At 43.5% G+C, this 144179-nt stretch overlaps 2 protein-coding genes across 2 annotated transcripts; both read left to right on the plus strand.

The window, feature by feature from the left end:
- The first annotated feature begins 45335 nt into the window (after positions 1–45335).
- Positions 45336–86456, plus strand: FAM47E (family with sequence similarity 47 member E). The gene is made up of 9 exons (XM_068233545.1): positions 45336–45915; positions 46073–46134; positions 60956–61328; positions 63466–63638; positions 65089–65251; positions 67712–67912; positions 71375–71533; positions 74098–74175; positions 86315–86456. Exons 2-9 carry the CDS (start codon positions 46085–46087, stop codon positions 86441–86443), a joined length of 1326 nt encoding a protein of 441 aa, XP_068089646.1. The 5' UTR covers positions 45336–45915; positions 46073–46084; the 3' UTR covers positions 86444–86456.
- Positions 86457–118513: 32057 nt separating this feature from the next.
- STBD1 (starch binding domain 1) lies at positions 118514–136640 on the plus strand. The gene is made up of 2 exons (XM_068233527.1): positions 118514–120403; positions 133501–136640. Exons 1-2 carry the CDS (start codon positions 118537–118539, stop codon positions 134325–134327), a joined length of 2694 nt encoding a protein of 897 aa, XP_068089628.1. The 5' UTR covers positions 118514–118536; the 3' UTR covers positions 134328–136640.
- Positions 136641–144179: the final 7539 nt, after the last annotated feature.

Below are 144179 nucleotides of genomic sequence, written 5' to 3' on the forward strand. Positions count from 1 at the left end.
ATTCCCTTTAAAATGTATGTAACATAAAATAATTCTTAGCAAAAAGTATCACCCAAAGCAAGCCTTACTGGTGGCGAAAAAAAACAACATATAGATCTTTTCCATGTGATTAATAACGATAATGTTATTAACGAATTAATGGAAGGAGCGTGATATGAAAATTGCACTGCTTTGTAAGCTGACAAAAACTGTGGTTGGGAAGTGGTTAATGTTTAAAGTCCCAATGTCTGGGGCAAATAAGTCAACCAGCAGACATCAAGATGGCTGGTGACGTCCATTTTAATTCAACTGCGTAAATATGACCCGATATCAAATGTCAGAATGTAAATATTCCAAATGAATATAAGGTAATTAAGAAATTTATAAACAAAAATGTTATTTTAAATGTCAACTATTTACAGTATTCAAAACAAAAATAGCGATTGACGCATGGAAGTTTTAGCCAATCAGAACTTGGGATTTAGGGAAAGTCCAGAAGGCAGCCATATTGCATCCAATCACTATAAAAGTAGGAGCTGAAAGCTTATAGTTTTGCACTAGCCTACCAATCTCCTGAGAAGACACACGAGACAGAAGCTACCTTCCCACATGTGGTTCTAGATGCTGAGGAGATGACAGAGAAGGGTTAATATGCTTAATGCAATAGTGTTAGCGCTCAAACGGTTTCCGGGGTTATGGATCCGATACTGTCTCTGAATCCATCTATGGCCACGATCTCTATGAACTACAGTACCCATACTGCCTGTTCGTATCACTTACGGTCCGCCACTAAAAGGAACTACGTTACCCATAATCCACAGCCACCTCATTTCCGGTTCGATGTTTGATTGGTTGCGAAGGAGCAGGACCTCCTATACTCACCCCGCGCGAGCTGTAATGGCCAATTCCGCACTACCCACAAAACATCCCCCTCCCCAATAGACATGAGTGATGTGTGGTGACCAACTTACCACACCCATTAACCTTTTTCCCTCCTCTATGGGTTCTGTGCATGTAGACTATATTCCCCCTATTCCGCGCTTAGAGCACTTCCGGTCCGGCGCTGTTCAAAAACTACATTACCCATTCTCCTCAAAGACATCACTTCCGGTTTGGCGATTGGATGGTACTCCGGTTCAGCCCTTCCTATTCTAGCCCCGCACAAGCCTATTGGTCAGCCACACATCAGTTCCCTCCCCACTACACATACCTAGCACTATTAGGCCAGCATAAATTTAACCGAATAACATGATCAAATCAATTAAAAATTGTTATAAATAAATTGAATAAAGATAAAACCTGGGCTAAACAGACCTGGAACACACACCTGACTTATATCTGGAACTATTTACCAAACAACTGGTCCATTTACCAATCCTATACATCCAAAGTTAGAACAGTACACCCACAACTTGTGACACCTGCATATTCCATGTTCTCATGCCCACCTACCCTAAACTCATATCCTATCACACACTATTGTCGGTAAATATCACACTTTACCTACACATTACATAACATATAAAGTGTACTTCACTCTGCCCATATATGCATAATCATATCAACTGTATTATCTATATCATCAATTGTGCCCCACCCCACTAATTGTGTGAACCTCATAATCTCCATTAAGTTATTATTGTATGTGATACGGCAGAGGTAACCTCTGCCTGCCTCCACCAATAACCTATGATTAACAATAAATTAATTGGGATATACTACCAATGGATGGGGAGGAAGACGATGATAACGATCGAGAACTAGGGGAATTTCTAAATGACTGTGGGGTGAAATTACTAAAACTGCTAAGTAAGCGAAAACAAAGTAGGCTGCAGAAATTGGGGGCAGAAATTGAGGGAATCAAAATTAAAATGGACCAGTTTAAAGAACAGGAACAGTTTAAATTAAATTCCAGCAACCTGCTGAAAAATGTACAGAAAAGTGAAAAGGAGGGAAGTGAGGTGCGGATTAGTAGATTCCAAGCGGATTGGCAAGATTATAAGGCCAAAAAGGCCTATAAATGGCAAGTGGAGCAGTTTAAGAGAAAAAATTCCCCACAGGAACCCAGTGGGATGGAAGGGGATACCCCTAGGGGGAGGGGTGAGCCCCTAATGAACCCCCCAACCGTCGCCCCAAGAAAGCCTGGGGGTAGCTATAATCCGAGAGGGGGCAAACCCATGGTCCCGAAATATGGAAGACCAAAATACATACCACCCCACTACACTGAAAATAGGGGTGATTATAGAAGAGGGGCCAGTACTCAGATCCCAAATAGAGGGAGAGGTGGACACCCCAAGGAACAAAGGGGCTATAAACCACAAACCCCATATTATAACAGGGGTAACAATAGCCCTAGGGGATATGCAGGCCCATCACAGAATTTGAATGAGCTGCCAACATATAACAGGTTTGAACCGCTGGAGAGAGAAACAGAAGAGACCATCCACCACCATTTTTAGGGGGGGGGGGGACACCAAGGGAGCAATGGCCGGAAAGGAACTACCCGGAAAGAGGGAATATCCCCCGAAAAAGAGGAATAGAAGAGGAAGGAGAGGAGTGAGAGAACAAAAGAAGAAGGAATTAAGGGGACGGGATTTTTAACATTAGTGGTGTACCCCTCTCTAGTGCTGAATTAACTATTTTGGATAAAGGGTTAAAATACACCCCTAAACAAGGACCTAGTAAGTTTGATGTGGTCATAGATGTTAACAAATATGTGCGCAAATTAAATATCAAGAAGTACTTTTTATCTAAGTGTGGACCGAGTTCTAAGGCTAATCGGGGGGGAATGAACTCAGGGTATATACACACCCAACTAAGAAACCAATCAACCTTTAACCCCCCTGATACCCAAAAAGGGGGAGCAGTAGAGGTTTTCAAAAATGTAGTTTTAAAAAAGGTAGAAGATCTACAGGTTCATCAACATAAGTCAGAACTTAGGGCCATCAAAGAGCTGAGTGAAAGAAAGGAGGTCCTTATTCGCCCCGCAGATAAGGGTGGAAGGGTTGTTGTAGTGCATATAGACCAATATATGGCGGAAATGGAAAACATTCTTCAGGACACCAGCACCTATAGGAAATTAAGGGGTGACCCAACGACCAAGTATAAGAATGAACTGATCACCATCCTTAGAGGAGGGTTAGAGAAAGGTATTTTGCAGGATAAAGAATTCAGGTATTTAGTGGTAAATGCACCACGTATTCCTGTGATGTTTCATAATCCAAAGATACATAAGAATTTAGACCACCCACCTGGAAGGCCAATCATTAGTGGCATAGGGTCACTCAACCAAAGGGTGGGGGAGTATATTGATTGCTATTTGCAACGAATTGTGAAGCAGCTTCCCTATTTGTTACATGATACAAAACACCTATTACAGGAGTTGGAGGGTCTAAGGGTGACACCAGATGCTGTCTTAGTGACAGCGGATGTCACATCCTTGTACACGATCATTCCGCATGATGAGGCAGTTCTGTCGGTGAAGGAGGCACTGTTGGCCGAGAATAAGTTATCAGACGAGCAGATTGAATTTATACTGGCACTATTAATGTTTATTTTGACACATAATTATTTCTGGTATGGTGGGGACTACTACCTGCAGATCCTCGGCTGTGCGAAGGGGGCAAAATTTGCCCCAAGCGTGGCTAACATTTTTATGGACAGATGGGAAAGATCCAGAAAGCAATATTATGGAGACGTTACATAGACAATCTCTTGATAATATGGGGCGGGTCCTCAGAAGAATTAGAGCAGTATATGGATTGGTTAAATGTAAATGATGTGGGCATCAGATTAACAGCGAGAAGTGACCCCAATTAGGTTGACTATCTAGATCTGGTGATCTTTAAAGATGGCGATTATCTGGGGACCAAAACGTTTTTTTAAAAAACTGATAGGAATGGTTACATTCCTATTGGAAGTTGTCATCATCCAATATGGCTAAAGAACATTCCGAAAGGGCAGTTCACTCAGATTAGATGTAACTGCTCCAAAATTACAGATTACCAGATGCAAAGTGAGCTACTCTGAGAGGTTCATAGAAAAAGGGTTTGATAAGACATTTATTAAGACACAAATGGAACAAGTGGAGCAGAGTGAACGTGCTTTGCTATTACAGAACAGAAGCATGGAAAATGAGGACAGAAGTAGATATGACTTTGCCTTCTTCACTACATATAACTCCTCATATAGACAAATAGAGAGTATCATAAAAAGGAACTGGGGAATACTGTTGAGTGACCCTGTGTTAAGGAATAGTCTCCCCATGACTCCTCAGTTTGTTTATAGGAGATCGGATAATTTACAGAGGAAATTAGTAAAAACCTACTTTGAAGGCCCTAAGGATGTGGGGAGAAGGGATAGATGTGGAAAAGTGGGTTTTTCCCATGTAAGACATGTATAGCATGTAGATCTGTGAAAGCCCAAAGAAGGGGGAGGTGGTATCTGAAGTTACTGGTAGAGAAGACATAAAATAAGAGAATGTATTACTTGTGCAAGCAACCACGTGTGTATTTGATGTGGTGCAAATGTGGTCTGCAATATATTGGGTGCACTAAAAGAGAATTAAAAGTGAGGATCAATGAACACATCAAGAACATTAGGAAAGGATATATTAATCATAGTGTTTCTAAGCATTTTGCTGAGCGCCACGGGCAGTATCCTGAAGAAATGTTTTTCTGTGGGGTACAGCGTCTCACGGACAGATGGTGGGGGAGTAACAAAATTAGAGAGATATCAAAGCTTGAGACCAAATGGATATACGAAATGAAAACTTTAACTCTGAGGGGGATGAATGTAGAGATAGATCTAAATTGTTTTCTGGCAGATGATTGAGCTACTTGGTGGGTGGGTACACTGGGAAATGATTGAGTTACTCGGTGGGGGGGGGGGGGGTAAACCATGAAGGACAGTAATTAATTTATTGTTAATTGTAGTTATTGGTGGAGGCAGAGGTTTCCTCTGCTGTATCACATACAATAATAACTTAATAAGGGAGATTATGGGGTTCACACAATTAGTGGGGTGGGGCACAATTGATGATATAGATAATACAGTTGATATGATTATGCATATATGGGCAGAGTGAAGTACACTTTATATGTTATGTGATGTGTAGGTAAAGTGTGATATTTACCGACAATAGTGTGTGATAGATAGAGTATGAGTTTAGGGTAGGTGGGCATGAGAACATGGAATATGCAGGTGTCACAAGTTGTGGGTGTACTGTTCTAACTTTGGATGTATAGGATTGGTATGGGGACCAGTTGTTTGGAAAATAGTTCCAGATATAAGTCAGGTGTGTGGTCCAAGTCTGTTTAGACCAGGTTTTATCTTTATTTAATTTATTTATAACAATTTTTAATTGATTTGATCATGTTATTCGGTTAAATTTATGCTGGCATAATAGTGCTAGGTATGTGTAGTGGGGAGGGGAGGGAACTGTGGGTGATGTGTGGCTGACCAATAGGCTTGCACGAGGCTAGAATAGGAGGGCTGAACCGGAGTACCATCCAATCGCCGAACCGGAGGTGATGTATTTGAGGAGTATGGGTAATGTAGTTTTTGAACAGCGCCAGACCGGAAGTGCTCTAAGCGCGGAATAGGGGGAATATAGTCTACATGCACAGAACCCATAGAGGAGGGAAAAAGGTTACTGGGCGTGGTAAGTCGGTCACCACACATCACTCATATCTATTGGGGAGGGGGATGTTTTGTGGGTAGTGCGGAATTGGCCATTACAGCTCGCGCGCGGAATTGGCCATTACAGCTCGCGCGGGGTGAGTATAGGAGGTCCTGCTCCTTCGTAACTAATCAAACATCTAACCGGAAGTGAGGTGGCTGTGGATTATGGGTAACGTAGTTCCTTTTAGTGGCGAACCGTAAGTGATACGAACGGGCAGTATGGGTACTGTAGGTCATAGAGATCGTGGCCATAGATGGATGGGAGGAGGTTCCAGGACGTGGTGAGCAGGTCACTCCGCAATACTCACGTGGGGTGGATGGGAGTGTTTAAGCATATATAACCTCCGTACAGCCAACCAATCGCTAGCCCCTGATGATTCGAAGGACGAAACGTGTTGGGTGGCATACGGAGGAGACATGCTATTGTGATCCAGGACGCTGGAGTTTTTACATGCTTTTTATCTTTGTGGAACATGTGAGTGGAATTCTACTGATTTTATTGTGTATTAAAAAGTTGATTGCGCTATGGAAGCGTCTGCTTAGTTTTTAAGGCTAGACTGGGCTGATAAAGCTACCGAAGAGGACAATACAGGAGTAAGATATATACAACAAACGCTGATGCTGTCTGTAATAAAGCAGCAATAATATCTGGTGAGCGCTTCTGTATACTGGTGGCTGGATCATGTGGTGGAGCACAAGAGTGCTGTATTTGCACTGTGGAGAAGGTGATGGTGCATTGAATTCTGAGATACTGCACTATGTTCTGTTATTTGTTTCTATGCATATGATCTTGGAGGTGATTTCAAGAATCAGGAGCTACTGCAGCCAGGACAGAGGGTGTACCCATTGAGTGGATATATGAAACAGGCCTGCATTGCTGTTTGTCATTGAGTAGCCACCACATCTGGTGAGCGCATTAGATATCTTCTGTATGTGCTACACAGTGGTTAGGTGTGCTGCATGGAGGTTAGGTATAGTGTGTGACGTTATTACACTATATACTGTCCCCCTTTCTTTTCCATATGTATCCCCCCTGAGGGTTGACTGTATGTGGAGACATCGTGAGCAATTGGAAGGATTCAGAGACAGTATCGGATCCATAACCCCGGAAACTGTTTGAGCGCTAACACTATTGGATTTTTGATTTGGTGAACTTGTGACGGTGTTGCGAACCAGTAGAAAGAGATTGTAGAAGGGTAGTAAAAGAGGAGCACAACATCTGTGGACATTCTTTAATATGCTTTATATTCTGGTGTTTTACTTTATTAATTTTTCAGCATTAAAGCGGACCCAAATCAAATATTTTTTTAATTCAAAATATTTAGTTGCACCACTCTGACACATACAAAGATAAACACTCCTTTAAGCCTATGAGCATTTCAGTGCATGCTTTTCACCCTTCTCTTTTCATAACTAGGGTGATACAGGTGGCAGCCATTAGCAATTCCTCCATTGCCTGACACTACCTACTCCAGCATTTTGCCGGATTCTGTCTCGGCAATTTGAAAGGAAGGGAGGGGTTTCTCCAATGAATGTAAAAAATATTTTATATTTGTCATCCTGCAGCTGAAAAAAGGCTGCTATTTATTATTATAATTTAGAAAATACATTTTATTTCTGAAATCTTGTATTTTTAATTTGGGTCCACTTTAAGTTCTGTTAAGATGTTAGCAAGAAGTTTTTTTAGAAGCTATTTTTTATGCTATTTCCTTAAGAAGATTACTACAAGTTTTACCCAGCTACTAGATACACAGCTATTGATACAGGTGAGACTACTTTTGATCCTATGCTACATAACACAACTGTTATATTCTTTTTTGAATGTACTTAGAAGGTGGATGATCGCTTGGCTATAAAGCCTCGATGAAATGGAATACTGTTAGAAGGAAACATTAATTGGAACTGTTCATATTTTGTATATATGCTGTATGATAAGCAAATACATTTTTTATATAAAATCATATACTGAGTGCTCTGGTTCATTTCAAAGTATACCGTTAATCTATAATTCCTGTTATAGAGGGTTCAGACCCCACTATGCCGGATTTACATGATAGCAACGCTTTAAAGGCTGGTCCTTTACTGAGTTAGCGATCATGAAAAAGGCAAGAACCGCTCAGTTTTTTGACAACTGTAGTGGATATAAACACTCCATTCGTTTAAAATGTTTAATGCATATGACATGTTTTCGGGATCCCAGACCCCTTTTTAGGCTTTCCAATAAGCTAAGCTGTTTCTTTATGTAACATTGTTCTGCTTTCAGCTGGCACAAATCTGTACAAATGCATGTACAAATCTCCCTACACATAGCTGGCCATGTCACTGTTACACCGCGAGTCTACATTTAAAGAGGCACTTAAGCCAAACTTTTTTTTCAAAAGTGACAGTTTGCTAAATAGAGTAGGCCGATAGAAGACTTACTGCATTTTTTTTTCTTCTGGAGTCCTCCTTGTCCCACTAATCCACCCTGTCAGCCAGCCCTGTCGGCGCCTGACAGTGAATGACCCAGGATTGTAAACAGATAAATCTTCCCTTCACTCGCTGGGTCCTACTGCCGCCGCTGCCTATACTGCACTGTGCGAGTGCCTAAATACGAGAAACGTGCGCGCGCACGGCGCGGGCACGCCGCGGGGGTGCGCGTGCACGGCGCGATTTGCATACAATAGAAGCCTAAAGCAGTGTCCGGCTGATGTTTCTTCCTCGCAGTGCTCTGCTGTCTGAGGAATACGAAACTCAGCCGGACTCTGAACGAAGTGGAAGTGGAAGCGCATGCTTCCACAATGCCTACGGAGCAGCTCTTTGAGGTATCTCTGCTCGTGCACTCAGACAGACAAGTCGGTGCACGAGCGAGCGTTGCTAAGGAGCCTGAGACACAGGAAGCTAAGAAGCGCTAACTGACCCGGAAATAGTTCCGGCCATATTGAATAAATTAAAAATCTCACTCCTGCCGGTAACAAACGGACTAAAGGCTCCGCAGCGGCGCTAATCAGGCGAAATTACAGGAATAGGAAAAAGGAATAAGGTAATATCCTTATATTGAAATATGTTGCTGGCTTAAGGTTCACTTTAACACATTTAAAGCACAGTGTTTTAATAATAAGAAGGTAGTTGATTTAATTTAATTTTCCTACAACACATTTGAAAGCAACTGGGGTTGGTTTATTATTATTTATTGTATTTATAAAGCGCCAACATATTACGCAGCGCTGGACATTAATTTAGGTTACAGACAATATTTAGGGGTGACATACAGCAATATGACAATACAGGATTACAAGAAAAACCAGATCATGCAGCACTGTATGAGTACAAGGTAATGCTTAGTCAGTCACGGGATGGGAGCATGGAGATTAGGCAAGTTTGGTTCACTCAAATGCATAGCATGGGTGCACAGTAATGGAGGTGCATGATCAGGTAGGACACAAAAGGAGGAGGACCCTGCCCAAAGGCTTACAATCTAGAGGGAGAGGTAGGGACGCGAAAGGTAGGGGTCCAGAGTTCAGCTGTGGGTTTGTGAGGGGTGGTAGGAAAGAGTGAAAAGGTGAGTTTTGAGGGCCTTCTTGAAGATGTTCAAGGAGGGGGCTGCTCTAATGGGTGGAGGTAGGGAGTTCCATAGTGTTGGAGCAGCTCTTGAGAAGTCCTGGAGGCGTGCATGGGACTGGTGGATGGGGGGTGCGGTCAGGCAAAGTTCACACTTGTATGCAGGAAAAATCATGCATGTAGTTTTGGACATGCACATTCGCTTGCAAAAATATGTTCACATTCATCCACAACAGCACAATATAAAAATAAAAGAAATCCCATGGTGCCTGAAAAAATGAAGGCAGCTGTCTGACTTATCTCTGTGCATACAACAACAACAAAAATCACACATAACATGAAACCCAGTGAACCAGCCATTAACATTCGCTGTGCGGGGGTTTGCAGCTCATGATGCAGAAAAAAAGTGTGACAATTACTCCATGTGTGAGAATTAACCACCCTGGCGTTCTATTAAGATCGCCAGGGCGGCTGCATGAGGGGTTTTTTTAAATTAAAAAAAAACTATTTCATGCAGCCAACTGAAAGTTGGCTGCATGAAAGCCCACTAGATGGCGCTCCGGAGGCGTTCTTCTGATCGCCTCCGGCGGCCAAAAGTAACACGGAAGGCCGCAATGGGCAGCCTTCCGTGTTTGGCTTCTCCTGTCGCCATGGCGACGAGCGGAGTGACGTCATGGACGTCAGCCGACGTCCTGACGTCAGCCGTCTCCGATCCAGCCCTTAGCGCTGGCCGGAACTATTTGTTCCGGCTGCGCAGGGCTCAGGCGGCTGGGGGGACCCTCTTTCGCCGCTGCTCGCGGCGGATCGCCGCAGAGCGGCGGCGATCGGGCAGCACACGCGGCTGGCAAAGTGCCGGCTGCGTGTGCTGCTCTTTATTTCATCAAAATCACGGTAAAAACTAAAAGGCGTAGGGCGGCGGTTTATATATCATTGGAAAGAGGAGAAAGAGAGCTTCAAAATGGTATGCATCTTTTTATAGTCACTGCACTGCTCGGAGTCCCTTTAAAAAAAGCGGATTTTTATTATGAACGGTCTACACATTGTTGGAGGTGGATTGTACGTTATCAAACATACGTTTCAGTGCGGGATTACTTTGTTCCTTCAATGGCCTCTCACGTATCTTCACGAAAGAGAGCTGCTGTTGCTTATTTATCTTTATTGCAAGTGCAGCACAATCTGAAGTTGTTTGTCAAAAACAAGAAAGGCTGTGTATGTTGCAAGACATGAATGCAAAAGCGTGATCCACTGTCGCATGACAACTTGCTGCGGGAATTGTGGCTTTCTTCACCTGAGGACTTAAAAAATGATTACAGCCTTTGATGATCTGTTGTCTGTAGGTACTCCACACATACAGGAATCAGATACCTGGATGCGAAAGAGTATAACACCACATCAACGTCTCTGTGCTACTTTGCGATACTTGGACACTGGGAGAGCCTTGCAAGATTTAAAATTCACTGTAGGGATTTCTCCACAGTCCCTTGGAATCATTATTCCTGAAACTTGCCAGGCTAATGATGGTTTAAAAGAATATTTTAAGGTTAGTATAATTAAATACTAATTTGATGTTAGTGCTACATGTTTGCATATCCATTCCATATCAATCATTGTTATGTTAATAATAGTGTTGTAATTATTGTGTGTATTAATATATATTTATTTCTGTTCACAGTTTCCTCAAACACAAGGAGTGGATGGTAATTGCCAATGAATTTGATTCATTATGGGATTTTCCTAACTGTGGTGGAGCCATTGATGGGAAGCATATTTCACATTCTGGATCACACTATTTTAATTATAAAGGTTTTTTTAGTATAATATTGATGGCCATAGTGAATGCTAACTATGAGTTTATTTATGTTGATATTAGCAAAAATGGACGTATGTCTGATGGTGGAGTTATTGAGCAAACTACCTTTATGAAAAAGTAAGAAAACAACACTCTGCATCTTCCAGATATTTCTCAGGCCAAGCTTGGTATGAATTTTGTTTTTGTTGCTGACAAGGCATTTTCCTTACACCAGCACATTCTGAAGCCCTACCCCCAAAAAAACTCTAAACTATGAAAGGGAAATCTATAATTTCTGTCTGTCTAGGGCAAGGCGTTTAGTGGAGAATGCCTTTGGTATATTGGCTAATCTCTTCCGTGTATTACACACTGCAATGAATTTAAGAATGGATAAGGTGGATACAGTTGTTTTTGCATGTGGTATGCGGCATAATGTTCTGCGAAGACAGTATGGAGGAACATACTTGCCACAGCAAGCTGTGGATACTGAGGACATTACTGCTGGTCGTATTCTGCCAGGGGAATGGAGGACAAATCCAAATGCCCTTACTGGCCTACAAATCTCTGCACCCCACAATACTATATCTGAGGCCAAAAGAAACAGAGAAAGTTATAATCATTACTTTAATAATGCGGGTTCTTTGTACTGGCAAGACACAATGATTAATTGATTTATGGTAATTAGATTTAGATTGTGTCTGCTAAACAATCTTCTGTTGTAATTTACTTTGAGTGTTTGTATCTACACTTAAGATGATGTGAGTAAATTTAATGCTTTCAGTTTGCATATATTTGTAAGGTAATTTTTTGTTAGTGTGTGTGTGTGTGAGAGAGAGTGTGTGAGTGAGTGTGTGTGTGTCAATAGGACACAATCTGGTGCAAAGTAAAAGATATATTGTTCACAAAACATTCACTGTTAAACAGAACTTATGTCGACTATTATACAGAATGTCAAGTTTGTTCTACAGAAAAACAATACATGTTATTGAAGTTTAAATTAAATCTTTATTACATTCTGAATATAACAAAACAAAACAAAACAAAAAGTGTAGCCTTGCAAGTTCTCTGTAATTCAATCAATATCACCATCAAACTCACAGTTAGTATCATCTCATGATACTAGAGGAATTTCCAATTCCAGTCTCTTGTTATAAAAGACCAAACACTCACCGCTGGATTTTTCTAATATAATCCTGCGTCTTACAGTTTAGTACTTCTCCGATCCCCGCCCTGCCTCCCTCTGCCGGCTGTTCTCTCGCGTTTCCCTGGTCGTGTGTTAATCTCAGAGTTCCGCTTCTTAGACTTCCGCTCGGCTGGTTTCGGTCAGTGCTTTGTTCAGGTGACGTCACCACTCTCAGGTTGTTGGATCTTTTTCTCTCCAGATTTCCACAGCACGCTATGCGGCTGTATTGATCCCAACCTGCAACGGATCGATTCTTATACATGCAACCTTAACACGTTTCAACCGTTAAATGGTGGTCTTCATCAGAAGGATTTGGCATTACAAATGTCCGACTGGTCTTTCCTCTATACATACTCCTGAATAGTCTCCGCCTGTATGTACATTTTTTCCAAGCTTTGTTTTATTTAAAGTGACCATGCTCCTATTTTTCTACCACAGCCCACACATATTAAAACAATCCTCATCACCCAACAATCTATGCATTCATTCACATTTCTTTTAAAACTGAATACAATTAAAATTAAAGAACAGAATACAATGATATGGTATCACTTAAGGAAACCAAATATTTGCGGTGGGACAGTAAATTAATATTGCGTACTTTGGACGTGACCTCCTTGTACACAATCATAGACCACCAGAGAGGTCTTGATGTGGTGGAATATTATCTTGAGAAAAGTGATGTGATTAATGAGACACACAGACATTTTATGCTGGATTCCATTTGGTTTATTTTAAACTACAATTATTTTGCGTTTGAAGGAAAATGGTATCTGCAGGTCAGTGGAACGTCGATGGGGACCAGGTTTGCACCTGCTTATGCAGATTTATTTATGTCCTATTGGGAAGAGGAGTACGTATATGGTGATCAGGCTCCAGGTGCGAATCTGGTCCTATGGCAGTGTTTCATTGACGACGTGTTGTTGTTCTGGAGGGGTGATGAACAATCACTGAGAGAATATATCGAAAGATTAAACGATAATGATTGGAGAATCAAACTTACTGCTAATAAGTAAAAGTACTATCAGCTTTCTGGATTTGGAATTGTATGTATGTGAAGGTGATCTGTACACGAGAACATTCCAAAAACCTGTAGATGTGAATAGCTACATTTTGTACACAAGCTGTCACCTCCCTAGATGGTTAGATAATATACCTAAGGGGCAGTTTACTAGACTGCGCCGTAACTGCACAATGTTGGAGGAATACGAAAGGGAGGCGGAGGCCCTGAAAAAGTGTTTTTTAGAAAAAGGCTATCCTGTAGACCAGGTGGATAAATGAAAATTGGAGGAGAGACAGACCGCCTGGGAGGAATTGTTGGACCCTATGGTTAAGAATGCACAAGATAGTAATGAATTCAACGTGGTGTTACAATACTCCTCACATTCCCAAAAAGTTGCTAACATGATTTGAAAACATTGAGATATGTTAAAGGAGGATAAAGTTCTTGGGGAATTACTGCCAAATAGACCTAAGCTTATCTTTAAACAAGCCCCAAATATAGGATTGTCGTTTGCAACAGCAGCTACAGAGACTAAAAGGGGCACACCCATTAAACAGTAAGGGAGGGGAGGTTTTGTAAGGTGTGGCCTATGCAATAATTGTAAAGACAGCGAATATGGGTAGAGTGGTGGAGGTAGAGTCACTGGATCAAACAAGTTATAAGATCAGGGGCAGTATCACATGTACCACTTATGGTGTTATGTATTGTATCCAGTGCCCGTGCTAAAAACGTTATGTTGGAAGAACTAAACGATCACTACAGGAGAGACTCGGTGAACACTTTAGTAATATTGAGAAAAAGAATGAGGGCCACCCATTACCAAAACACTATAGAGATATATATGGGGGAAGTTTGAAAGGTACGGTTTTCTTTGGGTTGGAGGTGGTTAAGAAAAGTGAAAGGGGAGGTGACTACATACAAAAAATGTCACAAACGGAATCCAAATGGATATTTCAATTGGATACAATAATACCAAAAGGCTTGGATAGCGAAATGGAAATTTTTGGTTTCCTTAAGTGACACCATATCGTATTCTGTTCTATTTTTATTTTAATTTTATTCAGTTTTAAAAGAAATGTGAATGAATGCATAAATTGTTGGGTGATGAAGATTGTTTTAATATGTGTGGGCTGTGGTAGAAAAATAGGAGCAAGGTCACTTTAAATAAAACAAAGCTTGGGAAAAATTTACATAGAGGCGGAGACCATTCAGGAGTCTATATAGAAGAAAGACCAGTCGGACATTTGTAATGCCAAATCCTTCTGATGAAGACTGTCGTTTAACGGTTGAAACGCCTTAAAGGGGAACTTCAGCCTAAACAAACATACTGTCATTAAGTTACATTAGTTATGTTAATTAGAATAGATAGGTAATATCATTTTTTTACCCACCCTGTTTTAAAAGAACAGGCAAATGTTTGTGATTCATGGGGGCTGCCATCTTTGTCATGGGGGCAGCCATCTTTTTGGTTGAAAGGAGGTGACAAGGAGCAGGAGACACAGTTCCAACTGTCCTGTGTTCTGATAACCCCTCCCAGCTGCACACGCTAGGCTTCAAATGTCAAATTCAAAATGTAAAAAAAAAAAAAGTGCACCAAAACAGCAGAACGAGAGCAACAACATCAGCAATCCCATCATGCTTTGCACAGCATCAGGGAAAAAAAGCCCGGGCAGTTTTCTTCTGTGCAGCTAAAAATGAGGCTTGTATAAGAGAAACAAAGTTCTGATGCTGTGAAACTGTTAAAGAAACACCAAGCCTCTTCAGTGCTGCTGAGTCGATTTTTAGTCCGGAGGTTCACTTTAAGGTTGCATGTATAAGAGTAAACGATCCGTTGCAGGTTGGGATCAATGCAGCCGCATAACGTGCTGCAGCAATCTGGAGAGAAAAAGATCCAACAACCTGAGAGTGGTGACGTCACCTGAACAAAGCACGGACCGGAGCCAGCCAAGCGGATGTCTAAAAAGTGGGACTCTGATTAACACACGACCAGGGAAACGCGAGAGAACAGCTGGCAGAGGGAGGCAGGGCGAGGATCGGAGAAGTACTAAAAACTGTAGGACGGGGATTATATTAGAAAGATTCAGCGGTGAGTGTTTGGTCTTTTATAACAAGAGACTGGAATTGGAAAGTCCTCTAGTATCATGAGATGATCATACTAACTGTGTTCGATGGTGATATTGATTAACATCAGGACCTCTATGTGGAAACAAGCTTGACTTAATTAATTACAGAGAACTTGCATAACAGCAGCTGATTTTTTATTAGCCAAACCCTGAGGCCTGGAACCCACTACAAAACGCTATCGCTAATCGCAATCACTAGCGTTTTGTATGAGCAGTTTGTAAGCGATTTCATGAGCGTTTTAGGGAGCTATTTTAGAAAGTGTAATCAATTTGCCAGCGGTTGTGTAGCGATTAGCGTTTTAAAGTCTGATTGGTCCTTTAATTTATTTTTACTTTTGTTACAGTATACAGTAACTTTAAAACGCTAGCAAAATCGCTCCGTGCAAGTTTTGATGAGCGATTACGCCAGTGATTTACATTGAAGCGCTAACAAAATGTTGCATGTCCTGCGCTTGCAATTGTGGGAATCGCAAACGCTCCAGTGGAAGTTGGCACATCCGTTAACATTAGCTGAGGGTTTTTGGAAATCGCTAGCATTTTCAAGCACTCCCTAAATGCTCTGAAAAGCGCTCTTGTGAGTTCTAGCCCTAACAGTGGGAAGACTAATACAAATACAAAAACAACAATATCTCTAAGGAAACTATTAAATTTCCAGAAAACCCAGCATTATAGATAAGAAGTGCCCTTCTGTGAGTGTATGGGGTGTGCTTGTGTGTAAGAGACAAGCAGGAACGGTATCATGTTTAAATTGCACGCAACTCTGCATTTTTACTAAATTGCTTCTGTGAGTGTATGAGGTGTGCTTGTGTGTGAGAGACAAGCAGGAACGGTATCTTGCATGCAACTCTGCATTTTATTAAATTGCTATTAAAAGTTCATAAATTTGTAACCATTGGGGTGTGTAGCGCGTGTTTATAGATATATTATTTGTGCAATACTTGATGTAGAAGGTTAGAGGAACCTTCAGTAACACAGAGCTTTTTAAGGTATACAACCATCAGCAACATTTTTTTTCAATTTTACTCAAAAAATGTTGCCTGTTTGGCCATAAATGCAAAGTCTTACATTTTTATTATAAATCAATGACCTCATGCAAGATGGAGTATACAGATTATTACAACGAATACTAAAGTCATATAGCTGTAAAAGTTTTATCAAGTGGCTAGAAACATTCACCTTGTGCTGCATAATATTGTTGATCATTTGTTTGTTGATGCTCAATCTGTGTTGTATGTGTTGCATGTGTGGAATGGTGATTATGATGGTATTGGTGTACAGGGTAGTTTAGAGGGTAGTGGGTTTACAAGTGCTGTGGCATGTGTAATGGTGGTAGTTGAGCTTGTTGTGGTGGTTGTGGTATCGTATGCAAGTTTGGTTATAAAATATTAAGTTGTGCTTGATTCAACAAATCGAGAATAGATGATTGTACCATACAACTTTTTTCACTTGTCATGGCCCTCAATTTTGCTGCCACTATGTTACCAAAAGTATCAAATTCATCATCCTTTTGTGACATTAATGTTTTAGCTTGATCCATTGCATCTTGGCAATCTTCCAGAAGAGCAGTCACCCTTTTCCTAGTTTTTTTACGTGGAAATCTTACTAGTCGTCTTGAAGTTGATGGCTGTGTGCTCTGTGTTGAATCCTGTGAAGTAGATGGTTGTGGGTTCTGTGTAATTTAACCACTTCACCACTGAGGGGTTTTACCCCCTGAGCACCAGAGCAATTTTCACCTTTCAGCGCTCCTTCCATTCATTCGTCTATAACTTTATCATTACTTATCGCAATGAAATGAACTATATCTTGTTTTTTCCGCCACCAATTAGGCTTTCTTTAGGTGGGACATTATGCCAAGAATTATTTTTTTCTAAATGTGTTTTAATGGGAAAATAGGAAAAATGTGGGGAAAAAAATAATTATTTTTCAGTTTTCGGCCATTATAGTTTTTAAATAATGCATGCTACTGTAATTAAAACCCATGAAATTTATTTGCCCTTTTGTCCCGGTTATAAAACCATTTAAATTATGTCCCTATCACAATGTTTGGCGCCATTTTATTTGGAAATAAAGGTGCATTTTTTTCAGTTTTGCGTCCATCCCTAATTACAAGCCTATAGTTTATAAAGTAACAGTGTTATACCCTCTTGACATAAATATTTAAAAAGTTCAGTCCCTAAGGTAACTATTTATGTATTTTTTTTAATTGTAAATTTTTGAATTTTTTTTTAATTACAAAAAAAAAAAAAATGGGGAGTGTGGGAGGTAATGAGTTAATTTTTTGTGTAAAAGTCATTTATTTGTATGTGAAAAATGTGTAGGGTGTAGTTTACTATTTGGCCACAAGATGGCCACAGTAACTTTTTGTTTTAATGCGACCTCCAAGCGTCCTTCCGGAAGCTTGGAGGAAGTATAAGGAGGCTGGACACGTGAGTTTTTTCTCACAATGATCGCGCTGCCCATAGGAGAGCAGCGGATCATTGTGGGGCTTAGATCAATGAACAGGAATGGATTTTCCCGTTCATTGATCTCCGAGCGAGCAGGAAGCGGCGTGTTTACTAGCGGCGGGCGGCGTGTTTACGAGCGGGAGCGCGGACAGCGTCGGTAACGCGGAAAGTACGGATTTCTCTGTCCCTGGGGGTTAAAGGATGGAAAAAGGGACGGAGAAATCCGTACGGGCGGGGGTAAAGTGGTTAAAAGACAAAATAAAACCGTTTGGTATATATTGAAAAATCAGTTATACATTATTAAAAACATTTCAGTTTAGCGGTACAAAGCCACATGGCTGTTCACTATGACCCTAAAGTCCAAGATAAATATGTTTTTTCTTGTTTCTAAAAAGGAAGAACAGCTGGTGTAGGCTGTCGTGTTTCACATTCATAACAATACCGGTTGCCTGCTGTAATAGATAGCAGAGATGCCGCCGCAGCGGTGAGCGGCATGGCGGCTTTCTCCGCGTCTCAGCCGACGGCCTTCGCTGCGCAGTTACATGGTGGACTTTTGCCTGGTCCTTCAGTTGCACATAGACTGAGGGCTGCGCGCGCGCGCCAGGCAACAGGACCTTTATGCAAATAGAAGGGGAGTCAGCTGATCGGCCGGTCAGCTGACTCCAGCAGTGCTCCTGATTGGCTGAGTGACTGGGGCGGCGCTGTGGGGCGCTCTCAGTATATATAGGACCTGCCTGTCAGTAGCTCTTTGTCTGCTGTTGCAAATGCTACGTGTTAGCCCTCAGACCTTAGTCAGATCCCAAAGTGTGCTAGAACCAGCAGGAGCTGGGGATCCACACTTAGTCAGATTCTGTTGATAGCTAAAGTACTAATTGAATTGTATTTGTTATGACCTTCTGCAAGCCTTGACTACTCTTCTGCTTACTGATTCTGTGCTTCTGCCTATCTGATCCTGTTGTCGACTCAGCCTGAACACTACTCTGATTTAAGCCTTCTGTCTTTGTACCGTATCCGTCTGTTTGTTGCCGAATCTGCTTGTCTGACTCTCCTGCCCTCACCAGTGAGCCAAGTCCCTGGTGAGGGATTCTCTGCACAGCTTAATCACCTGCTCCTCAGGTGACCAGTAGCTGCAGTACAGTCCTAATCACCTGCTCCTCAGGTGACTAGTAACTACGGTACTGTCCTCATCACCTGCTCCTCAGGTGATCACCTGCTGCAGTACAGTCTGAATCACCCGCTCCACGGGTGATCAGTATACATTGTCTTACTGTGCACTACCCGCTCCTCGGGTGAACTGATTACTAGTTCATCTGCATCTCCAGCTTGCTGGAGTGCTGATCCCTGTGTTCTATAGAGTTCCCTCTACCAGCTGCTCTGGGGGAGTTGGTATGTCTATCTGTATTACTGTTGCACCAAACACCTATCCTTACATCTGGTTGTCCTGTGTCTTGCTATACTAGCATTATTGGTGATTCTGCAGATCACCACATAATCAGGTATAGTATCTGGGAGTTTAGGGACACGCAGCCTTTCCCCCCACCATTTTTTTTAACTTTGTAACTATGTAACTGTCAGGTTAGCTGCTCCCAGCCCCTCCTCCTGAGTTTCCTGTTTGCATAATAAGTAGTAGCAGATTTGCATATGATTTGATTCTGAATTGAATGCAAAGTGTGCAGAAAATCTATTTAGGTGCTTCACACTGAGCTGGTGGTCATTTCAGATGCAGCCTTAGTGGTATGCGCTGGCGTTCTTCTCGCTGTTCAACATAGTATCTGTATTATTGGGGATACTGCAGATCACCAATAATCAGAAAATCTGTTCTTGCTGACACCAATCGTTACACCTGCCTATCGTGCTTATCCTCTGCCTCTACAACTTTTAGCCATAGACCCTGAACATGCATGCAGCAGATCATGCATTTTGTATAGAATGCTCAGATCAGAAAAGATTATTTGCATTATGTTTTACTCATGTGAATGGACACACTACTGCAGCAACATACATTCTATGGTGTGTCAGGCAACAAGTATATGTTACATTACCCAAAAAAAAAAAAACGAAAAACAATTATACATACCCTTTCATGTTACCTTTAAAGGGAACCTTAACTGAGAGTGATATGGATGTTTCCTCATAAACAATACCAGTTGTTTGTCAGTCCTACTAATGTATTTAGCTGCAGTAGTTGCTGAATCACACATCTTAGACAAGCATGCAGCTAATGGAGTCTGACTTCACTCGGGAACACATAATGTGCATGCTTGTTGAGGGGCTGTTGCTCAAAGGTTTTGAGACACACGTTCAGCAGGAGAATCTGCAAACTGGTATTATGTTTAGATGAATAATCCATATCATTCTCAGTTTATGTTCACTTTGAACAGAGTGTGATTGTCACAAAACCAAGCTGGACAATAGTCCTGATGGTAATTATGCAAAAAACATGTTATCACTCACAAAACACATCTCCAGCAATGATTCTCTTTCTGCATAAACACAGTTATTGCTGCTTGGGCAGCTAATGAAGAATATTCACTTTTTAAAGTACTGTAGTTAAATACAGGTGGTGGTTATCACAAGTAAAGGCTAAGGCAATAGCTGCTATACAGATATACTTCATAAAAGGAATAACACAGACATCCAACTTTAATTTGTCAATCAGTGTCTGTTTTGTACACCTTCATGAAGTGTGAGACAGCATTAAAGTGGAATATAACCCTGCATTTCAACTTTGCTCTAAAATATTATTTACAGCATTATATGCAACCAGCATTTTTTTTTTTACTAGACCAGCATTCGAAGGGTTAGACACAGAGCTTGAAAATTCCATGCAGACGCAGCCGAACTTTAGACAATGATACATTTAAGTAAACCACAGATAACAAGTGAGGAATGTGACACATTCTCTGACTGTGCAGGAGCTGTTGGAGACAGAGACACTGAAAGCTTGTCTCCTTGCAAAACAGCAAGGAATAAAATCAGTTATTAATAAAAATGCAAAGTCAGCTCACAAAGCAAAAAAACTGTACTTTTAAAAACCAATAACTTCTAAATTACTTATGCACAAATGCAAATATGATAACTGTAACGATTGGTGTCAGCCCACAGAGAGAATCTGATTGTTGGCGATCTGCAGAATCGCCAAGAATGCAGATATACCCGATTATGGATGTTCTGCAGAATCATCCATAATGCGAGTATGAACTAACCTCTGGACACCTAAAGTGTGAGTGCTTGGTGCAACAGTAATGATGAAGGAGCAGGAATCCCAGGAACACAAATGAGCCACAGACACTGCTGCAGGCAAGGATCAATAGACAATAAGAGTACTGAGATCACCAGGTGGAATGAGGTGATCAACAATGCTGCTACCGAGAGTCTCCAAGGCTAAGAGACCTCGGTTTAAGGCTGAACACACCAAGATGGGAATGGGTGATTCAGAACTTAATGCAGCGCAGTATTTCCGAGGAGCGGTGTGACGAACATTACAGAAAGTCGTGCGCGGAATCGCAACAATTTTCGTATGGTCCAGCCATTACTGTGAGTGCTGTGTAACTGTACAAAAAAATGCCTTTCCTTTCTCTTTTCCCCTCTGAGAGCATTGCAGAGAGTACAGTGACCTTCCTCCCACATCCTGTGTCAGTAAAGAATGTCACAAGTGGCCAACTCCCCTGCCGAGAAGCCATTTGGCTACACAGCTCATCTTCCCCCAAAAGAAAACCAGCTCGAACCAGTAAGATAAGACAATTCCCTCCAAAAGCTCATAGCCTCAAACAAAGGGAACGTTAATTTATTAATAAATTCAAAATAGGTTTGGCACAGCAAGACAAAAATTACATTTCCTGATATCTAGAAATCAGTTCTATCAGTCACCTAAAGTGCACTTTCTAGCTATCAGGAATCGGTAGAGAATCCACTTTATCCGGCCTGCGTAGAGCGAATGTGACAGACTAGGCATGTATAGCCTCGTTTAATACAGGGTCGCATGCTGCTTCTGAATATAGTCTCGGATTTGCAATGCGCCAATCTGGGGCGGAATTACAGATTATTAATAATCGGTACATTTCTTGCTCTGAGTCTGGAGGCGGCAACCTGGCTGCCAGGAGGTAACCCTGCCTTAAACACACCTACTTTTCAGGTAGTGACAGCCCCAAACTCAGGTCAGTCAAAAGTGTTTGCGAGGAACTCCTCCCTCAGTTCTCCAAATTCCATCGACTAAGGAACGTCTATGCAGGCGCTAAGGAGAGCCAGCGCCTGCAGTGTTCAAAGACTCTTAACCTGAATGCCTACTTTTAAACTGGACTATTTTTCTTCATTCTTCAAATGGACTGCTCAGCCGACTAAGTAAGAATTTTCTGATTTTATTCCTTTTTATTTTTAAGCTCTGTGTTTATATGTTAATAGGTGTATATAACTGTATGTAATGCATTTGTTATTAAACGTTTTAAAAATCGTTTAGCGGTTATGACCTGTTGCTGAACATACACAATCGTACCTATTCTCCTGAAATCGCTACCCTGTGTTTAATAGAAGTATACCTTTATAACCCGTATGCGAGAACCCGGCCCAGATATAACGATCTGACCCAGATTCTTGCATACTGCTAAGGGTTAATAGAGTGTTCTCCAAGTCCTAGTATAATTACAGTAGCGGGCTGTGTAACTCGCTTGGTGGCAGATCTTTGAATTGTATGTGTGTGGTGAATCCGTTAGTGGCAGAACGCTCCCTCCATGAGTCAGTTCATCAAATTGCGAACGCGGGTTACCCTTCGTGATGAACAAATGACCGTGTGAGAGGATTTCTGACGCTGATCGATTTACCCCATCTGCAGACCGGCCTTGCGGTCTGAGACAAGCGGAAATACTGGAACCCCTCAGGCTAGATACCCAGAACTGAGGGTTGCGTAGTCAGACAGGCAGGTTCAGCAACTCATGGACCGAGACAGTACAGAATCGAGAGACAGGATCAGAGTAGTGCAATCGGCAATAGTTCGGCAACGAGATCAGAAAGGCAAGGTACAGAATCAGAAGGCTAGAGCGTAGTCAGGCAAGCAAGAGGTCATAACAGATAAACAATGCAATTAGTACTTTAAGCTATCAAGAAACTGACTCAGTGTGTATTCCCAGCTCCTGCCGGTTCTGAGAGCTAGCACATACAGTATTCGCAACAGTAGACAGGGAATGACTGGTATACAGGTCCTATATGTACTGGAGGAGCTCCTCAGCTCCGCCCCAGTCATTCATCCAATCAGAAGAGCGGAAGGAGTCAGCTGACCGGCTTGGTCAGCTGACAGCCCTTCTACTAGCATAAAGGTCCTGTCGCTTGGCCCGCGCGCGCGTAAGCCTCTGAGTGACAGAGAGGCTGTGTGCAGTATCCGTGTTGGCAAGAAGATTAGTAGATGCCGGCTGAGTAGCGGGAACCGCTGCCATGCCGCCGGACGCGGCGGCAGTGTCCCTGCTGCCCTGAGGCAAGATGTCACAAACTGACTGTGCGGTGGAAACCGCCGGCTGAGACGCAGAAACCGCCGCCCTGCTACCGCTTGTGGCGGCGGTAACTCTGCTAAACTTCACAATAACCGTATTGCATGTAAAAAGTAGGTAAACATGTTTTTATTGAATATTATGTCGGTTTTAAACCGCTTGAAGTGTTACATTGTGCAGCTGCCTTATAAAAGTGGGATGTTCACAATGCAACATTAGCGTTACATTGTAACGTGTAGCGTTAGGGTGACGCACTGCAGTGCGTTACCTCTAAACACACACGTTACCAGATATATGGAAGAATACTTTTCATTGCCTGTATGCTCCACTATCTTTTGTTTACAGGGTTTCCACCTCATCCCTTTAAATACCAACACATCTAAGTTATACAGTTATACAGTTTGATCTGCAGCTGTGTGGTTTGGGTTTGTTTATTTACTCCAGAACCGGTTACCTGGGTGATTAGGGCCGGCCGGAGTTCGTTGCCGCTTACAGTGCACGCTTTTCATTGGATGGTGGTGCGGTGCAAATGATTTGCCCTCTAGCGGTCATGTGTATGGTCAAATGACTGCAACGTCACACAGCCACGTGTACGAGTACTGTTGGGCCTGTCGGATACCATGGGGTGTAAGGGCGCATGTAGCTCCACTGCTCTTCCCGAAAGATGCAGATTTTTGTTCCATATGGGAAAAGATTTGGAACAGAAGGCATCATACGATGTAATGTTACATACGATTGTTCGGATTCAGCAGGAGATACCGGTCTTGAACAAGAAAATTGATGATACTATGGGACATATTATGGAAATGTTACTAGAGAAGGAGTTTAAAAGATATGTGGATGCCTTGAACAACAAATTGGATGATTACAGTAAGACTTTGGAGGATGGTAAGAGAGCCAAGTTCAATCGAGATAAAACGGACTATGTCTCTGGTTATGTGTACCCTTGGCAAAAGAAGATCACTCCTTCCCAAAACAAGCCTCCACGTCATCCGAGGAAAGTTCCAGTCAAGAAATGTCCAGTGAGAGAGGCAGCTGGTGCAAGTTCCTCAGCATCTGAGTACACTGGCACATCCAGGGAAAATTCTCTGGTTCGCCCCCAAGACGGAGGAACAGGAGGGGGCCCGCAGGTACAGGCGGATGACCAAAAGGAAATCCTCCCAAGAACATTATGAATCTCAGGCCGAGGAAGCCGAACAAATTGAGACATCACTTGTGGTAAATATCACTTCCTATACTTTATTTGAACTTGAGGAACGTGTTTTGAACTTGAGGAACGTGTTTTGAACTTTGGCATGTCATTCAGCCCTACACACCTACCAGATTTCTTTGAACTTGAACAAGATCTTTATCTTTTTTTAGGTTTATCAAACTAAACTTTTTTTACTAACATACTGGTCAGTGTCTCGTTGAAAGACACAGAGCACTGATGATTTGACCTTACATCTTAGAGACTCTGGATTACGTAATACTAGCTCTTTTAAACCATCTAGCCATGCTTTAATAGATACATACATGTCTAAAGTGTCGGCTGATTTAAAGCGTGTTGAACAGAACTTTAAAAATGGTTTATTCCGAGTGTCACATAATCTTTGTAGGGATGAGAATCTAGCTTTGAAACCTATATGACAAGAACATAGTTTTATGTCCAGCAGACAAGGGTGGTGCTATAGTGGTAATGGATCGATGCCACTATGATGGTGAAATTGAGAGGCAACTGTTGGACAGAGATGTATATGAATTGTTGGATAGGGATCCATTACCAGACATACAGAGACTTATATTGAACATATTGCATGATGCCTTAATGAAGGGTTTAATTGATGATGAGCTATTTTGATTTCTGCAACAAAACAACCCCTCCACACCACATATTTACATCCTACCTAAGATTCATAAAACTCTTATACGCCCCACCAGGGTGTTCTATTGTGGCTGAGGTGGGGTCTGTTTTTTTTTCCACTTAGCGCAGTATTTAGATAAACTTTTACAACCAGTTGTGCAATCTCTATATTCCTATCTACAAATTAACACCTTTACTGACCCTTGAGGATGATGTGGCCCTGGTGACATTACATGTCGAGAGCCTCTACACTTCCATCCCACATGATGGGGGTGTGGAGGCAACAGACTGGTATTTGATGACACATACTGACTGTTCTACTGCACAGCGCAAGTTTTTGGTGCAACTTTTGAGGATTGTATTGAAACACAATTATTTTGAGTTCAATGAGTTGCTCTATGGTAAGCGCAGGGGGACGGCGATGGGATCGAATGTGGCCCCCACCTATGCAAATCTGTACATGGGTTTGTATGAGGGAACCTTTATTTACCTTAACCCTTTGTTCCACCAGCACGCTGTGTGCTGAGAGCGCTTTATTAATGATGTGTTTTGCATACGGAGGGGGCCACGTATTATGTTGGATATTTTTCTCCAACACGTCCATCGTCAGTGTCCTTGCATCAAACTTACTGCTAATTGGGATCCTGTGTGTGTTTTATTTTTTGATGTTCAGGTTTGTCGGAATGGTGTCACCTTCCATACTGATCTCTACACCAAACCTACAGACAGGAATTCTACTTGACACTATCGGAGCTTTCATCCTGATGGTGTGAAAAATAGTATTCCTCGGAGCCAGTTGAGAGGATTGTGAGCGAGTCTGGGACTTGCGATTTGCGTAAAAACGAACTTACACGTATATTTTGTGCTAGAGCATATCCGACGGAGGTATTGGATAACACTGTACCATTTAGGAGAAGTCGGGGTACGAATTTCCCTCATATTCCTTTTGTTTCCACTTTCAGCACCTGTAGGGATGAAGTGGCGAGGATTTTAAAACGATATTGGCATATTTTGCGTGACGGTCTCCCTAGGGTGCCTGGATTCAGGTACCCTGCTATAATGTCTTTTTGTCATGCACAGACAGAGATAAATTACGTACTAAATCGCTATCTATGGTCCAGGCTCCTATAATCTAGCGGGGACCCGTCGGCCATGTGATCGGCGTAGTGGCGGGCTGGCGGCGGCATTTACCTTGTTTGCAGGAGTCCCATGCGCGATCAGCGCAGCCCAGGGACTCCTGCATGTCTCTCTCGGCTCTCCCCCAGCTCTTCCCCATGATCAGCGGCGGTTTTCCAGGCCGCCGGGAGCCCCATATCCCCAGGATCATCTTGGGGACCCGGCGGCCAATTAGGGCTGAGCGGCGGTGCGGCGTGACGTCATGGGGATGGGGCGGGAAATTTGAATTTGAAAAAGAATTTTGATTGGCCCCAAAGTGCATTGTATTGGATACACATGTATGAATTACATGTGTATCCAATACACTGTTGCCACTTGCTTCCCTGCTGTGCTGTGAGCTGCTGTCATCTTTGTGCTCTGATTTTGGATTTCTGTGTGCCGACCTCTGCGTGGATTCTTCTGACTACCCTCTTTGCCTGCTGATTTTGCCCGATTTGGATTTCCGTGTACCGACCTCTGTCTGGACTTTGACCTACGTTTGCCTGCTGATTCTGACAGATATTGGATTTCCGTGTACCGACCTCTGCCTGGACTTTGACCTACGCACTTCCCCAGCCACCCGCGATGGCGTCATCTTCAAGGCATCTCACAGCGGAAGCGCTGATGCAATCTGAGGACAGCGATCCGGATATGCCGTCGCTGGAGTACTCCAGTGACAGTGATGCACCTGGCAACCTGTCGTCCGACAGTGAGAGTGACAGCGACTCCATCCCCAGCGACACGGAGGTCAGTGACGCACGAGTTTGGTGCCCAGTCAACACCACTCGGGCCCCAGAACCGCCACCCCCCCCCCCCCGGTTTTCCTTTTACTGGGGAACCCAGCCTGAAGGTTGCTTGTGAACACTGCCCCCTGGCCTACCTGCAGCTGCTCTTCAGTGACGCTGTCATTGAAAAAATCGTGGTGGAGACGAACCGCTACGCCGCTCAAGAAATTGCTGCTTCACGAAGGTCCTTTTCCAGGACCAGGATGTGGGAGCCAATTACCAAGGAGGATTTGTGGCGGTTCCTTGGACTGATTATTCTGCAGGGGTTGGTGGGGAAGCCCCTGCAGAAATGGTACTGGTCGACCAACAAGGTCATCGCCACCCCCTTCTTTGGCACGGTCATGTCAGAGTACCGCTTTGAACTCATTATGAAATTTCTACATTTCGCAGACAACACTGCCTTCGATGAGTCCACCCACCCTGTGCCAAAGCTGAAAAAGATATGGGAGGTTCATCAGCTGGTCATGGAAAACTTCCGCAACACTTATGTACCCAAGAGGGACATCTGTGTTGATGAAAGCCTGATGGCCTTCAAGGGCAGACTGTACTGGATTCAATATGTCGCATCCAAGAGGGCCCTGTTTGGAGTAAAGTCCTACACTTTATGCGAGTCTGCCACTGGAAAGGGACACAGTTCATCCCTGCATTCAGCAATTACGAGCTGGAGACTTAATCCGTGCTGTCCTTGGTGGAGCCACTTTTGAATAAGGCAAAAAAAATCCAGGTAATCCGCACACTGTATGAACCAAGTTTAATGTTTTAATTCAAGTTGAGTGACACATGCCATTCCATAAACCAACGATTCGTTTCGGGGCCCCGTGGGGTCCCGTTTGTCAAGGTAACAGAACACAGAATGGTGACAATGTGAAGAACAGACAAACCTACTTATAAGCAATCTCTCTAATCGTAAACCCCTCCCCTGGCTCATTCAAAGTTGCCGCTACAATACATCATTAGCATATGTACACAAAAGCAGAAACACTTGTACAATCAACATCAGCTTAACACAAAGGGGATCAAAACATGCCCCTGCCATCCCAGTGACCAAGTTACCTGCCTTTGAGTCCCCAATGTAATCCACCGGCCCGTCATGCAACAATGGGTCTCCAGCTCGTTCGCTGTCACGACCGTTAGGGCGGAATCCCGCCTCTCGCGCTGGAGGGAGTTACCCCCGCTGGTGAACCGGACTGGCCTCTGCCGGCATCACTCATGATGCCGGCTAATGATGTATTGTAGCGGCAACTTTGAATGAGCCAGGGGAGGAGTTTATGATTAGAGAGATTGCTTATAAGTAGGTTTGTCTGTTCTTCACATTGTCACCATTCTGTGTTCTGTTAACTTGACAAAGGGGACCCCACGGGGCCCCGAAACGAATCGTTGGTTTATGGAATGGCATGTGTCACTCAACTTGAATGAAAACATTGAACTTGGTTCATACAGAGTGTGCTGATTACCTGGATTTTTTTTGCATGATAACTTAATCCAGCACCTCCATGGTGGTGTGCAATTCCTCAGCGGACTTGAAGTTTTGAATAAGGGGTACTGTTTGATGACGGACAATTTTTATAGTTCACCTGAACTGTTTGAGTTTCTCATCAGGAACAAAACCGACGCCTACGGCACCGTTCGTCCTAATCGGTGAGAAATGCCTACTGCCTTCGCCAAGCAAAAGCAGAAATCTGGGGACATTGTGGCTTGGCAGAAGGGAAAAATGTTGGCACTCCGCTGGCATGACAAGAGGGACGTGTGTGTGCGCTCAGCACTGTCCACAATGCATCGTCTGTCACCACCAGAACGCGAGGAGGGAAAGTCCTGGACAAGCCGCAAGTCATCCTGGACTACAACCATACAATGGGTGGGGTGGACCGAGCTGACCAGGCGATGACATACTACCCCGCAGTGCAGAAACAGCAAAAAAAAATTTTTATAAAAATGTTTTTCGTCATCTGCTGGAACAGGCATTGTGGAATGCATTCATCTTGCATAAGCAATGCAGTGAAATGCCAGCATCACTTGCTGACTTCATATGGAAACTTTGTGAAACCATATGCCTGAAGTACCCAACTTCATCATCAGATGTGCGAGTTGGGCGCCATGCATCATATGTGGTAAATCCTGAGCGCCTCACTGGTCGCCACTTTTCTGAATACATCCCACCCACTCCAAAAAAAGTGACACCAACAAGAATGTGTGTTTGCTGCAGCAAGACGGATAGCAAGGGTAAGAAAGTCCGCAAAGAAACCTGTTTTTACTGCCCGGACTGTGATGTCGGCCTGTGTCCCATTCCATGTTTTAAGATTTACCACACACGGGAGGTGTACTAGGGATATACTGTACTAATTATTGTATATACTGTACTGATTATTGTGTATATATAATCTGCTGCTTATTTGTACAGTTTTGCTATTTCAGTTTATTGATAAATTTATTTTTTTCAGCAAATTTGTGTTCCAGTCTTATTTATATGTAAAATGTCTACCATGCTTTTATTCTGACATATTTTAGTGAGTTATAACTTTTGAATCGGAGGCCCTAAAATTCTTAAAAACAATGTACCGCTTTTGACTCCTAATTCCAGACAGAAATGAAGCACCAGGAGGGTTAAAATACTCTTGTAGCTTTATCTATGTTAGCATGACAACACAGAACCTGAAGACACGTATATCTGCGCACAAATCAGCCATCAGAAATTCTACTGTGGGGCAGTCTGTAGCAGAGCATTTTGCAAAATGTAAACACAAGGTTTCCCAACTGAGTCATGGCTATTGATGGTGTGCCACCTAAATGGAGGGGGGGGGGGGGGGGGGGGGTGACAGGAGAAACTTTTGAGAAGGGAAGCAGGATGGATCAAAAGGCTGGATGCTATGGGGAGGGCTTGGCTCAATAGGGAATTCGATTTAGGATTTTGTATATAAATGTATGTTAATATTCAGGTGCTTGATCTTTCTGTAATTTAAATTGTATTGAGCTCATCTGTGCTTTGTTAATGCTATGCTTTTATTCTCCGTTTTGTTGCAGATCATCATGGCGGGCTTATATTTTTTTTTTTGCGGAATGTCATCCTTTAATCCAGCAAGCACAGGGGATATGTGAGTGGATATGTGAGTTGATCTGCAGCTGTATAGAGATATATATATATATATATATATATATATATATATATATATATATATATATATATATATATATATATATATATATATATATATATATATATATATAGATAGATAGATAGATAGATAGATAGATATAGATAGATAGATAGATAGATAGATAGATAGATAGAGAGATCAATTTAATATACATGTATACATGTATCTAATGAGTGTGATATTGAAGTGTCTTTAGAACAATCAGCCACACATCTGTGCAGGAAAGACTGGCTGTATGAAACCCAGAATAGTCAAATTCTCTCTGGGCAAATCCCCTGAGTGTCCCTCCCTGGGTAGGCACCTGTTTGGTCATAAATAACATATATTCCCCGTGATCATTGAACTGTGTTATTTCTTGTAAATCACATGACTTTCTGTAATTATGGTGATATACTGCGCATGAGCAAACCCTGTATTCAGTAGCATATAAGGAAGGTATTGAAATCATAAAATCAGCATAATGTGTGCTCACATCTCGTGTGTTTGTGTATTCTGCTAACCATTTTATGTCCTGGCGCCAGGAACCTAAGTAGTCTGAAACATCTGATATCTGACTAGGCCGTGGCCTGACTTTAATAGTAACCACTCCGGGCCGCCCGGAGTTTGTTGCCGCTTACAGTACATGCCCCCTTTGCCTATTGGTTGGAGCCGGCTCAATTTTCATTGGATGGTGATGTGGCACAAATGATTGGCCCTCTAGCAGTGATGTGTATAGTCACATGACCGCGACATCACACAGGCACGTGTATGTGTTGCCATGATAGCGGCGCTGGGACTGATGCACTCGTACACTGTTTTTTGTTCTCGCTGACTGGTGGTTGACATCTGCTTATGGATTGGTTAGCCAGCTTTTGAAACAGTTCATACTGATTGGTGTGCTTTATATAGACACAGTCTCCCATCAGGTCCGTTTTATATCTCCACCATGATTAGTCTCCTATGCTAACTATGGGTGTGGTTTTTAGTATAAATGGGATTTGATTGTGCACTTCTGTTCATATTGACTGTTTGGCAACTTGAGAAAGGCCTATGGGGCTGAAGCAGCAGGCTGTTCTTGTCATAATTATGCGTATGCTGCAATAAAAAAAAAAAGTAACTAAGCTTTAAATACATGCTGTGTGGTGCCAGTCCTTTGGAGGATTACAATCTTAAATCAAGGATGATGATTGAAATGCAAATAATTTAAAAGATTGATAAATGTTAATACATGCACCTTAAAAATTTAAAAATATTTACATTTGTACTTGTTTAAGATGCATAAATTTACATTCACAAGTTACTTAATTATGTTTCAAATTAAAATTATCTGAATATAAATGTATTGTTTAAAACAGTCACAGGAACACTCACATGGTTATAAAATCATTCCGTAAGGATTGAAATATATTAGCAGATGCTTGATTAATATAATTAGTAAGCCAATATATGTTTATTTGTAAAACCTTAAAGGGACTCCGAGCAGTGCAGAAACTATGGAAAGATGCATACCATTTTGAAGCTCCTCTTTCCAACGATATATAAACCGCCGCCCTACGCCTTTTAGTTTGATATTTTCACCATCGAAATCGCGGCCGCCGCAATTTCGATCGCGAAAATATCGAAAACTAAAAGGCGTAGGGCGGCGGTTTATATATCGTTGGAAAGGGGAGAAAGAGAGCTTCAAAATGGTATGCATCTTTCCATAGTTTCTGCACTGCTCGGAGTCCCTTTAACCATGAGTGTCAGGAACCAGCCCCACGGCATGCCTGCAGGAACGGTTCCCAACTGGGGGTTGGATTAGATCGTGAGGGGAAGCAGCCTTATTCAAGCTAACCCAAGGCTGTCATCACCCCTCAAAACACTTCTCACTGCCACCACTAGCTGCTGCTAGACATTTCAACAATTCCCACTCTGCTGTCGAGTGGCCGGCACTCAGTCCAGCGTTTTCGTATTTGGGTCAGCTTTGCGCTTTAGGCCAGAATATGAGACCGCCACACACACACACACACACACACACTGTAATCACACAGTAGCAAGGCACAATCAGGCACTGAACTTGTAACGCAAGTTATACTGCAGTCTCTCTCTAGGCTATGAGTTTTTGCTAGTACATCAGAAGTCAAACTTATTAAATAAATATTTAATATTCCACAAAAAGTGGAACAGTGCAGAAATATATAAAAAGATTTACAAAAACAAAAGTAAAAATTAGAAACACACACAAGACAGTTTGCAAAAATAAAAACGGGAACCAAACGCTACCAGTACGAGGTCTAACTTGGTTGTGGGAGGACACAAATTTCTGATTCGATCAGGATCATCTCTAGCTATGTGCTACCTCCAGGAGAAGATGAGTTGTGAATGTCTTTTGCTGACTTATATAGTAAGCAGCGTATCCCCAGGGTACATGTCTAGATATAAGTTAATTTCCTCAAAAGGTGCACAGAGCGCTTGTCATATCCTTGCTGGCTGTGATATGCAAACTTCAGGGGTTTCCTGTCCCACTTTTGAACTTTGCAGACTTAAGTCGGTCTGACTGTATATTGGCTGTTCACATGTATAGACTTCAAAGCACTTCAAGCCCAACTGGATGGGTAATTGTCTAATTAAGAGTTTCCTTGCTAGAGGCTAGGTAGATATTTCCTAATTAAAATGTCCAGGTTTCTTTGGCTATTCAACCTAACTGGTCTATTCAAGGCAGACAATGGTAGTTTCTTGCTGGACACTGAATGCAAATGTAATTTACATTGACATACAGAAACTCAAAATAGCAGCTTCCTTCAGCCAGGTGATAATTATACCCCAATGCCAGCTGGCTTCTTAGAGACATACACGTGACATAATACACAGCGGACAGAAAATGTGAAAATATGGCTTCTGTATTATCCCACTATCACAAATGGCTGCTGTTATGACAATGACATTTTCCAAAGCGTGCATTTTTGAAATTATAGAATGTATACATGAACGTGACTATTGAATGGACAGGATTTTTTACTTTTTGATCTTGGGGGTGTGCCTACAGCATTTGCATATTGTTGGCCTGTAGATTTGCACTGCATTGATTGGAGCATTTTTTGTTAAATCATTTAAAAATTATAAATTCTATGCTGGAATGTTGTAGAAATTGCTATGCTTTGTGTGTTAATACATTTTTTTTATAAATACATATGTCAGAAGTATTTTTAGTCTTTAGAACATTGGTTGCAAATCTATAATTGTATGATCATTTTAAAATATATTTACAGCGCTAACTTTGATACATTTTTGCTGATGTCCAGGGTCTGGTGACATTGTAGATGGTGAATGTTGCATTTTTAAATTTGCAATAAACGCATAACTTCACTATGGCCCTATTTCATCGTATTCCATTTCTGTATGTTGCACAGATCTTAGTGTGACAGGTTTTGAGATTACCAGAATGCATGTTACTGTGAGTGTGGTATTATTATTGAATTTGTTAGATATACTGTATATGCACATTGTATTTTTTTTTTTTTTTTTGTAGCCGTGCAACAGGTGGAGGCCCCACAGAATCCTGTGAGCTTCATGAATGGGAGGAAATTCTCCGGCCATACTTGACCACACAAACTATTCATGGACTTCAAGGGGCATATGATGCTGATGCCCTAAGATCACCAGTTTATGAATCAGGTAAATATTGTTGTTTCTCTACCACAAATCTATTGTGACTAAATGTGTAGGGTGCCTGTAACAACACGTCAAGTGATAATACTAAATAAAATGATTTCATTAATAATCAAAAAAGATTTTAATTACGTCCCTAATACAAAGTATGGTGACAATATAGTATTTGGAAATAAAAGGTGTATTTTTTCTTTGGTGTTTTTTTTTTCCACTATTTTCACGTGCAGTGATGAACAAGGAATATTCTACTGCACCAGTTGATAAGTTGAAATAGGAAAATCTTTATTCTTCAATCCAACATCATAGCATACAGATAAAAGCTCACGCGTATCGGAGCATAGATGGCTCCTTAATCATAGCTTGCAAATACATGTATTGCACAGATTATATACTGTAGGTAGTTGAACACACCCATGAGTGTCACCCTAGATCTTAAAGAGATATACACACATTAAAATAGTGTGAACCACAATATAATACATACGAAAGTGAAACATCAAATATAGCTGTAAAAACACATAGAAAACTACACTAAATATAAAATGTATTCAATCTCATCCAGATAATAGAAATTATTGTAAACATGTATCGCCTATTGACAGAGGATGTATATATATATATATATATATATATATATATATATATATATATATATATATATATATATATATATATATATATATTACAAATACAATTACTTTTTCATCAACTTTCAGGTAATTTTTCAATTGTAAAATGCTTAAGGTCGCCTTCACGGTGGGATGTTGCGGTTTAATGCGACGTTAAAGTCACAACGTGTCTGCAAGCAGTGAGTTACCACAGCGCAACATTTTTAACGCGACTTTAACGTCGCACTATGAATGGATCATAGGATTACCATTGCAGTGCAGTAAGCTGCAATATGAGACTTTATAATGGAGCTCCGCAACGTGGCACTGTGAATGCAACCTAAGTTAGATTAACCACTTCATGACAACACGACGTATATATACGTCATGTGTAGTTGTGGAGGGTGTGCCACCAGTTTGTTACTAAATGTGGCATATGTGGTATCATTTTAACCGTAATGAGTTGTAGAATACATTTTGGAGTGTCTTAAAGTTTGGATCCCCGTCATATAAAAAAAAAAAAATAGGTAGGAACAAACTTAATCAAAACATAAAAAGTAAATTTCAAAATTATGATCACACTTGGGAAAGTTGTAGAAAAACTACAAGAGACATATGTGGTAACATTTTAACCGTGATAGATATAAGGATTGCTGGAAGCTGGATCCTGGTCGTTTTTTGGTTCCTTTACCACTGAATGCGAGACATACAACCTTATAATGTGGGTTGTCAGCAGCTGGTAAGCTCCCTTTCCTCCTTTGTGTTATGGTCTACCACTTGGATATTAGAGCCGGATGACCACTTGGGTGAAATACAACCGATTGTGAAACAGTGGATTCACTTATGATCTGCGCTGACTTTTTAATAATTATTGTACTTTCTCGCTTTCTGGTGGCTTAAAAGCCATTATATTACTGAAGTGTTAAAATTTCACCTAGGAGAATAAGTGGATTGCATATAGCCCATAAGCATTTAACAATTTCACCTGAGTTTTCTCCTAGGTGAAATGTTGCATTTGGACTACATTTTCTCCTAGGAGATAATTTTTCCTCTTTGGTTTAAAATAACTTTTCAGCACTCTGCAATTGAAAAAATACCAGAAGATAGGTGAAAAACCTATCATTATTCATATTTTTTGGAGCTACCCTAAACTGTCTTGCTTTTGGGAGTCTATTTCAACTTTAATCTCAAAAGTCATGGGTAAACATTTTTTTCTCACACCACAAATGGCTTTATTATATGTTGATATAATTATTTTAACCAGTTCTGTGTCTGGCCACAGTATATCTATGCCCTTGGGGACCTTCATCTTAGTGCCTGGGGCGTATATATACACATACTTTGCTGCGATCACATGTACATCTGCGTGCGTTCCCGACGCCACCCGTTACCACCCTGATCGGTGAATGGAAACAGGTGCTGCCAAAGTTAATTAAAGTACCTGTAATGAATGATCACCAGCATCAGCGAGATGCCGATGGTGATTGTGAAATGAAAATAAAGAAAAACACACACACACACACACACACACACACTTCCTGAGTATTGTTCACAGTACACAGGAATAAAATCTGGGGACATCTTGTGTTCAAGAAGTAAAATTACACCTACATACATTAAAATGAATAAAGAAATAATCCCCCATTAACACCTTATCACCCCCCCCCCCCAAAAAAAAAAAATACCAAAATAAAACCCTTGTTAAAAAAATAAAAAAACTTAAATAGTTACCTAATCTGTCTCCTGTCTTTGTACTTATCTGTCCGTGTGTTGCCGACCTGGCTTGCCCGACCTCGAGAGCCATCTCCCTACCTTAGAGATAGTTCACAGATCATTAGTGACACTCTGCTATTTGGTGTCACTAACGCTCTGGTCCTTCCGTCTCCTGGCCTGGATCCTCCCTTCGGGAGATTCTCAGGTTACTGGAAGGCACATGTTCTCTTTGGCAGAATAGCCTACTGCTCTGATACCTGTTCTCCAGGTATTTCTCTCAAAGTATTTACTGTTGCACCAAAACACTTATATCTCTCCGGTGTCCAGAGGTTAGCGATATATCTGATGATCGGTGATACTGCAGATCATCAATAATCAGACCCTCTCTGTGTTACACCGATCGTTACAACAACATGGAAAAAAATACACTGTTATTACCAAATAAAATATTGTTTCCATACATTGTATTAAGAACTTATTTTAAAACATAACAACAAATGGGCAAATAAAATGTGTCGGTTTTTTTATACAGTTGTAAGTTTTATTTTAAAACTATAATGACTGAAAACTGAGAAATAAATGTTTTTATTTTGTATTTCTCCCATAAAAATGCATATGGGACAAAATAATTCTTAGCAAAAATTACCACCCAAAGAAAGCCCAATTTGTGGCAGGAAAAAACAGTTTATAGAGCATTTAGGTGTGAGAAAGTTATTGGCCAGTGAATGGGAGGAGCATTGAAATGTGAAAAATTCTCTGGTCATTAAGGGGTACACAATCTGTAGTGGTCAAGTGGTTAAATTATAGACCTTTCGTAATGCATCTACAGGGAGTGCAGAATTATTAGGCAAATGAATATTTTGACCACATCATCCTCTTTATGCAGGTTGTCTAACTCCAAGCTGTATAGGCTCGAAAGCCTACTACCAATTAAGCATATTAGGTGATTTGCATCTCTGTAATGAGGAGTGTGGTCTAATGACATCAACACCCTATATCAGGTGTGCATAATTATTAGGCAACTTCCTTTCCTTTGGCAAAATGAGTCAAAAGAAGGACTTGACAGGCTCAGAAAAAAGTCAAAAATAGTGAGATATCTTGCAAAGGGATGCAGCACTCTTAAAATTACAAAGCTTCTGAAGCGTGATCATCGAACAATCAAGCGTTTCATTCAAAATAGTCAACAGGGTCGCAAGAAGCGTGTGGAAAAACCAAGGCACAAAATAACTGCCCATGAACTGAGAAAAGTCAAGCGTGCAGCTGCCAAGATGCCACTTGCCACCAGTTTGGCCATATTTCAGAGCTGCAACATCACTGGAGTCCCCAAAAGCACAAGATGTGCAATACTCAGAGACATGGCCAAGGTAAGAAAGGCTGAAAGTCGACCACCACTGAACAAGACACACAAGCTGAAACCTCAAGACTGGGCCAAGAAATATCTCACTCTCATTTCATCAGTCCATAAAACCTAAGAAAAATCTTGAGTCTTGATGGGCCAGATGGATGGGCCCGTGGCTGGATTGGTAAAGGGCAGAGAGCTCCAGCCCAACTCAGACGCCAGCAAGGTGGAGGTGGAGTACTGGTTTGGGCTGGTATAATCAAAGATGAGCTTTTGGGGCCTTTTCGGGTTGAGGATGGAGTCAAGCTTAACTCCCAGTCCTACTGCCAGTTTCTGGAAGACACCTTCTTCAAGCAGTGGTAAAGGAAGAAGTTTGCATCCTTCAAGAAAAACATGATTTTCATGCAGGACAATGCTCCATCACACATGTCCAAGTACTCCACAGCGTGGCTGGCAAGAAAGGGTATAAAAGAAGAAAAACTAATGACATGGCCTCCTTGTTCACCTGATCTGAACCCCATTGAGAACCTGTGGTCCATCATAAAATGTGAGATTTACAAGGAGGGAAAACAGTACACCTCTCTGAACAGTGTCTGTGAGGCTGTGGTTGCTGCTGCACGCAATGTTGATGGTGAACAGATCAAAACACTGACAGAATCCATGGATGGCAGGCTTTTGAGTGTCCTTGCAAAGAAAGGTGGCTATATTGGTCACTGATTTGTTTTTGAATGTCAGAAATGTATATTTGTGAATGTTGAGATGTTATATTGGTTTCACTTGTAAAAATAAATAATTGAAACGGGTATATATTTGTTTTTTGTTAAGTTGCCTAATAATTATGCACAGTAATAGTCTCCTGCACACACAGATATCCCCCTAAAATAGCTAAAACTAAAAACAAACTAAAAACTACTTTCAAAAATATTCAGTTTTGATATTAATGAGTTTTTTGGGTTCAATGAGAACATGGTTGTTGTTAAATAATACAATATAATACATATTCCTCAAAAATACCACTTGCCTAATAATTCTGCACTCCCTGTGTTATGTGGCGCAAGACTTATTACTTCCAAATGGAAATGTGAAGAAATTCCATCTTACACACCTAAAAATAGTATGACCTTAGAATGACGTCAGATCTGTAAAGGATAGCGGAGATACCGCCGCATGGTCAAGCGACATGGCGGCTATCTCCGCGTATCAGCCGGCGGCCTCTGCCACGCAGCTACATGCTGCTGCTTTGCCTGGTCTTTCTAGTGCACATAGATTGAGAGCTACGCGCCAGGCGACAGGACCTTTATGCAAGTAAAAGAGGAGTCAGCTGATCAGCCAGTCAGCTGACTCCAGTAGTGCTCCGGATTGGCTGAGTGACTGGGGCGGCGCTGTGGAGCGCAGATTATATATAGGACCTGCCTGTCAGTTGCTGGTTGTCCGCTGTTGCAAATGCTAACGTGTTAGCGCTCAGACGCTAGTCAGATCCTACAGTGTGCTAGAACCAGCTGGAGCTGGGGATCCACACTTAGGCCTCAATTCACTAAGATTATCTCCTGTCTTTATTAACTCTTCTAGAGTTGTTACCATGGTGATAAGGCATGTAGTATTCAGGAAACATTTTACCTCAGGCAAACCTCAAGTTAACTCTTCTGTCTTTAAGTTAACTCTCCAATCCTTAAAATAACTCCAGAGTTAAAGACAGGCTGTTAATTAACTGCATGTGAAAATAACTACAGAGGAGGTAACTTAAGGAATGAAGAGATAAGATAACTCTAACTGTGTGGAGGTAAGTTTTCTCTTGCCTTATTATCTCCAGCATGATCTTAGTGAATTGAGGCCTTAAGGTCCGTACACACGCCGGACTTTTGGCAACGACGGGTCCGTCGTTGCCTCCCGCTGGGTGGGCGTGCCAGCGACAGTCCGGCGTGTGTACGCTCTGTCGTCAGACTGATACGGCTGTTCCTGAGCGATCCGCCCGGCGGATCGCTCAGAAACAGCCGTATCAGTCTGACGACAGAGCGTACACACGCCGGACTGTCGCTGGCACGCCCACCCAGCGGGAGGCAACGACGGACCCGTCGTTGCCAAAAGTCCGGCGTGTGTACGGACCTTTAGCCAGTTTCCGTTGATAGCTTAAAGTACTAATTGCATTGTGTATCTGTGTACTTAGTCTAGATCCCAGGTGTTGAAACCAAGGACTTCACACCTAGACTAGGATATTGCTACGTTGCTATTGTTTATCTGTTATGACCTTCTGCTTCCTTGACTACTCTCCTGTTTGCTGATTCGGTACCTCTGCCTATCTGATCATTGTTGCCTGAACCTAAACATCGAATCGGCCTTCCGTCTTTATACTTTATCTCTCCGTACGTTGCCTACCCTGCTTGTCTGACCTTCCTGTCCTCAGTAGTGGGCCTAGTCATTAGTGAGGAATCTCTAAGAGCTGTCACCTACTCCTTAGGTGATCAGCCCTTGCAGCACTGTCTAACACCTGCTCCTCAGGTGATCATCCTTGCAGCACAGTCAGTGGTCCGTGCTCCTCAGGTGTCCACTGGCTGCAGTACAGTGAATCCCCTGCTCCTCAGGGGATCCTTCGCTGCAGTATTATCTGAATCTCCCGCTCCTCGGTAGATTTCCTCTTCTAATTACTGTTGCACCAAAACATAATCCCATATTGGTTGTCCCGTGTTTAGCTATACTAGCATTATTGGTGATTCTGCAGATCACCACATAATCAGGTGGTGTCCTCTCTCCTTCAAAGCGGGGTTACGCCCGCGGAGCTAGCGGGGTTGTCCTGAGGGGTGCCGATTTCTTCTCCTGCTTGCATCATACCAGCTGTACCGGGGCATAAGTATCTCCTATTGTTTTGCACTCTGACTATTCTCATCTATGCACTTTGCTCTATAGGCTGCTCCTATCTAGTTGTTGTTAGCAGCCATTTGCACATTTTTGATATATTATATTTATATATATTTATACATACACTCTTGTACACTCATGCATTGTAATTTTCTATTTTGCTACTTTGCACTATTTTTGCACTAACATTACTGAACCCGGGTTCAAGCATTGTTGGGCTTTTATTCAGAAGCCCACTTTGCTGGTTTATTCATATATCTATTGCCTATTTACAGATTGATGCAACATGATGCTATTATGTATAATACTGTAGTATGTGATATTATTCCAGCAGGATATTGATTTTGGTCGCATTTTAATTGGTTTTACTTGATCCTTGATTCTCATTGTGTCAATTATTATCATTATATGTCAGTGTATTGTAATAAACTTTTTTTGTACCTTCTCCAGTGGTGCTGTATGTATGGGCTTTCTTTTTCCCTTTTATATCTGTGTTATTGGTGATACTGCAGATCACCAATAATCAGAAAAATCTGTGTTGCTGACACCAATCGTTACAAGGTCAAAGCCATTATATAATCCTGAGCTTTTGATTTACTATGATATAAAGAAAATACCCAATTTAGAGTAATTTACATATAACGCTATTATTTTGGTCTGGTGTATTATTTTGGTCTGGTATAGAGACCTCTGGCATTTAAAATAGCTTATTTTACAATTTTCATGCAATATTTTATTTTTGCATTGAAGAAAGTTTTTGGAATAGGTTTATTTTATAGGTAGTTCAAGAGGCCAACAAATAAAAGAGCATGTTTTGTTTTACGTTATTTTGTTTCTCATATGTACAATGTCCTGAAAATATTTCAATAACAATTATAAAAGAATAAAGAACTGCTTTATGTTTAAAAACAGCAGTTAAAATGGCAGTTCTTTATGTCCAGCTGGGGAATAAATATTAACTGGTAGATATTTATAACATGGCATAATGTCACCCAGTGGGAATGAGCCCTTACATAAAAATGCAAAAGACAGTACTCTGACAAAAGACTGCTTATGAATCGTGTGCGGGGGGGGGGGGGGGGGGGCGTTGCCAACATATTTTTGGACGACACACCTGAATCCCCATCGTCGTACATGGTATGGCTGGAAGGATTGGGATGTTTACTTGGATCAGCACAAGCCTCAGAAATGCATGCCAGCTCAAGTGGAAATCAGGCCTTAATTGTTTAGGAATTTAGGAGAGCTTGGATTTTGAAAGAAAAATGCTTGTGCCTTTCTTCTTTTACTTAGTCAACAGTTTGGGCTTTCTTTTTATCATATTTTTTTTCTTTATAATGCTCTATATGGTTTTCAACAGGCGATAGATCTGGATTGCAGGTAAAACAGTTTAGAGCATATACAAAAAATAAAATTGTGCCAGGGATATTTGGCTGCAGGGTGAAGCTGCTAGTAGAATTTTTTGTTCCTGATAAAATCAGTTATTTTCCTATCACACTATACCTCCCTCTATCGACTCCTAACACTTACCTACCGCTATCTAGGCCTAACACTAACTCCACTGATATATTCCTAATGCTAATCTACTGCTGTCTAACCCTAACACTAAGCTACACTAACCCACAGCTACCCACTCACACCCAGTAACTTACCCCACTGCCACTATCTCTACCTCCCCAATGCATTGGCTATATCTTGCACCGCAATTGTTCACCGGGCGCTGCTATAGCTACAATTAGTATTGAGGTCTATGCGACGACCAAGCTTCCAATCAGCCGCAGGCACCCATATTTACCGCAATTTAGCACCCAGCCTCTTATGTACTACAAGTCTACAATATAGTATGTTGGTCTAAATCCTGTATATAATATATAGCATTTATGGCACCTTCCAAGATGTACAGCAAGGCAGCGGCATAAAACATGTAATAAATGTGCATAAATATAACAGACCTTTCAGTTACCATGCAATCTTGGAAAGGATGTACTATTCTTCAAAATAATTTCACTGAAACATTGATGTTCAATTTTAATCAGAAAATGCCTTGTTTTATTGGAAACAAAGTAAAGCCAACCAACTTTGGCAGTTATGCATCAAAATATGAACACGTTTATTGTACAATATTATCAACAGTTCTCTGAGTTTGGATATTAGGGCACATATTCGTGTTTAGCATGAAATAATATTTGCAATACTGCATATGGAATATTGGTCTGATGCATTACTACAACATTTAGAGTAGCAAATGCAGATTGCCATGCAATCAGAATGCAACCCATGCCATCTGCATTGTGCTGCTGATCCCATTCACTACAGTGAATGGGTCAGCAATGCCCGCACCAGGATATATTACATCACAGGTCAGACAGTGGAGTCCCTGCACTTCTGGTGTTTTTGTGTCGCACACCATATACGTTGACAAAATACACATGGTAATGTCTAATGTTGAGAACGAGGTGGGGTGATGGTGGCTGCATTTGTTTTGGGGATAATAACTGGTGTAGTTAATATTTAAGGCTTATTTTTGCTGCACTTATTTCTGGTCTAATGATTACTATGCTTGTTATTGTAAGACACATAACATTCACAGTGCAGGCTAGTGATGGGTCATTCACGAACGAAAAGAGCCGGTTCTCAGTTTTGAAAGAGCCGATGCCTCAGCCACCCCACACAGCTCTGATTTTCTGTGAAATAAAGGGCGCGGAGGCATGCTGGAAGATGTAGTCCTCTTTCAGCTTGTAGGAGTGTATGGGGCGAAGCAGAGCAGTAGCAGGAGGGATTGCCCCAGTTAGATAAGCAGTCTGGAGTTGTCATGGAGACGGGGCGGGGCTTTTACTCCAATTTTGAGTGGTGTGTAGTGATATTTAATCAAGAGCCGATTCAGAGCTGTAAGAGCCGGCAGTTTAATGGGAGCTGATTCTCCGAGAAGAGCCGGAATTCCCATCACTAGTGCAGGCAGGTGCATTGGGATACAATGGAGTGCAGCATGGTAACGCACACGCATTAACAGTTACAGTGAAGCATACTTTTCATTGACTTTATGCTTTACTGTAGGCAAGGCATGGGTATCATGTGGCGCCGCTTTCCCAAACCAATGCATTCCTGCACACTTGTCTTTCAGGCAGGGAACACACTTGTCTTTCAGTTTTCTGCACACTAAGGCCTTGATTCATAAAGCATTCCCGCATGCGGAAATGCTGAAAACGGCTCACTTTACCAACCACACAGCAAAATCTGTATTCATAAAGGCTTTTTCCGCATGAAAAGCCAACATTCGCGAGCAGAGTGATAAATCACCACCTTGTGCAGTGATTATCATAACAAAAGTAACAAATGTCAATTCATAAAGATTAGAGGTAGCGGTATGCGGACAGGGATTACCGCTACCTCTGATGTGGCGAGAAGCGTGCGGAATCCATTGCAGTGAATGGGACAGACCTCCCAAGCAGCTGCAGAGAGAACACCGCACAGAGGGACTCCGCCTGCTTCTCCCGTTTCCGCATGCCTACCGACAGCCTAACGCTAGCCTACAGCGGAATATCTCCGTACGCCTATCACAACTAGAAACATTTTTATGAATTACCACCCTGAAGGCTGAAATACCGACAGCGGTGTTTCCCCGCTCGAGTTTACCTTACCGACAGCACATTTATGAATCGAGGCCCATGTGTGTTTCTATGCAGAAAAACGCACACATTTTTTCACAGCTGCTAGTGTCATTGATACATAAAAACTGACAAAATGTGTAGAATCATTATGCAGAATGTCAGGTTTTTTTTCTGCGTGCAAAAAATGCATTAAGTGTGAACTAGCCCATTGATTAACATGAGTTTTTCTGTGCAGAAATTGCACATTGTGTTCCCTGCCTCAGCTTGCTATGTGTGTTTTTCTGTAGGAGTTGTCTGACAGTGCTGCATTGCTGTCAGTTGTTTTTCTGCATGTGAAAAACACTAGGTGTGAACTAGCCCATTGATTAACACTGATTCTCAGTTTTTCTATGCAGAAAATGCGCAGAAAAACAGACAAGTGTGACCCCTGCCTTGGCTGGATTCATGCTTTTCTATCAGTTTTCCTGCATGAGTTTCTGACCATGCTGCATTGCAGTTTTTCTCCATGTGAAAAAACACATTCAAGTGTGACACAGCCCATTGATTAACATTGGTTCTCAGTTTTCTTATACAGAGAATTCAGATAGACAAGTGTGAATCAAGCCTAATATACATATGTGTAACGTAAGTTGTACATCCATATTCATGCAGGGATTCCCCAAGATCTGAACATTTTCAAATGGGTTCCTTCTAACAAAAAAAAGGTTGCGAACCACTAAAATAGACTGTAGGGCGAGATAATATGGACTAACACCATTTCCATTCAAGTATTATCGCAATATTCACAGTCACATTCACTTTCCTGAGGCCAAAGGAGGGGAAAACATGGACAAATTACACAGTCCTGACAGATAATTACACGCTACGTATGCAATATATATATATATATATATATATTCTAATCTAGGCAGTCTATTCACTTCTTAGGATGATAACATGGAGATTTATTCCTCAAAAATATCCCCAAGAAAACTTGGGAGAAAAAAATGGATCAGATCGAGCCCACTGTGTAGTTTTTGCTTTCAGGTAAAGTGATAGCTATGTATCTGTGCTCAGGCTGCTTTCTACTTGTCTGTGAATTTCAAGCTCCTCGTATTTTCCCAGTCACCACTTCCCGTCTGCTAACTGCGCTGTCTCCTTGGCTGCAGCAGGTTATCTCGTCTAACATCCCCTTTCCCGTTATCCCCTCTTGCTGTATCTCTTATCATTCTGCTAATAACTCCCCAGTTTTCACCCCTCTGCCACCCCCTCTCCTCAGAAACTGCGCCACAGCATGTATCGGGCGCCTGCCGCCTTCCCCAACTGTCTCACGCTAGTCTCAGTCTGACTCTGCAGTCTGCACTTCCCGCCGTCTGCCTTCACCACTGCGCATGCCCAACCAACCCCCCCCTTCTCCCTCTCCCTTACTGAATGATGTCCCTGCAAATGCACAAGCCTATATAGGTCCGTGCATTCTCTTCTTGGCCGCGCGCTCCCCCTAGTGGCACCTCCGTTTTTCTTCCTCCTGCAGCATTCTCAAAGAAGCAAATTGCTTACACGTATGTGTGTAGGGTTCCATACAAAGCATGCAGAACTATATTTTTTCTTGTTATTATTGTAGCTTATCAAAATCATATACACATAAACACAAATTGTACTCCCGTCCATCACTGCGAAAGCAGATATATCCTCATATCAAATTCTTAGGGGTGTCCACTAGGTGGCGCCCACCGTATGCTTTTTCATTCTGACGTTTGTGTCTTCTGTGCGTTCGGAAGAGGAGCAGAACAGGCAGGAATGTGATGTATATGAATGTATAGCCAGTCAGTGTTTTACAATACGTCGTGTACTCATTGAGGGGAAACGTCTACTAATTTTCTCTGTAATCACTGGCGTGGTTTGTGCGAGCTAACTTTTGAAAGGTGGCGATTGTTTAGTGACATCATCAAAAAGCGCTGTTTACTAAGGTTGCTACGGATGCTGTTTCTATGGAGACCAACATGGAAGCAAAAGCAATTGAAGCTGGCTGGCTATGAGTGAGTAAAAATAGTGTTATGAATAGTTTACAGAAGTCTTTTCAGTGCATTCAGTGATCCATATGTGCTATTCCTGTTTATGGCTGAATGGATTTGTTATAATTCAGACTGACACAGTGTCTGTGCATGCAAATGAGATTCTGTTTTTTGCTTTTAGTTTCCATGAAAAATGTCTGTCCTGGAAGAATGGAAAACTGATGTGCAGCCTCGCCACCCCTGGTAAGTGTATGGAATCGATGTCTGTTATTCTGAAAATGCAAACCTATGTTCCAGATACAATACATAATCTACAAAGACTTTGCAGTGTATCTTTACTTTTCCTAGAAAAAAATCCTTAGCAATGTTCACACACACGCTCACGCTAAAAAAAAGAGCAAATCAAAATACTAAAATAGACCCCTTTCCTTGTATGCAAAACACAACACTTGTAGAGCACAGAGATATCTCACAGACATTGGGCAAAAAGACTATGCAATCAAAAAAAGAAAAGATCCCATCTGTGTATCAAATGATAGGCTGAACAATACTGATTGCAACATGAAAAAACCTTTATTGGAGAAAACACTCTGACATTAAAAACAGTTAAAAACATAATTCCCTAATCATGGTTGTAATCAGTACCCCCTGCTGTAAAAATATAAATATGTACTTCCAAGTTGTAGGTACAACCCCAGAAGAAGAAAAAAAGGGGGGGGGGGGAGAGAGGTTGCCCAGAAGCAAAGATTCTTATGTGCAAAACGTGCCAGTGCACACACAGAAAAAAAAAATTTCTAACAAACAAAAACATATTTGTGAATAAAAATATATAGTGAAAAAAAGTTTAAAAATGAAAAATAACTGGGCAGTTAAAGTGACCTATCATTTCCCATGCATTAGAATACATTTTCATGCATGGGCTTGTGCATAGGTCACTTTTGAATGCCTAGCTATTTTTCATTTCCAAACTTTTTTTCACAATATATATTTTTTTATATATCGCCTCTCATTACCCATGCATTAGAAATACATTGTAATGGATAGCGGAGATGCCGCCGCAGCGGTGAGCGGCATGGCGGCTGTCTCAGCCGGCGGCCTTCGCCACGCGCAGTTACATGGTGGAGTTTTGCCTGGTCCGTCAGTTGCACATAGACTGAGGGCTACGCGCGCACCAGGCGACAGGACCTTTATGCGAATAGAAGGGGAGTCAGCTGATCGTCCGGTCAGCTGACTCCAGCAGTGCTCCTGATTGGTTGAGTGACTGGGGCGGCGCTGTGGGGCGCTCTCAGTATATATAGGACCTGCCTGTCAGTAGCTCCTCATCTGCTGTTGCAAATGCTACATGTTAGCACTCAGACCTTAGTCAGATCCCAAAGTGTGCTAGAACCAGCAGGAGCTGGGGATCCACACTTAGTCAGATTCTGTTGATAGCTAAAGTACTAATTGAATTGTATTATTTGTTATGACCTTCTGCTAGCCTTGACTACTCTTCTGCTTACTGATTCTGTGCTTCTGCCTATCTGATCCTGTTGCCAACTCAGCCTGAACATTACTCTGATTTAAGCCTTCTGTCTTTGTACCGTATCTGTCCGTTTGTTGCCGAATCTGCTTGTCTGACTCTCCTACCCTCACCAGTGAGCTTAGTCTCTGGTGAGGGATTCTCTGTACAGCTTAATCACCTGCTCCTCAGGTGACCAGTAGCTTAATCACCTGCTTCTCAGGTGACCAGTAGCTGCAGTACAGTCTTAAAGGGAAGGTTCAGGGAGGGTGGTTAAAAAATAAAAATCAATTTCCTCTTACCTGGGGCTTCCTCCAGCCCGTGGCAGGCAGGAGGTGCCCTCGCCGCCGCTCCGCAGGCTCCCGGTGGGCACCTCCTGCCTGCCACGGGCTGGAGGAAGCCCCAGGTAAGTGGAAATTGATTTTTATTTTTTAGCTACCCTCCCTGAACCTTCCCTTTAATCACCTGCTCCTCAGGTGACCAGTAGCTGCAGTACAGTCTTAATTACCTGCTCCTCAGGTGATTAGGAGTTGCAGTACAGTCTTGATCTCCTGCCCCTCAGGTGATCACCTGCTGCAGTACAGTCTGAATCACCCGCTCCACGGGTGATCAGTATATGTTGTCTTACTGTGCACCACCCGCTCCTCGGGTGAACTGATTACTAGTTCATCTGCATCTCCAGCTTGCTGGAGTGCTGATCCCTGTGTTCTATAGAGATATCTCCCTCTACCAGCTTCTCTGGGGGAGTTGGTATCTCTATCTGTATTACTGTTGCACCAAACACCTATCTTTACATCTGGTTGTCCTGTGTCTCGCTATACTCGCATTATTGGTGATTCTGCAGATCACCACATAATCAGAAAATCTGTTCTTGTTGACACCAATCGTTACATACATTTTTAAGCATGGGCTTGTGCACAGGTCACTTTGACTGCCCAGTTATTTTTCATTTTTAAACTTTTTTTTCACTATATATTTTTATTCACAAATTTGTTTTTGATTTTTTTTTTGTTTGTTATAAATTTGTTTTATTTTTTTGTGCACTGGCACGTTTTGCACATCTTTGCTTCTGGGCAACCTCAATGTCAGAGTGTTTTCTTCAATAAAGGTGTTTTCATGTTGCAATCAGTATTGTTCAGCCTATCATTTGATACACTGATGGGATCTTTTCTTTTTTTGATTGCATACCCTTTCCTTGTATGTCTACATATCTCCAGATGCATAGATATTGCCATGGTAGTCTACTGCCAGCCGACATTGGTAGTATTGAACAATAGTGATGAAATTTTATCTCATCCCGTGGGGGCATAACAGTAGCCCCCGTGACTCCCCACCATCATCGGAGTCGGAGCTAATTGGGCCCAGTTCTGTATTGACTTGCAGAGTGACAGCCATGGAGCGTGATACTTTACCTACTTCCAGTGGCAGAACAGATCCTCACACCACTTTTCAGCATAGCCGCATGCGGTGCAGCTCCTGATGCATGCCATGTGACATGACGAGAGTGGAACCACAATTCAATGCTTGCATTTGGTTAAATCTAAATATGTATGGACATTCCCCTTCATTTTCCTCTTTGCCGCAAGAATATAGACTGCTCGGCCTGCGGTTACACTGAATAGAGGAGTGAGAACCTGTCCTGCCACTGGAAGTAGGTGTGCACAAAGGTTGCTTGTTGGGAGGAGGAGTAGGAGGATATGCGCACACAGGATAATTCTGCAATCTTTGGGGAAACGGGCCGGGGCAGCATATGTATATGTACTGTATGTCGCCGGTGAGCCAGACTCAGGGTGAGCTGAATGATGGCTCACCCTGCTGCCGCTCGAATCCCCGGCGGCATAAAATACTATTCCCCCTCCGAGTCATGGCAACCACGGAGGGAGATGTAATTACCCTTACGCACACCACGCACTATAACATTACTGCCTAGTGGCTGCAGCTTTGGCACTTTGAGTCCACCAAGAGAAAAGTATGGGTCCCCGGTTCGAATCCCAGCCAGGTCAGCATCTGCAAGGAGTTTGTATGTTCTCCTCGTGTCTGCGTGGGTTTCCTCTGGGCACTCTGATTTCCTCCCACATCCCAAAAAAACATACAGATAAGTTAATTGGCTTCCCCCTAAAAATTCCCCCTAAATTTGCCCTAGACTGCGATACATACACTACACAACACATACAGTGGCTTGCAAAAGTATTCGCCCCCTTGAATTTTTCCAAATTTTTGTCATATTACTGCCACAAACTTAAATCAATTTTATTGGAATTCCACGTGAAAGACCAATACAAAGTGGTGTACACGTGGGAAGTGGAATGAAAATCATACAGGATTCCAAACATTTTTTTTTAAATAACTGCAAAATGGGGTGTGCGTAATTATTTAGCCCCCTTTGGTCTGAGTGCAGTCAGTTGTCCATAGACATTGCCTGATGAGTGCTAATGCCTAAATAGAGTGCACCTGTGTGTAATCTAATGTCAGTACAAATACAGCTGCTCTGTGGTGGCCTCAGAGGATGTCTAAGAGAATATTGAGAGCAACAACACCGTGAAGTCCAAAGAACACACCAGGCAGGTCAGGGATAAAGTTATTGAGAAATTTAAAGCAGGCTTAGGCTACAAAAAGATTTCCAAAGCCTTGAACATCCCACGGAGCACTGTTCAAGCGATCATTCAGAAATGGAAGGAGTATGTGTCACAGGAGCCCTAGTGGTCTGACCGCACTTAGCCTTCTAAACGGTGCCAGCGCACAGATCGTGCGAACTCTGGTCGCTGTCAATGCGCAGGAACCGCTAAGAATTAGCCGCAGACAACTCAGAAGGGAGCCTGTGAGACACGGGCAATTACAACGTACACACGAATCCACGGTATCTGCCACCACCACTGGTATGGGCCAGTGGACCCGATTTACTGACTGACTAGTCCTGCGAATAAAACGGGTAAACACACGGTATTCTGTCTAGCCAACGACAAACAAACAGTAGCGTATCTTCAGAGACCCGGGATCAGTTCTGTGTGTGCTGATAAGCAGGGTAGCGGAACAGTGAATGACTTGGAGGAAGTCTTTTATTCACAGCAATATAAATAATTAATATATACAGACAATTATTAAAATCAACAATTATTAAAACAGTAATAGCCAGTATAAAAAATAAAAGAAGGGAGAAAAATACTTAGTTCCTGGAAAGATGTCCTTTTTGTGGGAAAAATCAGAGTTCTGGGTTTCAATCAAAGTTCAGAGTTCAGACCAGGTGGATGCCAGCATATCCTCAAGCTGGCACCGATGAGTTCAAGATGTTTTCAGGGTGGAGGACTAGATGCCCACCTGCTGGCCAGGTGCTTTTGATGAAGCTGGTTTGGGGGTGTGGCAATGCCGGCCCCTCTGAGTCACCAACCAATGACAGTTCATTCCCTCTGAGAGATTTTAGGGCTAAACTTATGAAATGCTGTAACTCCTGAACCATACACGTTATATTTAGGGGGGTAACAGCGTCATACTTGTTGGAAAATACAGATTAATATGACATCAGACACGGTTAAGCCAGCGGGTCAGGCTCCTGAGAAGATTCATATCTCGATAACCGGACGGTCTATCCCAAGGAATTTCATATCCGCACGATGGCCAGATTTTACCGAACAAGACGATATGAATTTTATAGCTGTGCGACATACGGTTTTCGTATGCTGACAGGAAATCATATCACCCATGCTTTTCTTATGGCCCGTGCTCGGTGCCGGATCGGCTGGCTTTCTATGGCCCCCCTGTGGAGCCAGTTTCCTGGTCCTTTTCATGGGGACATCTGCTGTAGGGGGAATGAGCTGGGCCCTGCAGGGAGTCCAGCCATGTGCGACATTCCTGAGGGGTGAGGGGACTGCTCTGGCTCACAGGGGAACAGATCTCTGGATTTAAAACAACACAAAATGTAATTTTCGGATCGCTTGCACGACTGCTCAGATCCGACAGGGAGCGATCAGGAAAGCGACTGTGAATTCTCTAGATTCACCTGCGTTTCTCAAGGCTATTCCGTGACACCTCCCTTTCCTGACGCTGTGTAGAGGGTTGTCAGCAAGACATCCGTCGTAGCAGCCATTGGCGCTGTTGGGCCTAGTTCCCCCTGACACCGGGACAGCCCATCAGCGTTCCGGTGTCGGCCAACCTGGCTGACGGGTCTCGGGTTGCCGGTGCGGCAGGGAAACCTATTGGAGCCTGTGGCTCGGTTCCCCTGGACCGGTCGCGGTCTGCTACCCTCAGGGTTGACCCGACATGGACCGTTCTGGACACGGCGTTTGCGCCACTGCAGTCGGACGTGGTGTCTGCCGGGACTGCTGACAACGGGCAGTGGGTTGGTTAGGTCAACAGCCAGCCCACGCAGGGTTCCCCTGCTAAGTGGCTGTGGACCTAAGGGAACCCCGTGGGAATCCCTGGACCTTCCCAGCTCCTGACAGACAGCACATGCTCTGCAGTAGTTTGCTACATCCCTGTTCATCCGGGGCCAATAAAACTGTTTCCGAATACCGGCAAGTGTCTTGCGGACCCCTGAGTGCCCTGTCAGAGGATTACCATGTGCGGATTTCAGCACATGTCCCCTGAACGCACTCGGGACCACAAGCCATTTGGTATTCGCGTGGGATCTACCTGTAGGGGGCTGTACAGACTCACTGTACAGTCTCCCACCTTCCCAGTACACCTTGAAAGCGGCCCCGTCTGCGAGGGGCTCAGCGGCTTGCTGCCTGAGCACCTCCAGGCTTGGGTCATTTTGTAGTGCGGCTGAGAATACGGCGCTGTCATTTTCAGCCAACTGGCTCATGTCACACTAGGGCAGCGGCTGAAAGGTCTCATCCCTGCGGTCAGAGGAGGGGGAGGAGGCCGGAACCCCTCCACCTGTTCTGAGCTCGGGTTCTGAGCAGTGCAGCTGCGCGGTACTGCTAGCACAGGTACACTGTCAGAATGGCACAGACGGACATTACTCAAATCATCATTGCATGCAGTAATGACATTGATAGGTATAGACATTTTTTTATTACAGACAGGTTGTACAGTAAACTCAGGTACAGTTACAGCATCATCACAACAGACAGTCTGTACATCAAACTCAGGTGCCTTTGAAGCAGGCACTATTGAACCTGGTACCCTTGAACTGGGCACATTCAACCCACCTCCCCCTGGTGCTCCCCCAAGTGTATAAAGTACCTGGTGGTGGGTGGAGAGTCTGTCTCCTTCCGTGAGCGACAAGGCGGTCGTGGCAGGTTCATAGTAGGACACAAGCTTGCCCAAATCAGTCCCCAGCAACACAGGGACTGGGAGATCCTTCATAACCCCAACAACCCTTTCGTGGACCCCTCCTCCCCAATCCAGTTTCACTCTCGCGTGGGCTATGTGAAAAAGGGTGCCCTCTACTCCAGTAAGGGCAAGGGATCGGCTGGAGCTGATGCTCTCCTTTGGCACAAGGTGTGAGTGAACTAACGTGATGTCAGCTCCGGTGTCTCGAAATCCGGTGACAACTTTGCCGTTCACTCTAACAAGTTGCTGCTGGTCGGTTCGGTCGCGGATTTCCTTTCCGCGGGCAAACAGGACAAAATCTGATGATCCAGGCTGTGGTCCGCTGGCGGGTTGCCTCTGCTGTGGGTGAGGTACAGGTGATGCAGATGATCCAGGTGCTGGTGGTGTCTGTCTCCGCTCCGGACAGTCGAATTTCATGTGTCCGGGCTGGCGGCAGTAGTGACAGGTGACCTCTCCAGGGGCTGCAGGCCTGGGCGCAGCAGCTGCGCTGGGTGGCCTCTGTGGCTGACGGCTCACAGGGGCAGGAGAGTCTGCCAAGGTATTGGGCTGACCTCCTCTCCAGCTGGATGGGACAGTTCTGCGGGTATCAGCCACCCGGGTAGTTGCAAAAGTCTCAGCAAGGTCTGCAGCGACAGTGGCTGAAGCCGGCCTGCGTTCTAACACAAACTGTCGTACATCAGCAGGGCAAATGTTCAGAAATTGTTCCAGGACTATTTAGTCCTCCAGGACATCATAAGACCCTTTGGTGAGGCCTCGAGTCCACTGGCGGAGTGTGGTGAGCAAGCTGCTGACCACATCTCGGTACGAATCAGAAGACTTTTTCTGCCAGGCCCTGAACTTTTTCCGATAGGCTTCTGGCGTCAGCTGGTACTTAGTAATGATAGCGTCTTTTATAGCAGCATAATCATTATCCTTCTCTGCAGGCAATTCTGCGAAGGCGTCAAGCGCTTTGTAGCGCAGCAAAGGTGTCAGATGTCTGGCCCACTGGTCTTGGGACAGACGATACTGACGGCATGCTTTCTCAAAAGATCGCAAAAACAAGTCAATGTCTGTGTCTTTCTCAATAGTAGCAAATTTAAATTTTGCACTTACGGGTGGTGCAGCTCCTTCAGCAGGGAGGCTGGGCGGTGAACTCCGGCTGGCCTGTTGAACCTTTGCCATGTTGAGCTCATGCTGTCGTTTCTCCCGCCTCTCTGCAGATTGGCGCTCCCGTTCCTCTCGTGCTTCCATGTACTGCATGTACTTTTCCAGGTCAGTCTCCATCAGTTTTTGTAATGCCTGCTGCATTACCGGGTCAGCACAAACGGACAGACCAGTACTGGCCGATTCCAGGCGAGTACTTTCAGAAACTCTGGGATTGGGGTCCATACTGACAGTCTCTGGCGTAACTGTTGCAACAGGGCCTGCAGGATGCTCAACCTCTGTACGCCTAGGATCTTCAGCCTCTGGTTCCCCTTGCCTTGAGTCAGATGGGTCAGCGTCTACCTCAGCAGACACATCCAGCTCCCGCAGTTGCTGGGTATCCCATTGAAACAATTCCGCTACCAGGTCCTGTTGTTTCTTGCGGCCGACATCAATGCCTCTCTCTTGGCAAAGATTTTGCAGGTCCACTAGGCACATTTTCTTGTAGTTCCCGGACATTTCCACGCCAAATAAAATAAAACTTTTGGGGAGGGGTACTGGCTACACAGTCTCTCTGTATATATAAAAAATATATTGCCTTCCAGCTACACCAATGAATTAGTTCGTTTCTCGATAGCGCTAGCGCTATCTTAGATACTTTTCAGCACAACACAGGTCCCACCCGCTGCCTAACACTGTCACAGGAGCCCTAGTGGTCTGACCGCACTTAGCCTTGTAAACGGTGCCAGCGCACAGATCGTGCGAACTCTGGTCGCTGTCAATGCGCAGGAACCGCTAAGAATTAGCCGCAGACAACTCAGAAGGGAGCCTGTGAGACACGGGTAATTACAACACACACGATTCCACGGTATCTGCCACCACCACTGGTATGGGCCAGTGGACCCGATTTACTGACTGACTAGTCCTGCGAATAAAACGGTTAAACACACGGTATTCTGTCTAGCCAACAACAAACAAACAGTAGCGTATCTTCAGAGACCCGGGATCAGTTCTGTGTGTGCTGATAAGCAGGGTAGCGGAACAGTGAATGACTTGGATGAAGTCTTTTATTCACAGCAATATAAATAATTAATATATACAGACAATTATTAAAATCAACAATTATTAAAACAGTAATAGCCAGTATAAAAAATAAAAGAAGGGAGAAAAATACTTAGTTCCTGGAAAGATGTCCTTTTTGTGGGAAAAATCAGAGTTCTGGGTTTCAATCAAAGTTCAGAGTTCAGACCAGGTGGATGCCAGCATATCCTCAAGCTGGCACAGATGAGTTCAAGATGTTTTCAGGGTGGAGGACTAGATGCCCACCTGCTGGCCAGGTGCTTTTGATGAAGCTGGTTTGGGGGTGTGGCAATGCCGGCCCCTCTGAGTCACCAACCAATGACAGTTCATTCCCTCTGAGAGATTTTAGGGCTAAACTTATGAAATGCTGTAACTCCTGAACCATACACGTTATATTTAGGGGGGTAACAGCGTCATACTTGTTGGAAAATACAGATTAATATGACATCAGACACGGTTAAGCCAGCGGGTCAGGCTCCTGAGAAGATTCATATCTCGATAACCGGACGGTCTGTCCCAAGGAATTTCATATCCGCACGATGGCCAGATTTTACCGAACAAGACGATATAAATTTTATAGCTGTGCAACATACGGTTTTCGTATGCCGACAGGAAATCATATCACCCATGCTTTTCTTATGGCCCGTGCTCGGTGCCGGATCGGCTGGCTTTCTATGGCCCCCCTGTGGAGCCAGTTTCCTGGTCCTTTTCATGGGGACATCTGCTGTAGGGGGAATGAGCTGGGCCCTGCAGGGAGTCCAGCCATGTGCGACATTCCTGAGGGGTGAGGGGACTGCTCTGGCTCACAGGGGAACAGATCTCTGGATTTAAAACAACACAAAATGTAATTTTCGGATCGCTTGCACGACTGCTCAGATCCGACAGGGAGCGATCAGGAAAACGACTGTGAATTCTCTAGATTCACCTGCGTTTCTCACGGCTATTCCGTGACAGTATGGCACAACTGTAAACCTACCAAGACAAGGCCGCCCACCTAAACTCACAGGCCGGACAAGGAAAGCACTGATCAGAAATGCAGTCAAGAGGCCCATGGTGACTCTGGACGAGCTGCAGAGATCTACAGCTCAGGTGCGGGAATCTGTCCATAAGACAACTATTAGTTGTGCACTGCACAAAGTTGTACTGGTCAGATGAGACCAAAATGGAACTTTTTGGCCAAAATGCAAAACACTATGTGTGGTGGAAAACTAACACTGCACATCACTCTGGACACACCATCCCCACTGTCAAATATGGTGGTGGCAGCATCATGCTCTGGGGGTGCTTCTCTTCAGCAGGGACAGGGAAACTGAGCAGAGTTGATGGAAAGATGGATGGAGCCAAATACAGGGCAAACTTGGAAGAAAACCTCTTGGAGACTGCAAAAGACTTGAGACTGGGGCGGAGGTTCACCTTCCAGCAGGACAACGACCCTAAACATAGGCAAACACAAGGGGGGATTACAGCTGCCCAGAATCCCCCCTCAGACCAGGGCCAGTGTAGTGTCTGGGGATAGGCACGAGTTGAGACACCAGAATATCTGCAGGCATCCTGCAGCTCACAGCACTGCCCCCTTTCTTTCCCTGCTACAGCTGACTTTAGATATAGCTGCAGCGTGTACAGAGTATAGAGCAGCAGTGTGTGTACAGAGCATGGAGCAGCTCTGGGAAACAAAACAGAGTCAGGTATGATCACAGCCCTGTGCCTTGCTGTGTGAAGGCTTCACTTTCCCCTTCATTACCAATGGCAGCTGTCCTCATTATTATCTGTATCCAAACTGCTCCTGATCGTTTCCCATTGTCGTCCAGGAAATTGCATTATGTGTACCCAGCATGATGTCCTAACATATTATTATACTGTATTGTGCGTGGCTGAGGGAGATCTTTCAGGAATCCACCCCTTGAAAATCCTGGGTTTGCCTCTGCTAAACATAAAGCCAGGGCAACAATGAAATGGTTTAAAACAAAACATACCCATGTGTTAGAATGGCCCAGTCAAAGTCCAGATCTAAATCCAATCGAGAATCTGTGGCAAGATCTGAAAACTGCTGTTCACAAACGCTGTCCATCTAATCTGACTGAGCTGGAGCTGTTTTGCAAAGAAGAATGGGCAAGGATTTCAGTCTCTAGATGTGCAAAGCTGGTAGAGACATACCCTAAAAGACTGGCAGCTGTAATTGCAGCAAAAGGTGGTTCTACAAAGTATCGACTCAGGGGGCTGAATAATTACGCACACCCCACTTTGCAGTTATTTTTTTTTTTTTTCTAAATGTTTGGAATCATGTATGATTTCCGTTCCACTTCTCACGTGTACACCACTTTGTATTGGTCTTTCACATGGAATTCCAATAAAATTGATTCATGTTTGTGGCAGTAATATGACAAAATGTAAAAAACTTCAAGAGGGCCGAAAACTTCAAGAGGGCAAATACAATACGTGGGTTTTAATTATGGAGGCATGTATTATTTTAAAACTATAATGGCCAAAAACTGAGAAATAATGATTTTTTTCAGTTTTTTTTGTTATTCTTCCTGTTAAAATGCATTTACAGTAAAGTGGCTCTTAGCAAAATGTACCCCCCAAAGAAAGCCTAATTGGTGGTGGAAAAAACGAGATATAGATCAGTTCATTGTGATAAGTAGTGATAAAGTTATAGGCTAATGAATGGGAGGTGCACATTGCTCAGATGCATAAAGTGAAACCGACTGAGGGCTAAAGTGGTTAAAGGGATTTTTAAAATCGCCAGCACTTAAAAAAAAAAAAAAAAAAAAAATCGCTCAGAGTGAATAAGCCCTAGCTGTAATTTTTCATAGTGTTGTGATCTAATTTAAAAATGCCTCTATACCAGCACATCCCAGTCGTTTAATAGTGTGACTGGTACAAACTTCACATAATGTTTATATCCATTCAAATTCATCTATATTTAAAGCAGGTCTGTGTGCTTAGCTAAAATAAAACGTTATCATTGCATAATAGCACATAAAAAATGTTTCATTTTACTCTTGAAGTTTCAGGCATGTTGCCACTGAAGCTGCTTTTACATTTGGCAGCCTCTGGAGAGAGATCTGTTCCAGTACTATGTGTGACTATATTGTTATGTACAGAGCTGGGGGAGTAGAGAACACTAGGCATGCCCATATTAGCCATCGCGTGTGGAGACAGGTAACCACAGGTCACACATCTGGAAGCAACCGAGAGGTCACTGTCATCCTAACCTCTAAAGTAAAGGTATTGCAGGATTTTTTTTCTTTTATTTAAACAACCAGTTAGAAAGGTGATTAGAGTGACCGGTGCTCCGTTTTGTGGAGCCAGACATTTTCCTGAACATGAAAAGTGAAAAGTTCCTTGCATATTCGTAGTAGTAGTGATGCATCATGGGATACATCATATGCTCACTCCAATCTGAATAATAGCGAATACCTTCTGTTTTAAGAAGGCAATCCTTTTTTTTTTTTCCCCTGAAAGAATCACTTAATAAAATTACTAGATTTGATAAATTGGCAAGCTGAACTAAGGTTTGCATCTTCAGGCATGACATTTGTGCATCTTTATTTGATCTACACTTATAATGTATGACATCTGAGGCCAGACTTGGCACAGGAACCACATTAAAGGCACTCCTTCCACTTGTTAAAGAGCTTGTGAAGAGTAGAGATAGCAGGATCCTATGAATATTGCAGCAGCAGAAGGGAGAATTATCTGCTCACTGCTGACCTGGAAAACAATGTATTAGTTAAAGGGGCACTATGGCGAAAAATTGTAAAATTTAAAATATGTGCAAACATATACAGATAAGAAGTATGTTTTTTTCCAGATAATCCCCTATGAAGAGATGGAGTAGTCCAAAACCTGTCGCTTCTGTCAGATATCTACTACCTACTGTAAGTGACAGCAACATAGGAGAAAAGTAATTTATGGCTCATTTTACTCTGGAAAAATGTACTTCTTATCTTTATATGTTTGCACATATTTTAAATTTTACAATTTATCGCCATAGTGCCCCTTTAACTATTTCCTCCATGCATGGCTGTCCCCTGCAGTTCTGCCCACTCACCTAGCCATACTTTATTTGCTGATACAGATGTTTGTGAAGCCTTCTAAGTAGCCAGCTCATGCACTTTGAGTCAGTTGAGCAATATTTAGCTGCTCACTGCTGTGACATGGTGACTTTTAGCAGACATTTTATTATGCATTGTTGGGTAAGAGGGAGGGGACACAACTTCAGAATTAGTTTTGGTTGTGAGGACATCTTATTAGCATGCACCCCACTTATAATAATAATAATCCAAACATTTGTATAGCGCTTTTCTCCTGTCGGACTCAAAGCGCTCAAGAGCTGCAGCCACTCGGACGCGCTCAAGAGGCCACCCTGCAGTGTTAGGGAGTCTTGCCTTGAACTCCTTACTGAATAGGTACTTGACCTAGCCAGGATTCGAACCCTGGTCTCCCATGTCAAAGGCGGTGCCCTTAACCAGTACACTATCCAGCCACTTATGGACTGAAGATGATGCCTGTGATGTCACACAGGTAATAATGACCAGGTTAAGGCAGAAGCAGGAGAGGCACAAGCCTTGGATGCAGAAAAGAGGCTGCAGGTGACTCATAGTGCGGAATATTTGCATGGCAGTAACATGCGTCACTCCATACAGCCCAGCTGCATTAATTCCGCTCGTCAATGTTCTGATTTATGCCGCTCCTGGGCCAGAGGCAGAGCGCTTAACCAGTGAACTATCCAGCCAGTAGCTGGTGAAGCGACAGACACCCATGCACCAAAAAATGCCTGAATCAGAATATACAAGGGTATCCTGTGCAGTACAATTAGTTCTCTTTACATTGCAGTACAGCACAATGTGCAGCACAATAAGTTCTCTTTATTGGACTGTTGCCTCAATTGCCAAGAAATTTAATTTCTCCAAGCTAAGCAAATTAAAAGAGGCTGCATATTAGGCTGGAACAGTAATTTTAACATCATTATCTTCTTGTAGTGCCTCACTAAAAATATTATTTGTGCTTACCTGTAATTGGGGATACTTCTTTTGTTCTCTTTTGGGGTATCAACATGTTCCTGGTTCCTAATCATATGTTTCCTATTATGATCTCCCACCTGGTCCTTGACTGTGTATCCCTGCCATTTGTCCTAACTGTTGTAGCACCCTCTGGTTCTGATCTGTGGCTTATACCTAAATTCAAACCTGTATTACCACTCAGTGCTTTGCTTCTGTACTGTGACTTCTTGTGAGCAGGGCTGAGTGAGTAAACACCCATGTTACAGACGGCTTTATTCACAAAGGTCGGTAAAATAATTATCTTCTGTAAAATACCTCATCCGGTATTTTACACTTTTTTTCCCCCAAATTCATTAAAGTCTTCACTGATGAGGCAGAAGTTCAGTAATTTACGGAACAAACATGCCTCAATTCACTTATCCCTGCCTGGTAAGTGCCACTTACCAGCATGTAGCAGGTCAGAGGGCAGGCAGAGGAGCTGTGTGTAGAACTCTGAGGTTTTCCCTACAGTGCAACCCTGTTATCCCTTTAGATGTGCTGCAGCCACCAGGGGGGGAATTCTTCTGTATGCTACATTACAAATAAGCACATCTAAAGGGATTCAGGGATGCCTTTTGAAAATTTCCTTCCTCTGCTTTGCTACACTGAAAGTCCCACCCCATTACCCTTCCCTTCAAATCAGCGTGAGAAGCAGGGCTGTGTGGCTCTCCCTATTGGCTGCCTGGCTTGCCCCAAAGGCTGTCTGTCAAATCTACTGCACAGAGACCACTAGGGGAGAGCAAGTTATCAGCTGTTGTGAGCTGGAGAAAATTACCAAACACTTTTGGCCGGTAAAGTTAATGCGGAAATCTTCGTGAATTGCAGTTTCTTTACATTTCTTTAGGCAATTACCGCACAAGTCGATAATTTACCTCACTAGTCGGTAATGTTTATTTTCTGTGCGGTGATGGGTTCAGTGAATTGGAATGTGGGAAGGTGATCGGTAAAATCAGCTGTTTTCAGCATTACCAAATTGTGAATAGAGCCTATTGTGTGGCCACAGGGCCATATTGCAGTGACTGAGAGACTGCATGTTCCTTTTTTTCAGGTACAAAGAGAGGCTACACAGAAAGTTCCTTAAGGAAACCAACCATAAGCTGAACCTATCAGGTGCCCTCAATTCCCACAGATGGAAGTTTTTGCCTCAAGGAGTTGAGGATTTCCGAGATGGTTATCCCTCAACTCTTGATTCATCTAATGCCCTTGCCTCAAGAAGACATTTTCCTGTCCTACAGAATGTATCAGATAACTCAAAACCTGTCCCAAATCCTAAGAAAAAACTTACAAAAGAGCAAGTTTGTTACTCTAGGCTCCTCCCACTGCAGCAGTCACGTCGAGAATATATTGCTGAGATAGAATATGGCCTTACACAGCATCCACTGGCTCTTTACCCTCACTTAGAAGATGGCATACAACCTGAGGTAAGTGGGCCAATTTTCACTGTATTATGATCATAAGTAGTAGCAGTGGAGTATTGTACTGTGTTAGCCATCTGTAAAAGAAGTTTTGAATTAGGATAATACCATTTATTGGCTAACTTAGAAGGAAAGGATTACGGTAAGCTTTTGGTTATGAAGCCTTTCTCAGACTTGATTCCTGTATACTGACATAATTTAGAGAACACAGCTTACATATACTGGACATTAAAAGTAGATACATTGTTCTGCAAACATAAATAAATGTCATTGGATGCCTCAATTAATGCATCCAATAACATTTATGTTTGCAGAACAATGTATCTCCTTTTACAGGGACCCTGAACCGAAGTGAAAAATAGAATACTGAACTTACCTGGGGCTTCCTCCAGCCCCCCGTAGCATGAGAGGTCCCTCGACGTCTGCTGGGTCCCCTCCGTTCTCCTGCTGGTGGCTCCATTAGCTGCGCGACTTGCCCAGGAGTCGTGCACAACTGCGCACGCACAGCCTGTCTGCATGCCAGGCTCGATCAAGCACCCGTCACATTTAATGTCCAGTGTATATAAGTTGTGGGCTCTAAATTATGTCAGTATACAGGAATCGAGTCAGAGGAAGACTTCATAGCCAAAAGCTTACTCATTTTCTTCTAAGTTAGCCAATAAATATGTTGGCGCTTTATAAGTATAATAAATAAATAAATAATTTGTATCATCCTGATTCAAAACATATTTTTTTTTTTTTTTATGATCGTAAGCAGGATCTGTTGATTCCGCCACTAGCGGTAGGCACGGGCTCTCCCTGGGAGTAAATTCTAAGCAACCAAGGGTCTTCACCAGAGCACTCTGTAAGGAATGATGGTCCGCTAATGCTAGCGGGAAATGCACTGTTTTGCTGCCTAATGGCTACCAGGTCCCAATCCATTGGATTGCCCCACCAGTGATGAGAGAACATATAACTCTGCGGTGTAGAGGTCCTAGTCATTAAACAGGCCGGAGATCAGGACAGGCAAAGTTCAGACACAATAATGCAGATGTCAAAGTTCAGGGCGGGTGGAGTTTTACCATAGTCAGGGTACAAGCCGGAGTTCAGCGTGGGCGGACAACAGAGGTAAACGGGTAACTTAGGGTCAAGAACCGGATATCGGACAGAAAAACCAGCAATCCAAACTGCAGAGTCCTGATGTCTAAACAAAGTTGACAGAACAATCAACATTGGCTGCAGTGTGAAGCAGACTTTTATAGGACAAGGATTTGAATTCTGGCTCATATTCATGTGGATGTAATATATGCGTAATGCACTAAACCTCTTAGAGTCAGCGAGAGTAGTGTAAGTTATAGCACACTGTCAGGTGTCCATTACTAAAGGAAATAAAGAATACTTTTCATTTTTATTTATATGCATCAGTACATTCTAGAGAAAATGCTAAAATGGAACAGCGTGTTCAATACATTATTGTGATGACGACATGCTTCTGATAAGGCTAAATAGTGGAAACCAAATTAATCACTGACCGATCTGCTGTTTTCTACATATCTAGCACAACAAAGCCTACCTTTTTTCATATTAATAGGCCCATGTTACGTAAGTAACTTTTAGGCACCCACTAGTAGCTGCTATTTTCCATTGCATCTAGTGTGGATTTGAAATAACGGCTGCTAAACTTCAGTTGTTGCCTCACAGATTTTGACTGGTGGCACTTGCTGTTCATGCAAGGTTTATTATTAGAGAATATACGCTGTGTCTATCGACTAATCGTAGTTATTAAGCTGCTAGTCAACCATGTGACATGGCTCCTACAGGTCATTTATTTATTTATTTATTTATTTATTGTATTTAATAAAGCACCAACATATTACGCAGCACTGTGCACATATTACGCAGCACTGTACAAGTCATACTAGCAGTGCACCTTCAGACCACAGACCTGATAGTTTTTATGCCAAGCCAATTTAAATTATGAATGAGACCAATGTTTACATTTGATAATTAAGTAATTTCAGTTAATTAGCTGTAGTAGCCTATAACTCTGGTCTGGTTTCTACAAGCAGCGTCCCATTTTGCTAATTGGTGCATAATACTAATGTGCTTTTTGTTCTGTTTTGAAGAGTCAAGCAGTGATGCTTTATGTCTTTGTATTTTGAAGTTATTTGAAGATATTGTAGAGATCCTTGACCCTGAAATGAGATTAAAGAGCCCTTCAGGCTTCTATGAAGATATCCCTGAGGATCGGGAGGAGGAAATCGTTCCTCCATCAAGAGAGCAGCAGGACATACAAAGTGTGAAATCCCGTGAAACCAGCACAAGGCAGTCAGCTATGTAAGCATTGTCTAGTCATGTTGTGTTCCACGTCTCCGCTTAGTAGACTTTACAAGGAACTGTGAAGAAACAGTATTGTTTCTAAACTCCAGCATTAACATGACAGTTATGATCTAATTCAAGTGAAAGGTTAGGGGTGGACATTCTTCTAGTTCACAGACATCTTTATTTCATTCAGAATAATGCTTGCTACATGTATCAATTAGATCTGTTTTTTATGGAGTTGAACTCTAAGCATTTATTGCAAGGACTATTATTATTATTATTTATAAAGCGCCAGCATATTTCGTGGCGCTGTACTAGTTTATCTTTCTTTCCTCTAGTATAGTCTTTTCCAGGGGAGGACTGGCCAGGGGGGAAGGGGGGAGATTTCCCCCCAGGCTGCCTCTCATTTAATGATTTAGGGCTGGTGCATTCATGTTTTTGTATAAGGCAATGTAAACCACTAGGCTAGCTGAGGGAAATAAACGCCAAATTACAGAGCAATTAGAGGGTGGGCAAGCTGGTAATATACACAGCATGATGCAGAGCAGAGGCTTGCCTGCAGGGTCCGTGGGAAAAAAATCTCCCCAAGAAATCTGTCTGGTCTCTCACCATTGTTAAATTGACTGCACAGCTACATAAGGTATTGTCTAGGTTAAAAAAGTATTCAACAGTCTCTAGACTCCAGGAGGGCTGCTGGCAGACAGTCCCCAGGCTCCAGAAGGGCTGCTTGCAGGACTTGTGTGAGAGATTGGTAGGGACAGGAGTCATATTTCAGGCAAGTAGCCTGTGTGTGATGTGGCTTCAATACAGATCACTCATGTAACTCAATACAGATAATACATGCAACTCAAAATGTATTATGTGCCCCCTGGTGCTAGTGCATTTATACTTTACCTGTCATGCTGTCCCTAGAGTATCCTTGCTGTATTTCCCACGTGACTACTGGCATATAGCACGTGTGTGATGTAATTTGGGCTGGGGCTGCTGTGAAAACGGGCCTCTAGTTTGTGTTTTCCCCCCAGGCCAAAAGGTCCCAGTCCTCCTCTGGTCTTTTCAGTTTTCAAGCAAGTACATTTCAGGTACTCGCAGTATAGGAAATGAAAAAACACCTGATAATATTGTCCCTGTATTTATGAGATATAATTACCGATATTCCACTGTTGGTATTACCAGAGCCTATTTTTCCATTCGCCTTTTTTGCTTGTACGTGCCAGAATAGAGCCCTGAAGAAAATTGCCTTTTCAAAAACAAAAATACAACTACATTGTTAACGCTGAACTGCATCTACAGTAACTACAATATTTGGAACATGCAAAAAATCATTATTGTTAAATATTAGTATATCTATTTCTGCATGTGGCATTAGTAAACATGTATCTACATATTTACAATGTTTTTAGTTTTATAACACTGAGTTTTTGTTTGTTTTTCTCACTTTTTTATGCTGTTATGAATCTGATTCCAGGAGTGAACAATCTAGGCTCAGAAATCCATACACTTGGATATCCAAGCAAGAGGAGCCTGTAAAGGAAGAGAAAATGTCTAAGATAACAAAGCCATTGACTCCAGCACTAGATGAAAGTGTTAAGCAAGTGACAAAGGACTTCTGTGACTGGGTGACATCTTTGGCAAGTCTCCTGTTTATAGCTGCATGTATAACTGTTCTGGGGAATCTAGAGTTGCAGTGCCATCATTAGTCATGGGAAGGGTGCGACACGTTTATATACAGTAAAGGTAGGAAATGAAGCTTATCATTTCACAAATGTATGCATGTCATCCTATTACAAGCTTCCAACTATAGTAAAATGTCATTGTGGTCAGGGTTGCAATACTAGTCAGCTGGTGAATGAGTTCAGAGCATCTAATGCTCAGTATACTAATGAAAACCATCAAAGACGCCTCATAACATGAAAATATGCCTTCTGTGGTTTATTTATTGCCAACTTATAGTAAGCAATATCAAATCTCAACCCCATCCAAAACTGATATTTCAATTTAGGATAGAGTAGACAAGGATTACAATCCTTTCCCACTTTTTATTACCTCATGTTGTTAAGAATATGTATCACTTCATGTTCAGAACAAAAACAGCAGTAAAAAAAATAGAGTGGTGAAAAGGTCTGAGTTTTTTATTATTATTATTTTTAATTATATTATTAATTTTTGAACCTCATTTCCTTCCGGAATGACACAATAGGCTCATATTTTTCAATAGACACCATGGCAAGGGAGAAATGACTAAATTGTAATCAAAATAACAGGTGGTGTTTTTCTACATTCTATCCAAAAATAAAGCTTTAGAGTGGTCCTTTAGTTACCTTGGGCAATATAAACTGATTACTGTATATGATGATAAAATACACAATTGCAGGTTAACATCACACAACAACTGTTGTTCTAGGGCAGGGGTCAGGAACCTTTTTGGCTGAGAGAGCCATAACCACCACATATTTTAAAATATATTTCCCTGAGAGCCATACAATATGTTTCAAACTGGGACAGTGCCCATGCACAGCAGATAGCTCATGTCCCTGTTGCCATGGTGATGTGTACACATTTGATCCACCGGGCAGCGGCAGTGTCAGACACATCTTCAGCTTCTCGTGGGTTTCAGCAACATCAGCAACTTTCCAGAAAGCAAGACAGGAGGAATAACGACTAACATCTTGTACAATTAGCTAGCTGACTTGGGGGTTAATTCACTTTGTAGGACGAGATCCCCGCACTGTGGATTAATAAGCTACCTGTCAAGTGACAGACAGCCTATTGAGCCAATCAAAGTGCAGGGATCTTGTCCTACAAAGTCACTGGACCTGACAGGGTCCAGAGTGGAACAATTGGAGCAGCTGTTCATTTTGGGAGGAGCGCAAGTAAGTTAGTGGTGCATGCTACAGCAGTAGCGTGCCTTCTTTGAAATTTTCACTTGCCCTGCCACACTAAGCTGCTTGAGCAGTGCAGCTTAGCGAATCAACCCCTACTGAGTTGTCTGTGAGCCAGATGTAGCCATCAAAAGAGCCACATCTGGCTCCCGAGCCATAGGTTCCCTACCCCTGTTCTAGGGCCACGCCAAGGAAACTTTTCACTGACGCTAAGTTTGTTAGTGACAGGAGTAAAGCTTTCTTTTCCCTTTGCCTTTCAATTATCCCTGCAACGCCTTAAAGATGATAGATGTTGTCACAGACCAATGGGAGCTCATCCTTTTTAGTTCATTTTGCCTTATCACAGGTGCCCCAATCTCTTCATTTACTAAAAATCATTTACAAAGCATCCTCAGATTATGTCGTTTTATCACATGCTCTATTTTGATCACCTGTGTTTCCTTAGAGGAAAATTCTAATAGATTGGTGCTGCCAATGTTTTTTTGTTCAACAAAGGAGCTGCCAACGTATTTTTGCGGGTTTAATGTTATTAAACATTCTTTCCATTTCACTTGGCAGCAAGCTGAGAAATTTAAAACTTGACAACAAGTTCAAATTGCACTTTTCGAAACCTTGGCAACAGTTCTTTGCTTGGAGTACTATTGCTATTAGAATCTCCAGATTCTAAAACCTTGATGCACAGGGCAGGAGACTTTGCTATAAATGTTCAACACCTGTACTAATCCCCCAAGGTTTTCTGTAAGTAGCTTGTGGTGTAGTTGGCTGAATTTCTGCCATTGTACTCAGTGGTTGCAGAGAAGAGGCAGAACTGCCTAAAAAGCACACAGTCTGGCCTCCTGTGTGAAAGAGACCTAATAGATATCCTTTAGTAATCTTAATGCTCTCTTTTGCTAGAATTTTGCACTTATAGTTGATGACCTATTTGAGGCAGTGTCATTGCTTTAGCAGGTCTTAGTACAACTGTAGTTTCCTAAAAGGATGATGAAGGGAGTTTACCTCACTGAAGTGACTTCTGAAACACTACACAAAGTACAGCACAATTACCTAAAAATACCTCTAGGTATTCCATCCAGGCCTGGAGCTTTATTGCTTGTCAGTGATCTAATGACTCCTTTGATCTCTCCAACAGTTACTCCTGCTTTAGACCACTTCCTTTTGTGATTTTACTAATGCCATAAACTGAGATTCTCTTTTGAATTTTCTTTGTAGGGAGGAGAGACCTGCAATGTCAATGAATCCACTATCTTTAGCCTTTTTGCCAGTGGATATGATACAAAACCTGCCCTGAGCGTCCCAATCCATGTGGTTGAGCTGAACAATGTGCCTGCAGAACTGAGGATGTCTGTGGGAGCCTCTGCCCAACACAGCATAAGGAAGGCTTCAACCACAAGGATCAGAGAGCCATTACAGGCAAGATCAATATTTACATGTCGAGCAAATCACATACTTGTGTTTGTCATTATTAAAATAAGCATGACAGAAGCATGGCAGCTAAAAACTGTAGCAGCTAAAAACTGTAAACCCAGTTTCATGGTTGAATGAACTAAACTGCTATAGTAGTCACGTCAGTAGCAGAGTAATCTACACTTGTTCTGGCTTCCAACCTGCCTTTTGCAAACAATAGCAAAACCCATGATCAGCCAGACTGGGCACACATGCTGTTCTTGACCAATTTCTCCCAGTTGGGGTCCTGTAAATATCTTGTAAATATTTAAACAGGAAACCGGGTTAATCCATATGCGCATAGGTTAAAGAGCAACTGTAGTGAAAATAACATAATTAATAAAATTACAGTACTTATGTTTTTTTTTTCACAAAATACATTTATAAGTTATCTAGTCACTGCTGGCTCATCGTCAAATCTTTCCGCACCCTGACTTACATCCTGCAATTTATCACAGGTGGCAACAGTCCTGTCAGGTGCAACTCTGTGGAATGTTTGCTTCCGATAATCCCAAAGCCTGTGACAATAATGCCTGGTTTCTCAGAATACTTGGGGGGGAGGGGGGAGCACTCCACATAGCTAATAGTGTACTAAGCTTCACTGGAAGGGTGAGGGGGGCTACATACCAATACACAGACATATATAGATATAGGAAGTGTTTCTGGTGCTGAAACCAGGATAATTACCATAAAAATGAGTACCTGTATAATTTACCACATTCTATTATATGTCACTACAGTGCCTCTTTAATGTACCATAATGTAAATTAGTCAGGATCACTGGAAATGGACAGCCATCTTTCTTGAAGCTGCACTCTTGTCACCCTGATCACCAGACTTGCACTACAAATTGGCTTCCTGTAGTTTATCAGTCCTTACTTCTAAAGGCCCATACACACGGCAGATTTTTTTAAACGACGGGTCGTTTGGACGTCCCGTCGTTCAGTCGTCCGGACGTCAAATCGGGCGTGTGTACAGTCCGTCGTTCAGCTGATAAGACTGGTCTTGAGCGATCCGCCTGAACGATGGACTGTACACACGCCCGATTTGACGTCCGGACGACTGAACGACGGGACGTCCAAATGACCCGTCGTTTAAAAAAATCCAACGTGTGTATGGGCCTTTAATCAGTTTTGATTTTGACCAGTTTACATCATGGCACATTGACCTAAGCAGATAGGGGTTGACCTGGTCTCCTGTTGACTGGATCACTGGCTGTTCATCGATTCCTGCTATATTTGGATATTGATTTTTGGGTCTTTCATGGCTAAATTGTATTAAAGTATTTGACTTTGCTTTTGAAGAAGTAGCCCCGCTAAGCTGCAAAATGTACATCATACTTTGATGTATGAAAGAGCTGTGATTATAGTTTAAATGACATTCTTTTATATTTTCTCCCCATGTTTTATGAAGCAAATTAATTAAAAGTTATGTTTTGAATGTTATCTTTCTCTATATTAAAAACACCAATTATGTTTTTTCTTTGAAGTGTATTGTATGATTCTAGGGAGCGCCACTGTAGATTGTACTTTTATTTACTTTATTAATCTGGCACTAGGGAGCATATGCAATTAACATTTTCTCCTGTCTTTTCTCCTGGGTGATGATTTCAAATTTGTCAATAAAATGCCTTTTAAGCCACTGGCAAGAAATAAAATGCTCAAAATAATTTTGATAGTGCTTTGTCACTTACTTGTTGGTACTTTTTCAGTTGCAAAGTGCTGATAAGTTAGTCTAAATAGAATATGAAAAATTATCTCCTAGAAGAAACCTCGGGAGAAAAAATGAATTGCATACGGGCTTAGAGGAGTGTGTCACTTCTCTCAGAGGAAAGCTTTCAAAGAATAAAGAGAACTCTCACCAGCAACCAACTTTGGGGCAGTCTTGAAGTGTTTGGTAAATTTTTTATTAAACGGGACAGACCAAGTGTAAACCTTTTAAAGGCAAAAATCTAGCAACCATCTTATAGTTTAAATTTTAGGAAATCACAGCATACAGCATTGAAGTGTGTGGCATAAGAAGTGGCTGGTGGAGAGGCTACTGATTTATTTGGCATCAGCTGATAAGGGAGATTATACACAAATGTTGTGACAGGCTGTGTTACTGAGTGGCTATACAGAACTAGGAAAAAATTTGCATCTGGAGTGGAGCTTTAGGCCCAGTTTAAGCAGACATTTTCAAAAAAGGCTTGAAAAATATATACTATGTTTGTATGCATTTATCCAGGTGTTTTTCAAGACTATTTCACCCTTTTGTAGACTGTTGGGCACTTGGATTTTGCATGCATTTGAGAATGTAAACCGTTCAGGTCACATTTACTGAGATCACATGCCTTTTGTGTGTACTGGCACATAACTGTGAATGGGGCTTTTACACAAGGGCATTTTAGATGTATATAAGCATCCTGTGTAAACTACACCTTCAGATAGTAAGCAATAAGAGCGAATAGTCACCTAATCCAGGAATTGTCCAGTGTTATGTTTGGGTGTCTTTAGGAAGCACAATTACCCAAAACCCTTTTTTTTTTTTTTTAATTCTTTTTTTTTTTAATTCTATCAGCCTTCTGACATCCAGTGGCTTCTGCGTGTAGTTTTTAGCTCAGTGGATGAGACAGTTATTGTTTCTAGGGCTCTTTCATGAATTAAATGTATACATATGAGAAACAGACTCTGCAGCTTAAAGTGAACCTCCGGACTAAAAATCGACTCAGCAGCACTGAAAAGGCCTGGTGTTTCTTTAACAGATTCACGGCATCAGAACTTTGTTTCTCTTATACAAGCCTCATTTTTAGCTGCACAGAAGAAAACTGCCCGGGCAGTTTTCCCCTTATGCTGTGCAAAGCATGATGGGATTTCTGATGTTGTGGTTCTCGTTCTGCTGTTTTGGTGCAATTTTTTTTTTACATTTTGAATTTGACATTTAAAGCCTAGTGTGTGCAGCTGGGAGGGGTTATTAGGACACAGGACAGTTGGAACTGTGTCTTATGCTCCCTGTCACCTTCTTTCAACCAAAAAGATGGCTGCCCCCATGACAAAGATGGCAGCCCCCATGAATGACAAACATTTGCCTGTTCTTTTAAAACAGGGTGGGTAAGAGATTATATTACCTATCTATTCTAATTAACATAACTAATGTAACTTGATGACAGTATGTTTGTTTAGGCTGAAGTTCCCCTTTAAGTTCTCTACAAACTCTAATCCAGAGAATCCATTGTGTGTACAGCAGCCCCAACCCACATTTGGCAGCACGACCAATGGTCCCCCAGGCCAAGCAACACATCTGTTCAGCCTTGGAATGTTGCTCCAGGGATAAATCCCTGCAAGCCGACATGCTTCCTACAAGTGTACTGGAGTTTGCTGCTTTGTATCCTGTGTTTGTATAATAAAATAGAGAAGACAATGATTCTGGCATCCCTGTCCTAAATTGCAGGAATCCACATGCAACCCAGGATGGGGGAAAACTAGATATGGAGCTTGGTACCTTGATCCTAAAACATGGAAAAAACTGAAAACCAACGAGCCATTGAGTGACCCAGCAACAGAAAGTAATGAAAAGGGCAATCATTTGAAAAGCAGCCTGTGCCAAAAGGTATCTTCCATGAAAAAATCATACAGCAAAACATACACAGCTCTATTGTAATGAAGCTGAAACTCTCCTGAAATATAATAATTATTTTCCATAATTACCAATAACTGAATACATATTTTTCATTTGGCTGGATGTAGCCTGGAAATGACCCGATCAGATTGAACAGGAATTTAGTCCGAATAGCACAATTCCGAGCTACATAAAATTTGCATGCAAGCCAGAATTATTTGCATCTCATTCTTATTGTCCAATGTAAAGAGATATCTAAAAAAATAATCTAGATAGGATTGCATCACTGTTCCTTTCACACTAAGTCTGTTGCATTGCGTCACTACAGACAATATCATCGCAACGGGATGCAAGCGTATTCCGAGGGAGTAATGCACAGCATCCTGTATGTAAACCCGGTAAGGAATGGGTTTACAGTGGCAGTGAAGCATACTTTCATTGTACTGTATGCTTCACTGCATAGTCCCACCACGTGTCTACCTCGAGGGCGCTTTCACACTGGCACAGTGCGTTGCCGCACTGCTACCGTAGCCTAATGAAAGCCTCATACTTCCCACGTTGTGGTACACTGCACCAGAGGTGCTCGAAATAATGCTAGAGCATACCTACGTTACTGCGCAGATCCTGCGGCGATCTACGTCAGCCCGAAAGTCATGCTAGTCTATGACGACGCAGGGTTTTTTAAAACGTTGGCGTCGCGACGTCATGCGCGGAAGCATATTTTTACAATACGCTTCTGTGCACTTCCGCATACGTGAAGCAGGAAGTGACCGCAAGCGCACAATACTTCCTGCTTGGCTGAATGCCAGACAGGGAACACCGTGTACTAACGCGGTGTTCCCTGAAGGCCTGTTTTGGCGGTGTGGCAGGTGCAACGCATCGCTAACGCTAATTTACAGTGTGAAACCAGCCTCAAACTTTCTGCGGCATTGTATTGCCATTGTATCACAACGCAACCTGTACATTGTAAAAGAAGCTTATATGATAGTTAGAAAAATAATAAACAAGCACGCAGATCAGATGTTTCTTAATTAAAGTGGATCTGAACTCTTGCACAGGACAGAAGGAAAACCAAGAGAAATTCACCCTGTATGTATTTAGAGAGTTTTGCCTGTCTAATCCCCCTCATCTGTGACTAATCACTACTGTAATTTGATCCCTTAGCTGTGTCAGCTGACTGCCACGGATTAGTAAACACAGGATGTTAACAATATGTATGCTTCCATGAAAGCAGGAAGTAGACACACTGCACATGTATTGCAGGATTTGTATCAGCTGTAACAAAGAAATGTTTTTCTTTAAAGGTTATTATGCTGTTGCGGATCTTTTAGAGCAGAGAGGAAGTTCTGAGTTCAGGTCCGCTTTAAGTGTGACTGTATTTGCCTCATGCTTATTTCAGATGTGTGATCCAGGCAGCACTGATGCCTAAGGGCTGGTTCACATAGGGGCGATTCTTTAGCGCTTTGCTGATTAGCAAAGCGCTGCTACAATGTATCCCTGTGGATACATTCACACTGCAGCGGTTGCGATTTCGATCAATCGCAAACGCATTTTGGGGGCGATTGCTCTGTGATTCTCGTTCTATCGAATGGGAATCACAAGCGCAAATCGTGCTGAATTGCATAAAATTGTGAGATTTGGGCTGCTGAATCACGGACGCAAAGGCGATCGCAATAAAGCGCCCAATGTGAACCAGCCCTTAGCGATCAGCAGGGATGCCAGGCAAAAGGTATTATTTAAAAGGAAATAAATATGGCAGCCTCCATATCCCTCTCAGTCCAGATGTCCTTTGACCTAAAATTGTGTGGTATTGGATAACAAAAGTGCAACTCTTGCCTGGGTCATATCACAACAAACCGACGTTTATTAGTGGCTGAAGGGCTGTATTCTGGTGCAAACTTGCAGAGAGATTTGTTAATATGATTTTAGCTTTTAGCAAGACTGCTAACCACTGAGCCACTGCGTCATCCCAGAAGCTTACACACTGGATTTTCACTTTCAAGAAAATCTGTAATAAAAAAAAAACCTCCTGGGAGATACTTATCCCGGGAGGGGGAAGCCTCTGGAGCCTAATGAGGTTTCCCATGTCCTTCTCCGTCCCTCCGTTACAGCGCTTGAAGCCCCCGAACACCGGGGAGGTAAATATTTACCTACCGCGATCCAGCGCTGGCGCAGTAGTGGCTTTCCGTTCAAGCTCAGGTGGAAATGGCCATACTCGATCTGGTACGCTTTACTGCGCAGACGACTCACGCTCAGCTATTTCGACCTGAGCCCGAACAGAAAGCCGCTACTGCACCTGCGCTGGAGACGGGGTAGGTAAATATTGCAGGCATCTGTCGGCTGTGGTTTCAGGGCAGCCAGCGCTGGAACAGAGGGAGGAAGGAGGACAGGGTAAGTATCCCCCAGGTGGTGTTTTTTTTCTTTACAGTGTCTCTTTGAATATATGTATGCATGAATGTAGTCCATTAGTTTGTATGCTTCAGTCATAGTGTGTTTCATAAACATAAGAACTTGGATTACTGAAGTATTAACTGTGGTTAATATTAAAATGTTAGGATGAAGAACTGTTACAGCTTCATGGAACTACAGCCTTTAAAGATTTTATCGAGAAGAAAGGCTACAGAAAGCCAGAGGTGAGCCCTGCAATCCCTACTCACCAGTTCTGATTGGAATTCTAATCAGATAAAAAGAATGTGATTCAAATTTTGGTTACTCAGAAATGTTAAAGAGCACCTCCAGCATACTCAATAATTCATTTACTGTGTACCTTTTTATGAGGTACAATCAGATATGCCGATTAGCTTAGTAAAAAAAAAAAAAAGTGTTATACATACCTGGGGCTTCCTCCAGCCCCATCCGCATGGATCGCTCCCACACTCAGCCTTCTGCAGCTCCGGTACCGGGTCCCGTAACTTCCTCCAGTCGTGGCCAGTCTGGCACAAGGAAAGTGCGCTGTTTATGTATCTCTCCAGCAGCCGCCGGAGAGATACGTAGAGGTCGCACTTCTCTTGCGCAGACTGGCCGCGACTGGCTGAAGTTACGGGACCCGGTACCGGAGCTGCAGAAGGCTGAGTGTGGGAGCGGCGGTGACGTGGGAGGGATCCGTGCGGATGGGGTTGGAGGAAGCCCCAGGTATGTTTAAAAAAACTTTTATTTTTAATCGTCTCTGGTTTCCTTTAAGTCGCACTATGCAGTAAGATTGCAGTTTATTAGGCCGGCTATAAACTCTGAAAAATTTCTAACAGCTTAGACAATAGCATTGGTAAAAACAGCAAATTTAAAACAGAGATTGTGAATGACAGTTCTTTTATTAACCTCCTTGGCGGTTGTCCCGAGCTAGGGTTGGGGTGGAAAACTGCAGCTAAGAGTGGTAATCCCTACCTCTGCTCAGGGTAGCCGCCGGAGGCTGAATGCAGAGCAATGCGCACAGCGAGAGTGTTTCTACATACCTCCCGGGGATCCCGACGTCAGCTGCCATTCTTCTTCCTCTCCTCCGGGGCTTTGCTTCCTGCTGGTGAGATCGCCGCCTCTCGTCATGACAGCCGGAAATGTCACTTTAGAGTTGCAGTGCCATCTGAAAGATGGAGGCCTAACTGCAGCGCTGGAGCTAGGAAGGTGAGTGATTGCAGATCTCCCCGGCAGCATGATTTTTTCCAGGTTTTAGGGTCTGAAAGGGTGCAAAAAAATTGCACCGCTTTTAGACCCTAAAATCCACAAAAAATCAGAACGCCAAGGGGGTTATTGAAGCAGGGGGGTTGGCAGCGGCAATCAATGTTTAATAGATTTTTTTAATTAGATTTTGGCTAAAGTCTGGTGTAGGATTGGAGGGCAAGTGTGGGCTTATCAGTGATCCTCTCCGCCGACCTGATGACCCTCTGCAGCTTGTGCCTGTCACCAGCAGTGGCACCAGCATACCAGACTAAAATGGAAGAGCAGAGGATCAATTCAATGGTGGCGGAGTAGGAACTCGTCAATCTCTTGGCCATGCCGGCGGAGGAATAAAAGTCTCTGTTGTACTTTGCTCTGGATGGCAGTGATGTTGGGCTTCCAGCTGAGGTCACAGGAGATGGTAGTAGCCAGGAGGCAGGTGCTGGGTACTGTAGGCACCTCAGTGGCATCAGTCTAGATTGGAGGTGGGGTGGGAGCAGGCTAAAGTCAATGATCAGCTCGACAGTTTTGGCTGTGTTGAGTACCAGCCTGTTTTCTTTGCACCAGTGGCATATTCTCTCCACCTATTGACAGTACACCTGGACTGTTCACTGTTAGCAGGTCAAATAATCGCAACCATAGTAATATGTCCGTTATAGTTTAGGACCAAATTAACTTATTCATATGTTTTAGGGATGTGGGAGAAAACCGGAGTGCCCAGAGGAAACAGACAAAGACATAGGGAGAGCATACAAACTGTGCAAATACAGCCTAAGGGACTCTTAGCGGTGATCACTCGGCTCGCACGTCGATGAAAAAAGCAGAGAATTAGTGTGAATTGCAGGGTGCTTTTCTGCCTGGCTGCAATGTAGACACACTCACTTCCAAGTGTGCCCTACAGCGCTGAGAGCATCTGATAGCTATTTATACCTGAAAGCTATACTTACACCTGATACCTACACCAGGTGATGGCTGTATATTCACTGTCTTTGTGAATTAAACAGAAAATTGAAAATCTTCACTGCTGGTCGACTACTTCATTGGATTTCAAGTCTGGAAGCCACACAGACTAGACCGTGCAGGAAGGATCCATAGCAAGTGAGGTGTGATGTTCAGGAAGTATATCAAATCCAATCAAAGATAGCTTTATTGGCATGACCAAGCTTCAATACAGGCATTGCCAAAGCAGGGGGAATGAGGGACATGGGATGGGATGGGGTGGGGGTGCAGTGAGCAGGGCCGGGCCGAGGCATAGGCTGGAGAGGCTCCAGCCTCAGGGCGCAGTGTAGGAGGGGGCGCAGAATTCATTCAGCTGTCATTCCTAATTGTTTGAAGCAGAAAGAAATAAGAAAAGGGGATACATGGCAGTGACTGCAAGCCAGATAACTAGATATTAAGGTAGTTGGGGAGGTTGTGGGCCCTGTGGCGCCTCTTAGTCTAAAAGCAATCGTGTGTGACGGCTGGGGTGGAGGGACGCACTTTGGTGTCTCAGCCTTGGGTGCTGGAGGACCTTGTCCCGGCTCTGGCAGTGAGTTAGCAGTTCGTGGACATTTGGGGGGGGGGGGGGGGGGAAGGGGAGTTAACAATTCATTTATGCTCCTCTCAGTCTGTGGCATGCTGTGGCATAGTGTGCAGCGATTGTTACTGTAGATGCTCAGGATTTTCCTCTCTTGAGGGTTTTGGAGCTTTTCTAGGTATGGGGCTATTTTATATTCTCTCTGTAGGGACTGGTATATGGTTAGCTTTTGTGACTGTTTTATTTCATTCCTCCATTTAGCCACATAGTCCTCTTTGCTCTTGGCTGTGGTGTGCTTTATCTGGGCTGTTAAAAATAAACTCCTGCGCCCCAGCAAAATAGCGTGAATTGGTTGATTTTTTAATTAGTTATTTATTAGTCACAGCTAAAATATTGTAAAATCATACAAATCATAAAATCATACAAATGTGTATAACCTGTATCTCACTGCCCAACATACAAACATAGATATCTTGATCAAAAAGACCTGTGCAAATAAGCCCGCCTGATCTGGCAAGCGGCCGTGTACTAGTGTTGGGCGAACACCTGGATGTTCGGGTTCGCGAACGTTCGCCGAACATGGCCGCGATGTTCGGTTGTTCGCGCCGAACTCCGAACATAATGGAAGTCAATGGGGACCCGAACTTTCGTGCTTTGTAAAGCTTCCTTACATGCTACATACCCCAAATTTTCAGGATATGTGCACCTTGGGAGTGGGTACAAGAGGAAAAAAAATATTTGAAAAAGAGCTTATAGTTTTTGAGAAAATTGATTGTAAAGTTTCAAAGGAAAAAAATGTCTTTTAAATGCGGAAAATGTCATTTTTCTTTGCACAGGTAACATGCTTTTTGTCGCCATGCAGTCATAAATGTAATACATATAAGAGGTTCCAGGAAAAGGGACCGGTAACGCTAACCCAGCAGCAGCACACGTGATGGAACAGGAGGAGGGCGGCGCAGGAGGAGAAGGCCACTCTTTGAGACACAACAACCTAGGCCTTGCATGAGGACAAGAAGCGTGCGGATAGCAATGCATTTTGTCGCCATGCAGTCATAAATGTAATACAGATGAGAGGTTCAATAAACAGGGACCGGAAACGCTAACCCATCACAGATGTTCATTGTTCATGTTACTTGGTTGGGGTCCGGGAGTGTTGCGTAGTCGTTTCCAATCCAGGATTGATTCATTTTAATTTGAGTCAGACGGTCTGCATTTTCTGTGGAGAGGCGGATACGCCGATCTGTGACGATGCCTCCGGCAGCACTGAAACAGCGTTCTGACATAACGCTGGCTGCCGGGCAAGCCAGCACCTCTATTGCGTACATTGCCAGTTCGTGCCAGGTGTCTAGCTTCGATACCCAATAGTTGAAGGGTGCAGATGAATTGTTCAACACAACTATGCCATCTGACATGTAGTCCTTGACCATCTTCTCCAGGCGATCGGTGTTGGAGGTGGATCTGCACGCTTGCTGTTCTGTGGGCTGCTGCATGGGTGTCAGAAAATTTTCCCACTCCAAGGACACTGCCGATACCATTCCCTTTTGGGCACTAGCTGCGGCTTGTGTTGTTTGCTGCCCTCCTGGTCGTCCTGGGTTTGCGGAAGTCAGTCTGTCGGCGTACAACTGGCTAGAGGAGGGGGAGGATGTCAATCTCCTCTCTAAAGTCTCCACAAGGGCCTGCTGGTATTCTTCCATTTTGACCTGTCTGACTCTTTCTTCAAGCAGTTTTGGAACATTGTGTTTGTACCGTGGATCCAGAAGGGTATAAACCCAGTAATTGGTGTTGTCCAGAATGCGCACAATGCGTGGGTCGCATTCAATGCAGTCTAGCATGAATTGAGCCATGTGTGCCAGAGTCCTGCCAAAATCCTCATCATCCTCTTGTGAGCGTTGTGATAGTTGTTGTGATGCATCATAGTCGTCACCTTCTTCCTGATCTGCTTCTGCTGACCATTCGCGCTGAATTGTGGAAGTCCAACGTGCACCGCTCTGGCCCTCGTCAGTGGTGGCATGAAATTCCTGCTCCAACTCCAGCTGTTCCTCCTCCTCTTCTTCGTCATAGCTGCTGGGGCCAGCATTTCCTGAGGCAGATGGCCTGATGTTGGTATCATCACGCTGATCGTTTTCTCCTTCAGATTCCCCCAGTTGCATCATGACAGCTGTTTCCTTGATTTTCAACATTGACTTCTTCAGTAAACACAGCAGTGGTATGGTAATGCTGACTGAAGAGTTGTCACTGCTCACAAGCAAAATTTTGGAGGACTTGGCAGAGGTCCAACATGTTGGCCCAATCGGATCCACAGAAGCTTGGCAGCTGTCCGGATGCGCCTCGGTACTGCGCCGTCATGTACTGGACCACTGCACTCTTCTGCTCGCAAAAGCGGGCTAGCATGTGCAGCGTAGAATTCCAGCGCGTAGGGACATCACACAGCAAGCGATGGTGGGGGAGATTGAAGCGCTCCTGCATCTTGGCGAGTGCCCCCGAAGCAGTACTGGAATTTCTACAATGTTTGGCCACTCGTCGCACCTTCAACAGAAGATCGGCCACGCCTGGGTATGTCCTCAGGAACCGCTGAACTACTAGGTTCATCACGTGCGCCAGGCAAGGGATGTGTGTCAGCTTAGCCAACCTTAAAGCGCGAATGAGATTACTCCCATTATCACACACAACCATGCCCGGTTTCAGGTCCAGCGGTGCCAGCCACAAATCCGTCTGTTCCTTTATTCCCCTCCAAATTTCCTCCCCTGTGTGCTGCTTATCCCCAAGGCAGATCAGCTTCAGCAACGCTTGCTGATGCATGCCAACAGCTGTGCTGCACTGCTTCCACTATCCTACTGCTGCTGGGTTAGCGTTTCCGGATGAGGTACAGCTTTGAGATGCGTTGGAGGAGAAGGAGTCAGAGAGGTAGGTGCTGCTGTTGTTATCCAGTGGGAGGGACGGCGGTGCAGCTGTTTGCGGCGTGGGCAACACCTGCGCTGTAGCAGGTGAGGAATCGCTGCCAGGCTCCACAAGGTTCCCCCAGTGCGCGGTAAGGGAGATGTATCGACCCTGGCCGAACGCACTCGTCCAGGTGTCAGTGGTGAGGTGAACCTTGCAGGCAACGGCATTCTTCAAGCTTCGGGTTATTTTGCTGACCACGTGCTCATGCAACTCAGGCACTGCAGAGCGCGCAAAGTGGTAGCGGCTGGGAACCACGTAACGTGGGATGGCCACTGACATCATGCCCTTGAAGCTGTTTGTCTCCACCACTCGATATGGCAGCATTTCGCAGGCCAGAAGCTTGGCTATGCTGGCTGTTAGTGCCACGGCCCGGGGGTCATTTGCTGGCAATTTCCTCTTGCGCTCAAACATCTCCGAGACAGACAACTGAACCGTAGGGCTGCACACTGAAGGGCTATTGGTTGTTGTGTTTGATGAAGACTGGGAGACCTCAAGAGCACTATTCCGGAAAGTGACAGTGTCAGCGTCGTCTGATGTTTGTGAATGTTGTTGTGAACCACGCAATGGCTGGGCTACTGCTGCTGCTGAGGAAGGTCTGGTGGTGAGTCTGGTGACTTCAAAGGAGGCAGTGTTGCTGGTACCCTGTCCTGCCGCGTTTGCCAACAGAGTGGGATGTTTGGATACCATGTTGCGGGTCATGCTGGTGGTGGAGAGGTTGTTAATATTTTTCCCCCTGCTCAGGCGGGTCTTGCACACCTTGCAAATCACCATGGTACCATCCTCACTGCAGTCTTCAAAGAAAGGCCAGACTTTGGAGCACCTGCCTTGCTGGCGATTTCTGTTTGCGCTTCTTTTGCGTCTCACTTGAACTTCCACGCTTGTGGTGCCTGAAATTTCGCGCCGCCTACCTTGTGGCACAAGGCGAACTCGTGCAGCAGTGGGTTCTTCAACAGACTCATCTGTGCTGCTACGACGGCGATGTTCTCCTTCACATACAAAATCTGGGTCTGTGTCCACATTGTCCAAACCCTCCTCTTCCATCTCCTCAAACTCGTCATATGTGATTGTGGGCCGCAGCCGTGGAGTAGAGCTCCCCAGAACAACCTCTGCGCAGCTCACTCCAACGTCGTCTTCCAGATCTTCTCGGCCGACCTCCTGCAATTAAAACCCCTCCTGCCCAACTTGCTCTGGGATTTGGGTTTCAAAGTCCTCGGACTCGCCTTGCATTTCAGTGCGCGGTGCATTTCCCACAGTAAATGGTTGTGAATCCGGGCACAACATTTCTGGCTGTTCCATTGACCTTTGAAAGGTGGAAGTTTGTTGGGCTGGGAATAGCTCCTGCGAATACCCCATTGTGTCCTGAGGAAATTCTTCGGACTGGTTATTTGGCAGTTGTGTGCGTGGTGTCGCTGCCGGTTGTGTCAGCTTTGTGCCCACTGGCTCCTTGTAACTGGCTGAGGACTCGGACCTCGTGCGTAATGTGCTGGTGCTGCTTAACCCACTGCTGGACGCTTGAGAGGTCATCCAATTAATTATCTGGTCCTGTTCTTTTGGATTTGTGAGGGTTGATTTCCTGGACAACATGGGCGGTATTGAGAGGGTTTTCTTCGGTGCTCCACTGTGGCCTGTACGTGAACCGTCAGGGGAAACACCTCTTCCCTTGCCCCTTCCTCTTTCACAGGATTTCTTCTTCATTTCACTTATCCTTAAAGTACACGCTGACTGGCAGCAGTACAGTGGCAGTACAGAAATGCTATATAGTGGTGGGTGAGCGGTGTACTACTATTCCCAGCAGCGACACAGAGTACAATGCTATACAGTGGTGGGTGAGCGGTGTACTACTATTCCCAGCAGCGACACAGAGCACAATGCTATACAGTGGTGGGTGAGCGGTGTACTACTATTCCCAGCAGCGACACAGAGCACAATGCTATACAGTGGTGGGTGAGCGGTGTACTACTATTCCCAGCAGCGACACAGAGCACAATGCTATACAGTGGTGGGTGAGCGGTGTACTACTATTCCCAGCAGCGACACAGAGCACAATGCTATACAGTGGTGGGTGAGCGGTGTACTACTATTCCCAGCAGCGGCACAGAGCACAATGCTATACAGTGGTGGGTGAGCGGTGTACTACTATTCCCAGCAGCGACACAGAGCACAATGCTATACAGTGGTGGGTGAGCGGTGTACTACTATTCCCAGCAGCGACACAGAGCACAATGCTATACAGTGGTGGATGAGCGGTGTACTACTATTCCCAGCAGCGACACAGAGCACAATGCTATACAGTGGTGGGTGAGCGGTGTACTACTGTTCCCAGCAGCGACACAGAGCACAATGCTATACAGTGGTGGGTGAGCGGTGTACTACTGTTCCCAGCAGCGACACAGAGCACAATGCTATACAGTGGTGGGTGAGCGGTGTACTACTATTCCCAGCAGCGACACAGAGCACAATGCTATACAGTGGTGGGTGAGCGGTGTACTACTGTTCCCAGCAGCGACACAGAGCACAATGCTATACAGTGGTGGGTGAGCGGTGTACTACTACTACTACTTGCTCCTCTGCATGAATGCCTTAGTGGATTTTGAGCAGTGTTTAGGGTTGTTGTCTTGTTGAAAGATCCAGCACAGCTTCAGCTTTGTCACAGATTCCTGGACATTGGTCTCCAGAATCTGCTGATGCTGAGTGGAATCCATGCCTCCCTCAACTCTGACAAGATTCCCAACCGCTGCACTGGCCACACAGCCCTACAGCATGATGGAACCATCACCATATTTTACTGTAGGTAGCAGGTGTTTTTCTTGGAATGCTGTGTTCTTTTTCCTCCATGCATAACGCCCCTTGTTATTCCTAAATAACGAAATTTTAGTTTAATCAGTCCACAGCACCTTATTCCAAAATGAAGCAAATGTGCTTTAGCATACCTCAAGCGGCTCTGTTTGTGCTGCGGGCAGAGAATAGGTTTCCTCTGCATCACTTTCGCATACAGCATCTCCTTGTGTAAAGTGCGCCGAATGGTTGAACGATGCACAGTGACTCCATCTGCAGCAAGATGATGTTGTAGGTCTTTTGTGCTGGTCTGTGGGTTGACTCTGACTGTTCTCACCATTCATCGCTTCTGTCTATCTGAGATTTTTCTTGGTCTGGCACTTCAAACCTTAACTTGAACTGAATCCGTGGTCTTCCATTTCCTCAATATTTTCCTAACTGTGGAAACAGACAGTTGAAATCTCTTAGACAGCTTTCTGCATCCTTCCCCTAAACCATGATGGTGAACAATCTTTGTCTTCAGGTCATTTGAGAGTTGTTTTGACACCCCCATGTTGCTGCTCTTCAGAGAAAATTAAAGGAGGAGGTAAACTTACAATTGACCACCTTAAATACTCTTTCTCATGATTGGATTCACCGGTGTATGTAGGTCAGGGGTCACTGAGTTTACCAAGCCAATTTGAGTTCCAATAATTCGTTCTAAAGGTTTTGGAATCAATAAAACAACAACAGTGCCCAAATTTATGCACCTGCCTAATTTTATTTAAACAATTATTGTGCGCTTTCTGTATACCCAATAAGCTTCATTTCACTTCTCAAATATCAATGTGTGTGTCTCCTATATGAAATATTTAACTGACATTTTTTATTGTAACAACCAACGATTTATACAGGAAAATCATGACAATTAAAAAGGTTGCCTAAACGTTCGCATTCCACTATAGCATTTTCAAGGTTGACCTTGTTATGAGGAGCAAAATACCCTGGCCAGAACCACCAGTCTCTAGGTCTGGAGCAATGTAAAAACAACGCCAGAGATTTGGGGGCAGCCGGCATCACCTTAGGCCGTACTAGGAATTACGGCTGTAATGGCACTCATTGAGTTATTTGGGCGCCTTTCAAAGACGGAGCACAAATTACTATAGAAATACTATTGAAATACTGTATTTCGGCCAAATTACATCTTTCTGCACTATCCACAGTAACCTGGAGGGGGAAAAGTAATTATCGCCACCGGGACTTGTGCAGGAGCAGGGTGAGACTTTTTTTTCGGCTTTACCCTGCGCCAAAATTGCCAGTCGGTTTAATTGTAGGTATGCACTAGGTCTGGCACCTATAGTCTCTCCCAGAGTCTTTTTCCCATGCAGACTACCTGTCACCTCAACAGAGCCGAGACAAGGTCCTCCTGCACCCGAGGCTGAGACGCCAAAGTGTGCACCTCCATCCTTCCCACCCCAGCCATCACACACTGATTGCTATTCGACTAAGAAGCACCCCAGGATCCCCAACACCTTAATCTCTAGTTATCTGGCTTGCAGTCACCGCCATGTATCCCCTTTTGTTATGTCTCTCTGGTTCAAACACAATAGGGGAATGATAGGTGAGTGAGTTGTGTGCCCCCCCTACACTGCGCCCTGAGGCTGGAGCCTCTCTCACCTCGGCCCAGCCCTGCACCTCAGAAACTGTCTTACCCACTTCCAAGGGAGATCGCAATCTATGGCATCTAATCTTACTTGGATCCTCTCAACCAGTTTCACCGGTTAATCTGCAGTTTTAAGGTCCCCTGTAGTTTACCTATTCTATCAGAGCCACTGGCAGGGCTCTCAGGTAGTGGTTTAGCACCACCCTCTCCATGATTTTGGGCCTCGTCAGAAACTCCATCTACAACCACATTTTGACCAGAAGCATGCACTCTTGCAGTATATTTGCGACTGTGGTGACTTGTCAGTGCGAAATGTCCATGTACTTTCGTGCTAAGTATGGACAACAAGGGTTACATACAATGGAGGCAGAGTTTTAATGTGACTCTTCAATTAAAGTGGACCCAAATTAAAAATACAAGATTTCAGAAATAAAATCTATTTTCTAAATTATAATAATAAATAGCAGCCCTTTTTCAGCTGCATGATGACAAATATAAAATATTTTACATTTATTGGAGGAACCCCTCCCTTCCTTTCATATTGCCGGGACAGAATCCAGCAAACTGGTGGAATAGGTGGTGTCCGGCAATGGAGGAATTGCTAATGGCTGCCACCTGTATAACCCTAGTTATGCAAAGAGGAGGGTGAAAAGCATGCACTGAAATGCTCATAGGCTTGAAGGAGTGTTTATTTATATTTGTATGTGTCAGAGGGGTGCAACTAAATATTTTGAATTAAAAAAATGTTTGGTTTAGGTCCGCTTTAACAAAGGGGGCAGCCAGTCCAGCTCACTCTGGTTTAGGCCAGCTCAAACGGATTAAAAACAGCACTTGTATCACGTTGCTCCGGGGTTGCCTTGGCTCCACCAAGAACAGTGTTCTTAAAGGACTTACGAGGCCAGATTTGCAAAAAAAAACATAAAAAAAGTTAGATACCTGTGCGTGTTTGCAAGGCACGGAGGACGCCGTCCGCGCCCTCCGTGCCGTTCCGCCTGGTCCCCGCTGCCTAATATGCCCCCGAACGGTCCCCGACCGCGCGGCCCGGGTCGTGCTCCCCAGCCTGTACCAAGATGGCCGCCGGAGCTGGCTGCGGCTGCGCAGTCCGCATAGCCGCGAGTGCGGCTGCGCAGCTCTAAGGCCAACCCCCCGATCCACGTAACAGTAGCGTGGATCGGGGAGGTGGCCTTAGAGCTGCGCAGCCGCACTCGCGGCTATGCGGACTGCGCAGCCGCGGCCAGCACCGGCCGCCATCTTTGTGAAGGCTAGAGAGCCCGACCCAGGCCGTGCGGTCGGGGGTCGTTCGGGGGCATATTAAGCAGCGGGGACCAGGCGGAACGGCACGGAGGGCGCGGACGGCGTCCTCCGTGCCTTGCAAACACGCACAGGTATCTAACTTTTTTTATGTTTTTTTTGCAAATCTGGCCTCGTAAGTCCTTTAATCCTCTCGAGTGAAAAACTAGCATCAGTACAGATGTTCCTTATGGTACAATGAAAATGTGCGATTTTCCCATTTATTCAACCAAAATGATCAAATCAAATGAAAGTAGAATATAATCTTTTTTCTCGATCAAGAAAAACAAACGATTATCCTGTTTTTTCTATAAAAATCCGATCGGACATGTTGGAAAAATCTTTATATTCGATCTAACGTAATAATTAAACGAAATTATCTAATCGAAAAAAATGAAAAAATTGTACCATGTACCTTTTAATGTTGCATAGCAGTCTGCCATGCCAGATCACTAAACTGACTTGATCAAGCACTGTTGCCTTCTGCTCATACTTTGCTTTTCTTATCCCTCTTCCCTTTTCCATAGGACAAAACAGGCTACTTGGCTTTAGCCATCCATTGTGTCTGTACACCAACAATTCCAGAAAGTTTTCCCCAATGCGATCATTGGCACTTGATCTGGGTAACAATTGAGTGACTGTACAAGCCTTAGACATGAGCACCCTGTGCAAGGATCTTGTCAGATATACAGCATATATTTCTAAAGTAAACATACCAAGATTAACTGGCTTCATTAGAAATGTCACTGAGGTCTTGGTTTCAGCTTACATTTGGTATTCACAACTGCAAGTATCAGTGTATGTCACATGTTCTACAGTAGCTTGCAGCCTGACCTCACCCTCCAAGCATAGTGCTGCCAGGGAAGAAGCCTCAGTCATGGGCTGATCACAAATAGCTAGCCATTGATATTTATCCATCAGTTGCGCTAAACTTAATTTGTTTTTTTGTTTTATTTTTCAGTTTCTCAGCAAAATATTCTCTAAGCAGGATGTCGTCACTTCAGAAGGTGCTCTTCCAACAGAATCCAGGGCTACATCTTGGTACCGCTCCGGCTCAGCATCCACCCACGAAGACAGTATAATAAACTGACCATGATCCTCCAGTCACATGGTCTAGTCTAAAGCCTGGTGCACACCTTCAATTTTGATTGGCCAATTGTACCACCTCCATGTGGTATGAGCACTTACCTACACAATTTGCTCATAGTATTCAAAGTCTATTGGCCCCTTATTCTACATGGAAATGGTAAATAAGGTCAGTGGTTGGCCAATCAAAATTGGATATGTGTATGCATATTGGATATGAGTCTGAAGCCATTTTAAAAAACAAAAAAAATATACGTACCTAAGGAGAGGGAAGGCTCCGCGTCCTATAGAGCCTTCCTGGTCTCCTCACAGTCCCTGCATTCCCCCACAGGTTCCCTCGTTAGCAGTCTACAACCCATCGCATGGGTCATAGACCGCTCTCTTCCGGTTTGGGCTGGTGTCTGGAGTCTTCACAAGCACTCAGGCTTCCAAAGACGGGCCGCTCTGTATTCGCTCACTTGCCCTCTGTCCCGCACTCGTGCGTGCGTGGTACAGAGCCGCCAGTCTTTGGGAGCCTAAGTGCTTCTGAAGATTTCCAAAGTCTCCTGTGGTGGGAGATTGAAATGGAGGAGGCTGCGGGGAACGAGGAATCCATGAGGAGAACAGGAAGGCTCTATAGGACCCAGAGCCTTCCCTCTCCTTGGTAAGTATCTGTTTTTTATTTCCACTTCAGACTTGCTTTAACTTGCTGTCTAAAAATGACGACTGTCCCCAAATTTTAAAGAAATAATCAGGTTTATAATTTAGAGCAGGGGTGTCAAACTAAATCATATAAGGGGCTAAAATCTAAAACTTGAATTGTGAACAATGCATCCGAATGAATGCATAATCGCGGTGCACAAGTGCCGGCATTCATCTCTGAGATGGACGGCTTACTCTAGTTCTAAACCCGCCCTAAAGATTTAAGTGGGCCCACACTAAAAAACTGGTGGACTTAATTAATCAAAAAGTATGTTTCACCTTCAGTCATCAGTAGGCATGGTAAATGAGGTGGAAATAATACCAAGTTTATGCAGGACTATGCAAATTTTGTATGCAAATTTATGTAGCTTGAAAATTGACCAACCCTATCCCTGTAAGGTGGAATTTGATTCGTCCATTTTAAAGCTGAATACATTTGCATACAGAATTTGCATAATCCTGCATAAATTATTTCTGTCACAAGCAATGTTCCCGTAAAGGCCATGAAATTGTGAGTGGCATCTTTTTCCAATGACACAGTGTATGACTTCTTTCTGCTTTGTGACCCACAGGTTTACAACTCCCGTATCTGCACAGTGGTGTCCTACATGATGCTGTTAGCTGGCTAGATAGGAGTCATGTAGGGCAGTCAGTGTTAAAATCATCATGCCTTCTACTATTTCCCAGAGACAACATTTTTAAAGTACCATTTGTGGCATACCTAATTGCTGCAGCAATGCATTATACTGGGGTCCATGGTTACTCCATACATTTGGTGCTAAAAATCATAAACCGCCATCTACAGTTGTGTTCAAAATTATTCAATTGAGTGTTTTGGCCAGTTTGACATTGATTTTGATCATTTCAGTCATCTTGTTTACAATTAAATCAAAGAGGCACTTGTAAGTCAGAAAAATATAACATAACGTTTATAATGAAATAACCACAAATGTCTTTTCTGTGCTGACATCATTATCAGTTTTATTCAACCCCCAAGTGACATTAATTCTTAGTATTTAGTACAACATCCTTTTCCAGTTATAACAGCTTTTAAACCTGAAGCATAGCTTGACACAAGTGTCTTGCAGCGATCTACAGGTATCTTAGCCCATTCTTCATGGGCAAAAGCCTCCAGTTCAGTCACATTCTTAGGCTTGCACACTGCAACTGCTTTCTTTAAGTCCCACCACAGGTTCTCAATCGGATTTAAGTCTGGTGGCTGCGATGGCCACTCCAAAATGTTCCAGCCTTTAATCTGCAACCATGCTCTAGTGGACTTGGAGGTATGCTTGGGATCATTGTCCTGTTGAAAGGTCCAATGTCTCCCAAGCCTCAGGTTTTGTTTCATCAGTCCACAGAACACTATCCCAAAACTTTTTTGGTAGTGTTCTGTGGACTGATAAAACAAAATTAGAACGGTTTGGGCCCATGGATCAACGCTATGTTTGGAGGGGGAAGAACAAGGCCTATGAAGAAAAGAACACCTTGCCTACTGTGAAGCATGGCGGGGGGTCAATCATGCTTTGGGGCTGTTTTGCTTCTGCAGGTACAGGGAAGCTTCAGCGTGTGCAAGGTACCATGAATTCTCTTCAGTACCAGGAGATATTGGATGAAAATATGATGCAGTCCGTCATAAACCTGAGGCTTGGGAGACGTTGGACCTTTCAACAGGACAAGCATATCTCCAAGTCCACTAGAGCATGGTTGCAGATTAAAGGGTGGAACATTTTGGAGTGGCGATCGCAGTCACCAGACTTAAATCCGATTGAGAACCTCTGGTGGGACTTAAAGTGGATCCGAGATGAACTTTTACTCCTTGCATAATTGTGTTCCTTACATTTAGTTTATAGGGCATTCCTCAAGCCAAATACTTGTTTTGTTTTGTTTTAATACTCTAATTCCCTATAAACTAAACAAGCCACACCCACAGCTTCTCCAGAGTGCCTTGGCGCTTGCAAGGGATTGTGGGATTTCAGTCTGGGCAGGTGAAAAAGGTGTTACTAGCTAAAGATTTCAGAGGCAGAGTTTTCACAATCTGAGAGCTGCAGTGCAGATACAGATCAGTTGCCTGTGTAATGGAGGAGATAAGAGTGGAGTTTTCACAGAATATGCAGATTAGCATGCCTAGATACAGATAAGCTTGCCTGTGTGTGTAATTGTGTAATAGTGACAAGCAGAAAACATGTCTGCTCCCATTGTATCACAGGAAAAAATATTAATATACTGTTGAAGCGGTTTGAAGATAGATTTGCTGTGTAAACTATATAAACTTTAGATAAGATATATAGACAAGTCACTTGTTATATTTAGTTTTTCATCTCGGATCCGCTTTAAAGAAAGCAGTTGCAGCGCGCAAGAGTAAAGCAGCCCATACACTCAGCCGATTTTCTGGCCGACCGATCGATCCCGATCGATCGATCAATCGATTGCAAATCGGTTGGCCAATCGACCGATCGACGGCCGATTTCGATCGATTTCGATGGATTTCCATCGAACTTGCAGGGTGGAAAATTTAGGTCGATCTGATGAGATTGCTTATCAGTTTGCATTGGCCTTAATGGAAATCTGATGGCAAAAAAATGCCATCAGATCGAATTTCAATAGATTTCAAACTGAAATCTATTGGAATTCTATCCTGGTAAAAAATGTTCTAAAAACGCATCAGATAGATCATCAGATGCATTTCTTATCTATCTGCTGCCAATCTGACGAGTGTATGGGCACCTTAAGAATGTGACTGAACTGGAGGTTTTGCCCATGAAGAATGGGCTAAGATCCTGTAGATCTCTGCAAGACACTTGTGTCAAGCTATGCTTCAGGTTTAAAAGCTGTTATAACTGGAAAAGGATGTTGTACTAAGTACTAAGAATGAATTTCACTTGGGTGTTGAATAAAACTGATAATGATGTCAGCACAGAAAAGACATTTGTGGTTATTTCATTATAAATGTTATGTTATATTTGTCTGACTTACAAGTGCCTCTTTGATTTAATTGTAAACAAGATGACTGAAATGATCAAAATCAATGTCAAACTGGCCAAAACACTCAATTTCAGTGGGGGTTGAATAATTGTGAACACAACTGTAGATGCTGGGGGGGGGGGGACAGGGACAGGGCACCAATTGAGTTTAAAGGGAACCTGAAGCAAGGGATACATAGAGGCTGTCATATTTGTTTCCTTTTAAACTATACCAGTTGCCTGGCAGTCCCGCTGATCTATTTGACTGCAGCAGTGTCTGAATAACACCAGAACAAGCATGCAGCTAAGCTAATCTTGTCAGATCTGACAATGTCAGAAACACCTGATGTACTGCATGTTTGTTTAGGGTCTATGGCTAAAAGTTTAAGAAGCAGAGGAGCAGCAGGATACCCAAGAAACTGGTATTGCTTAAAAGTGGCTGGATAGTGTACTGGTTAAGGGCACTGCCTGTGATATGGGAGACCATGGCTAGGGTCAGTACCTATTCAGTAAGGGGTTCAAGGCAAGACTCCATAGCACTGCAGGGTGGCTCTTGAGCACGTCCCAGTGGCAGCAGCTCTTGAGCGCTTTGAGTCTGACAGGAGAAAAGTGCTATATAAATGTTCAAACTATAATTATTAAAAGGGAATAAATATGGCAGCCACCATATACTTCTCGCTTCAGGTCCCTTTAAGTCTGCTTTACTAGTGTTGGTAGAGAGGGCCACTGACATACTCCATTGTGTGCTTTGCTCACAGGGCTTCCTTCGGTAACCCCACTTTACAACTACTGCTAATACATAATGGAGGCAAATTGCAGTCAGAAAATAATTATTTTATTTGTACCACAGCAAAAAAAAAAAAAGGTGCTTTAGATATAAAAGATGTTAGAGCTACATAAATGCTCAATGATAATTTCGTATATGAGGGGACATGTAATGCATGCAGTATACCACAATGTGTAGCGCGGAAGGGATCTTATAATCAGCAGCTGCTTATGGCAATACAGTGTGGGGTAATCACCAGCCTGTCCATTGATAAGTCAGCTGCTTGGTGAGGGAAGGAGAAGAAAGCTCAAAAGCTCTGTATTTCTTATATGTCTCGGGAAAGACACTCTTGTGTGAAGCAAGGCAAATGTGGCTCATAAATATAGGCAGGCAGTCATACGATTTACATACGTAGTTTGATATCCTCTGAAGACCTATGTAGTAAAGGCTGTGGCAGCTACAGACATAAAAGGACAGCTGCATGTGCTGGCATGGATGGACAGGCTTCCTCTAATCATTCTGTAAAGTCATTCCGCTGGGAGCATCACAGTGTGCATGTCTGAAGTGAAATTCCACCTTCATTAAAACATTGCTACAAACTTAAGTCAGAGCTATGTTTTTGTTATTCATCTAGCCATGATTCTCCAAATTGGTGAATAACCAAAGCAAGGTATGATCTCTACCCATCACACTGAGTTCTAGGCAGGTCCTGGTAATGTCTGTCATTGTGCCACCATTTTAATACAGTGAGACTATAATGCACACATCCTATATTATAAAACCCCTGTGTCTCTGCGTCCCCTCCTGTCCCTGTGTCTGTGCTTTTGCGCTAATGTGCATGTGTAGCATGCGAGCGGCTGTTGGGACAGGAGGAGGACGGGGCCAGGGTCGCGGGCGGGTGTGCTAGTGCGCAGGCCGTGTGCCTACATGCGGCAGTGGTCACAGGGGAGGGAGGGGGGTTGGGAGTGAGGCCTAGAGCCTGGAGCTTAAGTCTGCTAGTTGTCCATAAAAATGTAGACTGCTTTTTTATAACTATGTGAACAGTGCAGTTCAATAGAATGATCAGCGCACACTGCATTACCAATACAACACAACACTTACACACTAAGTAATGTACAAAGAATGAACAAGCCCACTTCCAGGCGCTTATTTTGGTAGTATATGCAGATTGCAATGGCTCTGCAGCATGGGCGTAGCAAACACTCCTGTGACCCTTGCCATCGCAGGGGAGCCCAAAGGCTTTGAGGGCCCCTCCTCCTCCCTCTCCCCAACTTGCATGTTCAGCCAATAGGCAAATAACCCCCCCCCCCATTAGTTCACAAAAAACGTGCAGGAGCATGTGTAATTTTCCTGCTTCCAGGCGCTGCTCACAGCAAAACACTGTCTGCTGCCATTCGCCGGCTCCTGATCACATGACCCACATGGAGTTTGGGGGCCAAGGGGGGCCCATGCTATCATTTTTGTAGGGGGGCCGTATTAAGTCTAGTTGTGCCCCTGCTCTTCAGTATTACCATTACTACCTCATGGATGCAGACATTGAATAAATGGTGAATAACGCAATCATGGGTGTGCAATGTGCTGGACGGGGACCTGAAAGATTTCATGAACTTTCATGCTTGCATAACTTAAAAGACTGCAGTTGCGTCTCCTATTTCCTGGTTTGTAGCTGTGTGCTAAGTTGCTCGCAGCTACAGGTGTAACAGAGTAACCAAGCAGCTTGGGGTGACCCAAACCACTAGGAATGTATAGGGGAATAAAAGAGACCGAAAAGCCCTCCTACTAATAATCAATGCTTGGTGAACTTTGCCTTCTTAAAACAGAAGGAAACTTGCAATAATTCAGCTACTGTGGGGTTGATGTGGCTGTGTAGTATGTAAAGCTATAGGCTTGCTATACACCAGCGGTTCTGGATGCTTGTCTGGCTTACAGGGGCAAAAAGAGATAATCTGCATATTCAGTAGTGAATATGACTTACGACCGCCCAACTTACGAATGACCCGCCGATAAGAACGGCATGGATTCAGTGTTTACATGGGAACAAGCCCAATTTTTTTTCCAATTGGACTTGTAGTATTTGAGAAAATCGATTTTAAAAAATTCAAAGAAAAAATGGCTTTTAAACTTGTATAAGCAGGTACACAGGGCAGAGATGACACAGAGGGGGACACTGGAGGTACTGGGGGGCACAGAGGAGGTACAGGGGACAGAGATAGCATATTGTTCCGACTTAAGAACAGATTCAGGTTAAGAACAAACCTACAGTCCCTATCTCGTTCGTTAACCGAGGACTACCTGTAACCACAAATGTTCACTTATAGCTAAATTATTGAAAGTTTCCCTCTGTTTTAAGAAGGCAAATTCCACCAAGCTACAGGTGTGTGATGGAAATCAGGAGGTCTAAACTGATGCTTGGAGCCATATGCAACTCACTTTTTCACCTGAATTTTCTCCTAGGTGAACTCCCAGCAAGCAAACAAATACTCATAATAATTTTGACAGTACTTTTTCACCTACTTTTGGTAATGTTTCCATTGCAAAGAGCTAAAAAGTTAATTTAAAAGGACTACTGTAGGGGGGGGGGGGAAGAGTTGAACTTACCTGGGGCTTCTAAGGGTCCCCCAAAGACATCCTGTGCCCGCGCAGCCAGTCACTGATGCTCCGATCTCCGCCTCGGGTTTACTTCTGGAATTTCCGACTTTAAAGGATACCACAACTGAAAGGTTGTGGTAAAGTTGACTGCAGCACTGTGTAGGGTAAAAGGAGTACATACCTTCCGTGCCTCCAGCCCCCCTCCGTCTGCCGCTGTTCTTAGTTTATAGATGCCGGAGTCCGGCGACTTTCCTGACTCTTACCCCTTGCTTCTGGCCGGCGCATAGTGCGAGGCTCAGAAGCACGCTGTCCCCTTTCTGCTGCGTGTGCGCTTCATTACACCGAGCATCACATGCTAATCATGTGACGCTCGGTGTAATGGAGCGCACACGCAGCAGAAAGGGGACAGCCGTGTCCTCGCTCCGACTGACGTCATGGGGAGCATACTGCACAGGAGCAGACTGTATTGGGCATGCACAATACACTCAGGGTAACATCAGCGAGGGCGCGGGCGTTCAGGCACAGTGGTTTTCCCACTTTAAAGTCACAAATTCCAGAAGTGAACCAGAGGCGGGGACCGGAGCATCAGTGACTGGCTGCACGGGCACTAAACATCTGCGGGGGGGGGGGGGGGGGGACAATTAGAAGCTCCAGTTAAGTTCAACTCTTTTTTTCCCCTACCCCCCTACAGTACTCCGTTAAAGCAGAATATAACCCTGCATTTCAACTTTGCTCTAAAACAGGGGTCAGGAACCTTTTTGGCTGAGAGAGCCATAAATGCCACATATTTTAAAATGTAGTTCCCTGAGAGCCATACAATATGTTTCAAACTGGGGCAGTTCCCTAAGAGCCAAACAGGAGAAATACCAACTAACAGCTTGTACAGCTCTCTGTTCCATGTATTCTCCCTTTCATCCTTCCTTCTAGCAATTTGTGTATTTTTACTTACTATACTTTTGTATTTTCATGTATTACCACTCCATCTTATCGCTGCGGTATCTGCAACATATATATTTCTTATGTAACCAGTTTGTGTATTTATCTTGATACTGAATTATAACATCATTGGTTTTTTATTCATTTTCTACTTTTGGCCTTTCGGCCATTTTTATATGTATATGTCACTTTAAGAGCCATAGCCACACCTTGTGTGGGCCGGCTTTTTTTGACTATTTAAACTTGTGATGTTTCTGTGTATGTTGGCTATGATTAAGGAGCCAGTGCGAGCCCCGATACGCGTGAGCCATATGTGTATCTACTGATGTGTCAATAAACTGAAGACTTCTTTATACCCTACCCATGGTGCAGCGGAATATCCTTTCTTGTAGCTTGTACAATTAGCTAGCTGACTTGGGGGTTGATTCACTTTGTAGGACGAGATCCCCACACTTTGGCCTAATAGGCTGCTTGTAAAGTGACAGACAGCCTATTGGGCCAATCAAAGTGAGGGGATCTCGTCCTTCAAAGTCAGTGGACCTGACAGGGTGCAGAATAGGACAATTGTAGAAGCTGTTCGTTTTGGGGAGAGATTAAGTAAGTGCATGCTACAGCAGTAGCATGCCCAGTTTGAAAATTTTACTTGCGTTGTCACACTACGCTGCGCTGCTTGAACAGTGTAGCTTAGTGAATCAACCCCTAACTGTGAGCCAGATGTAGACATCAAAAGAGCCACATCTGGCTCCTGAGCCGTAGGTTCCTTACCCCTACTCTAAAACATTATTTACAGCATATTATATGCAACCAGCATTTTTTTTTTTACTAGACCAGCATTGGAAGGGTTAAACACAGAGGTTTAAAGAGAATCTGTAAAGTCAAAACGTCCCCTGGGGGGTACTCACCTCGGGTGAGGGAAGCCTCAGGATCCTAATGAGGCTTCCCACGCCGTCCTCCATCCCTCAGGGGTCTCGCTGCAGCCCTCCGTACAAGATGACGTCAATATTTACCTTCCCGGCTCCTGCGCAGGCGCTTTGACGGCTGTCGGCTCCGAAGTAGGCGGAAATACCCGATCGCCGTCGGGTCTGCTCTACTGCGCAGGCGCAACTTTCCGGCGCCTGCACAGTACAGCGGACCCGACTGAGATCGGGTATTTCTGTCTACTTCGGAGCCGAAAGCAGCCACAGCGCCCCAGCTGGAGCCAGCAAAGGTAAATATTGAATTGACAGTCGGGTCTGTCGCCGGCTGTTCGGAGGGCTGCAGCGAGACCCCCGTGGGACAGAGGACGGCGTGGGAAGCCTCATTAGGATCCCGAGGCTTCCCCCACCCGAGGTGAGTACCCCCCAGGGGATGTTTTTGATGTTACAGAGTCTCTTTAAAGTTCTGTGGAGAGATATGCAGAAGTTCAGATAGATACATTTAACTAAATAGAATGTAACAAGTGATAAATGTTACACACTCTTTGGCTGTCCTCCAGCTCCTTCTCAGTCAGAGAGAGTGAGTCACATGCCACACTTAGATACATTTATGTAAACAAAATGTATCTATGTCAGCTTCGGATGCGTCTGCAGTTCTGTCCAGGAACTTTAAAGCTCTGTGTAACCCTTCTAATGCTGGTCTAGTAAAAAAAAAATGCTGGTTGCATATAATATACTGTAAATAATGTTTTAGAGCAAAGTTGAAATGCAGGGTTATATTCTGCTTTAAATTGTAGATGAAAAAGTATCTCCTGAAAGAAAACTCAGGAAAAAAAGTGAATTGCATATGGCCCTTGGTGTCTCTAAAGAGCCCATGTCACAAGTATTTGCTTGTGATAGAAAAAAATAAAAGATGCCAAAAAAAAAAAAAAAAAAAAACCTTGAAAACAAACTGCTCTCCTCCCCTATAAGGCTGGGAGCACACTTGTTTGCCATGCATGTGCCTGTGTTTTGCATTTTTGTATGAATTTGTAATTTTTGTGGATTTTTTTACATATACACAAACACCTGAAAGTCAGCGCTTCAGTTGTACCACATGAAGGCATAACACAAACAAATCTGCTCTCAGATCAGTTAAATATGAATCTCAGTTGCTTTCTGTTAGCTACTGTACTCTACACTTTGTTTAATAAATGAGCTAGACTAAGTCACAAATCTGACAAGTCACCAGTCTGCTATCCCACCCATGTATATTGTAAACATTATCTCTTTGTTTAGCAACTCTCGCTGCTCACGGAATCACGTTCTCCAACACTGCAAATTGTAGTTATGTGATTGCAATATTTACCATTGCAACCATACTTACAGTTTAACTTCTGGAATACAAAGCTGAATTTCATGTTTACAGCGATCTTGTATTTGTTCCTGTACATTAACATTGTTAAACATTAAAGAGAAATTATAGAGAGCCTGATGCAGTCTAAAGGTACATACACACGTCGTATTTTTCCAAACAACCGGTCATTTGGACGTCCAAACGTACAGTCGTTTGGACGTCAAATCGGGTGTGTGTACAGTCGGTCGTTCAGCTGATAACGCTGGTTTTGACCACCAAGTGGATCCGTCAAAACCAGCATTATCAGCTGAACGACCGACTGTACACACGCCCGATTTGACGACCAAATGACCGGACGTTTGGACATCCAAATGACCGGATGTTTGGAAAAATCCGACGTGTGTATGAGCCTTTACAGCTCCATCAAACCAGTTTGATGTTGCTTAATCAAATTCAAACTGCTTTGAAGCTTCTTCTCTCAATTAACCCTCCTCTAAGGCCTGGAACCCACTACAAAGCGCTATCACTAATCTCAACCGCTAGCTTTTTTAATGAGCATTTTGTAAGCGATTTCATGAGCGTTTTCTGACAATTTTAGTAGCGATTTTCAAAAGTGTAAGCTTTTTGCCAGCAATTGTATAGCGTTTTTAATTCTGATTTCTCTTTTCAATTAATTTTAATTTGTACAGTAATTTAAAAATGCTAGCAAATCGCACTGTATAGCGATTCATGAGTGGCTACGCCAGCATTTATATACTTTACATTGCAGAAACGCTAACGCAAAACTCTAACGCTCAAAAATGCTGTATGTCCTGCATTTACCTGAAGGGAAAAAAGTGCTCCAAATGTGTCCTACCTAAATCGCTGCATCCCTGCCGCTCTAATCTAACTAAATCCCCCTAAACTCCCTGGGGGGCAATCCGGGCAGCGCTTTAGTGAGAGGCAGAGCTATGAGCCGCAGCTCTGCCTCTCAGCGTGTCTGTGAGCCCGGATCGCCACCTCTCCCCCGCCCCTCTGTCTTCTTTCAATGAGAGGGCGGGGGAGAGGCGGACATCCGCTGCTGACAGACGCGTGTGAGGCAGGGCTGCAGCTCATAGCTCTGCCTCACACAGAAGACTAGAGGGCAGCAAAATCCACGACCAAGAAAGTCGTGGATTTTGCAGGGTAGAGGGAGGACGAGTTTGTGGGGATTTAGATAGCTTACAGCCGCGGGAATGCGGCGGTTTAGTTAGGACTAATATGTTAAAGAGGATTTTGTTATAAAAAAAACTGATTTTTAAGAGACTTCAGTGTCTCTTTAAGCCCGAAGGGTTGTTTATTTTTTGCATCTGAGCAACTTTTACCTCATTTGCCAATAACTTTATCACTACCCATCACAATGAATTGATCTATCACTTGTTTTTTCCGCCACCAATTAGGCTTTCTTTGGGTGATACATTTTGCTAAGAATTAATTTATTCTAAATCCATTTTAACAGGAATATTAAGAAAGAAATGGAAAAAAAAAACATTATTTCTCAGTTTGTGGCCATTATAGTTTGAAATTAATACATGCTACCGTAATTAAAACCCATGTATTTTATTTGCCCATTTGTCCTGCTTATTACACCATTTAAATTATGTCCCTATTACAATGTATGGCGCCGATATTTTATTTGGAAATAAAGGTGCATTTTTTTCAATTTGCGTCCATCACTATTTACAAGCCCATAATTTAAAAAATTATATTAATATACTCCTTTGATATGCATATACCCTTAGGGCCTGTTTCCACTGCACGCAGATTGGATGCAGAAAAACTGACTCCAATGAAAGCCTATGGGCCTGTTTCCACTAAACCAGGGGTCTCAAACTCAATTTACCTGGGGGCCGCAGGAGCAAAGTCAGGATGAGGCTGGGCTGCATAAGGGATTTCACGTGTCCCCGCCGCAAATCGAGGGCTGCAGAGCCCTAAATCGTGCGGGGGTCAAGCCCCTGGCATTTCCTGGAATGGGCAGAGCTTTCAGCTTCAGCTCTTCCTCTCCTGACGTCAGTCGTGGCGGATCGCCGCCTCTGCCCGCCCCTCTCACTCTTCCTTCACAGAGAGGGGCGGGGAGAGGCAGCAATCCGTGCGACGATTGACGTCAGGAGGGGCAGAGCTACAGCTGGAAGCTCTGCCCCTCAGCGCAGTCGTGGATGTTTGCCCGGGGGATTTGGGGGCTCTGCAGCCCTTGTTTAGTGGCGGATTACTTGGGAGCACTGAAGCGAACTATAAGGTAAAATAGGCAAAAATAGTTCACTTCCGTGTCTCTTTTGCTTTTGCGGCGCGGGCCACAAAATATTGTATCGAGGGCCGCAAATGGCCCGCGGGCCGCGAGTTTGAGACCCCTGCACTAAACGCAGATTTTCTGATGCAGATTTTCCCATAGACATTCGTTGGAGTCAGTTTTTATTCATCCATTCTGCATCCAATCTGCGTGCAGTGGAAACAGGTCCTTAGGTAATTATTTATGTAGTTTTTTTTGTTTTTGTTGTTTTTTTATCATTTTTTTATTTATTTTTTATTAAAAAATGTATTTGGGTAATTTTGAGTGTGGGAGGTAAACAGCTAATTTTAAATGTAAAATAATGTATTTGTTTAATAAAAATAGATGTGGGTGTAGTTTTACTATTTGGGCGCAGTCAAAAAATCCTAGAAGTGTGATCGTACACTTCCAGGAAGTATTAGGAGGACGGGAAACTTTTTGTAACAGAAAAAGCACAGCCTCTAATCTATAATCCCATTCATTGATCGCTGGGCTAACGGCCGGCGGCGGGAGCGCGTGCGGCCCGCAGGAGTGCGCGCAGCCCAACTGAACAAGAATGTTCGTCCAGTTGGGATTAAAGGGAAACTGAAGAGAGAGGTATATGGAGGCTGCCATGTTTATTTCCTTTTAAGCAATACCAGTTGCCTGGCAGCCCTGCTGATCCTCTGCCTCTAATACTATTAGCCATAGCCCCTGAACAAGCATGCAGCAGATCAGGTGTTTCAGACTTTAAAGTCAGATCTGACAAGACTAGCTGCATGCTTGTTTCTGGTGTTATTCAGATACTACTGCAGAGAAATAGACCAGCAGGGCTGCCAGGCAACTGGTATTGATTAAAAGGAAATAAATATGGCAGCCTCTGTATACCTCTTACTTCGGTTCCCCTTTAAGTGGTTCAAGAACATCCGAGGTGAAAAAAAAGGGATAAGATAAACAAATGTATCTTTCCTCCTTGTCCTAAAAAATTACTTTATTAGCTATCCCGCAGCTTTATTTTGTATTTTATTCTAATTTTTCAGTTTTTACTGTTTCATGGCCTCTTCTCAATGACACATTCATTGACGTATGCCAGAGCTAAAATCCATGAACTATCACTCCTTTATATCTCTTTTCTGCTCTCAGAAGTAATTTTCTACCAGGAAAGTGTCTTATGGCTGTAATTCCTTATAAGTGAGGGTTATGCTATAGTCCAACCCGGTCAGAAACTGTCACTTGCATACCTGATTTTTAACTCCTTCAGGCAGAGAAAAAAAGGGAACACAGCATGGTTATTTGAGTGCCTGGCACTGTACATCTACATGTCTATCTCATCATGTCACATGTCACCTCAGATTTCCTTTAAAGACTGGGTTTCATGGCTCCGCCAAGATTAATACACTTTCAATTACTGTATTTTAACATTGAATGGTATGTATATAGAATCTTGTGGAAAGCTCCTGTTCAGTCCATGTTAGTTTCTGTTCAGCAGAGATCAAGAGAAACTACCTAGTAGCCCTAGCCTAATTCACATAACACCACTAATTCACATAACACCACTATCACTGTAATGTCAGATGGGGGCACTATATATGACGGGGCACTGGATGGACTGCAGCTTGTGCACATGGCAGAATACTGCTGTTTTCAGAGGAGTCTGCTTTGGGTTTACAGGTGCACACAGGTTTTTTTTTTAAATTGAAAGACAATTCATTTTTCTCTAAATGGATGCTGCTTCTCCACAAAGTGAATCTATTCAAACCAGCAACATTGGTGTCTTTATTGGAATAGGTAGGTTAGCATACTCTTTACTCTGTCACATATGGTGTTTTCAGCCTTCACACGTCCTTGGTTGCCGTGGCAATGTGACACTATGCCTCCAGAATTAATTCTGCCAGTGCAAGCTTCCAGATTTCCAGTGCAGAGAGTCTCAGCAAGCACTGCCAACGTTTACAGTACTGATAAGGCTCAGAGCTCTGTTCCCATAGCAGAATCTAGGGGAGGGGGACATCTAATACTAAAGTTAAGGAGATATCACATACAGAAAATCTGCATAAACCAAAAGAAATGCTGATCCTAACTTAAAGAGGAACTCCAGTGAAAATATTGTAGTAAAAAAAGTGCTTCATTTTTACCATAATTATGTATAAATGATTTAGTCATTGTTTGCTCATTGTAAAATCTTTCCTCTCCCCGATTTACATTCTCAAATTTATTACATGGTGACATTTTTACTGTGGGCAGGTTATGTAGCTGCTCCTAGCTGTTTTGGCTGTTAGAGACAGCTGTAAACAGCTATTTTCTGTCTGTGAACCTTGCTACATTGTAACAAACTGCCAAAAGTACCGCAGTCCCAGAGCTTCTTGTGGGAAGGGGTTCAGCACAAAATCAGTCATACAGCGCCCCCTGATGGTCTGTTTGTGAAAAGCATTATATTTCTCATGTAAAAGGGGGTATCAGCTACTGATTGGGGTAAAGTTCAATTCTAGGTTGGAGTTTCTCTTTAAGTCAAAACTCAGCAACAGGTACACGGACTTCTCATTCCAGGAAAGAGGAGTGATGGCTTGTCAGTTCTACAAAGGGAGAATCCACAGTGCTGTAGAGAGCAGACCATTGAGGTCTGCCTTGCTGGTCATATAATGTCTAGGCCACATTTTAAGTTTTATAACGCAAGTTCATAAACCCTATGAGGCAATACTTCCATGTTGGAGATATGATCCATTGCACGTTTCAATAAAATAAAAAGTGGCTATGTATTTATGTGGATGAAGTTAAATGCCCTGTATGTCTCCTTTGTTTTTAGATCTAAGAAGATTATTATTAGTATTATTGTGAAAATTATGCAAAGCAAAAGCACATTGTATTCTTCTTTATACCTCATATAGCTGGAGGCTTTTCTCATGGAAGAAGGTTGGAGTTTCCCATTGCACAAGTCAAGACTTGTATGACAGAATTTCAATACAGACTAAAAGCAACATCCCAAAAAAGCAGTTGATGTGGCCCTTGATTTATCTTGCCACTGATTTATCTTGGCACTGCTCCTCTCCTGCTGCATATGAAGAGAACTGGGGGCTTCTCTGCAGCTAGATAATCACCAAAATAAGACACTAGGGCCCATATGCAATTCACCTTTTTGCAAGTTTTCTCCTAGGAGATAATTTTTCATCTCTTTGCAATGATAAAAGTACCAAAACTAGGTGAAAAGGTACTTTAAAAATTATTCGGGGTATTTTCTTGCTTGCTGGTGGCTTACAGGACATCCGAAGTGAAAATAAACCGACATCTGGGCCTATAGGCTCCTGTGAAGTAAATCCAGACCTGAAGGCCAAGTTACATAGTTATTTTGGTTGAAAAAAGACATACGTCCATCGAGTTCAACCAGTACAAAGTACAACTCCAGCCTGCTCCCTCACATATCCCTGTTGATCCAGAGGAAGTCGAAAAAACCCTTACAAGGCATGGTCCAATTAGCCCCAAAAGGGAAAAAATCCTTCCCGACTCCAGATGGCAATCAGATAAAATCCCTGGATCAACCGCATTAAGCCCCATCTACACGGAGGGACATTGTAGCGATCCGGCGGCTCGATTAGCCGCCGGATCGCCTCTTCCGCGTGCCCGCCGCGTCCCCGCTCGCCGCACGTGCGCCGCATTCGATTCCCCGCTCGTCCCCGCCGGCGCCGCTTATCTCCCGCACGATTCCCTGCCATTGTCCCCTCGCGGGGATCGAGCAGGGAATCGGCAGTACGGAGATCCGTCCTGTCAGATCTTATCAATCGAGCCGCATCAGCGGCTCGATTGATAAGCAGCATCGCGGCCGCATCTACTCGTGTAGATGCAGCTTTAGGCATTACCTAGTTATTGTAGCCATGGACGTCTTTCAACGCAAGGAAAGCATCTAAGCCCCCTTTTAAATGCAGGTATAGAGTTTGCCATAACGACTTCCTGTGGTAATGCATTCCACATCTTAATCACTCTTACTGTAAAGAAACCTTTCCTAAATAAATGGCTAAAACGTTTTTAGTCTATGCACAGATCATGTCCTCTAGTCCTTTGAGAAGGCCTAGGGACAAAAAGTTCATCCGCCAAGCTATTATATTGCCCTCTACCTAGGGAAGGTAACAGGCGGCACCATTGTCTATTGATCTACGATTGACCATTACATGCGCGCTAATCTTCCGGGGTTCCCTGTTTATGGGCCCCGTATGTGAGTTATCGTTTTTATATCTACTGCCTTTTAAAGAAATTTTATCTAAATAAACGGGTTACGCTTAGATATTGCCGTTTTTGTTTTCCTATATAAATTCCTGAAACTTTACCTCCATACGGATGTCCACTGGATCTTCACGACGTCTGATGTTCCCTGGACGTTATCTGTGACCTGAGCCATTTTACAACCTTATAATGTGGGTTGTTTGGAGCTGGTAAGCCTTTTCTAGTTTTGATGTTTGGCGGATATCTACCTCTGAGCATTTGATATATTGTGGTGAAGAATTTACCATTCCCTACATATAATGACTTTCTAAACCTGCGCTGACCTTTGATGTATGCCTGACTTCTGAACTTTTGGACATTGTTCTTCTCAGCGGCGGTTCCATTGTCCCTTGGCGCCGATATATTTGCTACTATATAAGCTATTATATTGCCCTCTGATGTATTTATACATGTTAATAAGATCCCCTCTAAGGCGTCTTTTCTCTAGACTAAATAAACCCAGTTTATCTAACCTTTCTTGGTAAGTGAGACCTTTCATCCCACGTATCAATTTTGTTGCTTGTCTCTGCACCTGCTCTAAAACTGCAATATCTTTTTTGTAATTCCATATTCCAGATGTGGCCTTACTAGAGAGTTAAACAGGGGCAATATTATGCTAGCATCTCGAGTTTTTATTTCCCTTTTAATGCATCCCAAAATTTTGTTAGCTTTAGCTGCAGCGGCTTGGCATTGAGTACGATTATTTAACTTGTTGTCGATGAGTACTCCTAAGTCCTTCTCCAAGTTTGATGTCCCCAACTGTATCCCATTTATTTTGTATGGTGCTAGACCATTGGTACGACCAAAATGCATGACTTTACATTTTTCAACATTGAATTTCATCTGCCATGTATGTGCCCATATAGCCATCCTATCCAGATCCTGTTGCAATATGACACTATCTTCCTGAGAGTTGATGATTCTGCACAATTTTGTATCATCTGCAAAAATAGCAACATTGCTCACTACTGCATCTACTAGGTCATTAATAAATAAATTGAAGAGCACTGGACCCAGAACAGACCCCTGTGGTACCCCACTGCTAACAGTCTCCCATTTTGAGTACGATCCATTGACCACAACTCTTTGTTTTCTGTCCATTAGCCAGTTCCCTATCCATGCACACAGACTCTTCCCCAGTCCTTGCATCCTCAACTTTTGCACCACACTTTTGTGGGGAACAGTGTCGAAGGCCTTTGCAAACTCCAAGTATATCACATCTACAGCATTCCCAATATCCATATTAGCATTCACTACCTCATAAAAGCTGAGCATGTTAGTCAAACAGGGCCTGTCTTTAGTAAACCCATGTTGATGCTGAGAAATAAGATTATTTTCTACTATGAAGTCATGTATAGTATCTCTTAGTAACCCCTCAAATAGTTTGCATACAACTGATGTTAAGCTTACAGGTCTATAATAATTTCCTGGATCTAATTTTTTGCCCTTCTTAAATAATGGGAAAACGTGGGCTGTACGCCAATCCACTGGGACTCTGCCAGTTGCAAGAGAGTCACAAAAGATAAGATAAAGGGGTTTATCTATAACCGAACTTAATTCCCTTAGGACCCGAGGATGCATGCCATCTGGGCCAGGTGCCTTGTCTATTTTTAATTTATTTAGTCTTGCCTTCACTTCTTCCTGCGTTTAGTATTTAATATTACAGTTAGAAGATTGAGACTCTTCTGCCTCTGTAATTTGCAACAGTGCTGTTTCCTTTGTGAAGACAGAAACAAAGAAAGCATTTAATAACTCTGCCTTACCTTGGTCATCCACCATTGAGTTCCCAGTGACCGTTGCATTGCGATCCCTGTAACAGCAGGAATGCAATGCAATGGATCTGGAAACAGATGACGCACATTATCTGTGCGTTGCATGCAGTGAATCATACAGTTCAATGAAACGTATACTTCACTGTAACCCTTAACAGGAGCGTTTAGCGGTAAGGCAATGCATGTGGCATCCCGTTATACCGCAACACTTCCGCCTCACTGTGAACGATGCATATGTGGAACATTGTGGTAAGCCACGTTGCAAAGCCGTTACACCACACTACTGTGAATGGATGTGTTCACTGCCACAGTGAAGCACTTTCATTGTACTGTATGCTTCAGTGTGGAGTCACACCTAACAGGCAATGCAACTTTTTGGCACTGTTGCAATCTTACCACATTGCAGCATGCACAGTGTGAAAGGACCCTAAGGCTACATTAATAGTGGGCGTTGCATTCCCTGTAGCAGCAGGAACTCAACAGATTAGCGGCGCTGCACATTATCTGTGTGTTGTGTTGCATACAGTGAAGTATACTTCACTAATAGACTAGATTCACAATGGCTGTTGCATTCCCTGTAACAGCAAGAAAAGATTGCAACGGATCTGCAATGTGGTGCCACATGTTATCTGCGCATTTCTGTCATACACAGTGAAGTACACAGTCTATAAAAGTATGTATCACTGTACTGCATTGGGATACCACACTGCGTTAAACCGCACCACAACGGCCACACTGTGAACATTGCATTGCAAGGTTCTGCTTTACAATGCAGCCCTTACACCACACCACCCCACTGTGATCCTAGCCTAAGCCCCTTTTATGTTGCCCATACACAATACAATAAAAACATTTGATTTTTCTGTTTTTTCGAACTAAATGATCAAATCGAATAGAAGTCGAAAATATATTTTATTTTTATCAAGAAATTCGAACGATTATACCGTTTTTTTCAAGAAAAATCTGATCGGACATACTGGAAAAACCTTTATATTCGTTCTAACGGAATAATCGAACTAAATTATCTAATCGAAAAAAATGAAAAATTGTACCATGTGTGGGCACCTTTACGCTAATCAGTTGCTCTCAGTTATAACTGAAAGAAAACTGATTTTCAAAGTAATGCCCATGTTTTCCTATGGCACCTTTCACACTTAGGCTGCTTACACACAGGGACGTTACAGGCGCACGTTAGTGCGCCTAACGTGCGCCTGTAACGCTCCCCCAACGCACAGCAATGTAACAGAAGTGGGCTGTTCACACAGCCCACGTTGCGTTACATGTAACGCTGCACGTTCTCCCGAAAGTGCAGCATGCTACGGCGTTAGAGCGGCTTAAGCCGCGTTAGACTGTCTGCACATGCGCAGTCATGTTGGGGAGGAGCGGAGAGCGGCCAGGCACATGGCTAATTAATATTCACTGCACGTTGTAACGTGCAGTGTTTACTTCCTGGAGCGGCCGCTCTGTTCGGTGATTGGCCGGCGGGACCACGTGATGCTGCATGTGCACAAGAGTACGCATCACGGACGCCAGAGTGGGCTGCACAACACGGCTCACTCTGACGTCCACATAGAAGAGCACCAGGCGTCGCGTTAGGTGCACGTTATGCGACCTTAACGTGGCACCTAACGCAACGTCTTAGTGTGCAAGTAGCCTTAATGCGGTTTAACTGAAATCTTTTTCACAATGCACTGCTATGGAAAAACCCGCGTACCAACGCACACCAACTGATTAAGTTCAGACCATGAGCGTTCCTAGCCGTTTTTAGCGAACGCGTTTCCGCATAGAAACGGCTAGTAATGTTTTCTAATGGCATCGTTCACATGTATGCGTATGAGACGCATACGTTTCTCATCCGCATTGCTGCACGACACAATGAAAGTCTATGGACGCGTATCAAAAACGTGTACTATTGCGTTTTAGGGTACGTTTACCTCTGCATTTTCCATTGTTTCCTGTGTGTCGCACTTCCTTTCAACATGCAAAAACGCAATAGAAAACGTTTTTTCAACTTGCGTTTTCTTTGTTTTCTATGCGTTCTGCAAACGCTCATAGTCTGAACAGGGCCTCAGTGTATTGCAGTATAACTGCGTTATGATGCTGCGCACTGTAAAACTGCAATGCACCCCTGCACTGTGAACATTACATAGATGGTGCATCGCAGTGGCAATGCGACTGTTATGTCGCACCACTGGTAAAGTAGCCTAAATCAACACTATGTTTATGTACAGGTTCTAGGCAATTTCACACCTGTACAGACAGGGGCATTGCAATAGGGGGTGCAGAGGTAGCGACCGCATCGGGGCCCTTGGGCCAGAGGGGCCCGAAGGGCCCTCCCTCAACTGCAGCGTTAGCTCTCTATTGGTCCTGTGCTCATAATAATCACTTCCATAGATACTTTGAATTGCGGTAATCATTCACAAACTGTTCCCCATTCCCTTCTTGCACCTCAGACACTGTAGTTGCCATTGGTAGGTTTTGGTGCGCCGTATCAATTGCTATGTATAGAGTGCTTGGGGGCCCCATTGTAAAACTTGCATCGGGGCCCACAGCTCCTTAGCTACGCCACTGTGTACAGAACTATGCAGCTTCCATCAGACCATGCAGCTTCCATCAGACATCGGTGGAGATAGACAGAGGCTCTCTTGCCTAGGACAACTTGCTCTAATTGAACTGACTGAATGGATTTCTCGCACTTAGCAGGCAACGGGCTCTATTTATTAAGAGGCAAAAACACCGCAAAATTTTATCGCTATATTTCCATCGGCGGTAAACTCCGCATTTTTTCCACATTCATTAATATTTTACGCATGTTTTACGCATGCGGGAAAAAAGATGCGGAAACGCCATTATTCATGCGGGAATCATGCAGGTAAAAAGGTCGCATGAAAAAGTGTTTAAAAAAAAAATTAATGTCCACCAAGCACAGCCTCCACACTTCATTAAAGTCAATGGGATGCGGAATATATCACCTACTATTTGTAGGTGATAAAAAATCGGTAAATAACAACGAAATGATGCGCCTGAACATTTTTGAGAATTGATTTTTTTATTGCGAAAATTACCGACTTTTGCGGCAATTTTTTCGCATGAATCCCGCACTTTTACCGCATGCGGAAAAAACATGCGGAACGTTTTGAGAATGTCAACTTGACGTTATTTTGGTCGCAAACTTCCCACATGTACTTTACCGCATGCGGGAAGTCTTTGAGAATAGAGCCCAATGGGCTCTATTCTCAAAGATTCCAAATCACCGCAAAATATTACCGCAAAATTACCGCCAGCGGTAATCTCCGCATTTTTTCTGCATTCACTAAAATTTTCCGCATGTTTTCCGCATGCGGTAAAAAGAGTGCGGAAACAGCAATTAAACGTGCGGTACACATGCGGTAAACGTGCAGTAAACATGCGGTAAAAAGGTTGCATGAAAAATAGTTTAAAAAAAAATTCAAAGTCCACCAAGCATAGCACTTAAGCCTCCAGACATCATTTAAATCAATGGGATGCAAAATATATCACCTACTACTTGTAGGTGATAAAAAATCGGTAATTAACGCTGAAATAATGCGCCTGAAATATTTTGTGAATGTGGTTTTTTTGGCGAAAATACCGACTTTTGCAGAACTTTTTCCGCATTACTACCGCACATTTACCGCATATTTACCGCATGCGGAAATAACATGCGGAAAATTTTGTGAATCTCAACATGGCGATGTTTTGGTCGCAAATTTCCCACACTGGGCTCTATTCATAAAAAAGTTGTGGCGAAAAAACTCCTGGAGGGAAAATACCGCAGCGGTATTTTACACTTCTGGGTGGTCATTCGAAAAAATCTTGCCAGCTGCGATGCAAGAGCGGAGATCTCCCGCTGAAAGCTGGTGGTAAGCTGTCGGAAGGCATGCGGAAACACTTCAGCCGGCAGAGTCCCTCCGTGCACTGCTCTCTCTGGGAGGTCTGTCCCATTCACTTGTATGTAATCCGCAAAATCAGAGGAAGCGGTATTTCCCGTCCACATACCGCTTCCTCTAAACTTCATGAATGGCCATTTTGTTACTTTTTTCTAGATAAATCTAGAAAAACACTGGAGAGGGCGGAAATTTCTCGCTCTGCTGGGGAATTGTAGATTTTCATGCGGGAACAGCTTTTATGAATGCCCACTTTGCTAAATGGACGGGAAAATCTGCTGTTTTGAGCGGAAAACTTGCGGTAACCTTTTATGAATAGAGCTCACTGACTTTACCGCATGCGGGAAGTCATTGAGAATAGAGCCCAATGGGCTCTATTCATAAACTGTTTCCGCAAGTTTTCCGCTCAAAACAGCGGACTTTCCCGACCATTTAGCAAAGTGGGCATTCATAAAAGCTGTTCCCGCATGAAAATCTACAATCCCCCAGCAGAGCGAGAAATTTCCGCCTTCTCCAGTGTTTTTCTAGATTTATCTAGAAAAAAGTAACAAAATGGCCATTCATAAAGTTTAGAGGAAGCGGTATGTGGACGGGAAATACCGCTTCCTCTGATTTTGCGGATTACATACAAGTGAATGGGACAGACCTCCCAGAGAGAGCAGTGCACGGAGGGACTCTGCCGGCTGAAGTGTTTCCGCATGCCTTCCGACAGCTTACCGCCAGCCTTCAGCGGGAGATCTCCGCACTTGCATCGCTGCTGGCAAGATTTTTATGAATTACCACCCAGAAGTCTAAAATACTGCTGCGGTATTTTCCCTCCAGGAGTTTTTTCGCCACAACTTTTTTATGAATAGAGCCCAATGGACTCTATTCTCAATGAGTTACCGCATGAGGTAATTTAGGTAGTGATAAACACCGACCAAAATATCTCCATTTTGAAATTCACAATTTTTTTTCTCCCTAAATTACCTCATGCGGTAAAAGTGTGGTAATTACCTCAAAATTTATCTCCAATTTGAGATTCTCAATTGAAAAGTTGGTGTTAATTAAGAATTTTTTTATCACCTATAAATGGTAGGTGATAATTATCACTTCTCTGCTTTTGGCCTTCAGGATGGAGCCTTTTGAACTTTGTTTGCTCGAGTTTATGTCAATTTTACACAGAAGGCAGAAAAGACGAGTGTGTCTAATCTCAGGGTGTCCTTTCACACCTCATACAGTCTTTTAGATGATTTTATAGATGCCGAGGAGGAAATTCATCTCTGCTCTAAAAGATGAGCAACAGCATAATTACTTTTAAAGAAAAACATTTCTTTGTTACAGCTGGTACAAATCCTGCAAAAAATCTCCAGTGTATGTACTTCCTGCTTTCATGGAAGCAGACATAGGATTAACATCCTGTGTTTACACATTAGCTGCTCTGCTGAGGCAGCCAACTGGCACAGCTGAGAGCTGAAATTACAGTTGTGATTATTCACAGATGAGGGGGAATTAGACAGGCTAAATTATATACATACAGGGTGCATTTATATATGTTTTCATTCTGTCCTGCGCAAGAGTTGAGGTCCCACTGTAAATGTGACAGGCTTTCCTGGGTCGTCTCTGTGTAATGGGTGGCAAGCATATGGGCTGCCCTACAGTCGTCAAAAAAGCTTTATTTCTGTACATATTACCGACTGTTTTATCACCTGTTTTACCACCTGTTAGGCTATCATTCATAAAGCATTTCCGCATGCGGAGATGCTTAATACCGGTGACTTTACCGACCACTCTGCAAAATCCCCATTCATAAAGGCTCTTTCCGCATGAAAAGCTGACAGAGCGATACATTTCCGCCTTGTGCGGAGTTTTTCTAGATTTATCTAGAAAAAGTTACAAACACGTCCATTCATAAAGATTAGAGCAAGCGATATGCAGAAGGAAAATACCGCTTGCTCGACAGTAGCGATAGGCGGGCGGAATACGTGTAAATGAATGGGACGGACCTCCCAAGCAGCATCAGACAGAGGAGCGCACGGAGGGAATCGGGCAGCTTTTATCTTTCCGCATGTCTTCCGCCACACTACCGCCAGCTTCCTCCAGAAAACCTCCGCACTTCTACCGCAACAGGCAACTTCTTTATGAATGACCACCCAGAAGTCTTAAGTACCGGTTGCGGAGAAGAACGGTGTTTTCCCGCACTACCGACTGGTCCTTTATGAATGATAGCCATAATCACCTGTTTTATCACCAGTTTTACCGCACTTTTATCAAACATTTATCACACTTGGTACATTTTTAGTGAATACTCACTATTTTCACTATTTTTAGTGAATTATAACTGGAGGTAATTTTTCACCCAAAAAAGAGTTACCGCACATGGTTTTGTGAATAGAGCCCAATGGGCTCTATTCTCAAAGACTTCCCGCATGCGGTAAAGTACATGCGGGAAGTTTGCACCCAAAATACCGGCAAGTTTGCAGTCTCTACATTTTCCGCATGTTTTTCCCGCATGCGGAAAAAGTGTGGTAAAAGTTCGGGATTCATGCGGAAAACTTTCCGCAAAAGTCGGTATTTTCCGCAATAAAAGATCAATTCTCAAAAATGTTCAGGCGCATCATTTCGTCGTTAATTAACGACTTTTTATCACCTACAAGTAGTAGGTGATATATTCCGAATCCCATTAACTTTAATGAAGTCTGGAGGCTTAAGGGCTGTGCTTGCTGGACTTTTAATTTTTTTTTTAAACACTTTTTCATGCAACCTTTTTACCGCATGATTCCCGCATGAATAATGGCTGTTTCCGCATCTTTTTTCCCGCATGCGGCAAACCTGCGGAAAATGTTAGTGAATGCTGAAAAAATGCGGAGTTTACCGCTGGCGGGAATTTAGCGGTAAAATTTTGCGGTACTTTTGGCTCTTTGAGAATAGAGCCCAATGGGCTCTATTCTCAAAGACTTCCCGCATGCGGTAAAGTACATGCGGAAAGTTTGCACCCAAAATACCGTCAAGTTGGAATTCTCAAAATGTTCCGCATGTTTTTTCCGCATGTGGAAAAAGTGTGATAAAAGTGCGGGATTCATGCGGAAAACTTTCCGCAAAAGTCGGTATTTTCCGCAATAAAAGATCAATTCTCAAAATTGTTCAGGCGCATCATTTCGTCGTTAATTACCGATTTTTTATCACCTACAAGTAGTAGGTGATATATTCCGCATCCCATTGACTTTAATGAAGTGTGGAGGCTCAAGGTGCGTACACACATGCGACTATAGTCGTTTGTAACGATCGTTCCCCGATCTTTACCAACGACGATCGTTACAAAAAACGAACCACCGACTATTAAGGCAAACGACGAACGAGCCAAATCGCTACAAAAGAAAGTTCTGTCTCGGCGGATTTTAACCAACGACGATCGTTTGCAAAAGTAGTACATCGTTGGAAACGATCGTTCGTACTAGGCTTGACATGCGCATTTCACTATTTCTCCATGGAACTTCTCATTTTTATGCGCAGGCGCAATAGTTGCTTTCTGTGATGTAACGTTCGTTCTAACGATCAGATCGTTACACACATTTTAAAACTACCTTTACTTAGGTCGTTCTTTCATCAATTAAAAGTTCGTTCGTCGTTCTTAACGAACGATCGTTGTCGCATGTGTGTACGTAGCATTAAGGGCTGTGCTTGCTGGACTTTAACTTTTTTAAAAAAAACACTTTTTCATGCGACCTTTTTATCGCATCATTCCCGCATGAATAATGGCTGTTTCCGCATCTTTTTTCCCGCATGCGGCAAACATGCGGAAAATGTTAGTGAATGCTGAAAAAATGCGGAGTTTACCGCTGGCGGGAATTTAGCGGTAAAATTTTGCGGTACTTTTGGCTCTTTGGGCTCTATTCATAAAACCTTACCGCAAGTTTTCCGCTCAAAACAGCGGATTTTCCCGTCCATTTAGCAAAGTGGGCATTCATAAAAGCTGTTCCCGCATGAAAATCTACAATCCCCCAGCAGAGCGAGAAATTTCCGCCTTCTCCAGTGTTTTTCTAGATTTATCTAGAAAAAAGTAACAAAATGGCCATTCATAAAGATGAGAGGAAGCGGTATGTGGACGGGAAATACCGCTTCCTCTGATTTTGCGGATTACATACAAGTGAATGGGACAGACCTCCCAGAGAGAGCAGTGCACGGAGGGACTCTGCCGCTGAAGTGTTTCCGCATGCCTTCCGACAGCTTACCGCCAGCTTTCAGCGGGAGATCTCCGCTCTTGCATCGCAGCTTTCAAGATTTTTTTGAATGACCACCCAGAAGTGTAAAATACCGCTGCGGTATTTTACCTCTACGAGTATTTACGCCACAAGTTTTTTATGAATAGAGCCCATAGTGGGCTCTATTCATAAAAAAGTTGTTGCGAGAAAACTCCTGGAGGGAAAATACCGCAGCGGTATTTTACACTTCTGGGTGGTAATTCAAAGAAATCTTGAAAGCTGCGATGCAAGAGCGGAGATCTCCCGCTGAAAGCTGGCGGTAAGCTGTCGGAAGGCATGCGGAAACACTTCAGCCGGCAGAGTCCCTCCGTACACTGCTCTCTCTGGGAGGTCTGTCCCATTCACTTGTATGTAATCCGCAAAATCAGAGGAAGCGGTATTTCCCGTCCACATACCGCTTCCTCTAATCTTTATGAATGGCCATTTTGTTACTTTTTTCTAGATAAATCTAGAAAAACACTGGAGAAGGCGGAAATTTCTCGCTCTGCTGGGGGATTGTAGATTTTCATGCGGGAACAGCTTTTTTGAATACCCACTTTGCTAAATGGACGGGAAAATCCGCTGTTTTGAGCGGAAAACTTGCGGGAAGGTTTTATGAATAGAGCCCAATGGGCTCTATTCATAAAAAAGTTGTGGCGAGAAAACTCCTGGAGGGAAAATACCGCAGCGGTATTTTACACTTCTGGGTGGTCATTCAAAGAAATCTTGAAAGCTGCGATGCAAGAGCGGAGATCTCCCGCTGAAAGCTGGCGGTAAGCTGTCGGAAGGCATGCGGAAACACTTCAGCCGGCAGAGTCCCTCCGTGCACTGCTCTCTCTGGGAGGTCTGTCCCATTCACTTGTATGTAATCCGCAAAATCAGAGGAAGTGGTATTTCCCGTCCACATACCGCTTCCTCTAATCTTTATGAATGGCCATTTTGTTACTTTTTTCTAGATAAATCTAGAAAAACACTGGAGAAGGCGGAAATTTCTCGCTCTGCTGGGGGTCTGTAGATTTTCATGCGGGAACAGCTTTTTTGAATACCCACTTTGCTAAATGGACGGGAAAATCCGCTGTTTTGAGCGGAAAACTTGCGGGAAGGTTTTATGAATAGAGCCCAATGGGCTCTATTCATAAAAAAGTTGTGGCGAGAAAACTCCTGGAGGGAAAATACCGCAGCGGTATTTTACACTTCTGGGTGGTCATTCAAAGAAATCTTGAAAGCTGCGATGCAAGAGCGGAGATCTCCCGCTGAAAGCTGTCGGTAAGCTGTCGGAAGGCATGCGGAAACACTTCAGCCGGCAGAGTCCCTCCGTGCACTGCTCTCTCTGGGAGGTCTGTCCCATTCACTTGTATGTAATCCGCAAAATCAGAGGAAGTGGTATTTCCCGTCCACATACCGCTTCCTCTAATCTTTATGAATGGCCATTTTGTTACTTTTTTCTAGATAAATCTAGAAAAACACTGGAGAAGGCGGAAATTTCTCGCTCTGCTGGGGGATTGTAGATTTTCATGCGGGAACAGCTTTTTTGAATACCCACTTTGCTAAATGGACGGGAAAATCCGCTGTTTTGAGCGGAAAACTTGCGGTAAGGTTTTATGAATAGAGCCCAATGGGCTCTATTCATAAAAAAGTTGTTGCGAGAAAACTCCTGGAGGGAAAATACCGCAGCGGTATTTCACACTTTTGGGTGGTCATTCAAAGAAATCTTGAAAGCTGCGATGCAAGTGCGGAGATCTCCCGCTGAAGGCTGGCGGTAAGCTGTCGGAAGGCATGCGGAAACACTTCAGCCGGCAGAGTCCCTCCGTGCGCTGCTCTCTCTGGGAGGTCTGTCCCATTCACTTGTATGTAATCCGCAAATGGGCTCTATTGGGCCCAATGGGCTCTATTCATAAAACCTTACCGCAAGTTTTCCGCTCAAAACAGCGGATTTTCCCGTCCATTTAGCAAAGTCGGCATTCATAAAAGCTGTTCCCGCATGAAAATCTACAATCCCCCAGCAGAGCGAGACATTTCCGCCTTCTCCAGTGTTTTTCTAGATTTATCTAGAAAAAAGTAACAAAATGGCCATTCATAAAGATTAGAGGAAGCGGTATGTGGACGGGAAATACCGCTTCCTCTGATTTTGCGGATTACATACAAGTGAATGGGACAGACCTCCCAGAGAGAGCAGTGCACGGAGGGACTCTGCCGGCTGAAGTGTTTCCGCATGCCTTCCGACAGCTTACCGCCAGCTTTCAGCGGGAGATCTCCGCTCTTGCATCGCAGCTTTCAAGATTTCTTTGAATGACCACCCTGGGCTTTATTCATAAAAAAGTTGTTGCGAGAAAACTCCTGGAGGGAAAATACCGCAGCGGTATTTTACACTTCTGGGTGGTCATTCAAAGAAATCTTGAAAGCTGCGATGCAAGAGCGGAGATCTCCCGCTGAAAGCTGGCGGTAAGCTGCCGGAAGGCATGCGGAAACACTTCAGCCGGCAGAGTCCCTCCGTGCACGGCTCTCTCTGGGAGGTCTGTCCCATTCACTTGTATGTAATCCGCAAAATCAGAGGAAGCGGTATTTCCCGTCCACATACTGCTTCCTCTAATCTTTATGAATGGCCATTTTGTTACTTTTTTCTAGATAAATCTAGAAAAACACTGGAGAAGGCGGAAATTTCTCGCTCTGCTAGGGGATTGTAGATTTTCATGCGGGAACAGCTTTTATGAATGCCCACTTTGCTAAATGGACGGGAAAATCCGCTGTTTTGAGCGGAAAACTTGCGGTAAGGTTTTATGAATAGAGCCCCCTGTGTAAAATACCGCTGCGGTATTTTCCCTCCAGGAGTTTTCTCGCAACAACTTTTTTATGAATAGAGCCCAATGGGCTCTATTCTCAAAGAGCCAAAAGTACCGCAAAATTTTAGCGCTAAATTCCCGCCAGCGGTAAACTCCGCATTTTTTCAGCATTCACTAACATTTTCCGCATGTTTTCCGCAATGGGCTCTATTCTCAAAGACTTCCCGCATGCGGTAAAGTACATGCGGGAAGTTTGCACCCAAAATACCGGCAAGTTGGGATTCTCAAAATGTTCCGCATGTTTTTTCCGCATGCGGAAAAAGTGTGATAAAAGTGCGGGATTCATGCGGTAAAATTTCCGCAAAAGTCGGTATTTTCCGCAATAAAAGATCAATTCTCAAAGATGTTCAGGCGCATCATTTCTTCGTTAATTACCGAATTTTTATCACCTACAAGTAGTAGGTGATATATTCCGCATCCCATTGACTTTAATGAAGTGTGGAGGCTTAAGGGCTGTGCTTGGTGGACTTTAACTTTTTTTTTTTAAACACTTTTTCATGCGACCTTTTTACCGCATGATTCCCGCATGAATAATGCCTGTTTCCGCATCTTTTTTCCCGCATGCGGAAAACATGCGGAAAATGTTAGTGAATGCTGAAAAAATGCGGAGTTTACCGCTGGCGGGAATTTAGCGCTAAAATTTTGCGGTACTTTTGGCTCTTTGAGAATAGAGCCCAATGGGCTCTATTCTCAAAGAGCCAAATTTTCCGCAAAATGTTACCGCTATATTCCCGCCAGCGGTAAACTCCGCATTTTTTCCACATTCACTAATATTTTCCGCATGTTTTCCGCATGCGGGAAAAAAGATGCGGAAACAGGCATTATTCATGCGGGAATCATGCGGTAAAAAGGTCGCATGAAAAAGTGTTTAAAAAAAAAAAGTTAAAGTCCACCAAGCACAGCCCTTAAGGCCACATACAGACATCAGACCATAGTCTTTGGAAAATGAAAGATCACAGACCAATCTTACCACCCTTCCTGTAGTATAAGAGCCATACTCTACACAGTCTTTTCTATGGAGCTGAACTCCACATCAGAAAAAAATCTTTGCAAGATGCTGCACACACAGATGCTGTACAGACACAAAAGATCAGTATCTGCAAAAGATCTGTTCCTGCCAAAAATCCATTCCTGCAAATTGCAATGATAGTCTATGAGATCTGCAGATCATCATACACACATGATTTAACTGACATTCATCTGCAGATCTGCAGATCTGAAAATCCACCCTGGTGGATCTGATCTGCAGATGGAATGTCAGTTAAATCATGTGTGTATGATGATCTGCAGATCTCATAGACTATCATTGCAATTTGCAGGAATGGATTTTTGGCAGGAACAGATCTTTTGCAGATACTGATCTTTTGTGTCTGTACAGCATCTGTGTGTGCAGCATCTTGCAAAGATTTTTTTCTGATGTGGAGTTCAGCTCCATAGAAAAGACTGTGTAGAGTATGGCTCTTATACTACAGGAAGGGTGGTAAGATTGGTCTGTGATCTTTCATTTTCCAAAGACTATGGTCTGATGTCTGTATGTGGCCTAAGCCTCCACACTTCATTAAAGTCAATGGGATGCGGAATATATCACCTACTACTTGTAGGTGATAAAAATTCGGTAATTAACGACGAAATGATGCGCCTGAACATCTTTGAGAATTGATCTTTTATTGCGGAAAATACCGACTTTTGCGGAAATTTTACCGCATGAATCCCGCACTTTTATCACACTTTTTCCGCATGCGGAAAAAACATGCGGAACATTTTGAGAATCCCAACTTGCCGGTATTTTGGGTGCAAACTTCCCGCATGTACTTTACCGCATGCGGGAAGTCTTTGAGAATAGAGCCCAATGGGCTCTATTCTCAAAGAGCCAAAAGTACCGCAAAATTTTAGCGCTAAATTCCCGCCAGCGGTAAACTCCGCATTTTTTCAGCATTCACTAACATTTTCCGCATGTTTTCCGCATGCGGGAAAAAAAGATGCGGAAACAGGCATTATTCATGCGGGAATCATGCGGTAAAAAGGTCGCATGAAAAAGTGTTTAAAAAAAAAAAGTTAAAGTCCACCAAGCACAGCCCTTAAGCCTCCACACTTCATTAAAGTCAATGGGATGCGGAATATATCACCTACTACTTGTAGGTGATAAAAATTCGGTAATTAACGAAGAAATGATGCGCCTGAACATCTTTGAGAATTGATCTTTTATTGCGGAAAATACCGACTTTTGTGGAAATTTTACCGCATGAATCCCGCACTTTTATCACACTTTTTCCGCATGCGGAAAAAACATGCGGAACATTTTGAGAATCCCAACTTGCCGGTATTTTGGGTGCAAACTTCCCGCATGTACTTTACCGCATGCGGAAACTCATTGAGAATAGAGCCCAATGTAGGATAAACTTTTAATTTCGATGCACAAGCTATATAGGCTTTCCGCATTGGAGCTGGGTAAATTGCAATCTGGCGTTGGTTACATAACTTGCAGTTCTCACGTCCACCCCATGCAGCCAGCAGTATTATCCGCAGCACGCTGCCCTATCATTGAGGAAGGAGCGAGGAGGGGTTGATCTGCCTCCAGCAGCCGCAGCTGATCCTGTAATAGAAAAGGGGGAGGAGTCGCCAGGCCTCCGGCTGCTTACTAATATGGGTGTGCGGGGTGGGAGCGGCATGGTGCAAGCGGCCGGGGCACATCAGCTGTGCATTGCTGTACAGGGGAAACAGCTTCAAGGTCCCAGCGGTAGGAGCAACATGTGGGCGGTAGTGGTGCTGGGTATCCTCACTGCAGTCTTCGCCTGGGTATGGTTCGGAGGAAAGGGAGAGAAGAGTGAACCTGAGAGCCGGGATAGCGTGCAGGATTCCCAGACTCGCAGCAATGTTGAGTCCGAACCTCAAGCTTCCGAAGACCGCGATGCCAGCATTCCTGATCATCAGGAGGTGAGCCAAGTAAATGCTTTACAAGTGGGGGAAGGAAAAGAGAGCGCCCAATTAACGGAGGAAGTAATCCCGCCAAACTTCAGTGAGAAAGCTCCTGACCAAGTCCTGCACCCTAGAGATACCCCAGAAAGCAGCAAGGTGCTCTCCACAGTTCCTAAGGTGGAAGATCTCTCTGATACTCAGGCAGTGGACCTCAAGCCCTCTAGTGTTGCTGAGCAAGAATCAGTGCAGACGTCAAATAAGGAATGCCATCGCTTTTCCCAAGATAAGCTGCAGATGGGTATAGAACTTTTGGAAACCTCAAAAACTACAACACAAGAATTGCAGTGCACCAAAGAGCTCCAGCAACAAATTGTTTTTGAGAAGGAAGCAGCTCAGGACAGTGAGGCTGATGGGAAACCTGAACCTGCCACAGAGGACAAGTTGGTGAATGATGGAAAAACTCACCCCTCTATTGTTTCAGTTACACATGAAGTGAAAGAATTTGTAAATGATTTGAGAACTCCCTGTACTAGTGATCAACCTCTAACTGCTACAGAGAGGAAGGTGGTGAATGACCAAGAAGTTCACTCCTTAGTTGTGCCAGATTCACAGGAAGTCAGTGATCAGAAAGCCCCATGCACCAGTGGTCAACCACTACTTGCTGTAGAGAATGAGGTGGTAAATGGTGAAGTGCATTCTTCAGTTGTACCAGGTTCTCTGGAAGTCGCTGATCTGAAAGAGCCATGCACTAGTGGCCAACCCCTACCTGCTGCAGAGAATAAGGTGGTGAATGACAGCGAAGTTCAATCATCAATTGTGCCAGATTCTCAGGAGGTCAGTGATCTGAAAGCCCCATGCACTAGTTGCCAACCCCTACCTGCTACAGAGAATAAGGTGGTAATTGACAGAGAAAGTCAATCATCAACTGTGCCAGATTCTCCGGCAGTCAGTGATCTGAAAGCGCCATTCACTAGTAGTCAACCCCTAACGGCAGCAGAGAATAAGGTTGAGGATGATTGGGAAGTTAAGCCCTCCATTGTTGCAGGTACACAGGAAGTGAGTGATCTGAAAGCCTCATGCACTAGTGTCCAACACCTAACTGCTACTGATAACAAGTTGGTAAATAAAGAGGTACATCCCTGCATTGTCAAAGCTACAGAGGAAGTAACTGTGGATGATATCACAGCCCTGGCCACTACCAATAAGCCTATATCTTCCACAGAGAACAAGCTAGTGAATGACAATGAAGATCAGCTCATGGTCTCCACCACTGAGGAAGTAAAGGCCTCTGTGGAACATGTGATGCCTTGTGGTGGTACCATAGTGGACTGTTTGGGGCAGACCAGTGAAGAATTGGTGAAGCTCAAAGTAGAGCATGGAACTCTGTTACATGTCAATGTGCAAGAGTTGGTAGAGACCCATGGAGACCTAGTCAACCACTCCACCTTCCTGGAAAATGCGGAGGCCATTGGGAAACAAGTTTGTAGCACACATTCCTCTGAAAAAGAGAACTTGTTATTGGAAGATGTTATACATCCCACTGATGTCCCAGATGCTGTTGAAGTCACAAACGGAGGTGAAGAAATTAAAGTGTGTGCTCAAGAGGAGAATGTAGCAGGTATGTTCAAGCACTATAGGTCTTAAACTATAAAAGCATTTTCTGATTTAGCTACTGTAGGTTTGTACTCTTGGGGTGTTCCTTGGCTCCAAACTTTGTAGATATTTGTGCATTTTCTTTCTTGTTGTTCATTCTACTTGATGATCTTAGGCTCTTCCGTTGCTAGGAAAAATTGCAATCTTGCAGCCCGGAAATGTAATGATTCATAACATTTTCTGGCTCTACATACCTCATTGTTATATTTTTAGAACCTACACTAGCATAACTGTCTTGTATTTGCAGGGTACACATGGCCCATATAGCTGCACATTTGCTTTTGCTGTCTGCTGGATCAGTTAATAGTAAATTACACACTCACATGCTCTCTCTTGGGTGGTGTCTAGCATAATGTTTAATAATATATACAATACAATAACATTTCTATAGCGCTTTTCTCCCATAGGACTCAAAGCGCTTATTTCACATTAACTGTCTTTGCATCCATTTGGCTTGGTGGGTTTGCGGAAAGGTCTTCCTGTGCAAGTATCATATGCAGCTGAAGGTGCGTACTCCACATCAAATCTGAATTGGCCAACTTGACCAGTTCCATGTAGTATGAGAGCTTACCCACACAACTTGGTATTAAGTCTTCAAAATCTGTTGGTCTTCATACTACATGAGCTAAAAGTGGCCAATGAAAAGTGGGTGTGTGTACCAAGCTTCAGAGTAAATATCTGTTATCTTTCCAGATTTTTTTTTTCTTTTTTTATCCCATCACTGACTTGAGGTAGTCGGGGAGGAGTCATTTAGTTCAGTGAACACAGCTCACCCTAGCCATCTTCAGAGCTAGTCTTGAGGGGGGCCCAGCGAAAATCCTCCTGGGTAACAGTTCTCCAGTTATAGCAATCTCTGAGATTGGCCAAATAGTGTGGGCGGAGTAATTTATTACAACCTATCTGAAACCTAAGTTCTAGAGGGTGCTGTCATTGAGGAACTGTTAAAACCGCAGCAAATTATGTTACTGAAATTTCCCTATGGGGTTTCCCCCTGGTCACCCCAATTAGACTAGCGGCCCATCTTTTTTGTGCTGCTTGGGGAGATTATGGCCAACACTGCATTACTATTCTGCATAGGCTCATCGATTCCTGTCAGGTTTCTCTCTACCCGGAGTATAATGCATCTTCCTTCACCAGCATAAAAAGTAAAGAGAAATGACTTTATTGCAGTATGCTGAAGCACATGGGGATTGGCTTCTATAAAAACACTGAATGGTGTGGGAAAGGTTAAATGCTTTATTCCACACTGAGCAGCAAAGGACTGTAGTTGCAGTGGTAATCTGGTCTGGTAAATGAATGCTGCCTCCTCTGGGAATAAGGGGCTACTGGATACCACTTGCCAGAAGGCAGACGGGAACTTTAGCTAATTTATTGCAAAGTACGTTTGTGTAATGTACCAAGCATTGTGCATGGTTTGCGTAAATTTACTGTTGTACATTAAAAAAACGCTAGTTAAGGGGACCCAGTGGGAAACACAATTGGGTGAGGAGCGCCCTGTCGAGCTGCTAGGTTTCAGATACGTTGTAGAAAACTACACCCACGCTATTCGGCCAATTGCAGCGCTTCATGCTGTACAGCAGGGGTAGGGAACCTGTGGCTCTTTTGATGGCTGCATCTGGCTCACAGACAAAACGGTAGGGATTGAGTCACTAAGCTACACTGCTCAAGCAGCGCAAATATAATTTTCAAAGTAGGCACGCTACTGCTGTAGCGTGCACTACTAACTTGTGCTCCCCCAAAATGAACAGCTGCTCCAATTGTCCCACTCTGGACCCAGTCAGGTCCAGTGACTTTGTAGTACGAGAGCTCGGCACTTTGATTGGCCCAAAAGGCTGCATGTTACTTGACGGGCAGCCTATTGGGCCAAAGTGCGGGGATCTCGTCCTACAAAGTGATTCAACCCCTAAATCGGCTAGCTAATTTTACAAGCTGTTAGTCGGTATTTCTCCTGTCTGGCTCTCAGTGAAATTGCTGATGTTGTTAAAACCCAAGAGAAGCTGAAGACGCCTGACAACTCCACTGCCCAGCAGATAAACTGGATACACATCACTATGGCAACAGGGACGTGAGCCCTCTGCTCTGCATGCACACTGTCCCAGTTTGAAATATATTGTATGGCTCTCAGGGAAATACAATTTTAAAATATGTGGTGTTTAGTGGTTGGATAGTGTAAAGTGGCTGGATAGTGTGATAGTTAAGGGCTCTTCCTCTGACACAGGAGACCTGGGTGTGAATCTCAGCTCTGCCTGTTCAGTAAGCCAGCATCTATTCAGTAGGAGACCTTGGGCAAGTCTCCCCAACACTGCTACTGCCTATAGAGCGCGCCCTAGTGGCTGCAGCTCTGGCGCTTTTCGTCCGCCAGGAGAAAGTGCAATATAAATGCTTTTTGTTTTGTTTGTGTTTGTCTCAGCAAAAAAGGCTCCTGACCCCTGCTGTAGAGGGTGCTGTGATTGGAGAACTGTTCCCTGTGAGGTCTCCTGCTTGGTCCCCTAAACTAGACTAATGCCAAAAAAAGGTGTGTTAAGACATTAATGGACAACTGTAACGAGAGGGATATGGAGGCTGCCATATTTATTACCTTTTATCCTCTTGAGTACCGAAGTGTTAACCCCCCCCCCCCCCCCCCCCCCCCAAAGACCAGGCCACTTTTCTCAAATTGGGCCACTGCAGCTGTAAGGGCTTGCTGCAGGGCCACACAACTTGGCACACAAGTGATTCCACCGCCCCCCCATCACTCCCCAGATTTTTTTTTTTAGGCTTCAGCCCCTAATGCTGGGCATAGACGGGTCGATCCGGCGGCCCATTAGCCGCCGGATCGACCCCAGCATCGTGCCCGCCGCATCCCCGCTCGAGCGAGCGGATCGATTCCCGCTCGTCCCCGCCAGCGGTCCTTATCAGCCGCTCGATTCCCTGCCATTGTCCGCCGGCGGGAATCGAGCGGCTGCGGGTCGAGCGGCTTGATCGGGCCAGCTGAATATTATCAGCTGGCCGGATCAGCTGGTCGATACACGGTACACAAACGTACAGTGTATCCCCAGCATTAGATCGCATCGCTGTACAGGGTACGATTGCTGCTGGGAGACTGAAGGCGGAGCTTCGCCATCCTAGCAGGGGAGCAAACCACGCCCCCAGGACCTTACGCCGAGCGGCGTTAGGCAGTCTTGTGGCTGCTGCTGCATCCACGCCCATCGGTCGGCAAGTGGTTAAACAATACCAGTTGCCTGGCTGTCCTGCTGATCCTCTGTCTCTAAGGGCTGGTGCACACCAGACGAGCTTTTCTAAGTGCTTTGTGTGTGTGTGTTTTTTTTTTTTTTGTTTTTTTTTTTTCTTCAAAGCTCCTGCTAGTGTTATCCTATGTGTGTGTGCACACTGGAGCGATGTCATTTTGTAAAAATAACCCATAGCATTGCATTAGCAAGAACTTCTAAAATCTCCAGCGTTTAAAAAGCTCTTGTGGTGTGCATCAGTTCTAGTACATTTAGCCATAGACCCTAAACAAGCATATGCAGATCATGTGTTTCTGACGCTATTGTCAGATCTGACAAAACTAGCTGCATGCTTGTTACTGGTGGTGTTCAGTCACTACTGCAGCCAAATAGATCAGCAGGGCTGCCAGGTAACTGGTATTGTTTTGAAAGGAAATCAATATGGCAGCCTCCATATTCTTCTCACTTCAGTTGTCCTTAGAAAACAGGAAGCATAATTACTGTGATTTATTCAGTCGAGCCCCCACCTACACCAGCCATCTTCTGTAGCATAGACTTCAAAGGAAATTCTGTGTTAAAAAAAACAAAAAACCCTGAGGCTTCCAATGTCTTCTATCTGGGATCCCCTGAACATCACATGTGGCATTATTTACAATCGGCGCTACTGTGTGCAGTATCAGCTATCGGGTTGGGCTCAGGCAGAAATATCAAATACCAATCAGGTTTGCTCTACTACGCAGGCAACTCGTGTGCCTGCACAGTAGAGCAGACCCGGTTGGCCTCTGCCTAAGCTGATACTGCGTCTGCGCACAGCTTGACAATGCTTGTAGGGATTTTCAAGGGAGCCAGAGCTGAATCCCTGAGGCTCAAGAGGACGAGGGAAGCCTCACTAGGACCCAGGCTTCCCCTTCCGATGCAGATTCACTAGGCTGCAGTCTTCTCAGCTTTCTTTAAAGGGGTTCTTCCGCGAATGAGGAAAAAAAATCAAAATGGTTTATGCATAATCTATTAAAAATCCTTCTAAAATAGTGTGAAAAGTTTTTTAAAAAAATGAATGGTTTCACCAATACAACATGTAATGTATACAGTGACGGCTGAGGTGACTGTGAGGCTAATCCATTTGTTAGGGGTGGTTTTTTTGTTACTGTCATTTCACAAGCTGCTCCCTACCTAGTTTTCATTGCTGTAATGCAGGGCTATGATGAAGTGCTGTGCAATGGCAGTTACAGCTGAATAACGGCTGTGCTGCTCTGTAGTTTCTGCTTGTACTTCCTTACAGAGCTGACCCCCCTCCCCCCCCCCTCTCTGTACTGTACTGTACTGAACTGTAGCTCAGGCAGCTAACTTGCCGTGCAATGGATAGGAAGTCCTCTGCACAGACGCTGAAGTCTGGTTGCCCGGCAACGAGGTAAACACATGATTTGCTCCGAAGAGCTGCCCGACCTCTGCCTACAGGGAGAGGCGGGGGGAGGGGGGTCAGCTCTGTGAGGAAGTACAAGCAGAAACTACAGAGCAGCACAGCCGTTATTTTAATAGCTGTAACTGCCATTGCACAGCACTTCATCATAGCCCTGCATTACAGCAATGAAAACTAGGTAGGGAGCAGCTTATGAAGTGAAAGTAACAAAAAAAACACCCCTAACAAATGGATTAGCCTCACAGTCCCGTCAGCCGTCACTGTATACATTACATGTTGTATTGGTGAAACCATTCATTTTTTTGAAAAAATTTTCACACTATTTTAGAAGGATTTTTAATAGAACATGCATAAACCATTTTGATTTTTTTTCCTCATTCGCGGAAGAACCCCTTTAATTATATTATCTCCTGTGGTGACGTAAAGCGAATCGTTGGCAAACATCCCATTCAGAGCCTGGCGTGTGGGATAAAACGCCCACTGCTACTATTAGCTACAAGAAATAATGTATGTCCCTTCTGGGGGAGTTGTTCTATAGCTCACATTTCCTGCTGAGATGTTAGAGAGATGCAGTTTCTAAGCAATTATGCTCTAGAAAGTAGCATTTTCCCCGGACTCTTCCTGCTCTGTGTTTTGCAAGCTTTCAAGGTATTTCAGCCTGAGGATTTGTTAGACAGGCAATCGCATGTTAAGTAGGTTGTCAGGAATTGCAGCCTCCACCTTTAAAGGGAACCCAAGGTGAGACATATAGAGGCTGACATTTATTTCCTTTTACACAATGCACATTGCCTGGCTATCCTACAGATTCCCTGCCTCTAATGCTGGGCATACAGGGTCGTTTTTTTTCTTGTTATCAATCGAGCCGCTGATGGCTCGATTGATAATAACGTTCTCGATACCCGCCGGAATTGTTCCAGGCGCGTGTGGGGACGCGCGGGAGTCAATCTGGCGGCTAATCGAGCCGCAGAAACAGATCGTGTATGCCCAGCATAATACTATTAGCCATAGAACCTGAAGCATACAGATCCGATGTCTCCAACAAAACTGACAGGATTAGCTGCATGCTTGTTTCAGGTGTGTGATTCAGACACTACTGATTAAAGTGAACCAGAGACAGGATAATGAAATATTTCATAGATACCTGGGGCTTCCTCCACGCCCCATCCGCCTGGATGCTCCCATGCCACTGTCCTCTGCTGCCTGCAGCTATGAGAACCAGATCCCCACACTGCTGTTAGTCGGAGCCAGTCTGACATAAGTGAAGTGCGCTGTTTGCGTATCTCTCTAGCAGCCGCAGGAGAGATACGTAGAGGGCGCACTTCTCTGACGTAGCTGGCTCTGATGACGTCATTGCGGGGACCCGGTTCTCATAGCTGCAGGCAGCGGAGGACAGCGGCGTGGGAGCGATCCAGGCGGATGGGGCTGGAGGAAGCCCCAGGTATGTATAAATCTTTTTCATTATCCCGTCTCTGGTTTCCTTTAAAGATCATTAGGGCTGCCAGGCAACCGGTATTGTTTAAAAGGAAACCGCTATGGCAGCCTCCATATGTCTCTCTTGCCTTGGGCTCCTTCAGGGCTACAGAAGATTTCAGGGAAAGGGAAAACAAGACCATACCTCCTCACTTGCTTGAGGGAAGGAACACACTAGGCAGAATGGCATGAGTTTTCCCCATAGCAAATAGTGGAAACCGTATATGCGATTCTGCCTGACGTGTTCCTACCCTGAGGGCTGGAACCCACTAGAGTGAATTTTTTATTTTTTTTGCGATTCAAAACTCTAGCGATTTCCCTAAACGCTAAGCTAATGTTAATGGATGGGCCAAATTCCACTGGAGTGAGTGCGATTAGCAAAATCTCTATCACAGGACATGCAGCGCTTTGGTGGTGTTTGCGTTAGCGTTTCTGCAATGTAAAGTACGCTGGCGTAATTGCTCATCAATTGCTACACATCGCAATTTGAGTTTTTTTTTTTTTGTTTTTTTTTATTCATGCAAACTGTAAATTAAATTGATACATTGAAAGGACCAATCAGAATTAAAATAGTAAATAGCTACACAATCGCTGGCAAAAAGCGTACAATTTTTAAAATCGCTAACAAAATAGCCAGAAAACGCTCATTAAAAACCCTAGCGATTTGTAGTGGGCTCCAGGCCTGAGGGGTAGAGATGGTTAATGAGCTACTAGAGTCCAGTAACTGGTAAGTTTTTGATGCAGCTGTATACACTTTAGCTTTGGACCTGTTAAAATAATCTGCTGCATCTGACTGGTCGAGTTTTAAGCTGCATAAAATGAACATAATGGTCTCCATTCACAATACTGTGTGCGGTAAAGAGCTAATAGGATTTTTTCCCCCACGTTCACCCCAAAATTTTCCAGAGTGCGAGTAAAGATCGGTAAACTAGTGCTGTAACCTGGCAGTAATGGTGAAAAATGAAGTGTAAAATATAATTTTCTCATTGGATTTTTTTTTTTTCAAAACATTGAAAATATGAACATGGTCATGCTTCAGTCTAATTTTCTGCCGTTTTGTTACCAAATGCAGGAACTCATTGTAAGCTTAATAATAATAATAATAATAATAATAATAATAATAATAATAATAATAATAATAATAATAATAATAATAATAATAATAATAATAATAATAATAATAATAATAAATAATTATTATTTTACCTTTTAGTAATCCCTCTATGATCTGTTGTGTCCCAGGTAAGGGCTGCAGTTCTTGTCACCTTATAACCTAAATTTAAAAAAAAAAAATCCAGTCCAGGTTTGCTGCATTAGTTATGTTTTCTGGTGCTCATCAATAGGAATGATCAATGCAATGCAAATATCTCCTTTTTGCATGCAGATTTTATGTAAATGTTATACAGCTCAAATGTGAACTAATTGACAGGAAGTTTTTCTGATTGGTCCAGTTTCAAGCTGCATTTAACCTCACGTGAAAGTTGAATAATAAAAATGCATCTGATCATCGCTACTCATCAATATTCTGCAGCTTTAGTAAATCAACCCAGTCATGTGTTCTTCCCAGGATTTCCTGCAATCTACATGTATGCTGTAAAAGCATGTGTCCTGTAAACCTCTGGCACTCATAGCGCTGTATAAACATCGGGAGACTTGTATTGATCAGACAAAATGACCACATTAGTTTGAGGTGCCTTGCACACTGCGTCGCCCTGTGTTACTCTTCTGTGCAGCTTCCCTGCTGAAAGGGCCATGCAAGCCTATGTAGACTTGCACAGTTCACGCCATGCAAATTGCTGCAATGTTGCCACTAAGGCTGCAGTGTTACCGCATGATCTATGCCTATTGCACAGATTATGCAGCAATGTAAGTCAATGGGCGACGCAGCAAGTGAGCATGACAGGAGTGCGTTACAATACACATACCGACGGAATCAGTTGCTAATTTCCTGCCCAGCGGGAAGCGGCGTTATGCATATGACCCTGGCGCTGCACCGTGGCGCAGGGTCACATGAAGGATGATTTCTGTGGTGTGGTGCTTGCAGAATGGTACATGCATAAGATTTTGACTGGTCAACTTTACCACCTCCATGTTATTTGAGTATTACATAAGCAATCTACCACCTCCATGTTGAGTTCCGCCCCTATACAATCTGCTCCTAGTATTCAGGGTCTGTTGACCCTCATACGACATGGAAGTGGTAGATTGGATGTGTATGCACCCTAAAAGGTGGCCATGTATGTACCTTTTTGTGGCCTGCAACCATCTGATTCGGCAATTGAGTCGGATGAAAAATCGGTGCCACAAGAAGCATGATCAGACTGATCATGGCATGTTGGGAAGTCTCGTTCTGATCCACCATGGATCAGGTGTGCGGCAATATGGTGCCGAAACCCCCAGCCACTGTCCCCCTAAATGTTATGTACCCATTGTGACGAATCAACGTTTATTAGTCCTAAAAAAGTAGTGAGTCTTATGAAATATTCCCTGTTGCCACTATTAAAAAAGACAGCAGAGAGGGAAAGGCTTGGTTTATAAAAAGACCAGGGAAGCCAGGGGTTAACAGTTCCTCTCCCTGGTCAAATATAGCAAATGCTCTTATTACCTAGTTTTTTCGCACCTCCATGTGACAAAGGGTCCTGGGCATTCAGGGACCCCCAACCAGGCAGAAAGAGGGAAATCTCACACCTCCACTGCCTAACCCCGGACTTGGTGGCTCCTCAGCTCCGTACATGAAAAGGGCAGCCACAGGAGGTCCTGCTAACATCCTGCAGAAGCCACTTAGAGACCTTAGGAAACCTATCTGTGACCTCACAAATATGAAATCCATCTTTTATCATAAAGATGACTTTCCAAAAAGGCAACGGCCTTTAGAACCCGCTTACTATGAAATTTGGAACAAACCACACAATTGGATGTTACCGAATTAACGGTAAGCCCTGCCAAAGCAGAGATATGCATTTTGGGGTCACCGTTCACTCTAAACCCCCCCCAAGTTTGGTATCGGCAGATTCACACACTTACGCTGATTATGAATATTCATTCGGGTTCTTGATATTACCTACGGGCATGCTAAAGGCGGGCAAAATATGAATTGGCCCAAAACCTCTCCCTGCCTAAGGGGGCACTGCCTTATTCAAATTGCACAAGGCTGGACTTGTATGTGTCATAACTCCCCCCCCCCCCCCCCCCCCACCTACAGTGAGGAACAAAACTGACATGACCCAAAAGTCCAGGTCCTTTATTTTTCATCTGATGCCTAGTAACATCCTGGCAGCCCGCAAGGACACGGGCCAAAACCTCCATCTTGGAACTATTTCTAACAAAGGCTTGTTGGCCGCATGGCAACCGCCATTTTGGACATTACGCCAAAGACTTGCGATTGCCGCATGGACTACCTATAACGGTATTTGAACTGTATATTTGGACATTCTGTTTCTTTTCATCTCTTCTCTGTCAAATCAATCTGTTCTAAAATAAGCTGTGTGTATGTAGTTTAGAAATAAACTAACGATTTTTATCGTTCAGTCGTGTGCCTTTTCTGGTCATCTGATTGCTGCTATACCGAATCTGCCCTCTGAAGAGTCAGTCATACTACCGCATTGTTTTATGATTTGCTTATGAATTGTTGATTTGCTAGCTAGGTTGTAAATAACCATTTCTTCCTTCTAGGATTAGCTAGTATCCGATTTCCTGTGCGAAATCGATAACTTTCATTTCTCGATTGTAAACACCATTCGAGATTGCATCATATAGGGACCCAGTAACCTTTCTTTAACGTCACATTGCTCAGTCTTTAAGCCGTCGGAAGTGACTATTCCCCGAAAGGTGACTGGAGCGTGTTGAACGTGATTGGGCTGGCTACCATATTGTGATTGCGGTAGTCTCTTTCCTCCCTGAACTGGAAGAGTGGTGGCAGTGTATTTACCCGATTTACAGTGCACAATATTTTTAGTTTACCGATTGTATATACAATCAGAATTGTAAATGTATGGGCACCTCCAACCGATCTTAACCGTTTACTACGCACGCAGTGAATTTGCCTCCAGCAGTCTCTAGTGCATGAAACCTGCATGGCAACAGTGGCCTAGTAATACGGGATTGATGGATGTTTGTCCTATTACATATTGTCGGCAGCTGCGTGACCAATCTTTGTCAGTCTGTTCACCGTACTTCCTGCGTATGCTAACGGGAGCCGATTAGACGGGATTGGCACGCTCTGTCGCTTTTTCTTTCTTCAACCTCTGACGATCCAGCAACCGGTCTCGTTGTCCGTCTGCGCCCGTACTTCCTGCGTACGCTAACGGGAGCAGCTCTCGACGGGATTGCGGGGCAGGATTGTCACACCCATGCATTAAAATATCTCGCCTGTCTGCTGCCACGAGTCCACCTGCTCTTTTTCCACATATTCAGGTCCCATGTCACTTCCGCATATAGCATTGGTGAGTGCGTGCCATCACACACGCGCCATGTGTTATGCGTGGCAGTCATGTGGAAGAAGAGCTGGTAGACTCGCGGCAGCAGAGGACAGGTGAGATATGAATGCATGGGCAACGGAGGGCACATACAGTATATTAAGGGGTGCAGCGACAGAGGCAGCGTCACAAGGCCGCTTTCCAAAAGATTTTATGCTGAAATCTATCAGGAATTGGCTTGCGGTGTATAGGCAGCTGTCTCTCTTGGTTGATCTGTCCATACACTGCATGTATGGGCACCTTAAAGGGAACTTAAACTGAGAGGGATATGGATATTTCCTTTTAAACAATACCAGTTGCCTGACTCTCCTGCTGATCAATTTTCTGCAGTAGAATCTGGATCTCACACCTGAAACGGGCATGCAGCTAATCCAGTCTGACTTCAGTCAGAGCACCTGATCTGAATGCTTGTTGAGGGGCTGTGGCTAAAAGTATTAGACACACAGGATCAGCAGGAGGGTCAGGCAACTGGTATTTTAATAGGAAAAATCCATATCCTTCTCAGTTTAGGTTCCCTTTAAGTGTCTGGGCACAAGAGAAGGGCTATGTGATGCACATAATTCTGACTTGCATGCAGATTTGTTGCAAATACTGTAGTATGCAGCTTGGATTTGGGCAGGAAGTCCATTTGGCCAAATTCCAAGCTTCATACATTTTTGCAATAAACTTGTCTGCAAGTCAGAATTGGTATTATATTTACGATCGCTACCAGGAGCCTTCCAAAGGTGAGAAGGCTTAGCTTCAGAGCTTGTGTACACGCTCCTTGATCATTCCTCTAGCCCAGTGGTTAAACTTTTTTTGGGTGAGGGCACCCTTGATGGCTTTGATTTTTTTTTTTCAAGGCACCCCTTGGCAAAAACTACCAAAATACCGTTATGACCCTTAATAAGCACCCCCTCCAAGTAGCTAGTGAATTGAACACAAGTGTGATACATTGGTAAGATTTAAAAAATGTTACAATCAATAAGAAAAGTTGATTGTGAACATCAAATTGAAAAATATAAAAAATTGTATGTGGTTGTCCTTACTTTGACGTATAGTTGAATGCATTACCTTAATACCTGATTTTATACAAATTATCAAACTATTTCTGTAGCTGTATATTCTGTAACTCCACCTTGAGTGATATTTAGCCTAAGCTATTTAGTTATGCAGCCTACTACCCCAGAGCACTCTGGGAGAGCAGGTGCTTCGGCTCACTCACAACAAAATATTTTGCATAAAGATGTTGCAATAAATTTCCTAAGAGCCCTACCAGTCCTCTCTGCATCTCCTTCCACCAACTGATCCCACTTTAATATTGAAGCCTTCGGGTTTCTACTGAAGGCTTAGTCCTGAGTACTTCTGAGGATGAGCAGCTCCATACTGTTCATGGGCAAGCGAGGACTTGCATGTGGAGCTGCGCTTCAGAAATTCCAAGACCTCTCTGAGGAAACCCAGTGATGAAGCTGGCAGGAAATTTGATCTGGGGACAGTGGCTGGGGTGGTTTGGGAGGGGGGGGGGGGGGATGAGATGAGGAGACTGGGAAGGCTCTATAGGTGGCTACAGGTATTTAAAGGGAAGGTTCAGGGACTTTAAAAAAAAAAAAAAAAAAGAAAAGTTCTGAGCCTGCGCAGTAAAGCCCGGAGGACGTCCGATGACGTTAGCGTGCCGCCGTGAGGTGCATTTTGGAATGCGGAAGGAGCCCGACCTGGCCAGGTCGGGTCGGCCACCGGAGACCACCGGCAGCCTGCGGAGCGACGCCGAGGGCACCTCCTGCCTGCCACGGGCTGGAGGAAGCCCCAGGTAAGTGGATGCGGATTTTTTTTTTTTTTTTTTTTTAAAGTCCCTGAACCTTCCCTTTAAGGGTTTAAACCTGGATGAGGAAAGATTTTATAATGGGCAAACATTGACTAAATTATGTATACATTAATACTATAAAATATAAGCAATTTTAATTAGCTACATTCAGTACAGGTGTGGTTTTCTCTTTTTGGGTTTTTTTTCCTTAAAAACAGGGAATTTGATCAAAATTGGATCTACTTACCTGGGGCTTTCTCCAACCCCTGGAAGGCTGTATCCCTCACCACAGCTCCACTCCCAGACAGTCTCCCCTCTGTTGCAGATGCAGTAACACAATGTCGGTATCTTCCGCACGCAATCGTTCTCACGTGGCCAAGAGATTTGTGTGCAGTACTTCTGCCCCTACAGGAGTGGCATGCAGGCGTAGAAGATACCAACCTTGCCATGTATGGGTCTGCAACAGAGGGGACCCCGGAAGACTTGCTAGGAGTGGAGCTGTGGCGAAGGGATACAAAGCCTTCCAGCGGCTGGAGAAAGCCCCAGTTAAGTAGATTTTTTTTTTTTGATTTTTTTTTTTTGTCAAATTTCCTGTTATTTCCGTTACTATTCTGAATGCTAGCTGTAGCTAAATTCTGAGAAAATCCAACTTGAGTGCTAGCAGGTGAAAGGATTGCCACGAACTTAACACAAACTTTTTTCTGTCTTCCATAGCGTTCCTTCAAGAGCATTCTAAGGACACAAGTGTACTGACCAGTGCTGGAGCTGTTGAGGATGCTGCACTAGAGGACAGCAGACCACATGAGAAGCATACTGACAGTGCATCTCCTGCGGAGGTTCTGTCATCAAAGGAAGATATCCCTGAGGATCATGCCTGTGTGAAATCTGAGGCTTGTGAGCAATTGGATATAGATTTCAGTGTTAATGACCTGTTGGCTACTGAAGAAGCTACTACTAACTCGCTTTCAGTTGCTATAACTGATGGTCCTTCAACAGAAACAGACAATGTTACAAGCAAAGATTTGCATGAAGGATTATCTAATATCCATCTACTAGATGTAATTCTGTCAGCGAGTAACGCTAGTCTACCTGATGATGCGCCACCTCTGAATACATCCACCAAAGAGTACCCTGATTTCCAAGAGTCATGTTTAGGAGAAAAGGCTAGCTGTGCTGGTCACACAGACGCAAAACCTCATGATGATGCTCAAAAGACAAAACGAGTTGCAGCTGTACATCCAATGCCACAGACTGTGAACCTTGGTTTCAAAGTGCACTATATCACACCCTCTGATGGCCAGATCATTGCAATCACGGGAGATCATGAGAAGCTGGGTGGATGGGAGGTCTGTGTTCCCCTGAACCCTGATAAAGATGGCTTTTGGTCAAGTTCAATTGCTTTCCCAGTTGATGCCAGCCTAGAATGGAAATTTGTAGTGTTAGAAAATGGGAAAGTAAAACGATGGGAAGAATGTGACAATAGGTATATAAGAACAACCCATGAAGATATCATTGCTCAGCAGTGGTGGGGCTATCCATAAGAGGGGTTTTAAAGTCACCGACTTGTATTGCTATTTTGAGTATTTCAATCTAGTGTATAGTTTATATGTATTAAAGTTGCATTTCTTAGACTCATTTCTTCAATTTAGTTTAGATACTAAAACTCTAACCTAACAACCTAGTTTTTAGCCCATATTTTAGAAGTTAGTTTAGCTTACCGTTGGTGTTCACTATGCATGGTTTTGCATTAATGTTTTGCTGTTTCATACATGTGACCTTCTGCAAACCTATTGCAGATGAAGTGGAGGACAACTGTAGACTTATTATTCTGGGAACCTGGAGATAAGAAATTTTGTACCACAAGTTTTTCCTATGCTTTAAAGGTGTTCAATCCTTGAGAACCTGCAGCTTTGAACTGACATTATGTAAAACTGGTTCTGGTCACCGGCCACCAGAGGGAGCTGCTTTGTTTATAGAGGGGCTGGCTTATTTTTTTTTTTTTTTTTTTTTTATAATACCAGCCCCACCATAAACCTAAAACTTCCTTGATAGGCTGGCACGTCAGAAAATTAAAAATAATTTATAAATTATTTTTTACAAATACCTTTTTTTGTAGTTGCAGGCTCTTGACGGAAGACCCAAAACGCATGAGTAATGTTTCCACTGGCCATTTTTGAAGGTTCCTAGACTAATAGGAATACGAAAAGGAAAAGTGTACTTAAAAATACACTTTTGTTTTTGTGGGTTTTTTTTTTTTCTTTCCATTAAATTCTAGGAAAGTAAAGGCAGATTTCCAACCCTTCCCATGTTTTACTGATTGCGGCAAAGCTTCCTTAATTATTGGCAAGAATTAACTTTTATAGAAGGTGAAGTTGTAGACCTTTTTTCTGCTCTGAGCATCCTGCTTCCTCAAGGACCTGGAACTCCATACAACCGAGCAGCACTTTGCTGGTCTGGGACATGGCTCCCTCCACCTTACATTTAAAGGGGTGCCACATTACTAGTCTGTGTTGTAGCACCCCCTAGAGGTAGAAGGGCTGAGCAGCAGTCATGAGCGCCAATTCAGAATATAGCTTTAAGGGTGCATACACCTTTTCAAATTTGGATTGGCCAATGAGTGGCCAATTTTACCACCTCCATGTATCATGAGCGTAATACTCAATCTGCTTATTATATTTGAAATCTATTGACCCTCATACTACATAGAAGTGGTAAAGTTGGCTTATCTAAATTGGATGTGTGTATGCACCCTAAGGCCTGGGACCAAATAGGAGCGCTCTTCTAATTGCCTGTAATTTAAAAAAAAACCTCTTGCCTATAATTCTGTGTGTGCTCCTAAATGAGGGATGTGTTTTTTGTTTTTGTTTTTTAATCCCCCGTAGCATTACATTAGAAAGGGCTTTACAAAACCGCAAGTGCTTAGAAAAGCACTGCTAGTGGGTCCCAGGCCTACGGCAGTGATTGCCAAAGCACTTTATAATATCCTAATGATAGGGGGGAGGGGGTTAGAAGTCTGTACATTTGCACCTGGAGCTCTGCATTAACCCTAGTTTACGTTTGTTAGATATACATTTCTATGAAATCCTATAGTCTATATTTTTAACATGTCTATCTGTAACTATATACTATACCATTAAGACATCCTGTAAATGGAAAATTAAAGGGGCACTATGGTGAAAAATTGTAAAATAGGTGCAAACAAATGTGTTTTTTTCCAGAGTAAAATGAGCCATAAATGACTTTTTACCTATGTTGCTGTCACTTACAGTAGGTAGTAGAAATCTGACAGCAGTGACAGGTTTTGGACTAGTCCATCTCTTCATAGGGGATTCTCAGCAAGGCTTTTATGCTTTATAAAGATATTCCCAAAAAAAAGGATTTAAACAATGTTGCCCAGCTTCCCTGCTCTCTACAGTTTTTTGGCAGTTGGACAGAGCAACTGCCCTTCACTAAGTGCTTTTGAAAATAAATAAATCCCTGAGAATCCCCCCCATGAAGAGATTGACTAGTCCAAAACCTGTCGCTTCTGTCAGATTTCTACTACCTACTATAAGTGACAGCAACATAGGAGAAAAGCACTTTATGGCTCCTTTTACTCTGGGGGAAAAAACTTACTACTTATGTCTGTTTGCACATATTTTCAATTTTACATTTTTCGCCATAGTACCCCTCTTATGGAAATATTGTCTTTGCCTCAATAACGGCACGGTAACACTTTAGAATATGAAGCATATTTTCTTTAGAACGAGGATAATCCGAAGACCGAGTTGGGCAATGTATGTTTTTAAGAATGTTGAGTTTAATTTGTTTGGTACTAATTAAAAATAAAATTTGCCGCATTGGGAATGTATGAATCATAAGTGTGTGGCTTTTGTTTTTCCCTAACAAACCTCTACTGTATTACAATAAGTCTCTAAAATGACGAGCTGTTTCCAGACTTGGTGACTTGCAACCAGGTTACCTGAAATGCAGGTTGAGTTCGGGTACTTTTTTTTTTTTTTTTTTTTCTTCTCCGGGGTTGGGTACCAGATTCACCAGAAAGCGGGGCTGCGGGTCTACAAAAAAATTAGACCCATGCAGGCCTCTAGCATGTGGGTATTAATCCTTATGGTGCATTTACTATGTGGTCAAGGGACACTACATCTAATAATACCGATGAGAAATGGATGTATCAAATAGTCACACGTACTTTAAATAATATCAAAATGTTGTAATCTACTAATGATTTAAAGTGCTTAACAAACATTCTCAAACGCCCATATTTTGTGGGACAGCATACTTGTATTTGAGAGATGTGATACATAGTCACTGTAAAGCATAGTAGATTAAGGGATACCTTAGTCCAAAAGAGAATTTTACAAACTGGAGCAGGCATGTGTAGTGGCCTCTTCTTCTTATGCCCACCACGCCCCCTGTTCTCCTCCAGCACCCTCTGTTATGCTGTACTGATCCCTCCAAAGCTACTTCCTGGTCAGGAGGGTCGGCGAAGACTGCGCAGGCACTGCTCAATGACGTGAGTCCGGGAAAATTCAGCGCATGTGCACTATGTAGTTGTGACTGTGCGCTTGCGGATGCACGGTCAAGGACGCATGTCGCCAAGCAGCGCCTGCGTAGTCTTCGCCAACCCTATGGACCCGGAAGTAGTTACTGAGGGCTGGTACAGAGTAATGGAGGGCGTGGGGAGCAGTGGATATGAGCAGAACCCACTATAAATGCCTGCTTCTCCCATTTTTTAATTTTTTTTTATTATATTTATTTTGGACTAAGGTATCATAAATATTTGAGACTGGGTTAACACTGGTCAGCTGCATAATGCATGTGTTAAAATGTGTGAACTGCAGTGGAGAATGGCCATTGACTGTAATGCAAAGCCTGCATGCAGCGAGTTAGTATAACGCAATCGGTTATTGTGAACCACCCCATAGAATTGTATGGCAGTGAGTTGACATGCAGCATTATTCTGCAACGGAGCACTGTGAACTAGGCCTGATGCATCCATATCTCATTGATTGGTATTGTTAGTTGGGCTGGGTTCTGGACTGAAGGATTTGTTAGTTCATTATGACACTACATGTTATGTCTGACATGGGGCTGCTACATACATGGGTGAAGTGCTGTTCTAGTGCCTTATCACTTCAGTGCCCAGAAGTTCCATGAAAGTGGTTGAGATTACACTACAATGTAGTCGTTCTGGACTAGGTAGGGACTTTATACACTTGTAACTTGTTTGATCAAAATGATTGAAATTGTTTCATGCCTTTATCAAAATGTACAAGTCTCTCCCCCCCCCCCCCCAATTCAACATCCTATGCCTATCTGTGATGAGGTTTGTTTATATGCATTATAAACAAGCACAGACTACTTCAACCAGCAGATAACTAATGGGTTTGTATGTGCAGATGAGGGCCAACTTGAATGATGGCTTTGTACAATTGTGTGTACAGGTTTTAAGTTTGACAGTGGTATTACTGCCTTGCATCTGTTCCCATGTAACTGGATTTTTGTGGTGCCATATCTCTCCACACTAGCTGCCTGCTATCTACAGTGAGAGAAATAAACATTTTATCCCCTGCTGACTTTGCTTGTCTGCACTATGACAAACGTCGAGTCTATAATTTTAATGGTAGATTTATTGTAGCTTTGAGTGTCAGAATAACAAAGGTGCCATTAAAATACCAGTGCCCCAAAATCAGAGCTTGATGTGCATTGTAATGAGTGAAGTAAGTGTTTGAGCCACCACAAAAGATCATGAGTTCAGGCTACCAGGTGTCTTTACCGTATGCAGGTAACCGGTTGAGATTTGGAGCAACTAAGGAAATGCTCCTAATACCAGCTTGTTGCAGCTTTTTGCTAATCAGCTTTCTGAGAGCTTTTTAAAAAAAAGTACTCCAATTGACTTGCATTAAAATCGAGATTGTGGTAAAATCGTGTGAGTTTTACCATGAGTTTAATGTAAGTCAATGGGAATGTTTTTTTTTTTTTTTTTTTTTTTTTAAAGCTCTCAAAGCTCTGATGGCCAAAAAGTGCTCAAAAGCGTTTTAGGCCTCCTTTTCCAGGGACAGTTGAACTGTGTGCTCAGCAAGCAGTTGCCAGGCAGTAGAGAGCAGTTACCAGGCAACAGCAAGCAGTTGTGAGTTTCAGAGGCATTTCACTGCTTATCAACTGCCTGTGGAAAAGAGGCCTAAGTGTGTCTGAGCCATTAAGACACTGAAGCGTAAAAAAATTGCTGTTTTTACATTGAAATCCTCTTCAGCAGTAATGCCAGAGCTGAAACGCTGCAACAAGGTTTTAACCCCCCAAAATCCCAGGGCAAAAATTCACAACTTAAAAGTTGTGGATTTTGCTGCCCGGGGAGGCAGAGCTTTGTGCTGTCCAGTCAATCTGTACTGATCGCTGCCTCTCTCAGTGAAAGAAGACTGAGGGGCAGGAGGAGGCAGAGATCTGTGCAGATTGATGCGAGAAGAGGCAGAGCTACTGCCCAAAGCTCTACCCGGAAGGAGCCCCAAATTTTGCCCCATCGATTTTCGAGGGGATTAAGACCTTGTGCCGCGGTTAAGCTATGACATTGTTGCTGAAGACTACTCCAAGGTAAAAAAAAAAAAAAACATTTTTTTTTTTTTTTTCTCTTTAAAGACACCTGATCACAAACAGATTGGCATGTGCCCCAAATTTCATCTGAATCATTCAGATGTGCAAGTGTTGTGGTCAAATGAGACCAAAATTGAGCTGCCTATGCCAAAAACGGCAAATTGGGATCCATCCCTAAACTGGCGCAGATTAAGAAGTGCTTGATGGCAGTTCTACAAATGTAGAACTGCAGGCTAAACATGATTTGTGATGTGCTCCTCCCCCCCCCCCCCCTGCTGAATTCCTCCTCAGAGCCTGCTGCTATCAATACAGCAGGTGTGTTGGTTACCTCAGCAACAGCAATTACCCTCACACACTGCATTGTCTGAGAGACCTTCCTAACACCTCCTATTTTACAACAGTTTTAGAAGGAATCTGCACTATCTAGTGATTTCTTAAGATGCCTGAGACCGTTCAGCAAAGATTTCTAAAAACCTACCAATGTTTTGTTTCAGATAAATCTGGCCCAATGAATATAATGCAAATTTATTTTTAAAGCGGTCTGAAAATTAGCTATAGAAATGGAGTTGCTAAAGATTTTATTAGGCCCAGTTTCAAGTCAGAGGAAATGGTCTGTTAAGGGGCCCATACACTTATGCTATTTCCTGCCAATGATCGAATCTGCTGTGAAATCGTTGCGCAAACGCCAACCGAACGATCGATTTCCATCCGAAATCAATCTGTCCGCACGGAAGATTTTGCTCGATCGCCGTCGGGTGTGTGTGTCGATAGTAGCGTTCGAATGTCCAAACGACGCTAGCGGCAATACATTACCTGATCCGGCCAGCGCGTATCTCCTCTGTCCCCGCTGCTTCTTCTCCACTGGGTTCCGGCAGGCTTCAGTTCTTCCTGTCCCGACAGGAAGTTTAAACAGTAGAGCGCTCTCTACTGTTTAAACTTCCCCCGAACAGGAAGTGAAGCTGGAGCAGAGCGCGGCGAAGAAGACAGTGGAGATTGGGGGACTTGCACCGGCCGGATCAGGTAATGTATGTAGGGGGGGCAGCTTCACAGATGGTGAATCGATTTCATCCTGAAATAGATTCACAATCTGTTTGTAGTAAAGGCAGCCATACGATCCCTTTCTGATCGGATTTGATCAGAGAGGGATCTGTTGGTCAATCTGATGGCAAATCGACCAGTGTATGGCCACCTTTAGCTGGCTCTGGGAATACACAATTCTATTTGGGTGGGGTGAGAGAAGTTAGTAGGGAATAAAAGGGGCTACCTAATGCTGCTTTTGGGGGAGGAGTCATGTGATTTTTGCCCAGGGCCCCCGTTGTGGGTAGAACCAGCCCTGGCTTCTCTATTTTTTTATTTAAAACCAACCTAAAGGGGATTTACAAAAAAAATTCACCCATGCTGAGGAAAGGCTCTGAGTCCTGTAGAGCCTTCCTGTTCCTCTCACAGTTTCCTTGTGCCAGCACTGTCACCCCAGTTCAAATTTGCCTCCAGGAGGTTTTGGGAGCTTAAATGCTCCCGAAGATGGGTGGCTACTTCCTGCTTATGTGAGAGCGTGCTTATGCATGTGCTGTACGGAGCGGCCTGTTGTCAGGACTCAGAGGTCCAATGCCTCTAAGAGGGGTTACGGTGCTGGAACAAGACAGCGGGACAGGAAGGCTATAGGACACAGACCCTTCCCTCTCCAGAGTTGAATATCTGTTTTTATTAGAAATCCACTTCAGATTTGGTTTATCAGACTATAGTACTTTTGTCTGTTTTAAGCTACTGCTAGCCTCCAACACTAGTGATATTTGTATTTGAGTCAGGCCCAGAGAGAGGATTGTGATTTTGTACAGTTCTCTATATAAACAGAATACGATGGTTTCCAAAGTACTTGCAATTTATTGTTTTGCAGTAGCCTGATCCTTCTTCTCACTTCTCCTTAATGATCTTTGCATGTGTGCCACTTCTTCACAGGGATTAAAATGGAATGTCAACACATCCTCAATTTAATTAATGCTTCTCATTTAATATTGACTACAGGACAGCTAAGGCAAATCCTCATCGAATGCTACTTGATCGTTTCAGCAAAGCTGACCACAAGTGGTAAGGAAGCAACATAACTGCAACCAAATTATTTTAAGTAGAACTCGCTAATAAAAGCTTGATACCTTATGAAAAGTGTCCCAACACTTGAATGCTATGGATGTGTAACTGAATGCAGCAAAGCTAGTGTGAAAAGAATGTCTTAAGCTTTGTACACATGCACGAGGACTGTGCCCTGGTAAGGATTGGGACTTTATCATTTAGGTGACAGTGTGTGTCTGAGCCTGTACAGACATGTCACCCCCAGACCAGCAGCATGTTCTGTGGCTATGGAGGGCATATAGAGTGGGTGCTATTGTTTAAAAGTAAATAAATATGCCAGCCTTGATATCCTTCAGGTTGTTTATTTAAAATAAAGCTATTGTAAAGAGCTGTAGATATACAGATGCCCCTTGAAAAAGCTTTGCAGACACGAGGAAGAAATTTCAATTCATCTCACATCAGCTGTGATCTTGGGCCTTGAAGTACTGGCAACAGAATGATGTGGTAGAACCTCCTGTGCACTGCAGGGATGGTGGTAATGGCACATGGAATACAGCCTTGATGGGTAGAGTTTGATACAGGTTGACTCAGAGCAAGATCATCCACCAGGCAACCTAGGCAGGTGCTTGGTGTCAAGTGAGAGTCAAAGCGCCAATCCTGCCACTTTCTTCAACCTCTCTCCACTTCAGCTTACCAAAAGGACAAGGGGCCCCACATCTACTACCTTGCCTAGGGCCCCATTACATCTTAATCCATCTCTGAGTTGATCTGCAGAGCATTGACTCACATGCAGCTGCCCATTATTGGTAATTCTGCCCCTATGTCTTTGCAGAACCTCTTTGGAAGGTGTACTTACCTATAATGGGTCATTCTGTACCAGCACTAGTCTGTAGGCCAAACTGGCATATCCTCTATAATAAAAACCCCTTTGTCTCTGTGTCTCATGTCCGTGTGTGTGTCCCTGCGTGCTACTGCACATGCGCCACAGGGACAGGAGCAGGACAGGCAGGGGGCCGTGCAGCGTGTGTGGTGACTGTGCATGGTGGCGGCGATCCCGGGAGGGGAGGAGATTTAAACACAGACCTAGAGCCCGTTTTTAAACTGGCTTAGGTCTACTAGTAAGTTTATAAGAACCTTTTCTCCTCTGCATAGCTATTCCCTTTCCTCTACTTTATCACTTCCATGTACAGCTGACATCTGTCAGGAACATGTTGGGGAATGGAATATTCTGGAGTCTATCAACAATGTGTGACAGCGCTCAGAAAATGCTGACCAATCTCACAGAAAGCCAACTGAAAGGGTGTCAGTGGAGCTGGGAGGAGAGAACAGTTCAACAGAGAAGTCCTTTTATATTTGGTCTAAGCAGATCTGCCCTTCCTTGACTGAAGTACTAGTACATGAGGTAAAGCATGTAGGTCATTGAGTTTAATCTTTAACCTTGCTGGCGGTAAGCCCGAGTTGAGCTCGGGCTATGCCACGCAGGAAGATATCTCAGCCCCTGGTGGGGCAATTTGTGCCATTTAAAGTGCTGTGCGCACAGCTTGATCGCCGCCGCTCTGCGGCGATCGCCCGCACGCAGCGGCAGAAGAGGGCCGCCAGCCAGAGCCCTGCGCTGCCCGGACCAATGAGTTCCGGGCAGCGCTATGGGCTGGATCGGAGACGTCAGGACGTCGGCTGACGTCCATGACGTCATTCCGATCGTCGCCATGGCGACAGGAGAAGCCAAACAGGGGAGCACGTTATATACGCGTTTCCGTTTGCTATTGATGCCGGTGACGATCGCACTAGAGGGACACATGCGCCCTCTAGTGGTGTTTCATGTAGCTACCACTCTGGTAGCTTTACATGAAATTTTTTTAAAAAAGGATTTTTGCCTATTTGGCAAAAAAAATTAACCACCAGGGAGGTTAAAGGATAAGTGCAGCTGTTATGCTGGGAATACACAATGAGTTTTTTTGGCAGATATAGTGATCAATTTTCCGATCGGATTTCTGATCAATTTTTTGATCGTTTTTCATTAACTTCTATGAGAAAATCGATCAGAAAAACGATTGAAATCAGATCGGACCTGTAGGAAATTTTCTATCGAATCCTCTCTGCCTAAAAAACTCATGGTGTATTCCCAGCATTACACAGTAAATGAACCAGCACATTGCAAAATGCCATCAACTCATTAGATTTAGTTTTTTTTTCTTTGTACCCCATACTTTATTGCACAGGCAGAAATAAATATTTCTCAGTCTCAGTCCCTGCCTCTCTAAATGCCTGTAATCACCGGATGATGGATCGGGGAACCCACAACGACGCAACCCGACAAACAAGCATTTCTGGATTCATCTTCCTACTCACAATGGGCTCAATTCTGGTATCTATGTGAGGTAAATATTTTTTTGTAGGTAAAATACCTCATGAGGTATTTTCCTCTTCTTTTATCATTTCTGAAAGGTTTTTCTCCATTTCCGAACATGAGGTAAAACATGAGGTAAATGCACAGAGTGAGGTAAAACATTAGGTATTTCAGTGGTAAGCCTGCAGCAAATAAGTAATAGTCTTTAATTGTCCTCAATAGGTTAAAATAGTCTTTGGAAGATGTTTTTTTTTTTTTTTTTGAGGAGGGAAGGTGTATTTGATCAGAATTCGTTTATTTCGCCAAGCACAGTTGGGGCCATGCCTGGAATTGGATTTGGCACATTGATTGGCACAGAAAGAGCAATACAACAGACAAGAGTAATACAACA

This window comes from Hyperolius riggenbachi, chromosome 1 (genome assembly GCF_040937935.1).
Source record: "Hyperolius riggenbachi isolate aHypRig1 chromosome 1, aHypRig1.pri, whole genome shotgun sequence".
In the NCBI taxonomy this organism is placed as follows: domain Eukaryota; kingdom Metazoa; phylum Chordata; class Amphibia; order Anura; family Hyperoliidae; genus Hyperolius; species Hyperolius riggenbachi.

What these genes read in the sequence shown, in the direction of transcription:
- FAM47E (XM_068233545.1), top strand. Translation starts at nt 46,085, where the DNA reads ATGTCTGTCCTGGAAGAATGGAAAACTGATGTGCAGCCTCGCCACCCC. An exon ending in AGCACAAGGCAGTCAGCTAT is followed by an intron (nt 63,639 to 65,088) that starts GTAAGCATTGTC and finishes ATCTGATTCCAG; the next exon opens with GAGTGAACAATCTAGGCTCA. An exon ending in AAAGCAGCCTGTGCCAAAAG is followed by an intron (nt 71,534 to 74,097) that starts GTATCTTCCATG and finishes TTAAAATGTTAG; the next exon opens with GATGAAGAACTGTTACAGCT.
- STBD1 (XM_068233527.1), top strand. Translation starts at nt 118,537, where the DNA reads ATGGTGCAAGCGGCCGGGGCACATCAGCTGTGCATTGCTGTACAGGGG. An exon ending in TCAAGAGGAGAATGTAGCAG is followed by an intron (nt 120,404 to 133,500) that starts GTATGTTCAAGC and finishes TGTCTTCCATAG; the next exon opens with CGTTCCTTCAAGAGCATTCT.